Source organism: Hyaena hyaena, unplaced genomic scaffold (genome assembly GCF_003009895.1).
Source record: "Hyaena hyaena isolate Hyena2069 unplaced genomic scaffold, ASM300989v1 scaffold_232, whole genome shotgun sequence".
In the NCBI taxonomy this organism is placed as follows: Eukaryota; Metazoa; Chordata; class Mammalia; order Carnivora; family Hyaenidae; genus Hyaena; species Hyaena hyaena.
The window spans coordinates 2263618-2391451 of NW_024080864.1; the positions used below are offsets into that span (position 1 = coordinate 2263618).

At 39.0% G+C, this 127834-nt stretch overlaps 2 protein-coding genes and 1 pseudogene across 5 annotated transcripts in view; all 3 read right to left on the bottom strand.

Moving 5' to 3' along the window:
- DEPDC1B (DEP domain containing 1B) overlaps nucleotides 1-44 on the bottom strand; it is an 82846-nt gene extending 82802 nt beyond the window's left edge. The window contains exon 1 of the mRNA XM_039243821.1: nucleotides 1-44. This exon is cut by the window's left edge and continues 44 nt beyond it. Coding sequence (XP_039099752.1) covers nucleotides 1-4 — 4 coding nt within the window. The 5' untranslated portion in view covers nucleotides 5-44.
- A 29678-nt stretch (nucleotides 45-29722) lies between these two features.
- On the bottom strand, nucleotides 29723-104397 carry ELOVL7 (ELOVL fatty acid elongase 7). 4 transcript variants are annotated; one of them, XM_039243834.1, is made up of 10 exons: nucleotides 104347-104397; nucleotides 103639-103756; nucleotides 102551-102844; nucleotides 58593-58690; nucleotides 47999-48189; nucleotides 44525-44605; nucleotides 43577-43633; nucleotides 41196-41301; nucleotides 34182-34318; nucleotides 29723-32398 (listed from the first exon to the last, which is right to left on the bottom strand). In XM_039243834.1, exons 4-10 carry the CDS (start codon nucleotides 58654-58656, stop codon nucleotides 32189-32191), a joined length of 846 nt encoding a protein of 281 aa, XP_039099765.1. In that variant the 5' UTR covers nucleotides 58657-58690; nucleotides 102551-102844; nucleotides 103639-103756; nucleotides 104347-104397; the 3' UTR covers nucleotides 29723-32188. The 4 variants fall into 4 exon arrangements, with proteins under 4 accessions (XP_039099765.1, XP_039099764.1, XP_039099766.1 ...); XM_039243833.1 differs by lacking the exon at nucleotides 104347-104397 and having other exon boundaries at nucleotides 103639-103778; XM_039243835.1 differs by lacking the exons at nucleotides 102551-102844; nucleotides 104347-104397 and having other exon boundaries at nucleotides 103639-103778.
- Nucleotides 49225-49392, bottom strand: LOC120239514 (annotated as a pseudogene).
- Nucleotides 104398-127834: the final 23437 nt, after the last annotated feature.

Below are 127834 nucleotides of genomic sequence, written 5' to 3' on the forward strand. Positions count from 1 at the left end.
CCATAGCCGGTAAGCAGCGGCGGCGCCCGCCGCCCCTGCGCGGATCCCGAGCTGGCGGCGCAGCAGTTTGAATCGCGAGCCTAAGCGCTACGGACGTTGATTGGGCGACGCGGAGGCACGTGACGGGAACTGAGTGGCGGGGGGCGGGGACGCGGGGATCCCAGCACCGCGGGCCGCGGCGGGGTAGGCGGCCGGTGGCAGGGCTGGCGTCTCCGCCGAGACTCCTGCAGCTGAGGGAGCTGTGCGCTCAGACGGGCCGGGGACAGAGTAGGCTGTCCACCCTTGTTCCACAGCGCGCACACCAAGATGTGCACTGACCGTGAGGGGGCGGGGGGTCGTCTCTGCTTAGCCCTGGGGCGAACCTGCCCAGCCTCAGACTCTGGCGTGCATACGCTTTCTTTGCTAGAGGGTCAATGCGAGTGTGTAATTCGGTAATTGAAACCGTGGACTGGGTGAGCAAATCCGGGTCAGCCTTCCATACGTACAGTGTACCTGCAGATGCTGCTAATAGGATTGGGAGAAGTTGGTAGTGAAATGAAGCGAGTGGACGGCCCCTACAAGTGCAGGGACACTGAAACACCTAAGGTCGCTTGGCCCTAAGGAGTGTCGACAGCCCACGGGTGCAATAAAGAGCTGGACAAAAGGGGTTATTGCGTGGCTCAACAGGTTGAGGTTCCAACTGTTGGTTTCAGCTCAGGTAGTGATCCCAGGATGATGGGATTCAGCCCCTCATCAGGCTTGTGCTGAGCGTGGAGCCTGCTTAAGATCCTCTTTCTCCCTTGGCCCCTCTCCCCTACCGGCGTGCCTTCTCTATCTAAACTAAGTGAAATGAAGAAAACAAAGGGGGGGTGAGGGGGTGCTGGATGGCTCGGTCAGTTAAGCCTGGGACTCTTGATTTGTGCTCCTTGATTGGGTCTCCAGTCAGGATCCCGGAATCATGGAACGGAGCGCCATGTCCTGCTCTGCACTGATAGCTGAGCCTGCTTGGAATTCTCTCTTCCTCTCTGTCCCTACCCCACTCCTGCTCTCTCTCGCTCTAAATGAACTTTTTTTTTTTTTAATTAAAAAAAAAAAGCTGGAAAAGAGTGCCAGTTTATCGATTTCTTCTTTTGATGGTCTATCCCTTGAATTAGAATTCTATATTTTATATCAGCCTGAAATTTTCTGTATTTTGCCAGAGGGCTCTGAATTCTGTTTTGCCGCTGAGAATTTTCCCCCTAGGAATTGCCAGTCTTATTTGCTATTGTTAAAGGGACAAACGAGGTCACCACTCGATACCTACAACTGGAGTTCAAAGTTCAAATCTGAAGAAAAAAAGAGTTCATATCTGGTCACCTCAGGGTGTACCCAAGATAAGGTCAGACTCCCACTTCTATAACACCCCTCCTCCATTTACTCCTTTAGATACATATTTAGCTGCCTTTTAGAAAGCCCCCCAAAATTCTGAGATGACATATATGTATTACTTTTATAATCAGAAAAAGCAATAAAGATAATATAAAGGTAATTTATGTCTCCAATGAGTGAATCCTTATCAGAAAAGATTCCAATGAGGCACAAGAGAAAGAAGATCTGCAACTTCAGAAACTTGTCCACCTGGGACCTGTTACCACCCACAACCACCTGGGTTGTGGAACTGTAATCTGATACAAAATGTCATGCCCTGCTTCCTGAGCATTTTCCCAAGAGTCCATCATCAGCCACAGACAAGATAATTACTTTTGCTGGAAAAACATATTTCAAAATGATCTCCATATCAGAGGCCACAGTCTTTGTGACTGGAGTTAAAATTGAGCTGCTGATAATCTACCGGTCTTTCAACATCACATAAAAGCAATTGGAAAATTTCTGTACATACTCTTCTCTGGCATCAAGATCCTGTAGAAGCTTTGACTCATCCTCAGAACATCTTTATAAGGTACAGTGAGTACTGGCAATTTCACCATCACCAACTAACTTGTCCCTGATGCTAGGAAATTCCAGGCTGTGGAACAAAAAGCAACATAGGCATCAAGTGTATTTAATGTGGGGTTGGAAATTGTGTTTCTCAATCACTGACTAGGGAGTGATTGGGAGCAAGGCCCTCACTGCCCAGAGGGTTCCTGACTGACGCATTCATTCCTCTGGCTGCCTGAAAGGTCTCCCGGCAGGTTGGATGGATCATTTTGAAAGAACTCCTCTGCTGAAACACAAGTCACTGCTTAACTTAGACTTGAGCCATTCAGATTGTGCTGTAACCACATTTAATTGTGTTCCGTGGTATTTAAGCTATCAAGACAGGCCATTTGCTGATGTTCTTAAAAGTTGCAAAATCTGTGACTTGATTTCCATAGCTGCTGGTCTGTTCGGGGGACGTGTTCCCCCAGAAATTGTATCAATACTATTCACTAATAGGGGCATCATATTCTTTTGGGGATATGGGTGAAAAGAAAGGATAAAAATATATGGAAAACATAAAACCATATTATTTCATGAAACTGTTAAATACGATTTTTATTTCAACATTTAAAAAATAAATACCACAAAAAATAGAAATTTATATTCATTCATTCACTTATTCGATATATATGAGTTCCCACTATGTGCCAGGGACTCTTCCAGTCACTGGAATACTTCAGAAGAAAAAACAAACTCCCTGTTGCCAGAGGCTGATATCTTAGGATGGGAGGAGAAAGAAAGCCAACTATATACACAAAAATATATATACTATATCAAGAGATAACTGAGTGCTAGAAAGAAAAGTAGAAGAAAGGGGAGAGGGTGGTGGAGGCAGTAATGCTATTTTGGCTCAAGTGGCCAGGGAGGGTCTCTCCGATGAGGTGACATCCAAGTAAACAATCTGAGTCAAAAGAGTGGCTGTCTGGGGGCAGACCTTCTAAGATGATGGAATAATAGCCCACATGAAAGCTTGAGGTGGGACACATGCTTGCCACATCCAGGGATCAAGGAAAGGAAGCCTGTGTCACTGGAGTGGAATGAGTGAAAGGGAGAGGGGAGGAGATGAGTTTGGACACAGAGAGGAGAGGAGCTCTATAGGTCACATTATGGGCCATAGGATTTGGATTTACTCTGAATTCGTTGAAAATGTATTAGAAAGTTTTGAGAGCGTGTCAAGATCTCAGTAGTTTTTTTTTTTTTTTTTTTTAAAGCATCACTCTCTCCACTGTATGAGTAATGGACTAGAATGGGGGTAGGTGTGGTATGGAAGAAGGAAAACCAGTTAGGAAGCTTGCAATACTCTAATAGAAAACAATAAATAAATGTGGTTGATACAGTGCTTGGCACATAGTGCATTCAACAAGTATTTGTTACAGGAATAAATGGACGAACAAATTAAAATGAAACTTCATAAGCTATTCATTCCTTAAAGATCAATTCATTCTGTCTTTAAGTTGATGTCTTAATTATATTGCATGTACTCTGCAATATAATAGCTAACTTTTGTATTTTCATTATAACCTATAAAATTTGTTACTGAACCTCTATTCTGTTTTTTTCTTAGACATAATCCATACCAGATGCTTTGTGTTAGAATCTCACACACACACACACACACACACACACACACATCTGCCCCTTACAATCACACCATTACAGTTCTAAGTTAGCATAATAAAACCTTTGCCAAGGATATAGCTGAATGGATTCTCATACTTGGGCATAAGTTCAATTTTTTGCACATCATAACCATGCGTCTTTGCTGCTATAACTAAGTATAATTCTTTATATCTAGGAAAGCCACTTGGTGGCAAAAAAAATTTTTTAACTAACATTGGACTGGCTTGCACAAATTCAAGGAGGAAGATCATGGAGACAGGAAAGCCATTTAGAAGGTAGTTGAATGAACAAAGACATGAAAATCCAACAGCACTAAAGTGTTACAAAAACAGCTGTGTAGCCTTGGGCAAGACTCCTATGTGTCAGTTTCTAATCCAAAAAATGGAAATAACAGTGATACCTGCTTCATAGGGCTATTGGAAGACTTACTTAAGGAAATACATGAGAGTTTCTTAGAATTCTGCTTCTCTTGTATGGTAGGGAGAATTCTAAAATGGTCTCCAACATTGCCAGGCCTAATATGCCTACTTCTTCTCCCATTTTTTCAGCACTAACCCGGGTGCTGCTGTAAAGGGAATTTGCCAATGATATTAAGGTTCCAAATCAGTTGACCTCAGAACAGGGAGGTTACCAAGATGAGCCTGACTTAATGACATGAACCCTTTAAGAGGAGAGTTTTCTCTAGCTGGTTGCAGAAGTCAGGGGTTGGAAGTGGAACAGAATTCTGTCACCCTGAATGAACGTGGAAGCAGATGTCCCCTCAGAGCCTCCACAGGGGAACTCAGCCTGGCTGATGTCTCTATTTCAGGCTTCTGACACCTAAAACACTGAGCAGGGAGCATAGCCACCCCATTCCAGACTTCTGACCCACCAAACTATAAGCGAATAAATGGGTTTTTTTAATCACTAAATATATAGTAGTCTCTTCTTTGACAATAGAAAATTGATACATCTTGTAGACACAAGTTCTCAAATATTTGCTCTAGCTACTACATGGCAATAGAAGGGATAGTGGAAATTTCAATACTTAGTGAACAAAGTAAGGGGTGAGGGAGAAGAAAAGGCCAAACATGCCTCTAAATGACACCTGGAAGACTGGCAGAAAGATTGACTGTTGGTCACAATGAAACAGGATTTGTCTGCATAAGCAAGAAGGAACAAAGAGGAGGGACTGTACTCTTAATAAGAATTGCCAAAGTAGCTTGTTTAAAATTCAGTTTTGAGGCACCTGGGTGACTCAGTCAGTTAAGCGTCTAACTTCGGCTCAGGTCATGATCTCACGGTTTGTGGATTCAAGCCCCCCATTGGGCTCTGTGCTGACAGCTCAGAGCCTGGAGTCTGTTTCAGATTCTGTGTCTCCCTCTCTCTCTGACCCTCCCCTGCTCACACTGTCTCTATCTCTGTCTCAAAAATAAATTAAACATTTAAAAAAAATTCAGTTTTATGGATTCTACCTACAGAGATACCTACAAGTATCTATATTCCATAGGCATTTTATGGTTTGACTCTTTACCCGTGACTCCAGAGATCCATGACATGTACAGATTTTTAATTTTGATAAGACAAAACCTTAAAACTCCCACACTGGAGGTTAGTATGCAAGAGTATGTCATCCAGTTTGTAAGTGAGCCTATACATCCACCTAGGTAGGAGTAGGTATTCCCTTACTCAATATGACCTGACATTCTCCACTCTCCATGTTTATGCATGTTATGGGGAAAATATTTACTGGTATTGGAGAGTTCACCCAAGTCATAAATGTCAAAAGCCAAAAGAAGTTGGAGTTTGGACATGTAGCATTTGACTGGCAGTGAAACATCCAAATAGAGATGGCTCGTGGTTGAAAATATTAAATCAAAAGGGCGGGGGAGATAGAGTTGGGTAAGTTGGAACCTTACAGGTAAATGAGGACTTAGAGGAAGGAGGAATAGAGAGAGAAGAAAGGACTTCTCCACTGTCCCACTTCAGCCCTTTGGGCTTACTACTCTGAACTGTTTCTCTGGCCCTCAATCCTGCTGCTTCACCCCTGAATCTAGGCTTTTCTGCCCACTCCTGCCACTTCATTTACATCATTTCCCCACCCTGCCCTGAGTAGGGGACAGCTTGATCAGGAGCCTGTCCCCATTCTTGGTTCCCTTTCTATAAGCTTAAGCTCTGGACATCTACCAAATACCTTCTCTTTCATTTTACTGCCCAAGACACCAGATTCCAGTTTTAGCCTCACCAGAAGTACAAATCAGTACATGTTACTGAACTTTAGAGTAGCTCTCAAATAGGCCAATGATAAACTCCAGTGTCAGTAGATCAATCACCTTGACCATAGCACCTAAGCTCACTTTTAAGAAAAAACTAAAAACTAGTATCAAATCATCTGCATTTTTAAAAGATTCATCACAGGGGAGCCTGGGTGGCTCAGTCAGTTAAGTGTCTGACTCTTGATCTCAGTTCAGGTCTTGATATCAGGGTTGTGAGTTGAAGCCTCATGTTGGGTGCCCTGCTGGGCATGGGGCCTACTTAAAAAAATAAATAAGTAATAAATAAATAAAAGATTCATTACGAAAGTTCCCTGAAATAGCAAATGTGGTTAATATAGCAAAAAGAACTCAATTACCAAGGAAAAAAAAAAGCAGAGTAGACAGAGATGGATAATGAGCAGAACTTTCAGAAGACACTACTTCCGGGTCTCACTGCCAGACACTTGTAAGTTGTAGTAGGGGCTGCATCCTGCAAGGTAAGACATTCAACGGGGTGGAAAAGACCAAGATATCTTGGTGGTAGCAACAGATGATCCTGGCATCCAGGGCCGGTAAGACTACAAACAAACACAGGAGCCCAGAGAGTGAGAAGTGGGACAGGGTGAGCATTACTAAGCTGAGCAGGGATGCAAATGAGGTTGTGTGGCAAAAGCTGTTGTGGAACAAGGAAGGTCTGTGAGCGGGGGTTGGGGCAGAGTGTCTGTACTTGTTGAGCTATCTGGAAGGCAACAATGGTTATTGTGTTTGCCTACAACACTGCCACTCTTCTTTTCTTTCAGAGTCAAGGAACTGAAACTGGTTTGGATATATATATATTTTTTAAATCATTTTAAGCATTTGTCCTTACTTATGATGGTTATTTTATGTTTCATAGTTTTCTTTTGTTCGTTCCCAAAACAGATCCCTTTCTTCCTTCTTTCCTTCCTTTCTTCTCTTCCTTCCTCCTTTCCTTCTTTCTTTTAACTTTTCATTGGATTGTAACATATATAGACAAAAACATACACATTATCTGTAGAGAGTTTGAGGAATTTTCACAAAGTGAACACACCCTGGTAACAAGCACTCCAATCCAGAAACAGAACATGGCCTGAGTAGACATTCTCACACCACCTCCAGTCTCCACCCCCAAGGATAACTGTCACAGGTCTTTTGCTGTGTAAGAAAAAGAAAGAAACAAGAAGGACTTTATCCCAGACCAGAGAGGGAACAGGAGTCAACTTACAAATTACTGGGAATTTAGTCCATCTACATGGCAACCCAGAAACTAACTATGAATGTGGAGGGACAGGGGATGAAAGGATTGTATTTAGTGGATGAAACACAGTGGTTGCCGGCTTGACTAGATATATCATTTAAAAAAATTTTTCACCTCTATTTATTTTTGAGAGTGAGAGAGAGAGAGCGAGAGAGAGAGAGAGAGGGAGAATGGAGGGGCAGAAAGACAGGGAGACACAGAATCCGAAGCAGGCTCTAGGCTCTGAGCTGCAGCACAGAGTTCTATGTGGAGCTTGAACCCACAAACCATGAGATCATGAACTGAGCTGACATTTGACTCCTAACCAACTGACCCATCCAGGCACCCCTAGATATACCATTTTTAGACTTTCTCCTTTCATTTAAAATCAAACAGGGACTTTGTAGTCATTCAAACCTATTTGACTGCATTTTCTTTTATAGCTATCTCTAAAAAATCTCTGATGCATGACTCCTGGAATTAACACCAGGACCGTGACTTGATTCCAGCTCCAAGGAGGGAGTAGGAGGAAGAGTGTCTACACAGAGTTCGCTATGAAGTGACCCTCCTAGGCTGTCCATGCACCAGAACCCTCAAAACTTACGAAAATGCAGATGCCAGACCTGACTGCAGGTCTCCTGAAAGTAGCTGCTCTGGGGAGAAGGGACAAAGGAGGAATGACCACAGAAATGGTATTATCTGACCCCCTCCCACAGGCCGGCTGACAGCTGCTGGTAAGGTTCTGTGGACCCACCACAAAGTGTCCTGAGGGCCTGGGCAGCATCCTAGGAGAGACTGCCTCCCTCTCATGTGTTCTACGTTCAAAGCTGAAGTTACCAGAAGTAGCATCCTAAAGGAATGTTCAATAAAGGCCATAAGCAATGTCAAGTCAGGTCTCTAAAGTGGGCCAGGAAAAGTAAAGAACTCAAGGAGATGGAAACAGAGGAGGTACAATGATATGCGCTTGAGGCAGAGCACGGAGTAATCACAGAACTGCAGTCCAGTTTGGGCCAGGCGCTTTTAAAGGGAAAAGGACCGGGGCGCCTGGGTGGCTTAGTTGGTTAAGCGTCCGACTTTCGCTTGGGTCATGATCTCGCGGTTCGTGGGTTCGAGCCCCGCGTCGGGCTCTGTGCTGACTGCCAGCTCAGAGCCTGGAGCCTCTTTCAGTCTGTGACTCCCTCTCTCTCTGACCCTCCCCTGCTCACGCTGTCTCTCTCTCTCTCTCTCCTAGAAATAAATAAAACATTAAAAAAAATTTTAAGGGAAAAGGACCACAAGCCCATCTACTAAGGATTCTTGCCTCCTGCCCCCACTACAAGTAGAACCTGACCACACCTCACTGTTATGACCCAGCTGCCAATTTTCAGGCAACGCAGAGGATGGAAGAATATGGAAGGCCACAACCAACAAAGCTGGAATGTGGGAGAGTCTGTAATATGCAGGTGTTTGCCACTGCAAGGAAGGGGGAGAACAGAGAATGGAGGGAGAACCCCTAAGAGATTTAAGAGACAAATGAACTATTTGCAGCGTGTGGACATTATCTGAATTAGAATTCAACCAACCGGAAAAATAATAACAACTAAAAACTTTAAAAAGAGACAACTGAGAGTTGGAACACTGAACAAATACTTGAAGATAATCGGGAATTGCAGTTTATAATGTTGGGTGTGATCATCGCGATGTAGTGATCTTCTCCAAGCCTCCTTACTCTTCCCAGAGTCCCTGTTCTGTAGGACTTTTTGGCGGTCTGAGAATTTGCATTTCTACCAAGCTGGATGATAGATACATGGGGGCTCCTTATGACTGTTCTGTCTACTCTTGTTATGTTGGGAATTTCTGTTCTTAAAACTTCTTTTTTTAAGATAAGGGAAAAGAAAAAGCACAAAAAGCATTTGACCATATCCAACATCCATTCCTGATACAAACGCATGAGCATTTGACCATATCCAACATCCATTCCTGATACAAATGCGTGAGCACGTACGCGTGTGCACACGCACACCACTCAACAAACCAGGGAATAAAAGGGAGGCTTCTCAATGTGATAAGAATCCATGAACATCCTACAGATAACATCATACTTAATGGTGAACGAGTGAACACTTCCTCCCTAAGTCCAGCAGCACAGCAAGGATGTCTGCTCCCATCAGTTTTATTCAACATCATACTGGAGATTCTAACTAGTGTAACAAGGCAAGAAAAAGAAATAGAAAGCCTCCAGATTAGAAAGAATAAGTAAAACTCTTTTTATTTGCAGACAATGTAATTGTCTATGCAGAAAATCCTATGAGGTCTACACAGTAGCTGCTAAAGCTAATAAGAAAAGTTTTGCAATCCTGTGACCAAGGATAGAGGCTCTAGCAATGCAGGGGCTGCGTGGTTGTGGGTGCAAGGGTTCTAGATTGTGTAAGCTCCCAGGACCTTTTCTTCCTTTCTGAGCCTACATCCTATCACACCCTGAGGGCCCCCCAGTGGATTGCTTTTCTTCTCTGACATTTGGAGTGAATACTCCAGTCTTCCCTTCATGCGATTTCCACATGGAGAGACTTTGTTAGGGTAGTGATTCTCAGTCTGGTCTGTATGTTGGAATCACTTGAGGAGCTTCAAAAACTGCTGTTGCCTAGGCTCCTCCTCCACAGACTGTGCTTTAATTGTTCTGGAAATGGTCCAGGCATCAGATTGTCAAGTGCTTCTAATGTACAATCTGGTTTGAGAACCATTGCTCTAAAGCCCTATTTCTGGCCTTGGAACTTCCCTGAGCAGTGAGCTCAGAAGGTGAGACAGCAAGCATGGCTCGGGTTCTGCTGGGTTTGCTTTGGGATCTGCCTGCCTACCAAGGTTTCCAAATCTGTTCTATTGCTTGGAGACACCAATATTTTTAAGGATAGGCCCTGTGGCAAGGGGCACACGGAACAGGAGCTGGGAGAAGCTGGTGGTTGTGCAGGAGTGACTACAACAAGGTAAGGCTGTCTAATTTAAGTATAAGGAAGTTTCAGCGAGCCCACTTAGTCAACAGGTTTGAAGCCATCGTCTCCAAACACTTACCTCCCCGGCTTTAATTTGGAAAAATTTCAAACCTACATACTCTCCACTTCTATTGTTCAAAGAATAGTCCAATGACACCTACATACTTTCCACATACATGCATTGTTTTTTTAATAGATTCTTTATTATTTTATTTTTATTTAAAAAAAAATTTTTTTTTATTTCTAGGAGAGAGAGAGAGAGAGAGAGAGAGAGAGAGAGAGAGACAGCGTGAGCAGGGAAGGGTCAGAGAGAGAGGGAGTCACAGACTGAAACAGGCTCCAGGCTCCGAGCTGGCAGTCAGCACAGAGCCCGACGCGGGGCTCGAACCCACGAACCTCGAGATCATGACCCAAGCGAAAGTCAGACGCTTAACCGACTAAGCCACCCAGGCGCCCCTAATAGATTCTTTTTTAATGTTCATTTATGTTTGAGAGAGAGAGAGAAAGAGAGACACAGCATGAGTAGGGGAGGGGCAGAAAGAAAGGGACACACAGAATCTGAAGCAGGCTCCAGGCTCTGAGCTGTCAGCACAGAGCCCAGCAGGGGGATCAAACCCACGAACTGCAAGATCATGACCTGAACCAAAGTTGGATGCTTAACCAACTGAGCCACCTTGGCGCCCAACTTTCATTAATTGTTAACATTGTGCTTTATTTGCCACTCACTCTCCCCACTGCTGAACATGCATAGTTCAATAGGTATCTCCCAAAACTGAGGTCATTATTCTACCTATTATATCACTTTTACCCTCAAGAAGTTTAACATTGATATACTAATATTACCTAATCTACAATCCATATTTAAATTTCTCTAATTATCTGGGGGCACCTGGGTGGCTCAGTCAGTTAAGCATCCCATTTTGGCTCAGGTCATGATCTTGAGGTTTGTGGGTTCAGGGCCTGGCTAGGGCTCTGCACTGACAGTGTGGAGCCTGCCTGGGCTTGGGATTCTTTCTCTCTCCCTTGCTCTCTACACCCCCGCCCCCATAATTTCTCTCTTTTTTTCTCAACATAAATAAACTTCTTTTTTTAATAGTTTACTGTCAAGTTGGTTTCCATATAACACCCAGTGCTCATCGTCACAGGTGCCCTCCTCCATGCCCGTCACTCCCCTTGCCCTTCCCCACACCCCATTTGCCCTCAGTTTGTTCTCGGCATTCAAGAGTCTCTCATGGTTTGCCTCCCTCCCTCTCCCCCACTATTTTTCCCCTTCTTCTCCCTCATGGTCCTCCGTTAAGTTCCTCCTAATCCTCCTATACATGCAAACATATGGTATTTGTCCTTCTCTGCCTGACTTATTTTGCTCAGCATAACATCCTCTATTTCGATCCATGTGGCTGCACATGGCCAGATTTCATTCTTTCTCATTGCCATGTAGTATTCCATTGTATAGATAAACCACATCTTCTTGATCCATTCATCCGTTGATGGACACTTAGGCTCTTTCCATGTTTTGGCTATTGTTGAGAGTGCTGCTATGGACACTGGGGTACATGTGCCGCCATGTTACTTTTACAAACAGCACATTTTCCTAATTATCTCAAAATTTCTTTTATACCTATTTTAAGGACCTCACACTGCATTTACTTGTCTGTTTAGTCTCCATAATCTCGCATAACCCCCCTCCTTTTTACCAGACATTGACAAATTTGAAAAAAGCCAAAGTGTGTTGCAGAATACCCCCAAAGTAATGATGCTCCCTTAAGATTCAACTTAAATATTTAGCAATAAAACCATGTTGATGATGTGTGCTTCCCACTGTATCACAGCAGGTAGGTCATTTTGCCCCCTTATCTCTGATGCTGAATTCCATCCCTTCATTAAGGTGCCACCCACCTGAACTCTTCATGTTAAAGGTATCTTTTTCCTTTATACTGAATAAATAATCAGCAGACTGATGCTTTGAAACTATATGAATATCCTGTTCCCCAACAGACTTATACCCAATGGATTTAGCATCCACCGAGAACAGTTATTACAATGGTGGTTGCAAATTGCAATTTTCTACTCTGCCATTCCTTCTACATTTTTAACTGACATTCCACTCTAAATAGGAGCTTTTCTCCCCTTTACTCCACTTCCTTTATTCCCCCATTTCCTGCTTTTTTTAGTATCATTAGGGATTAATGAATTTTTGCTTATTTGACAAATTATGATTCATTATTGTTCTTTGTGTATTGGAAACCAACTCTTGTGTCCTTTCAATATGTCTCCATTAGTCTTTAGGAAGGGCCTTTATTTTTACTGCAAGACACTTCAAGCTCCCCTTGTATATTTCCTTTTCTAGTCATGAAATCAACCAGGTTTCCAAGCAGCTGATAACCCTTTTAATTAGAGATGACATTTATCATACCATTTTTCTTCAGTACGAACAGTAATGTTTTTATCTTTACTTGCTTGATTCCTGCATCTATTTCTATGCAGGGGAAATTACAGCGTTGTGAATTAATCCCCCTACACCCCAACACCTGACCCAATGTGATAAAGAACAGACTCCCATCTTATCTTTATATTTCTATGTTTATTCCAAAATTTTTTTTTAATTCTTATTGTTTGCATGGTTATGCTAAGCACCCAGGGCAAAATGTGAAGCAAAACAAACACATTCATGGGCTTCATGGAGCTTATAAATATAGGGAGGAGGAGCAAATATAAATCAGATGATCCTACAAATATTGAAGTATACCAGAAGTGCTCTAAAAATAGGCACACGATTCTAGAGTTCTAAGCAAACAACAGGGGAGTCTGATATGCTCTGAGTAGTTGGGAAAGCTTCCTTAAACATATGAACTGAAAAATGGAAAGCAGTTACTCAGTTCAAGAATAGGGAGTTTCTATAATGTTGGGGGTAGTGATGGTGGTAGCAGAAGGTAAGGCGGGGGAGGGGGGGCGGTATTTAGTCAAGCAGATTCCAGACCCAGGTTTGAGAGAGGAACTGGAGAAACCAGAAGGGTGTGGAGATCTTTATTCAGCCAAGGGCTAGGGTAAGAGGCTATCTGGGTTGCTGGAAGACTGGACAGATGCTCTATAGGGAGCTCAGGGCAAGTTACAGGTTTTAGTTTTTATCATATTCCAAGAAATGGGATGCCATTAAAGGACTTAAGCAGGAGAGAGGCATAATTAGATCTAAATTTTCAAATGAATAATGGCTAATACAGAAGAGATTGACTGGGGAGAAGATGCAGGTTAGCATCCAGATGGCAGACTCTCTGCAGTACTGCATAGAGAGCTGCCAAGTAATGTGTTATAGAGAGGTGGCTGTGAAACATCACTGTCACTTCCTGTCACTGAAGCTAGCACACACCCATGTTGGGCTCTCTAAAAGTTCCTACAATGAGGTATTAGTTAATGGGCTCCTCCCTAAGATCTCTCTCCCAGGCCCTACCCTCTCTGCTGCTCGTGTTTCTTTTATACAGTAGGGAAAACACAAAAGGGAGATCAGAGTCGATCTCTCAGAAAAAGCTTAGGAACAGAAAGGTACAAGAACACAAAACACAAACATACTTCACTCTCTCTCTTTTTTTTTCAATGTTTATTTATTTTTGAGAGAGAGAGAGAGACAGAGCACAAGTGGGGAAGAGGGAGAGAGAGGAGGGGAGACACAGAATCCAAAGCAGGTACCAGGCTCTGAGCTGTCAGCACAGAGCCCAAGTGAGGCTCAAACTCACAAACTGTGAGATCATGACCTGACCTAAAGTCAGGTCACTTAACGGACTGAGCCACTCAGGCACCCCCTAGGGTGTAAGTCACTAGAGGAAGGGAAAGAGATGGTATAGGAGCTAGAAATTTCTTAGGCTCTTTTTTTTTTTTTTTTTTTTAAAGAGAGAGAGAGAGAACATGTGAGTGTGCACAAGAGCAGAGGAGGGGCAGAGAGAGAGAGAGAGAGGATCTCAAGCAGGCTCCACACTCAGCACTCAGCACGGAGCTGGATACAGGGCTCCATCGCACAACTGTGAGATCACCAGTTCAGTCTAAATCAAAAGTTTGAGGCGTAAATGACAGGGCCACACAGGCACCCTTGTTTGGCTCTTTTATGAGGGGGAAAAAGGATGGATGAGAGGTTAATGAGGGACTGAGCACAGGGCTTCCCACACCCAGCCCTTAACTCCATAGGATCTGTCCTTTTCCCACCATAAGATATAGCATCACGAAAAACCTGCTCTGTCCCAGTGGTGGAAATGGTTTGAAATAGAGAACAGGGGTAATGGTGAAAGAAGGAAGGAATGAGGTCTACAGTAAGGTGGGGGCAGGGAATGTGTGAGAGTTGAATTTTAGCAGCAATAGCCAGGAGGAAGGGAGCCAGAGAGAATAACCTGAATGATTCCTTAAAACCCCATCCAACTCATAAGCCCTTTCAAAGCGTCATTAAAGGATTTTTAAAAGCTTTCCAACTCCTTTCAAAACACTAGCATAACTCTGACACCAAATCTGACATAGTAAATGCAAACCGGAAGGAAGCAACATAAAAGACACTATCTTCACCATTCTGAGTGTGCAGTTCAGTAGATGTTAAGTACATTCACAATGTTGTGCAGGCACATTGTGCATCTCCACGCCATTAATAATAACTTCCCCCCTCTTCCCTTCCTGCAGCCCATGGTAATCACCCTTCTTCTCCCAGTCTCTACGAATGTGACTACTCTGAGTACATCATATATGTGGAACTGCACACTATTTGTCGTTTTGTCACTGGGTTATGTTACTTACCATAATGGTCTCCACGTTCATCCATGTCATAGCATGTGTCACAATCTCCTTCCTTTGTAATGATGAATAATATTCCACTGTGCATATAGACTGCATTTTGTCCACCCATCTATCGGTCAATGCACACTTCGGTTGCTTCCACCTTTGGGCTAATGTAGCAAATGCTGGGTGTACAAATATCTCTTTGAATCCCTTTAATTAGATACTTAAAGATGGAATTGCTGGGTCATGTGGTACTTGCATTTTTAGTTTTTCTGAGGAACTACCATCGTTTTCTCCACAGCAGCTACATGAGGTTAAATTTCTCTGTATCTTCACCAGCCCCTGTTATTTCCTTTTATTTTTTTAATAGTAGCCATCTCTATGGGTGTGTGTTTACTTTTTAAAATTATAAAAGCACATATGTTTGTTGTGAAAATTGGAGATAAAAAAAGAAAAAGAAATGCAAGAAGAAAGTTTAAAAAAACTTAAAAAATATGTTTGATTTCAAAAGGAAGCCAAGTGCTGCTATGTAAATGTAAAAAGAGCCTTTCCTTAAAAAATACAAAATGTTAATAGAAAAGTGGGTAAAGTATCACACAAGATGGTTGCCAGGGATGAAATAGAAGTAGCCAATAAATATGTAAAAGGATTGACAGTAGGGGCTAGAGAGATGAGATGGGACCATGTCTAGGTCTCTAGCCACTTCAACCAGTGAGGACACACAGTGAAGGGACCTTGCATGGCTACTGCAGAAGAAGAGGTGTAAAAAATGCTTCTATTCTGTTCTGCAAGGACTAGAATCCAAATTGATGTATCCATTTAATGTGAGAAAATGGAGGCTGGACAGCCAGAGGAAACATTTCCATCCCTAGTGGTGAAACCAATGATATATTTGAAATGCTCCAGCATTTCAAATTGAGCACTTAAAAAGCTCTGAAAACACAAGTGAGATGGTTGAACTACACATTTTGTTTCAGAGTAAGAATGCTGGGGTCTCTAAGGAGAAAATGCAAGATTCCTAAATTACTCTGTTAGAACTGCAAGGCCAAGTGGGAATTATAAGTTGCATACATATTTGTTATCACGCCAGTAGCCAAGCACCTTACCTGGGGAGTTCTGAAGGCGCAACAGCTCCCACTGTCCACTAAACAGCAATGCGGTGGTTTTAAATTTTTTTAAGTTTATCTATTTATTTTGAGAGAGACAGAGCGTGAGTAGAGGAGGGGCAGAGAGAGAGGAAAACAAAGAATTTCTAAGCGGGCTCTGCGTGGAGCCTGTCACAGAGCTAAAGCCCACAAAACCATGAGATGATGACCTGACTCAGAATCATGAGTTGGACGCTTAACTGACTGAGCCACCCAGGCACCTCTGTGTTGTGATTTTAAAACTTGCCCCAAAACACTCTGAAATTCCTCCCATTAAGAGGTGAGCCCTAAGTCTCCTCTTGTGATGCTGAGTGATTTCTGGAATTAGGTCCTAAAAAGGCCTTTTGCATCTTTGCCCCAGTTTTCTTAGACTGCTCGTTCCACATAAATTCATTCGCTGGGTACTCCTCCTTGAACTCCAGTCACCATGCTGTGGAAAGCCACGCTGGAGAGGGGTCAAGTATTGGTACATGAATGATGGTCCCAGCTGAGCCCAGCCTTGGAATCATCTCAACCTAGATGCCAGATGTAGAAAAAGCCTCCAGATGATTTTGACCTTCAGCCGTTTAAGACACTCCAGCCTTTTAAGTCTTCCTGAGTGAGGCCCCCATATCACAGTAGACATAAACAATGCATGCTGTCTCCTGTACTGATCTGAAAGCATAACAAATGGTTGGTTGTCTTTCAGTGCCACAAGTTTGGGACAGTTTTTTTGTGCAACAGTAGATAACTAAAACAAATAATTAAGTTACTAGCACTGCAAATAGTTAAGTAACTTTAACTACTGATTAAGAGTGTTGACTCACCTGTGTCTGGTAGGAGACTTGTTGGGGTTATAGGTGCTTAAAAAGCAAAGAACTTAGAATATCCAGCAAGCAGCCAAACTTTCTAGGAACTCTGTCTTCATTCCACTGGTGGAGTTATTCTTTTTTTTTTTTTTTTAATGTTTATTTATTTTTGAGACAGAGAGAGAGGTGCAGAGAGAGAAGGAGATGCAGAATCCAGAGCAGGCTCCAGGCTTCACACTGTCAGCACAGAGCCCGACATGGGACTCAAGCCCATGAACCATGAGATCATGACCTGAAGTCTGTCACTTAACTGACTGAGCCACTCAGATGCCCCACCACTGGTAGAATTATTCTTATGGGTGAAATCCTGATAGGATTTGGAGGCAGATCCTTCTAGATCTTAAGGCTGAGTTTTTCCTATCTGGAAATGCCCTATGTCAAACCATAATGTTTGATGGCAAAGAAGATGCCCTGTAGGATTATGTTATGTGGGAAAGTGGAGATAGGGCCCCACTGGCTGTGAGTTCCTTAGAGCTCAGACTGGAAAAGAGTGTGATGAAGCCCCTCACTGAGGACTCGTTCTCTTCTTGGATATAGTAGTGGATGGAGTAGGGTTGGCAGAGGGCCTTTCTTCTGTTCAGTCCTCGCTAACAGGGGTTCTCTTGAGGTTTAACAGGAGAGTGGATTGGCTAGTTACAGTGCCAATAAACCTTGGGATTCTACAGAAAATACATAGGGTGGCATGTGGGGTATGAACAAACAAACCATAGAATTGCTCTGGATATGATTATTGCTGGGAGATGTGGCAGGGAGAGTGGCTTATGTGGTGATCCTGGTGGGTCCACTATTAAAACATTTTCCACAGATTTTTCTATATCTATCACTGTAAAATACAATGAAGCAAACAAATACAACAAGTAAGGAGCTTCAATAAAAATTGCTGGGCCTTTGATGGGCCCTTTGACCTTAAGAGCAGCTCATAGCCATGGCAGGATTACAGACTAGATACCTAATAAACAGTATTTGCTACCAGATAACAATAATAACTGCTACACTACTACTACTGCTGCTACTAATTCTGCTACAGTATGTAGATATTAAAGAATAGATTTAAATCTACAGTATGTAGATTTAAAGAAACTGCTAATAGTAAAAGCAGTACCCTGGATACAAATTTAGCTCTTTATTACATGAAATTTAAAAAATATATAAGAGTAACACAATAATAATAATAATATAATAAACTCACAGTTTCAGTAATTATCAACTTAAGGCCAATGTTGTTTCATCTACATCCCCACCTCAGCCCAGCTCACATCCCACCATATCATTTCACTGGAAAATGGTAGTACCTTTCAGCTCTTCAGTCTTATTTGGGGCCCCAAAATAAATAAATCACATGAAGGGGACCTAATCTACATCAGTTGCTTGAAGTGAAACCCACCTGAGTCCAGCCAATATCAGTCTAACCAACCCACAGACCCATGAGTGGAAAAATAGATATTTGTTGTTATAAACTACTGAGACTTTGAAGTTGATTGGTATGTAGACTTACTTGCTAATAGCTCCCTGAAACTTCTAACAAAATATTAACAGTGGATTTCTTTCAATGAATAGAATATGGTAGATTTTTCACTTTCCATTAGGGCTTTTTGTGTTTTCCACATTTTTTTACCTTTAGACCATGTTACCTTTAAATTGAGGGCGGGGGGGAAATAATGTAACTTAAAAGGAGAATTAGGAAGGGCAACTGGGTGACTCAGTGAGTTAAGCGCCCAACTTTGGCTCAGGTCATAGGATGAAAGGTTTTTGTTTTGCTATCTTGCTGTTAAGATGAAAGAATCATGGGGGTGCCTGGGTGGCTCAGTCGGTAAAGCGTCCTACTTTGGCTCAGGTCATGATCAGCTTGTGAGTTCAAGCCCTGCATCAGGCTCTCTGCTGTCAGCGCAGTGTCTGCTTCAGATCTTTTCTTTCTCTCTCTGCCCCTCCCCCACTCACATGCATGTGCTCTCTCAAAAATAAATATTAAATAAACAAACATTTAAAAATAATAAAAAAGGAGGATTAGGAGCAAAAACAAAACAATTATGTTTCTTCTCACTCTACTTAAACTAGAACAAAATTGCTTATTTTCTTCATCGTGTACAAGGTTACAATTGGTCAATGAGCATTAGGAGTTTCACACTGCAGATGCTGTAAAAAAGTATGATAACAAGAAAATCATTATGGACCTGTCTTGGTGTTCTTCTGGAAGGCTTCCTTAATTAGCCAGATGCACAGACCCTCCTTTCCTCTAGCACCTTGAAGCATACAAACCACACATTTCTGCCTCATCTAACAGCTTTTTTTCTCCTTTTATTCTAAACCTGAGGAAAGGAAAGAGAAACTGTGAAGGATCAATACATTATCAATCACCAACTGCTTAGAGGGAAATGTAGTTCTCACAAAACTGAAGAATCACACCCACTCATTTATAAGCCATGGTAATGCTCTGTCTCATTTTCTCATTTCATGTAACACAGTAAAGAGTTATTTATCTGTAGAGTCCATGTCTTTTTCCATATCAGCCCATATTGCCTTTGGCTATAAGACTGTTTTATGTATGTCTGCCAACTGCATATGTACAGCCATAAAACATACCCCCTACAAGGATGCATTTGAAAAAGTTAATTTAAGAACTTTCTGTAATCTGATGTTACTGAAATATTTTAGACTAGCAGGTTTTATTCTTCAATTTTACAATCTCAGTGTATTAAAGACATGAATTTTTATTAAAAGTTCAGGGCAAAGCAACTAGAAATACTTAAATGTATGTAATTTGGTAACATATCTAAGTTTCCCTTTTTTGTTGTTGGAGAAAAACAGATGCTGTTTTTTCTTTATTTCACCCTGTCAAAGGGAACCAAACCACCTTAGATAGAAATTACTATATGATGTTATAAAAAGGGAATCTGATTCCTTCCAAAAATCAATTAAAAATCAACACTTGATAATATGAATTGGATTAAATACACTAATGGTTTAAAGAGCAGAATGGTTTATTTATGTTTAAGTTATTTATGTATTTATTTATTTATTTAGAGAGAGAGCACATGAGTGGGAGAAGGGCAGAAAGAGAGAGGGAGAGAGAGAATCCCAAGCAGTATCTATACTGCCAGTGCAGAGCCCAGAGCCTAATGCAGGGCTTGAACTCACCAACAGTGAGATCATGACCTGAGCTGAAGTCAAGAGTCAGGCATTCAACCGACAGAGCTACCCAGGTACTTCGAACAGCAAAATGTTTTATAGTAAAAATTGTTTCTAGCAATTTAATAATCTTTGCTTCTTGGGGTATAAGTTCTTAAAATGGGAAAAATCCTGTTTTTACTAACAAAAAAGAAGGTTTTTTCATCCCCAAATGAAAAAATAAAAATTATTCCAGCCCAAACCACATGAGATGTTGTAATTGAACTCAAGTTTGGCACTTGGGGTGCATCAAATTGAGCACAACCCAAGGAGGTGATGAAAGCAAATAACTTTTTATTACTTTTTTACAAGTAAAGAGACCTGGGACGCAGGGGAATAGCTCTCAAAGCTGTCTCCCTATGGGGTTTGTCCAAGAAACTTTTATTCAGTGTATGGGGTGTGGGGGCAGGGAGCTTGCATATAAATTAAGGAACTTACCTGATTACTGAGGAACTAAGGTTCAATTGCGCATGCCTAGTGTGTCAATATTCTAGTGCATATAGTTATGTTCAGAAAATGGTGGAAAGCCCTGCACATAGGAGGAGATCACAGTATTATAATGAGCTAAAAGGTAATTTCATGACCTGAAGGTAACTCAGGGGAGCTTCTGTGCAGGTTCTCAGTTCCAATCTGGCTCCAACTGGCTTACGTAAGAAGGGACTATCAGGGAAAACACCTCGAGAGGGTAATCAGGTGAAACACCCACCTGGGCACCTCCTTGGCTCTAACTGTTGGTTCTTCAAAACAAAATACATTCCTTCTCTGCTTTTGTCTCTTCCTCCCCTCCCTTCTGCTGATAGCTTTTAGCTCTCTGATTTCAGTAACTTTCCTAGTTAGATCCTGGCCAACAATATCACTGCACATTTGTTAGAATGGCTATTATCAAAAAGACAAAAGATAATAAGTGTTGGCAAAGATGTGGAGAAAATACACATTTTGCGCAATGCAATGGGAATATAAATTGGTACCACCATTATGGAAAACAGTATGGAGGTTCCTCAAAAAGTTTAAAAAGAACTAACTACCTTATGATCTAGCAATCCCACTTAGGAGTACATATTCAAAGGAAGTGAAATCATTACCTTGGCAACATATCTGCACTCCCATGTTCACTGCTGCATTATTCACAATAGCCAAAATACAGAAACAACACGAGTTCACGGAATGGATAAACAAAATGGAATATTATTGAGCCTTAAAAAAATAAGGAAATCCTGTGATTAGTGACAACATGAAGGAACCTGGAGGACATTATACAAAGTGAAATAAGCCAGACACTGAAAGACAAATACTGCACGATCTCACTTAAATGTGGAATCTGAAATAGTCAAACCCATAAAAGCAGAAAGTAGAATGGTGGTTGCCAGGGGCGGGGGCCTGGAGGTGGTGGGGAACGGGGACATATTGGTCAAAGGGCACAAAGTTTCAATTATGCAAGATGAATAAGTTCTAGAGATTTAATGTACAGTGTGGTGACTACAGTTAACAGCACTGTATTTTATTCTGATATTTACTAAGAAAGTAGATCCTAAGTATTCTTACCACAAAAAAGTAAGAAAATGGTAATTATGTGAGAAAAGAAAATGTTAATTAGTTTGATTCTGGTGATCATCTCATAATGTATACAAACATCAAGTTGTACACCTTAAATATATACAATTCCTATTTGTCAAGTATACCTCAAAAAAACTGAAAGAAAAAATGAGGAGAAAGGGAAAAAGCAGTAGTTATATTCAGTTTGGAGATGCACGTGTCCCACGTGAGGAGACCAAGAAGAGTCTGCATAGTCAGTTCACAGTAGTCAGTAGTAGCCAGGAAGGAAGCAAGAGGCAGTTACTCAGGTGGGGAAGGCCACGAGACATGAAAAACAATCATACATCGCGCCACTACCACCATCACCATCACCACTACCATCCAGCAGCAACAGGCATTCCCTTCCCTCTTGTAGCCAGGGATAAGAAATTAAATGCTACTCCCTTAAAGTAACTCTTTCGTTGATTTGACTGGGACAGAATATACTGCACTTTGTGGAAAAGTGCTCTCTAGCGAAAGAAGTAAATAATGACAGAGGGAATGTGTTTTAAATGAAGAATTGCCATGCTAGGCTACCTTGCCTGTAGGTATGAATCTGATTTATACTCCTAAAACCAGGATCTTAAAGCCACTCTCCAGGCAACTGTGAGTACACGTACTATAAGAGTATGGTGGAAAGAATTTATTTTGATATACCAGCAAAATGGTGCAAAGAAGAAAGCTGGAGAGATACGTAGTACACAGGTGGAGAAAAACCCATGGATAAGTACTATAATGTAAGCCATTCATCCACAGGACACCACAGGGTGATGAACTCACGGAAACCACAAGAAACTATATCGAGTTTTCCATTAGTCGCCTCAGGCTCCAATGATAATTCAAAGGCCTCCAAGATGTGAGACCTGGAGCAGTTTATTTCAATAAACTGAAAAGAAGAAGACCGAGACTAAAATCCTCTCTGTGAGGACTAGATGTAATTTTATGTCTATACGTCAGAGATGATTTTTAGTCCACAAACTCATGACTCCAAAAAATAAAACTTTTTTATTATAGTCCAAATTTCTAACACTGACCTTTTCCTTACTGGTTTGGTCTTCTGTATTTCAAAAATGAACATACCCTCAGTTCTTCCCAGTTTTCTCAAGGTATGGGAGGGTGGGCTGTGAGGTGGGAAGGTGGGGTGGACATATGTCTTCTGTCATCTGACTTTAGAGATGGTTCTTGTGATGTCTATGGACCTTCCCTCCCTCTCCTCATGGATTCAACAGCTCCTTTCTACATCAGGACTCTAGGGGCCAGGCTCTTCTTGGCCCTGTTTGACCAAATGCGCCATGCAGCCATTTCTCTTGGAGTAGCACTTCTCCAGAAATACTATCAGAAGGAAGGTGAAGTTCCCCTCTGCTCTCAGGAGCCAAAGATATCTCTAAGCCTCTTCAGATCCATTCCCTACAGGTACCTAGAAAATTAAAGTACCTCCTTTCCCCTGAGGATTACTAGACGCAGTCCAGGATGTTTCTGAGGGGATTATGTCATACATATACCACATATTATATAACAGAACAGCAGCGTTCAGGCAGCATCCCAACGTCAGACATGTTCATATTTCTGTAGTGAAATGTATTAATAGTTACTTTATGTGGATGAATATAAAGGCAAATGGTCTCTCAGTGCTCAAGTCTGGTTTGGCCACCAAGTAAGTGTGCTGCAAATTTTCAGACTTCGGGTTTCAGGGCCTTTGGATTTCACAGTCACAGGAAAAGACTGTGGATCTGTAAGTGAGTTTGAGAAAGTTAGATATGGGTATGATATAAGTGTAGTACAGTGCAGTAGAAATCAAAAGAGGAAGGTGTTGCTCGGAGGACTAACAAAATCTGTAAAGAATTCATGGAGGAAAAACCACTTGAATAGAGACTGTGGAATGTATAGAAATTTGTCAGTATCAGAACTAAACGACATCCCATGTGAGAAATAAAAAGAGCTTGATTACACCAAACATCATTTGTCATGGGAAAAATGCAATAAAATTAATAAAATAAACACAACAAGAACCAGACTTTTACTGTAGAGCACAAACCGAGGGTTACCAGAGGGGAGGGGGTTGGGAGGATGGGTGAAGTACGTGATGGGGATTAAGGAGTGCTTTGTTGTGATTAGCACTGGGTGTTGTACGGAACTGTTGAATCACTTTATTGTACACCTGAAACTAATATAACACCATATGTTAACTATACTGGCACTTAAATAAAAACTTCAAAACAAACAAACAAAAAAACCCAATAAAACAATGAGATAAAACAATGACAATACACCTACGAGAATGCCTACAATCCTAAAACCTGAAAATATGAAATTCTAAGGAGCATATGGAGCAACAGGAATTCTCATTTGTTGCTGGTGGGAAAGCAAAATGGTACAGTCACTTTAGAAGACATTTTGGCAGTTTTATTTACAAGGCTAAACGTAGCCTTAGTGTACAATCCAGCAACTGTGCTCCTGCATGTTTACCCTCCTGATTTTGACAGCAAAAACCAGCACATGAATGTTTACAGCTTCTTTAATAATAATCTTCCCAAACAAAAGCAACCAAGATGTTCTTCAATAGGTGAGTGGATAAAGAACTGAGGTTCAGGGGTGCCTGGGTGGCTCAGTCAGTTAAGCACCTGACTCTTGATTTCGGCTCAGGTCAGGATCCCAGAGTCATGGGACTGAGCCCCCAATGGGCTCTGTGCTGAGCATGGAGCCTGCTTGAGATTCTCCCTCTCCCTCCACCCTTCTCACACTTACCCTCTAGAAAGAAAGACAGACAGAAAGGAACATACATAAGACAGTCTTACAACCAAAGGCAATATAGGCTAATATGGAAAAAGATGTGGACTGTACAGATAAATAACTCTTTACTGTGATACATGAAATGAGAAAATGAGACAGGGCATTACCATGGCTTATAAATCAGTGGGGTATGATTCTTCACTTTGTGAGAACTACATTTTAAATTCTTTCCCTCTAAGCAGTTGGTGATTGATAGCATACTGATCCTTCAGTTTCTCCGTTCCTTGGATTTAGAATAAAAGGAGAAAAAAAGCTGTTAGATGAGGCAGAAATGTGTGGTTTGTGTGTTTTGAGGTAGTAGAAGAAAGGAGGGTCTGTGCATTTGGCTAATTAAGGAAGCCTTCAAGAAGAAGAACACCAAGACAAGCCCATTCCTCCAGAACGAAATATTATTGAGCAATAAAAAGGAACGAGGTATCAAGACATAAGAAAAATATAGATGAATCTTAAATGCTGCTTCTAAATGAAACTCATCTAAAAAAAAAAAAACCCATTATATGACATTCTGGAAAAGGCACAACTATAGAGATAGTATACAGGTCAGTGGATGCTAGGGGATTATGATGGGGAAGGGCTGAATTAGTGAAGCACAACGGATTTATTTTATGGCTGTGAAACTATTGTGTATGATACTGCAATGGTGACTATATGACACCATTCATTTGTTAAAACGCCAAGAGCTTTAGAGCAGAGTCAAATGTAAGAGGCAAAAATTGTGAAAATCATTTAGAGGGGCACCTGGGTGCCTCAGTTAGTTAATCATCTGACTCCTGATTTCGGCTTAGGTCATGATCTCAGTGTTTGTGACGTGTTTGTGAAGGCTCTGCCCTGACAGCAGGTGGGGATTATCTCTCTATCTCCCTCTCTCCACCCCTCCCCTGTTCTCTCTCAAAATAAATAAATAAACATTAAAAAAATCATTTAGAAAATGAGGGACTCCCAGGAAGGAATGTAGAGAATGTAGAATGGTAACAAAATAATCTAACTGTAATATAAATACATGAAACAATCTCACTGAAGAGGGTGAGGGGGAAAAGTGTTGACCTAAGTAATTTTGGAAATGAGTGGAGTCTATAAATGGACAACAAAATGAACTCTAGTTGATAAAGTGTGATATGGGTTAACAATTCTGAAATCACTATTAGAATTGAACTATTAAGTAAATAGATGGGTGATGTGAGAGCCAGGTGTTTGTTTGTTTGTTTTTTATTGTTGGAGTTACAGAGAAGCAAGAGGGGTAAAGACTAGAATGGTCCATGTGGTAATGGATGAGAACTGGAGATACCGATATGAACTCATGTTTTCCATAATATATATACACAGATAGTTACATATAGAAATATTTACAGGGATGTGTGTATACACCAGTTAGTATACACACATGTAACTCTTTGCTGTCAGCAGGAGGGCCTAGAAGCAATGACACTCCAGTAGCAATGAGCACACTTAGCGCCAGCTCTTGGTTTCTAATACCATTCCCCAGGGAAAGAAACCAGGGCCCCTGGGAGAACTGGCTGATTCTAGAACTAGGGCAGGAAATATGCAAGTTGAGCTTGGAGCATCTTGACGTGCCAGAAGATAAAGAAGTGGGAATATGTCAAAATGACACAGGAACCATCCAGAAGAACTCTCAATGGCCAAAGCTGGAAGAATTTGAGCAATTAAATAAGTAATGCAGTATTAGATTACATCCCAAAGTAGAAAATAGATATTCATGAATCCATACTAAATAAATCATTGCACGGGTGCCTGGGTGGCTGAGTCAATTAAGTGTCCGACTTCGGCTCAGGTCATGATCTCATGGTTCATGGGTTCGAGCCCCGTGTCGGGCTCTGAGCTGACAGCCAGCTCAGAGCCTGCAGCCTGTTTCAGATTCTGTATCTCCCGCTCTCTCTGGCCCTCCCCTGCTCATGCTGTCTCTCTCTGTCTCTCTCTCTCTCAGAAATAAATAAAACATTAAAAAAAAATAAATCATTGCATAAGGCAACTTACCTAGGCAGAATTCCAAATAATTTGTGTAGATACTTTTCCCTGAAAACGTTATCCTTAAGTGTGACTACATAGTGACTCCCTTCCAAAGAATAAAGTATAAAAGGAGTAACATTACCTCAACCAGGTAACCAAGCGTAATATCAACAGTGAAAAGTCATATTGATAGTAGGTACCCATGATATGAGAACGATACTTCTTTACCTCTATTGTCTTCCTCCTAAATACTAATAATTCCTGTCTCATCTTGAGAAAAACATCAGATACATTAAAAATTGAAGGACTTTCTATGAAATACCTGCCCAGTATTCCTCAAAACTGTCAAGATCATCAAAAATAAGGGACGTCTGAGAAACCATGACAGCCAAAATGAGCGTAAGGAGAAAAGACAACTAAATGTAGTGGTATCTTAAATGGAATCCTGGGAAAGAAAAAGGACATTAGATAAAAATGAAGAAAATCTGAATGAAGTATGGACTTTAGACAATAATAAAGTATCAATATTCGCCCATCAAATGTCAAAAATGTATTCTATATATATAAGATGTTAATAAGAGGGGAAGCTGGGTATGCATATATGGGAATTCTCTGTACTAACCTCACAGTTTTTCTGTAAATCTCAACTAATCTAGAATTAATTTTTAAAAAGAGCCCTATTCATGTACAAGTCCAGATTTTTAGGCTTGTGTCACTTTGCTTATCGCATTATTGTCATCCACTGTCTTCTTGGCCATATACTCATATTCAGAGCACTTTATCATCTGGCTAGTTTTTACTCCAAGACTCTTCATCATTCTGAGGCTCTTCAAGATTTATATGGTCAAACCATCCACCACTATGCCTAACACTAATCAGTCTGTTCAGTTCCGATAACCATCATACATATTCTGTATCACCCACTCACTTCCAGAGCTATATAGCTTGAAATGCTGACAACAGACTACAGCCACCACTACTCCCATTTACCTCCTTCTTCCAGAGTCATAGAATCTCTGACTTTAGCTTGAGAGAGTCACCTAGGATAGAGTATACTTCTCAGATTTCCTTGTTACATGGGACCCATGTAGCAATTCTGCCCAATGACGTATCACTTTTGTTAGAGGTCCTTAAATGGAGAGAAAATTCCTTCTCTTATCCTCTTCCTCTTTCATGCTGCCTGAAATGTGTATTAATGGCTGGAGTTCCAACATTCATTCATGGGGGAACTATGGGAAAGGAAGCCACATACAGCGGAACTGCAAGACAAAGAGTTCCTGGGTCTCTGATATTATAGTACAACTAACTCAACTCTCACTGCCTATCTCTGGGACCTTATATGAGAAAGCACTTCTGTCTTGTTTCAGACACTGTTATTTTTAGGTTTTCATCATTCCTAGTTAAACTTACAAATCAGTTCACTCCCTTATTTCATCAGCCTTTCTCGGTTGTATAGCACGATGTTTAAGAGTTTTGAAATCAAAGAGATTTGGCTTGACACCCAGCTCTACCACCCAATAATTTCCTGATCTTGAGCAATTTATGTAAATGGTATAAGCATCAATTTCCCTATCTGTAGCTACCTCATTGTATCTGTCTTATAGGGATACTGTGAGGCTCTTATTGCATGAGACATATAAGGAGTTTGGTAAACACCACTGTCCTTTGAGAACCTCACTCTCTGCTCTCATAATACATCCCTGCATCCATTCTTGCTGGCGTTCTCAACCTCCTCCCTTGTCCTGCTGCATCTTTCTTGCAAATACTCATCTTCTCAGTGCAAGCCTTCTCCATGCCCACATGATTATGGGCTAACACAGTTATGAAGATTAGGACCAGTACAAGTGTATGGTTTCCAGCCTCAGAAGGGCTCTCCCGGGGGCTGGGAAATATCTGAAATCTGTATCTAGCCCTAAGCATATCCATTCCCCACAGTTTATGCAGCAGTTCCACTCTTCAAGTCATCCCTAGGATGAAGAAACATGCTTATGCTGCTTCTTTAAAAGAACAAAAAAGGTGCACCTGGGTGGCTCAGTCAGTTGAGCATCTGATTTCAGCTGAGGTCGTGATCTCATGGTTCATGAATTTGAGCTCCCCCTGTCGGGCTTGCTTCAGATTCTCTGTCCCCCCCTCTCTCTCTTCCCCTCCTCAATTCACTCACTCTCTTAAAAATAGACTTTTTTAAAAAAATTTTTAAAAAGAAAAAGAATTTCACCTCAATCCATTCATCCCATCCCTCCACAATCATCACCTACCTTAACCCACCTGAAGTGTAGACAAATAGAACCTCTGTGCTCTTTTGAGCTAGGGACTCACTTTCTTTTCCTCCCCATTTAAATCTGCCCAGTCAGTATTCTCTGTGCTTATGGTCTTATTTTTATGAATTACTGCACAGGGCTTTTTAAAATATATTGTTTCATTTAAGCCGCATAACAATCCAGCAAGGCGAACTTGTACTATTGTTCTCATTTTATAGATGGAGAAAACAGCAGCTGAGAGATGTTAACTGGCTTGTCCAAGGTCACTTGGCATCTAACATCCATGCCCCATGGCTTCAGATTCAGATCACTTTCCACACCACTCCACAGCTTCCTTGGACCCTGCTACCCACCCATGCATGGTTAATCCACATGAAACTCTCCCTTCAGAAGCTCTCTCACATCTGCTTTTCTTTCTAGTCACACAGGATGGCTTTCTTCCCCTCACCCTTAATCAACCAATTTCTCTCTCCCATTAGTGTCTAAAGCTACCACCACACCCCACCCGATGACTCTTAAGGTACCACTTTGATTAAACCTTACCTTTCTCAAAAAATGCTGAAAGCTCTCATTTTCCTGGAAAGTCAAGCCCAGATGCCACAGCCATGTGGCCCCAAGGTCTGAGCTCATTTCCCTTCCTGGCCTCATCTGTTTCACCTGCAAAAAACCTTCCTCTGCTTTGGTCTTTTTAGCCATTCCCTAAACTTTCCTTACCCTGGGCCTTGCTTTGTTCTTGCTGTTTTTATTTGTTGCTGTCAGGTTGATTTTTATTTCTTTTTACTTATAATACCTTGCCCACTAACCCACCACCCATTTTCGCAATTCTATACCCCTTAAACACACAACTCAAGTTCTAATTCTTTCATACAGCCTTCCCTGCTTTCTAAGTGAGCAGCTTGCACTCATATGGCACCCAGCTGCCTGGTTACATAATACCCCCACCTCCATCAGTCTGTAAGTTTCAGGAAGCTCCAACTATGTCAGAGGCATCTTGTATCACTCTAATATTTAGCAAGGCCTCTGAATATAGCAAGTGGGCAACCAATGTGTGAAATGCTTTGGTTAAATGAGTATTCAGGTTTAAAACCATGTGCCCATGCAAACATATGCCTTTAAATTCCAAAATAAAAGACACACACATGTGCACACACATACACACACAATACCACAAATTTATTATAATACACACACACACACACACACACACACACACACTTTGACAATATCCATCGAGTTTTCCATAGTCTTTAAAAATGTGAAAGAATTGAGAGATTATCTGAGGAAATAAAAACTCAATTTTATAATTTAAGTAACAATGTAGTCCACTTATTAAGAACTCAACTCCATTTAGACTGTAAATATTTAAAATTTTGTATTTGTATTGATTTATAATACAGACATAGGTTTTCAAGGATTCATAGAGCTTCATGTCATAAGCCAGATTTTGTAACTGGCCTCTTTATTTGTTAGGTAAGCAAACCCAAAGGCAGTCAAGTCTTGAAAAGTGGAAGAAACCCCAAAAGAAGCTCTATGTGATCCACAGAGCCCTTTACTAAAACACTGTCGATGCAAATCCTATATCCAGTGATATTCATTTTGACCTGCTGATGTTTACATGGAGAATACTTCTGCTAGCTGTGATTTCTCTTCATGTAACATCCCAGCTCTCTGTTTCTATTCTCATAATTTGGAACACGGTTCCATCACATGTTGCTGTTAGTTCTCTAGCAAGTCAAACATTTTAAAGACTACAGGGAGGTTAGGAGTGGTTGTGCAATGCAGGATGGAAACCAAACTCTCCTGTTTTGTCTTGCATTTTTGCCTCCTTTTGGTCTTTACCCTACTTGGGCCTTTGGGAATTATGTGCATGTGTAACAGCACCTACTATATGGTCTCTTTTCAGCACAGGTTGGATATGAAGAGCCTAAACAGAAAAACACTGAAGGAATCCTGAGACCTCAGAGAAATAAATCACAGCTGCTCTTTTAGCTCTGCTTTCTGTTCTTTGTTTAAGAAAAATAAGTTATTTCCCCCATTTATCAACTCTCATCTTCTCAAATTATAAGCAAGTGAAATCAGTAAAGGTCATTTAAAGGCAAGGGTAAACCTGGTAAGTGTAAGAGAAGAGGCCATGGTGTAGATTAATGGCCTATGGGGAAAATTGAACTATAGAAGTAACAGTGAGGAAAAACTCAGGTTTTGCTGTACAATCTCGCACTGCGTGTTACACAACTGAGGCCCATCCCATAAGTACTAATTGTTTAAAGTCATATAGGCATAGGCAGTGCTTCAAATTCAACTATAAATATAACAAAAAAGAAAAACAATAGGGAGAAATTCAGAAATGTCCAAATATCATTGTTTCTGGGACAAAACTCTACCGACCAGTAGTTTGGATTTGCCACCAAGAAAAATTAGGAACAAGAGAATTTTAGGAAGTGGCAACTGTAAAGAAATAAAAGTAGGCAAAATGAATTTCAGATCTTTGTTATAGAGTTTATAGGTTTGGAAAAAAGAAATCCAGGCTATGGATTAGTTCATATTTCCGGGAAACATCTTTCCATGCAGTGTATCTATAACAACTATTAAACAGGTTCTCTCTCTCTCTTTACTAAGAAAGCCTTACATAACCAAAAATTCCCTGGAGAATTTCTATGCCACCACTTGCCTCCAGCTTCTTCACTCATGACTACAACCCATCTCTGGAAACTGTGAATAATAGGTGGTCTGAAATAATTTATGATTAAGGGTACCTGCAATGTGCTAACGATGTGAACATTCACACATCTAACCAGTACACATTTAACCAAGACAATCCTTTAAACCACGACAATATGAGAAAGTGACATTACAATACAACAGAAAACAGATTTTTCCCATTGAACTATGAAGTACTTTTTCCATGGACAAATTTCACCTCTTTCCAGAAATATACAAAGTTAACTGCAAAACAGTAAGAGCACAGTGTTCATTAAGCCACAGAACAAATCACCTTGTATTCAAAATATTAATGTAAACTTAGTGTCAAGTGCATCAATGTATTAACCGAAAGAACTGCTGCTTTTAAACAGTTTATACAACAGAAGTGTTGTAGGGAAGTCCTATCAGCAAAACTGGTGGCGGCTACAAAAGAGATCCATTAAAAATTATTGTTAGTGGTATTAAATAACAACTTATCAAAAATTCATTTAATGTTCACCAGTGTTAGCTCTTTAGAATGGGAATTTAACTCCAAATGTATATACAGTCTTCTGAATATAATCAAAAAGCAACAAAACCAGAGCCCACAGTTAGTTTTCAGACCTGGCAGAAGGATTCTATTGTATGGCATAGATCTCTGTCCATGCTCAAAATATCTAATGATATTTCTCATCTATACCGGACTTCTTTGAAAAGTACTATACTATTTCATATCCTCCTTTCACTGTAACAAAACATATTAAATAAAACCTTTAGATTAGGTTTAAAAGCTGCTGAAAAACTGCCTGCTTTAGGCTCTATCAGAAGACTGTTACCTGGGAGCTTTGGGCTCTCAAATATCAGAAACCCCAATAACTTATCATAAAAATTCAAGCTCTTGGTTTTGAAAAATATACAAAATGCACTTCACATGGAAATAGCTCTTGATTGTCAAGGAAAGTAAAAGAGCAGTCTCATTCATAGATTCACGTTGTGCTTGCATTTCAGTGATCTTTGTTTTTGCAGATTCCATTTTTCACAGTTTTGGGCAGCCTCTGGCCTTTGGTGTAAGCACGGTACCAAAAATGGAGAAAGAGCAGCAGAAAGATGCACCCGTAACTCATAATGATGTACAGAAAGACTGGAAACTGGTACTTGCAATCCTCCATGAAAAAGAACTGGCCTATGTGGATGGTGACAATAATGAACTGGACCTAACAGATGAAAGAATGAAAAATATTATTCAGAGATGAATTCACAATGGAGCAATTATTTAATGCATTTTTTGGCTGCTTACGTTTAAACACTCTCCAACCACATCTAGCATCCTGATGGGTAGGGAATTTTATCTTTAAATCTATCTAGCATCTATGGATGTGAGAGTGGGTGGCACAGTGTCAGAATCCAGACTGGAATCAGGAACTACGATTCAGTCCCGCCAAACTCTACAACTCCAGCATGGCCCCACATAAATGCCCTGGAGCTGTGAGGTGAAAAGGCCTTTTGTACACAGAGAAAGGACCATCAGAGCAGGTTTTCTCGGCAAGTCTCTGACTTGAGTCCTCGACTGATGAAATGCAAAAGGGAACACTATCTTAGGGTCTAAATTTCTAGAATAATTTTAATTTCAAATATTCTGTCTTGCTGTTAGACAAGGCATTTCAATTTTGGGGGACTACAAACATTCTAATTAAAGCCTCAGCAATTTCATTCCACATTCCACATTCTTGTCATTCCACAGTCATAGATAAAAATATATCTTGTCAATGGCAGCAGAGGATCTGTTAGGGGTGAAACATTACTCATCATCCTTCTAGTGATGCCCAAGGGCTCGTTCCAGAACATTATACAGTCTTAAGAGGAACACTTCCAGGCTAACGTTTAGAATTTTTGGATAGCTTTCATCTCCTGATTAAAAGCAACATGAGTTCTGTGGGAATTTTAGAAAAATAAAAATCTATACATAAAAATAAATAACAATTACCTATAAACTATCCAGTTGTAACCATAGTTAAGATTTTCACATAGTTTCTTTTATTATCATCATCACTTTTCCTTGTATTATCTGAAGGAACTTTCATGACTTTCCTGTGCAGTAGCTATTCCTCTCATTTTGCAGACAAGATGAAACTTTAGGAAGCTTAAGTGACACCCTCAACACTGGATATAGGCATGTTTGTGTATAACCAACATGTTTGAAATAGTAATAAACAAATGTCTATTCTTTTTTCTATATGAATTTTTGCCACATTATTGAAAAGTTTCTACAACATTTAAGAGTAATGTTAAGTGGGAAAAAAGCCCAATATGAAATTGGATATGCAATATAACGCAAATCATGCAACAGGTGTACATATATATGAATAGAAAAGACAAGCTATTAAGAGGTTTTAATTTCTCTGCAATGAGCATATATTACATTAAGGTAAGAAAAAATCTTAGAAAGCAACTGTGAATAATTTTCCTGATTTCATAATATTCCAAAGTAAGAATTAAAATAATTTCACTATTTCCTTACACTTGGTTATTTAGAGTGTTGTCAACTGTCAGTATATATATTATATCATCACTCTACACCTTTAATGCTCTCAAAGTTACATTCGCTCCCTCAAATTCATTTAGATCTAGAATACGGAATTTCTAACTTCTAATTTAATATTATGCCTACTGTGATTCAAATGACTTTGATATTATCTTGATCATAAATATATTTATTTATTATAAAAGCATAAAATAGTATAAAGATGGCATAAAGATACACATTCTGGTTTAACTGTCTGAGCTTCTCAGCTACCAAATACACTTTGTTTTCAACACAGTTCTTGACAAAAGTTTAAACTATGGGAAAGGTAAGGATGGTATGTCATGTAGGGGCCAGACATACTATATTCTTATTGTTTTTTAAGTTTCATTCTTTATTTAGTATCCTGTTTCACAGGGAAGAGAAATGACTCTAGTTTGGTTTCATATCTGATTTTAAAAAAATTAATTACTCACAAGCTGCAATGATGTCAAATATTTTTTCCACCACAAATACTTCTGGAAGGCTGGTCCCAAGGCAGATAGCCCATAGTAGGAATACATGACTACATGTACAGCTGTATTTAGAAAAGCATGGAATGTTCCCAAACCACCTGGAAAACAAAATTATTATAAAATGGGGGCACTGTTCCTTAAATGACTTTTTGTCTAAATTGAGATTTTTTAGAATAATTCTTTCTTTAATTTTAGTAGAAAGAAAAACATCTAAAACATCAATCTTATTGAACAGTTACTAAATTAGAGAGCTGGATAATACATTCATTCAGTAAAATACAAGATGCAAATCTTTAAAAAATAAATTAGCAGGTCTTTATTTGTTGTTGTATCTTAACTTTAAGATGGTCTTACAATTTGAATTTACTTTAACAAATTAAGTTGTGTTACTTTTTGAACATGGTATATGATAAATGATAGTAAGTGCATTCATTTTTTAGTGAGGGTTGTCATATGTCATAATTACATGAATCTTAAGTGTATAATGTTTTTTTACATAGGTATACACTCATATAGCCATCACTAAAGTCTAGATATAGAATATTTCCAATATCACATAAGTTCCTATGTCCCCCTTCCAAGAATATATCCCTCCCAAAGTACATTTATGCTAAAACTATAGTTTTGCTTGTTGTTAAATTTCATGTAAACAGAATTATACAAGATATTTTAAGCCTACTTTCTTTCAATCAACATCATGTTTTTAAGATTTATCCATGTTGCTGTGTTTATTAGTAGTCTGCCTTCTTACTGCTGTGCAGTATTTTAGTATTACACTATATGAACTCATCACAATCCACTTTCCTGTCCTACAAAACTTTGGCAGTAAAACCACTGGCTTTCATTAGTAGGCTATGCTAAGTTTGCATTAATTATTTAAAAACAATTATTGTTATTCCAAAATAAACATTTATTCATTGTTAAGCCATCTTTGTTGACTGATTCCATTTGATTATTATCAATCGTGCCCTCTTAGCTTGGTTTTCTTCTTCTAACCACTATATCTCCTAATGATCTCATTTAATTTCGAGTAGAAGCAAACAAAACCCCTGGGGGAACAGAAGCAAAGATCATTTCAATTGTCTTTAGCTGGACCTGTAGTAGAGTGGAAGGGTAACAAGGTGACTAGCTGATAGTGGGGGCAAAACATGAAAAAAAAACCCTGTTCCCTGGTATCTATCCTAACATGGGCCATCTAGAGAAGCTGCATTCTTTATGTTTAGCCTGATTCATCTTAGAGGTGCTGATCAGGGATTTAAATTTTTCTCCAAAATATTCTTTCTTTATGCCATTAGTCTCTCTCTCTCTTTTTATTTTTTAAAGTTTATTTATTTTTGAGAGAGACATGGGAGAGTAAGACAGAGTGAGAGAGAGAGATTGAGAGAGAGGGAATACCAAGCAGGCTCTGCACGCTCAGTGCAGAGCATGATGTGGGGGCTTGAACACACGAACAGTGAGATCATGACCTGAACCAAAACCAAGAGTAAGATGCTTAACTGACTGAGCCACCCGTATGCCCTTATTCCAGTATTCTTTAATTCTAGAAATAAAGTGAAATCTCACAAATGTGGAACAATTACATTAGAAAAAGGACCAAATTCATAAAGACAATGTGAAACAGAAATGTTAAAGCAAACAGAAATTGATGAGTAATAGAAACTAATGACTTTTTAATAGTCATTCATAACTGCAGAAATTTTAGATACTTCTGGATACTACCACTGCTCAAGTACTCCTTTAAAATAACCTTTTTCAAATCAATATTTTTAAGTAATTTAAATATTTCCTCAAAGACTCATTTATGCTATACTGTACATCATAAATTTTCCCTTCCTAAATAAACTAAAATTTCACCCAATTCTTTAATTATCATAAATTTCAAGTCAGAAGAAACTGAATGCAGCTTATTAACAACCTGCCACCTTTTATTATTTACATTTAAATTAAACTTTTTTTCCCAAAAGAAACTTGAATAAATATAGTGGTGTGAAAACACCTTTTCTGGGTTGGTTTGAAAATACAATAGTTGTCTATTTCTGATAGGTTAGGGGTCAAGCTGCTTAACAGGCATAAGCAAAATGTTTCTCAAGTCCACTTGTGTCTCATGATTATATGAACACCCAGGAAATCTATTTCATCTTTGATTAACAAACTATATCTGAGCCTTTCTCACTAAGGCACCTCCCCCATTTTTTGGTAGAAGACTATTTTCTATTCTGAATCTTTTCCCATTTAAATGTCCTAAAATGAGGATTCTATGGACAGGAATTTAATAAAGCACTAATGTACCTAACAGTGTTTAGTGATGGTTACTGATCAAAATCAGCTATCAAAATTAACTTACTTTCTCTAGTTATCATTATTTTCTATGTTATTTTAATAAGTTTGTTCAGAGAACAGTCACATTTTAATTAGTAATATTTTTCATATCTTATTTGGAAGGCTTTCCTAATAAAGTATTTTCTAACCTTGCTTTCTTCTTTACAACAATAGTTTTGAAAAGCTAACATCTCAGAATGAATTACAATTAGTGCCATCACATTTTAATCCTTTGGTTTAGAAAAATAAAGGAGTCACCTGGGTAATTACCACAGTTCTCCATATCTCTGGAAGAGAATATGTGCAAAATGACTATAAAAAACTGCCAGAGAAATATTTTCATCAAATTCCAAAGAAAAGTTGGATTGCTATTATGCCAGAGAATTGTACAACAAACAAACAGGAAATTAAATACTAGATAGAGATCGGCTGTGCTCAAGTTTTTGAAAGAACGGTTTGAACAGTTTCATTCTAGGAATAAAAGTCAATGCCAAACCACATTTCTGAAGATATCTCAGCTTTTATCACTGTACTTGTCACTAAATACATATTAGGTGTACAAGTGTTTACTAGATTCCACATGCAGACTGAACAGAAACGCCAACTTAAGGAACATATAAGAGAAAAGAAAGTATTTACATTTTGTAAAGCAGAAGGGGGATTAAGGTGTGGACAATGAACCCATTATAACATGTTTGATGTCCATAAACAGGGTAACATTGAAAAACAGGAATTTCATTTTAAAAATTTCATTATTGAAAGCAATGCTTGTTCAGAAATGGAAGCCTATCAATGGATTCAAAGATAGACATTAGAAAAGTGCCAACCAAAAAACTGCTAGAACTGATACATGATTTCAGCAAAGTTGTAGGACATAAAGTCAATGTACAGAAATCTATGACATTTTTATACACCAATAATGAAGCAGCAGAAAAAGAAATCAAGGAGTCGATCTCATTTACAATAGTAGCAAAAACCATAAAATACCTAGAAATAAACTTAACTAAAAAAGTAAAAGAATTATATGCTGAAAACAACATAAAGCTTATGAAAGAAACTGAAGAAGACACAAAGAAATGGAAAAACATTCCATGCTCATGGATTGGAAGAACAAATATTGTTAAAATGTGATACTACCCAAAGCAATCTACGTATTCAATGCGATCCCTATCAAAATAACACCAACATACTTCACAGAGCTAGAACAAACAATTCTAAAATTTGGATGGAACCAGAAAAGGCCCCAAATAGCCAAAGTAATGTTTAAAAAAGAAAACCAAAGATGGAGGCATCATAATTTTGGACTTCAAGCTATATTACAAAGCTATAATCATCAAGACAGTATGGTGCTGGCACAAAAACAGAAACATGGATCAATAGAACAGAATAGAGAAGCCAGAAATGGTTCCACATATGTATGACCAACTAATCTTTGACAAAACAGGAACAAATAGCCAACGGAAAAATGAGAGTCTCTTCAGCAAATGGTGATGGGAAAACTGGACAGTGACATGCAGAAGAATAAACCTAAATCCCTTTCTTACACCATACACAAAAATAAACTCAAAATGGATGAAAGATCTAAATGTAAGACACGAAAGTATCAAAATCCTAGAGGAGTAACAGGAAACAATCTCTTTGACCTTGGCTGCAGCAACTTCTTACTAGACATGCCTCCAGAGGCAAGGTAAACAAAAGCAAAAATGAACTACTGGGACCTCATCAAGATAAAAAACTTATGCACAGCGAAGGAAACAATCAATGAAACTAAGGGCAACTAATGGAATAGGAGAAGATATGTGCAAATGATCTATCAGATAAAGGGTTAGTATATACACACTGTTCAAAAGACATAAACAGACACTTTTCAAAAGAAGATATCCAGATGGCTAACAGACACATGCAAAGATGTTCAACATCACTCATCATCTGGGAAATACAAATCAAAACCACAATGAGATACCACCTCACACCTGCCAGAATGGCTAAAATTAACAACTCAGGCAACAACTGATGTTGGCAAGGATGTGGAGAAAAGGGAACACTTTTACATTGCTGGTAGGAATGCAAACTGCTGGTGGGGTGCAGTCATTCTGGAAAACAGTATGGAGGTTCCTCAAAAAATTAAAAATAGAACTCCCCTATGATCCAGAATTGCACTACTAGGTATTTGTCCAAAAGATGCAAAAATGCTGATTCAAAGGGGTACATGCATCCCAATGTAAATTTATAGCAGTGCAGTCAACAATAGCCAAATTATGGAAAGGGCCCAAATGTCTACCAACTGATGAATGGATAAAGAAGATGTGGTATATATTTATACAATGAAATATTACTTAGCAATCAAAAAGAATGAAATCTTGCCATTTTTAACAACACAGATGGAACTAGATAGAATGTATTATCCTAAAGCGAAATAAGTCAGTCAGAGAGAGATAAATATGTTTTCACTCGTATGTGGAATTCAAGGAACAAAACAGATGAATATAAGGGAAAGGAAGTAAAAATAAAATAAAAAGAGAGGGAAGCAAACCACAGGAGACTCTTAAATACAGAGAACAAACTGAAGGTTGCTGGAGGGGTGCTAGGTTAAATGGGTGGTGGGCATTAAGGACACTTTTGGGATGAGCACTGGATGCTATATATAGCGATAAATCACTGATTTCTACTCCTGAATCTATAAAAAAAAGTGCTCAACTCTATTCTTCAAATAAAATCAATTTTTTCCCATTATAGAACCAATAGATATTCAATTTAGAAAATACAGAGAAGGATAAAGGTGGAGAGGGAAACCACTTTTTGTGTCAGTATCTCTAAGTCACTATATTTTGAGGTACTGCCTCCCAATCTTTTTTTATTTTTAAAAATTTTTTTTTAATGTTTTTATTTATTTCTAGGAGAGAGAGAGAGAGAGAGACAGTGTGAGCAGGGTAGGGTCAGAGAGAGAGGGAGTCACAGACTGAAACAGGCTCCAGGCTCTGAGCTGGCTGTCAGAGCCCGACGCGGGGCTCGAACCCACGAACCGCGAGATCATGACCTAAGCGAAAGTCGGACGCTTAACCGACTAAGCCACCCAGGCGCCCCTACTCCCAATCTTTTTTTAATTTGCATTTATTTTTCAGTGTTGTGATGTAATATCCCAGTCTCAGGAGAAATGTGAATAAATAAATTATAAGGGTGTGAAAGAACTTTTTCTAGTGTACTTTAAAATAAAACAGACACCTGTTTCTGATAATTTTGGAGTCAAACTGCTGAGAAGAGAAGATGAGCTAAGTGTCTCTCAATATCATTTGAATTTCACAATTATATATACACAAGAATTCATAACTATTTTATTAATGGATGGTAGGTATTTTTCAATTTTTGGCCAACACAAATGAGATGTCAATGAATATCACTATTCAAAGAACTGATGTGCCTGTGAGAGAAAATAAAAACGTATGAAGTTAATTGCAATAACGGAGACTAAATAATATAGCTATCCTTGATTTGTGAAATAGACATAGATGAGACTATCTTATTATAATGAGTTACATTTTTACATACATTATAAGAAAAACCAGCGACTTTCACTTTTTAAAAATCCGTAACATACAAATGTCAGTTTGGGGAAAGGAAATACTTCACATATTAGAAAATCTGATGCCCAGAGGCCATGGTAGAGACAGACCTTCCGGCTCCTCTAGGTTCTGGTATGTGTTTCATGCCACTAGCTTATTCATACCCTCTCGGGTTCTGAGGACATGCAGATTTTTCCCCATGCCTAGAGACTCTAAAACTCTTAACAAGAGTTCCTCAATTGTGGTTTCTCTTTTTAGTCATACAGAATAGTCAGAATACATAATAGAGGCGAGCTATTCGCAGAAATTTTAAAGCACTAACTTGAAGACTTCTTAAATTTAAGGAACTCACATATATAAATCTCCCAAACCAATTTTTGCTAAAAAGTATATGTCCTTGGGGGTGTCATTTATTTAACACTTTATGATAGGGTAAAATTACTTAACCTGTTTTTTTCTGACTCTATATGTTCAGAAACATAAAGTGAAAACCAAATGAACAAAAATCTGTTTGCCAAGCTTTTGAATTAAACTACTTTGACTTCAAAAAATATCAAAACAATATCCTTTAATATGGTATGATGTTTAACAAAGTTTGGACAGCCACAGTTTGACACATCTTTACAGGGTTGGTAGGGGATGAGGTGTATATCAGGTTCAGATTTGAATGCAAAGAAGGCTGGAACTTGAGATAAAGATTCTAACTTCCTGGAAATGTATTAGGAATAGACATCTAACTATATGTCTATGAAATTAAAGCTTGTGCCATTTTTTTTTGTTTTTGTCTACTGAATTAATAACATTTAATAGAACTATCTGGGAAAAGAGTAAAACCCAAACAAAACAACTAAAGGATATGAGTAGAAGACTGTACCTGAAAGTCATGTGTATCTAAAGAGCGGAGGGTCGGGGGAGGGATTTAGGTTAAGAGTCTTATATTTATGGTTCAGGTAATAATGGAAGTTAGAAGTGTGATCAGATTAATCCTGTGATGTTTTAAGTTTCTTCTAAATCACATTTCAGGGCAGAATTTGTGTTTACAGCATACAAAAATGTAATCATTTATTACACATGATCCCGAATCTCCCTTAGCTACCTGCGGCAAATTTGACTCCAAACCACCAGGTCCATGGCATGATGGTATGATGGAAGACATGCAGGAAAGTCACTTGGCTATTTTTCTTACGCAGAACGAAAAAGATCTGAAATAATTAAAAAAAAAATCAAGTTCATATAAAATCATGCCATGATTTATCTACTGTTACAAAATACTGGCAAAGTACAACTATTTCACATCATAGCTGGCACTCAAAGGGCTGCCCTAGAGAATGCTCACAGAAGCAGCTGACTCTCTAAGGGGTAGCTCAAAAGCTAATTAAGTATGAAGGAACCTTGGTATGATGCCTAGTCATGGGAGAATCAACAAAAAGGTGTTAAAGAAATTGAATACAGATTTAAAAATCAAAAATGGAAAGTGAAGAACATGGTCAAATATTATTGAAAGAATTATTATTGGTAGGAAAACATCCAGGTGGATTTTGAAGTATATGGGAGAGCAGAGAGCCTCAATTCTTAGGACAGAAATTATTCTCTACTGCTCTCTACGACATCCTACCAATTTAGATTAGGGATTAAGCAAACTGAAAGAGGATTTGCAACAAATCAAAAGTTAGCATATTATTATTAGAGAAAGTCAAAAAGGAAAAACTCGAGGGGTTTTGTAGAAACAGGATGAGGGGAAAAAAGTAGCCTAGGAAAAATGAGAAGGGCAACAAAGGCACCCTCCAAATTGAATGTAGGCATGGTTTGCAGAAACTCCACAAACAGGAGAATAGGAAGGCAAATGCAGGGGAAAATTTAAATCCAAAAGTAGAATTAAGTGTTTAAACAATATTCAAAATTCAGAATACCAGTATTGCGTCAGACTTCTAAATACAGGCTAACCAGAGCAGCACAAACAAAATTATCCATAGGAGTATTTGAAAAAAGCGGTTCAGGGAAGGACACAAAGGCAGCAACAGTTTTCTTATGAACATGGAATTGAGAACATGCAAAGCAGAAACAATGAGGCTGAAATGCATTTGCTTATTATGCATATGGAAGAAGGCAGCATGCTGCAATGGAAAAGCCCAAACTAGCTCTCTGGGGTCCTGAACCCAGACAGTAGCAGCATTCCTCTGGGTAAGTTACTTACCTTCCTGGCTTCAATTTACTTTCAGAAAGAGGGCTCTGGACCAGATTAATGGTTCTCAACCTAGGCTGAATATGACAATGTCCAAGGAGCTTTTGAAAAACAGCCAAGCACGGTTTCTAACTGTAGTCCATCTGGCACCAAATCTCTGGAAGTGGGGCCCAGGTTGTGTGTGTGTGTGTGTGTGTGTGTGTGTGTGTGTGTGTTTTCTAATAGAGTTAATCCTCCTGCACCATGAAGGCTGAGAACTGGTGAACTACAGCACAGGTCTCAAAGTGTGGACACCAACAGCAATAACATCATTTGAGTACTTAAGAGAAACGCAAATTCTTGAGGCCAACGTAAGACCTAGCAAATCAGGAATTCTAGGGTTGGGGTGTAGGCATCTGTGTTTTTAACAAGCCCTCTGGGCAATTCTAATGCATGCCCAAGTTTGAGAACCACTGTATTCTATGCTCACTAAACTCCTTTCCAATTCTAACATTATTCAGGTGAGAAGGTGAAGCATGTTGAGATTTGCTACAAGAAACGTATGTGCATATACTCTGAAGATAGAACACATTTTCTTAAACTCAAAACTGATTCCAGATAACTAAGACCCACATATCCCAAAGATACGATAAATATTCAGCTTTCCTAAGCTACTCTGAAAATGGAAGTACACAGCTTTCTCCTCTCATCATGGACCCTAATCCATGGCACTTCCTTCTCCCAGAGCCCAGTCACTCAACTTCAGAGCTGATCCTTAACTGGATCTTAGGTTGGAAGAGAGGACATCTACTAAGCATAAACTTCAGAAAGGCAGCTGGAGGCAATTTTGGTTATTACCAAATTTACGGATACCCCCGGGGTAATATCCTAATTTATATTAATGAGTTGTGAAGCATTTATCCTCTTAAAGGAATATGGATGATAGTGCTTTGATTTACACTGACGGAACCCAAGGTACAATGTTCTCTGCTCTTTGCTTCGTGAACTTGCTTCCCAAAACACCTGTCATCCATCTTCATAAAGACGCACAGCTTTGCAGTGTATGTGACAGTTACATGCTTAGCTTTATCAGGTTGTAGATACATAAAAATTTTTATTTGGAGTTTGCAAAAGCCTGAAAAAAATAAGCTTATCCTATCTATTCTCTAAAATTGCTGATCATAAAAGGTAAGGGATAATAGGAGGTCTGCCTGAAGTGCAGAGATAACCAAAGTTATAGGACAACTGAACTCTAGCAGTTTATTGCTTCCGCTTAAATATCAAACATTTACCAAATGTGGTGATCACATACTCACAGTATCTAATAGCTCAATAAATTTGGAGAAGTAATAAAGCCAGCAGGTGCGTGCCATCTACAGAAACACACAAAGATAAAATTTTATTTTTTATATGGAGAAAAATTTTATTTTTTCAATTTGGCAAAATACACATAACCAAATCGACCATCATAACCAGTTTTAAGCGTTCAGTTCAGTGGCAGTTAGTACATTCATGTTGTTGTGCAACCAGTACCACCAACCATTCAGAGACTTTCTTCTGCTTGCAAAACTGAGCCTCTGTACCTGTTACACAATAATTCCCCACCTCCCCTCCTGCCTACGGCCCCAGAAAACTACCATTTTACTTTCTGTCTCTGAATCTGACTACTCTAGACACCTCATATAATAGAATCATACAGAATTTATCCTTTCATGCCTTAACTATTTCACTTAGCATAATGTCTTCAAGGCTCATCCATGTTACAGCATGTGTCAGAACATCCCTCCTTGCTAAGGCTGAATAACCTTCCATTGTATGTATATGCCATGTTTTCTTTATCCATTCATCTCTCCATGGACATGCAGTTGCCTCTATGTTTTGGCTATTGTGAATAATGCTGCTGTGAACAGGGGAATACATATATATACCAGAGTCCCTGTGTTCAATTCTTTTAAGTATATACCCAGAAATGAAATGGCCAGATCATAGGGTAATTCTATTTTTACTTTTTTTGAGAAACCAGATATGAATTTATTTTTAAGTACAGGAAGTCAAATAATAGAAGTGCCAATTTTCATTTAACAGAAAACTACATGCCTGATTTTATTTGATTCTTTCTGATAATTTTTAGTTTTTTCTCAATACATGTAATCTGAAGAAGTAGTCATTTACTTCTTCTGAGTTCACATTAAGTGTTAAAAAAGAGAATCTCAAAAGTTTTAACATTTAATTTGAGTTACAAGATTTTCCAAAGAGAAACTTACCCTCAGTGCTAAAGGTGACTGTGAGTAGTCAACAATTTCACATCGAAATGAATAACCTGTACCCCAGCCAGACATCACAAACTGTAAGAAAGCACATGCATATTAAAGAAGGAAGCATTTGCTCAACGGCTACAACAAAGGTAGTTTTGATTGTGTCTCTTCACCATATTCTCAGCTGAGCCACCATTCAGGACAGTGGGAAAGGCAGGGTAAGACAGTTACAAACTAGGAACTCACTTGATAATCAAAACAACAAGAATTTCAAAATTATGCAGTCATCTATTATTTGTATCAACTGTGTTCGGATTCAAACGTCCATTTCTTGGGATGAGTATTCTGATATGGTGGAGAATAAAACATTGGGAGTGTTTTGCCTCAACAGTAAATACTGGTAGGTATATGCCAGTATATGTACATCTATATATGCCCCCGAATATATTTGTATACTCTGAACTGGGTCTGAAGAGAGTCCTTTCTGGTGAGTTCCAGTCTTCTCAAATTAGTCAATAAATACATGGGCAAACCAAGATTCCTCACTGTACTCACAAGAGGGCTGCCATAACTGTGTTTTCCTGTCCTTTGCTAGTCAGTGTAGTGTGAAGGGTTACTCTGTGGCTCTTAAAATCAAGACTGATGAAACACAAGACTCAGAGATCAGTTCAGCTTTAGATTCACATAACAAGCAAGAGAGGAAAATGCTATCAGTACGAGTGCAATTTGGCATGCCTTAATTCCAGCACACCCACGAAGGAATCGTAGACTGGTGGTGGGAAGAAAAAGCCTATTGTTATCTAAACCTCAATTCAAAGATTATATGGGCATTCTTTAGTATGATAGTGGGAAGTTCTTCTTTTAAAACAGTATCTGATTCAAATAAAAACTTTAATAAAATAAAAAAAAAAACAGTATCTGAAAATGGAAAGCTAAGAGCTCTAATTTTAAATTAATGCCTATATTGAATGGTTGGCTTAACTTCGTGTTCTCACAATATGATCAGCCCATCTCTGACATCCCAATCTCTCCAGTGCCAGCATCTTCCCTGGAATATCTTCTTTCTCAGTATAATGCTTACATCATTTTTTGCCAGTAATGCACATTTTAAATTTCTATTTTTAATTACTATTAAAGCTAAAATGAAAACTTTACCATAAATTAATTTTTAAAAGTTTATGAGGCATTAGCAGAATATTTTAATGGTGAAAAACAAAAAGAAACAAAGGAGCTAATAAAACAACTATTGAGACTGCAGTGTTCAAAATCATAACATCTTTTTCTGATATTAACTCTGAACTTGATTCATAAGAAACTTAATCTCATTCTTAACTTGGTAAATTATGAAGTCTTAAAAAAGGTTACCTTAAGATTCAGAACAGTATAAGACATACTTTATGGGTGAGAAAAAGAACTTACAAAAACAAATCAGTAAGTTTTTTCTCAAAGGAACAAGGGAATGTGGTGGAAAAACAGTTAATCCTGATCTACAAAATCCTGATCTGTCAGTGAACGTCACATTCTCTTCCGTTCATACGCTCTTCTGACTGATGTAGGTAAAACCGAAAGTCCACTTTACTTAATTGGGATGCTGGCTCTCCACCATACCCTACCACAAATAAGCACTGAAATGGACAACAGAAACCCTGTGACATGGCCTCCTGGGTGGTCTTCACCAGTCTCGCTCTGTTAATGTCTGACTGGTGCCAAGTAACTAGCACATTCAAAACCATCACTATACAATAAGGCACGTGGGATCCTTTAGTCTGGTGTGTTTCCCTTTCCCCTTGTTCATATTTTCCCTAACCTTCAGAGTCTAGGTGTTTGCTCTGTATACCTAGTGCACTTGTGCTACACCCAGTAAACCATGTGTTAGGTGTCCTAGAGAGGACATCCTGACTGGCTGTCTAAAGTCTTTGTTTAAGCAGAGAGTGAAGCCTAAAGCTTTCCTGATATTAAGTTTAAGAACATTTTAACAGTCTACAGAGCTTCTGACATATATGTCTATATATCAGGCAATCAAGAAGAATGAGTGATAATTTTCATTTGGCAGGTAATAAACCCCAACACTGGCATATAAGTAACTCTAGTATGAGTGATTAATGGGAGACAGAAACCGCCAAATTCAGATATTTTCAAAACTTCTTTTAAATTGTAATTGCTAACATAGAAAGCCAAACTTACTGGCTAGAATTAAATTACTTTATGGGAAATATACTTGGAGATATCACATTGAATGGCACAATCAGACACAGAGCATACAGGGACCTGAGAGACAATCTGGTTTAATCCTGACTCTATAAAATGGGAGAATTAAGGCCCAGAGAGGTTAAGTAACTTGCTCAAAATGAGGCAGCTGGTTAGTAGCATAACTGGTACTAATTGGCCCCTGGTTTCCTGGCTTCTAGGTCTGCACTTAACACTCTCCTATAGGCTATACAGGGTAGTTCCTATCTCTCATAACCTGGTTAGACCACCTCTATTACTCTTTCCCTTTCAGTTATTCATGATCTGGAAGGGACAGTAAGGTAGCCTGTAGTTAATTTTGGTAATAAAGTAGAAGAAACAGAAGGTAGCAAGGTAAGTCCAGACTTTAGGGAGGCCAGTAAGAAATGAGGCTCCAGCAGATTTAAGGTGACTCAGTCAGGTGGATTCACAGCAGGAATCAGGTAGGAGGGATTTATGTGCAGAGGTCATGGTGTCAAGAGGGGCCAGAGCAGTCATGGTGGCCCCTAGAGAGTTCTAGCTCTATGGAAGCACAGGATATGCTGCAAAGAAGTAACTAAGGAGTAGAAGCTGAGGAAGATCGTCAGTATTGGAAAAGAAGCAAGAAACAGAAAAGCAGGTAAGTAAGGCTGGGTGAAGGTTGTTAATAGCAGAGTAGGCGAGAGACAAAGTGGGTGAGAGACAATCCATGAGTCTGCTCTTCGGTCCTGGAAGATCCTCATCTCTCGTAGTGACAAAGTAACAATTAAGGGACAGACTCCATCAAGTACTGCTTTGTATGAGTTTAAATTCTGTCTCTACAAGGCCCTTCTAAATCAAACCTAATAGTTTACTATTTTATAGTTCATCAGAGGTTCCTATCATGATGATGGTAACTCAGTACAGAGTTAGGATGAGCTCCTGATGTCAGACAGACCTGGATTCAAATATTGGTCCTTCACTAACTTAATGTCTCCATGTATGAGTTTTCTTAAAACTAATACTTACGGATTCTTTCAATCATCTAATCAGACTATGTGCAAGCCCCTGAACTTAATGTTAATTTTTCTCCCTACTTGTGAGGTAGACTATATTGAGATCCTCTATATCTGGTCTATACATAACAATTTCTTGACAAATACTGCTCTAGTGAGCTACATTTCTAAAATTCCTTAAATCTCAAAGAGTCACCATTATAATTATAACAAGACAGATAATGACAGAAAAACAGGAAGATTCAGGCAAAATTCTCCCATTAAGAATACTGAAGACACTTGCCTCATAACACATATACACAGAAAAGAGTACTATGGAAAAATTGTATGTTATCATCGCTTTCTTGAGTTCAAAGGGTTTTCGATTCTCCATGAGCTTTGGTCCTAAAGAAGTGACAAAATAGACATAGAATCCCAGGATGATGGTTTGTGGCAGAGGTGAGGACATGAGGAGCCAGTCTTCAACTCTTGGATCTAAAAACAAAATGGAAGTGCACATCCATTTAGCAAAGAAATAACTGATAGCAACCAGCATTTCTTTAAGCAAGCACCTAGATCCTAATGTTGACAGTAGACTATTTGGTCAATGGTCACTACTGTCTTTGGAAGTATAAAGGGAAATCACCAGGGATAGGGATAGGGCTAGAAAGAGTAGGGCTATTACCATCACAAGCCTCAAAGGGCAAAGGGAGGTAGTGGTTACCTGAACCCAGGATTCAAATCGAGAAGCCCGCCTGGAGAGGAGCTGTGGCTTTCGGTGGAGGGACTGGGCCAGCATAAGGTAATTCTGGAAGTGAGTGGGGAATTAACATCTCACTACCATTCTCCTCTCTCTAGTTTCCTGGGGCTCTCCATTGGCTGAAATCAACCAGAACCAAAGGACAGGAGAGTAAGTCTGTGGATATCGTCTATACTGGTCGTTCCCAGGATCCTGCACAGGGTACAGAGTAGATATGGGGAACAGAGGACACGCAGCAAAGTTTAACCATCCATCTATAACCACTAGAAACATTTTACAGTTTCTCCACCCAGATATTCTTTTATATATAAAAATATGTTTGTGTTCACTGTTTCTTAACTTTCTTCTTTCCCCAAGGAAACTGGGACACTTCTAAATATACTATATCGCAGAATCATAGAATTGAAAGGGACCTTAGCATTATCTACCTAAATTGTGGGTTCTAGGTGTCCAAAATAGGTTAAACAACCTGATATTTTGAGGAAAAAAAGTAACTATATTGGCCTCACAACCATGAAAAGAGAAATTCACTTGGTTACTGCTCATTCCAGACCACGAGAATTAGGTCAGTTAAAAATTGCAACTCAAGGGTCACCTAGGTGACTTAGTCAGTTAGCCATCAGACTCTTGATTTTGGCTCAGATCATGATCTCACAGTTTGTGAGATCAAGCCCCACATTGGGTTCTGTGCTGACACCATGGAGCCTGCTTGGGATTCCCTCTCTTCCTCTCTCTCTGCCCTTCTCCCACTCATGTACTCTCTCTCTCTCTCTCAAAATAAAGAAATAAAAATTTTTGAAAACACTGCAACTCAAGATAAAACGGGATTTGGAGCTGAAAAATACAGCACAGGGAATATAGTTAATAATGTTTTCAATTAGCAATAATTGTGCCTCGGATAAGCCTCATTGGCTACGATACTGCCACTGTGCAAAGCTTATAGTTGATAATGTAATGATACTGTGTGGTGAGAGATGGTAACTACACTTACCAAGGTAAGTGCTGACTAGTGTAAAGAACTGCTGAATCAATATCCTGTATATCTAAAACCAATGTAACATTGTATGTCAATTATACGTCACTAATGAATTTTTTAAAGTATTTGAGAAAAAATATATATGCCAAATCAACAGTGGACTTGCAAAACTAATACGTATTCCTAAACAGGAGAAAAACAAATGAAAAACAGAAAAATATTCAAATAGATCATAACATTTTTTTCTTGAAAAATGAAAATCAAAACTAAATCTGTATGTCAAAATATTTATCATGTATCAGGAAGTAAATACTAATGAATAAAAAAATCTGGGTGCATGCCAAGTTCTTATATTGCAAGGATAAACAAAAATTCTATAAGCATGATCAAAGAAGTAACAAATCTTAAAAATAAAAAAAATGTCAGACTTGGAGCTAGAAAGTATAGAGCTATTTCTGAACTTAATACCAAATGACCACAAAAAAAGGATCAATGTATATAGAGACTGATAGAAAAATTGATATAATCTAAGCATTCTTAATATATTTAGAATGTTGTTCAAGTAGAAAAGGAAAAAAAAATAGTTAAAGTCAAATTTTTACTATTATTTCTAATATGGGCTATTATTATAGGATAAATCATTTGAGTAATTATTTTAATGCCTCAAGTATAAAAGTGACCAAGCTAGCAGTTAAATATACTCTTAAAAAGAACGTCTGGATGGCTCAGTTGGTTGAACATCCTACTTCAGTTCTGGTCATGATCTCACAGCTCATGCTGAGTTCAAGCCCGACATTAGGTTCTACACTGACAGCTCAGAGCCTGGAGCCTGCTTCAGATTCTGTGTCTCTCTCCTTTTCTGCCCCTCCACTGCTCATGCTCTGTCTTTCTAAAAAATAAATAAATATTTAAAAAGATACTCTAATGAGATAATTGGGAAAATATAAATACTGGTTGCATTCTTTTTTTTAAATTTTTAATATTTACTTATTTTTGAGAGAGACAGAGAGTGAGCAGGGGAGGGGCAGATGGAGACAGAATCCGAAGCAGGCTCCAGGCTCCGAGCTGTCAGCAGAGAGCCTGATATGGGGCTCGAACTCACAGACTGCGAGATCATGACCTGAGCCGAAGTAGGACGCCCAACTGACTGAGCCACCCAGGCACCCCAATACTGGTTGCATTCTTGATGATGATGTTTTATTTCCATGTAATTATAATATTATGGCTATGTTTTGATGTCTGAAATATTTTTTAATTTTTAATATTTTTTTAAAGTTTATATATTTAATTTGAGAGAAAGAGAGAGAGAGAGAGAGAGGGTGAGTGGGATAGGGGCAGAAAGAGAGGGGGAAGAGAGAATCCCAAACAGGATCCACAATGTCAGCAAGGAGCCAGATGTGGGACTCAACCTCACCAACTGTGAGATCGTGACTTGACCTGAAATCAAGAGTTGGACACTTAACCAATTGAGCCATGCAGATAACTCTGAAAATATTATTTTATATATTAAAAAAAATTTTTTTTAATGTTTATTTACTTGGGGGAGGTGCAGAGAGAGAGAGGGAGGCTGAATCCAAAGCAGGCTCCAGGCTCTGAACTGTCAGCACAGAGTCCAATGCGGGGCTTGAACTCACAAACTGAGATCATGAGCTGAGCTTAAGTCAGAAGCTTAACAGACTGAGCCACCCAGGTGCCCCATACCTGAAAATATTTTTAAACTAAAAAGTGACACAATAAAAAAATGTGATTAATTTTATAATCGCAAGTAGTTCAGGTATAATTTTACTAAAATGCCTCCTGAAACCAGAGCATCACAAAGGAAGTATGAACAAGTTTCCAAGTGTATCTGACTACAAATGGACACTTGACTAACCTTAGTTACTAAACACCATCACTTATATCAATTGGAAAAGAGGGGTGAGAGGAATGCAGCCCTTGCTCACTTATTGATAACGGTGTAGCCAATTACCAAAACACTGACTATTCCTACAAGTCTGACTTCCTACTCAGTGCAAAAATTTCTTCAACAGACTTTATGACTAAGGACTAACTAGGCCTCAGTTTTATTGGTAGAGATCTCACATTTGATCCTTGGCTATATTAAGGCATGGTTTAACTATTAAAGATGATGTATTCTGTATTCAGATGGGTTTCCATCAAAAATACCAACAGATGCCCTGTTTCAAAAAAAATGCCAAAAGTCAGCTCTAAAACAGACCCCAAAATATTTAGGAATTTAATATATGATAAAGGAAGACTCATAAACAAGCAGGGAAGGGAGAGAACAGTCAGCAAATGTTGACAGGAAAAATGACTACTTGGAAGAAAAATGAGAGTGTTCCTTATCTCATATTCTGGCCCAATCTATCTCAAACATGGCCCAATCTATGCAAGGAGGCAAGACATTTAAAATCTGTCCGCAAAAAAGTAGGGTGAGGCTAATGGGAATGCTAAAGAAGCAAACTGCTTTTCTGCAGGATTTCTTAGTGCTTCGTGACCAAGGTGAACTGTCAAGATGAGAACAGTGGTACACAGCATTCCTTAAACTTCTGTGGCTCTTCCTCAAACTGCTATTTTGTAGAATACCATTCTGCACCTTGTGAAACTCATACTGGAGAACACAGCTTGGGAAAGAGCTCTTTGCTGAAATAAATCATTAAATTTAACCATTAAAACTTAGGTACTGATACGGGATTAAGAGAACACTTTGTTAGCACTGAGTAGTGTATGGAATTATTGAATCACTCTATTGCACACCGGAAACTAATGTAACAGTGTATGTTAAATATACCGGAAACAAAATTTTCAAAATTAGGTAGTGATAAAGGAAGATAAATAGGGTCTCATCATTTTAAGATACAGAAAGGAGATAGAAAACATAAAAGTTTGTTAATGGTTAACCATAGGCAATGAGAAACAGGTGAAAGTTAAGAAAAAAATGAGGGATTTTTTGTTTAGATAATTGTACTATCACTGAAACTAGGAATACAAGATATGGAGCAAGAGTGGTCAGGGAGAGGTGGCTTATGTTTAGAACATCTTATGTATCTATGGTATATATCTATGGAGTGTGTGTGTGTGTGTGTGTGTGTGTGTGTGTGTATACACACATACATAGTATCTCTATATATCTTACATACCTCTAAAATCTTTTTTTTTTTTTTTTTAGAGAGAGAGAGAGAGTGCAGGGGAGGGGCAGAGAGAGAAGTAAGGAGAGAGAATCCAAAGCAGGCTCCATACTGTCAGCACAGAGCTAGACATGGGGCTCAAACTCATGAACTGTGAGATCATGACCTGAGCCAAAACCAAGAGTTGGGCGCTAAACTAACTGAGCCACCCAGGCACCTCTAAAACATTTCTATGGAGATCTCTATTGGCACTTGAATATTTGGATCTGGAATTAGGAGTCAGACCTGGGCCAGGGATGTAATATTTGGGGTCATTATCACATAAAATATGAACAGAGCTGTGCAAGTGGCTTAGGAAAGTGGGTAGAGTAAGGAGCTTGAGTAATTCAAGTCAGAATCTTGAGGACTCAATCTTCACAAGAGGAATGGTACATGAGAAAACTATTTTAAAAAGTGAGGAGTGGCCAAAAAGGTAGAAGGAAAACCAGAGAAGTAGGCTATCCGGAGGCCAAGGGAAGAGTTAATCTTTGGAAGGAGTCAAAGGATAAAATGAAGGAGAGACGAAGTAAAATGAAGACTGAAAAGTGATACTGGATTTAATAAAAGGAAGTCACTGATGCTCTCAGCAGGAACAATTTCAGTCAAGTATCCTGCACAAGACAGAAATTCGAAAGTTTGCTGAAAGACATTCATAAGAACACAAAGTTCTTAAAATCTTGTTTCCTCGTATTGTCAGAAAAGTTTTGAAATCAGCTCTTTAAGTACGCAGCTCTGAAGTTTTTTGTTGACCATCCTTCCCTTCAACAAGTTCCCCAGGACAGCTGGGCACCATGTGCAATGTAAATGGCCATGAGAAATGCTAGCCATGGGCCCATAACTCACCAGGGAGTGTCCGTAATAAAAACTGTCACACAAATGGGAACTTAAGGAACAGAATCAGAACCACTCAAACTTTGTTGAATTTTTTCTGTCAGTGGGTAATCCGAAGCTTAGAGGAACATCGTAAGCCCCATCTCCAATGAAATAAAAACTTAAAACTAGTACCAAAAAAGACCACTGGTAGGACGTTAACATTATTGCCTTTGGATGGTGATGGTATGGATAATTTTCACTTTTTGCTTTTTCTCTTTAAATCATTTAAAATATTTCTTTTCTTAACAGACATCGTGGGTCTGACTGAAAACTAGGTTTTTTTGTGTGTGAGTTGGTAAAGGAATTCCTGAGCTAAAGATATATTTTATTTTATTCTTTTATTGACTCATCAGGGGGAAAAAATACCAAATGACATCATCTTTCTGTTCTTCCTCTGGTAGCAGTAGAAAGAAAATAAGCCAGGAAAACCATTCTGGTCTGGCTCAGGAAGCAGAAAAAAAACGTTTAAAATAAATAATTTTTTCCTGTAATTTAATATTTTAAGCACACACCTTCTATTAAAATCCTATGTGTAACTTTCAGGTTTTGTAAATTTAAAAATGTCAAAAAAATTCATTGTATGTTTTAAGAAAAACTAGCTAATTTCATGCTATTTTCATAAATCAATATGGCAAGTTTGGGATTTTTTAAATCCTATTTCAGCAAGCTTTGGGGTCAGCAGGCCTGGGTTCTGACCCCAGGCTCTGGCACTGACTCATGTGATCTGGGGCCACTGACTTCGCTTTTCTTTGTTTACTTTCCTCATCTGTGAATTGGGCATAAAGCAGCATGTAACTCATAAGGGATTTAGTGAGTTACTATATGTAAAGAGCCTAGCACAACCTAAGGGCTCAGTAATTATGCACTGCAACTATTACAGCAGATATCAATTCTGGCATAGCAGAATCATTTCTGCAGTATTTAAAAATCAAATGGTCAAAAAGTGACCCTGATCCAACTGCATCAGAATCCTCGGGCATAGGTCTCCGGCATCCATAAGCTGCTGAGGTGACCATGATGAACTGTCAGAGTTAGGAACCACACGTTCAGTGCTTCTTTAACCTACTACAATCGGGGCTCAACATCCCTCACTAGGTGCTTTGTAGTGGTCTTTTATGTGGTTTCCTTGCTCAGGATCCAATTTCCTACATCTTGTCTTCCATACAACTGCCAAGTTCATTTTCTAAAAGTACATCTCTGCTCAGATTATTTCTCTGTTTCAATCAGCTCTCCCTACTGAGCAAATAAAATTCAGTCTGTAATACGCTGTTCATGACTCTGGCTATTGTTAATACTGACAAATGTTCACTCTTCTTGCCTTCTTTCTCAATGACAGTTATACCTTTCTAAATAGGAAGCCCACTTCCATGTAAGATAGAGGATCCCCTGACAAGATGTCTAGAAGTCATGTACAGATGTACATGACTGATTAGGGGGGTTGTAGAGGGGACTGCCTGATGACATTTAAAGGCTGTGAGTAGACTAAATTTAAACTCTGTGATAAAGATTCAGTCCGTGATACCACAAATTATAAAAGGTTCAGGGTGAAGTGAGTTCTGTTTTCCCCAGAGACAACAAGTTAAGGGGAAGAGTGTTTCATGTACCTTCTATTTGGCATCAGGTCTGGGCTTAAGTGTCATGAAGAGAGCCAAGATGAAATAAGAGGATGGGAAGGCAGGTGGTCTGAAATCCATACCCCAGTGGTTACCAAAGTTCTGATTTACTGTGAGGCTAATAATTTTTTTAAAGAGTGTTCCAGAGAGAGAGTACAGGGAAAGTAGAAGTGCCACACACATAGAATTTTAATGAGCTTTTCCATCAACTACTCGTAAGAGAGTGTTCTCTTCTTAAGTAGCATGTACTAGCTCAAGTACACCCTTTAAAATTCAAAGCACCAACAAGATGAAGAAGCTGCAAGGAAAAGCAAACAAGTACCTCTAGCACTTGATGAAAAACTAACGGTTCAGAATGGCAGCAACTTTATTCTTACTCCACCTTGTAAAAAGATCATAACTAGGTTTGAAAAGCCATTGTTACTAACCAAACACAAGGAAAGTTACTTCTCAAACATTAAAAAGTTTCCACTTCTCTATAGTCCAAAATGCTACAAGAGCATTATTTCAAAATTTGGCATTTCATATCTAAGAATTAAGACAAATCCTTTTACAGCTTAGTGTTAATTAAATCATATTTAAATCTGTAGCTGTGGAATTTTCCACATGGAATAATTATGAAGTATCACCACTTCCTTAGCAATCGGAAAACCAAAGAATAACAGTAGGTTTCCCGAATGCTACTCAGGAATAGGGCCAGAGCCAAGAATACACTTGAAATTCTTGGCCCCTGATCATGGGTTCAGACCTTCCCAGGGCAAGCAAAGTAAAACTGGACTAAGATGGCCAGGAGTGATTTCTAATGGCTCTCAGAGATCAATATCACACTAAGCAGAAGCAAAAAACCTCTCCTGTTAAACCTGATAGTGTTCTCACAAGTTGTAAATCTAACACAAAACATTTTAACCCTCTAGTCCCTGAGTTAAAAAAAATATGAAGAGACATCTGAAAAAAGCATATGCTATATTAAACCTATTTTCAGATGAAAGTGCTCTTTCGATCATCTGTAACAACCACCACCATTTGTGTTGAGATACTTCCTAAGTAACAGAGCACTTTCATATATATTGTCTGGTAGCTCGTAGGTACCATTCTCAAGTCTGTTTTGCTAAAAAAGAACCATCTATTTAATACAGACAGTACTCTGTTCAAGACCAGAGAGCCTGTCCATTGGAGTAGAACTTAAATCTAGGTCTTCTGACTATACATCCCCAAATCCTCTCTCCTTTCTCCCTAACTACTTTCAGGCCTTTATCATTCTTCATTATGACCTCACATTACTCAGCTTTTCAATGTAAGTATTCCTAATAAAAAACAAAGTCATTCCATGGATAAAAGTGCAAGTGGAATTAAGAAGCAGTTCATTTAAAAACATTTTATACTTCTAGCAGTATATGGATATTAATCATCATCTGAATTGATTTGGCTCTTGAGTTAGGATACTGATTATCTGAATCTCTTGAGTTCCTGCATTTGGTATAGGGAATAGCAAGACCTGGATAGCAAGAGACTTGTGCTTCCAAATGGGTCCATTTCAAAAAATGTACCCAAATCTATTTGGCTCTCAAGTTCAAATCATGAGGTTTCAGGTAGCAAGGTATATAACTCTACTTTGAAAAGAAATGAAAATATTAATATTTTTTAAAAAATAAAAACAAATAAAAGTGAAAGCCATTAGGACAAGGCAAAAAATTAGAACTTAAATATTGAATTTATGAGAACTACTGTAAACCTTCAGAGAAGAAGGACCTCTCAAGAAATCTGTGTGTTCTCAGAATCATTACATAAATTGAAAAACTAAGGGAAAAAAAGGAAGAAATATGGAAATAATCATTCTCCATCCCCCTGCCAGGTTGAAGCTTCTCTATTTATGGGACACTAAAAAAACCCTTGGCGTTCTTCAAGGGCATAACTGTTGGGACCTGTTTTAGTGAAATAGCATTGGTCTTTAGCAGTCTCCTGAGAAAGATGGCAACCATGAGACAGTGTACCCTTGCTGAAATCTGCATAAATTGGAAAATCATTCCAGTTGTGCTAAATGCCAAAGGTCACACATTGTCTTCCTGCATTTGGTGAACATGTGGTTTCTGGATGACAGGGAAGAACTAATCTAAAGTGGTGATGGTGGTGAATATGTGTAAAATAATTCAAATGTGAATTACCAGAGTACCAATCAAAATCAGAAAACCGGGGTGCCTGGGTGGCTCAGTCAGTTAAGCGTCTGACTTCGGCTCAGGTCCTGATCTCACGGTTCATGGGTTCAAGCCCCATGTCAGGCTCTGCTGATAGCTAGCTCAGAGCCTGGAGCCTGCTCTGGATTCTGTGTCTCCCTCTCTCTCTGACCCTCCCCTGCTCACGCTGTCTCTCTCTCTCAGAAAAAAAAAAATTTTAAAAACCCCACAAAATCAGAAAACAAAGGTCTAGTCTTTTCTGCCAACAACTAACCACAGTCTCAGGAAGGTCATATCTGTGAGCCTCAGTGTCTTACATTCTAACATAAGGAGTTAGTCCTTTGATGATGCCTAGGTACAACTCAGCTCTACAACACTATGATTCCTTGTTTATTTAAAACCTGTTTTACCTTTGTTATATTTTAAAAATGTTTTGTGATAGTTATAAAAGCAACACACATTTGTGTGGTATAAAACATAGATACGCAGGGGTGCCTGGGTGGCTCATTTGGTTAAGCATCTGACTTTTGGTTTCAGGTCATGATCTTGCAGTTTTGTGAGTTCAAGCCCTGCATCTGGCTCTGCACTGGCAGTGCTAAGCCTGTTTGGGATTCTGTCCCCCCTCCCCACCCTCTCCCTCTCTCTCTCCCTGTCTGTCTCTCTCAAAATAAATAAACTTTAAAAATAAATAAACAAAATAGAAACTACCCATAATCTCATCACACAGAACAAGTGTTCTCACAAAAGAAATGTACTGATGTTTTATAACCTGTTTTTCATTGAACATATTTAAACTTGATTTGGCACTAACTGTTCTTCTAGAACACTGATTTTTATTTTTTAAAATGGGAAAAGAGAGAAGGCAGACACTTCAGTATCACTCAGAGATTACCCTATGAAAATTTCCTGCCCTTTCTGATATACCCCTGAGGGTGCAGGCCCTCCCAGTCAAGATTTATCACTGATGGCATTAAGTGCTACTTCTCTTAGGAACATCTGGGCAGAATCAAGCTAAATGCACTGTGCCTCAAAAATCGGTTTTGATGATTACTGAGTTGGAATGTACTATCATTTATTAACCAATTTCTTTCAGTGGATATTAAAGCTATTTTCATTATTATAAACATAATAAATATCTGTGTAGCTCTTAGTACATATTTGTAATGAAAACACTGACACTTCCCTTTCATTAACTAGTAATAAAAATCAATATTTGAAGTGTCTACAAGGGAGTGTAAAGTTGCAGTTTCTCATTCGGTTTCATTGAAATCCTATTAAATATAGGAATCCGATATAAAGAGGAAATATGTGACTTAAGTAGGAAATCTGGTTTCTTACCAGCATCTTTGATCCAATTATCATAAAGACGTACAGTCCTCGACGTAAGATCACTGAAGGCCATTTTCCACAGGATATACTGGCTCTTACAATGGGTTCTTCAGTAAAATAAAAGAGAAATGAGTTTATGATTTATAAATGCAAATAAAGCCAGATTCTAATAAAACAATATTATAAATGCTAAATATTTAATAGGAATACTTGGCAAAACAACAAACTTGTACTGAAGGTAAAGGCATTAGTGAACCACATTAAACCCTGATACAGTCGCAAACATTTAAGGTTTTTCATCCTTATAAGATCAATGCTTACTTTGTTGAAAAAGGCTGACATTCAAGGTAAAAGATATAAAAGGAATAAATGATTCTAAGAACTTTTATAAGTGCATCTCCCTTTTATAGTAACCACATAAATCAGGAAAGAACTGTACTTCCGATGGCAATTCTGAAATAAAAACCCTGGAGAAGAAAGTCAAGAAGATATACAAACCTTCAGAGAAGCTACTCAGATTCAAGACTTACAGCTGAAATTCAGGCATAATAAGATATTCTATATGCAAGTCTTTACAATTTAAGTGGAATACAGGTAGAAAGAGGGAAGGAAAGAAGATTCACAACAACTAAGACAAAGGTGTCTCATTTATCTTGACAGAGAAATGAGAATAGTTGGAAAAAGAAGTCTTCTGAAGAGAGAGAGAAAGAGAGAAAGAGAGAAAGAGAGAAAGAAAGAAAGAGAGAAAGAAAGAAAGAAAGAAGACCGACCGACCAGTGAGCGGAAACTAGCTCTATTATATATTAAAAGATATTCTAAGTCTTCAATAATTAAACAGTGAGACACTGGCACATGAAGAAGGAAACCAATGGAACAGAGCAGAACATCCAAAAATACATCAAATACAGTTAGGAATTTAGAACTCTATTTTGTAAATTCTTAGATGTACACTCTCCCACAATTTAACTTATCCAAAATTAGCATATGTCTTACAAGTGGATGGTGTGTCATCAAATGAACAATGTATTTGATTCAAAGTCATACAGTGGGAAAATGAAATAGCTCTGGAGATGGATGGTGATGCTGCACAATAATGTAACTGTATTTAATACCACTGAACTTTATACTTAAAAATTGTTAAAATGGTATATTTTACATTATGTAAATTTTATCATAGTAATAAAAGAAGTCCTTTATGACTGCAACAGGAAAATTCAAACTTTCTTCCAGCATTCTGAAATAAAGCCATTTCAGAATATATACCAATATAAAATATATCATAAGACATTTGGTATATGATAACAGTAGCATTTCAAACCAATGGGCATTGAATTGCCAGCAGTTCTTCAAAAAATGGTGTGATGGGGTGCCTGGGTGGGTTAGGCATCTGACTTCGATTCAGGTCATAATCTCAGGGTTCATGAGTTCAAGCACCATGTCGGGCTGTGTTGACAGCTCCGAGCCTAAAGCCTGCTTCAGATTCTGTGTCTCCCTCTCTCTTTCTGCCCCTCACCTGCTCATGCTCGGTCTCTGTCTCTCTCTTAAAAATAAATAAAAACATTTAAATAAATGGTGTGATAGAACTAGATGGCCATCAGGGGAAAAAAAAAGTTGGATCCAAACATCATACTATAAACCAAGATAAACTCTAAGTAGATCAAAGATTTAAATAAGAAAAAGAAAACCATTAAAGTACTAGATGGCAGCAAAGAGAATACTTTTCTCACCTTGGAGTGGGAAAGGACTTTTTAACTTTGACTTAAAATCCAAAAGATATAAGAGAAGACTAACAAATTCAGCCACATGAAAATCAAAAGGAAAAAAAAAAAAGTAAAAAACGGTAAACAGGAAAAATATGTTCAGTTCATACACAAATGCTACTCTTCTTAATAGAGTTTCAAGAAATTGATAAGAAAAAGACCTGTAAGCCAGAAAAAAAAAAAAAAAAAAGATGGGCAAATTTCACTGGAAAAGAACTACAAATGGCTTTTAAACATATGAAAAGTTGCTTAATTTTAATCATATAATAAACCTACAATATCTTACCGTGATGAATGGATCAAAGTCGAAACATTTCTATCAGATTGGCTAAAATCCAAAAATGTGTTGACAGGGCTGTGGCAAACTCATACAGTGCTGGTCGGAGTGCAAATGAGCATAACCCTTATTAATGGCAATTTGGTACTAACAGTGGAAATTATAAATGTGTATTTTTTATCCTAGCAGTGCTACTCCTAAAAACTCATCCTACAGATACACATGCACAGACACAGAATGACATATATTCAAGGTTATTCATTGCATCAGTTAGTAACAGCAGAAGACTGGAAACCAGCCAAATGTCTATTAAAAGTGAACTAGTTAATAATACATCTAAACCATGATATATTATGCTATTGTAAGTAAGAATGAGGAAGTTCTCTGTGCGCTTATATGGAGAGATATCCAAGATAAATCTCTATGTGAAAAAACCAAAGAAAGGTATATAATTTTTAAATGACTACTTATATATTCAAAAGGAGGGAAGGAATGAAGATATAAATTTTCATTTATTTATTTTAGCACAAAACAGACTCTGAAGAGATATTCATGGGTAAGGGAATGGTACAAACTGGGCTGCAGGGGTAGAAGGTAGATCTTATACTGTTTGTTTTTTTAACTAATGTGAACATATTACTTATCCAAAAATAAAGGAAAAAAAAAAAAGAATAGGATCAGCTGCATCTTCGCTGGGACATTCCTACTTAAACATCCATATACAAATACACATAAACACAGAAGAGAGATTTTTATCTTACTTCCTCGAGGGTTCGTTCCCTCCAGAGGATCTCTCCAAGTTGAGGGAAGTATCTCAGCATGGCCTTGATACATTCTGTATCCTTGAGATGAATTCAGACTCAAGACTGGCTGTGGTGATGCCAGGGTCTTGCTGGAATCAGCCTGGACTCTCGCTTTCCTATGGATCGTTTCTATAATGAAGGTATGGGGTCAGGGATAAGGGGGTCTATGGTCACAAAGAGCTTGGTTTGAATCCCACCACTTAATAGGTGTGTGATCCTGAGAAAACTGAAAGCTCAATTTCCTAGTATGTAATATGGTGATTCTACAACCTACCGGGATAAACTAACTCAGAGTTGGTTTTGAGGACCATACAAGATTATATATATTTGTTAAGTTTAGAGCACAGAAACGGATACAGAATGAACATTTAATCAAAGTCAGACATCATCACTTGCAGAGACAAGTTGTCCCATGTCTGGACAAACTCATTACTTATTAGAGTTGAATGGAATTTTATGCAACGAATATAGAGAAAACTCTACTACTTTCATTTTAAAAGCTGGTATGTTACAGATTATAATGATTCTTCCCTTGATGTTTCCAACTGTTCTGGTATGAGTGTATCAAACCATGCTAAAGGCTACCTGCTTGTGTACCTTAACCATGGATAAAAAAGACCTCAAGCTATTATTCTCATGATTAACTGCCAAAATGATGTCGTTTAAATTACTCAAAGCCAGAGTAAAAGATTCAAATTATATACAGCATATGTTAAAGTCACCAAAGTATTTTCTGTTTTCTGGTAATTCCTTCCTCTTCTTTTTTTCCCCCACTGATTCCACGCAGGATATTCTCTTCTCCCCAACCTCACTAAAGCACAAAAACTGAAGAAACCATAGTCCAATGCAGGTCAGAAACATTCACAGGCAGTAAAAAGAGCTGATTTCTCTAATCCCAAACATTATACAAGACTGAGATGAAGGGAGGTGGGAAAGGTACTCAGAGGAGCAAGTCCTACTGGATGGGAAGGAGCACTGGAAGCAGATGTTTTCTCTAAGCAGGTAGGAGACAGAGGACTGGTGGGGGGTAAGAAATGGATCAATTAGCCCAAATTCCTGGAGTATGGACTCACTCACTGACCCTTTCCTTATAGGTAACTTGACATCCAACAAGTGGGCCCACCAGCAGAGAAGGGATGTGCAAAATAGTGTAGGGATGGGGTATGAAAAGAAAACCTGATCTTTTCCCTTGCTAGAAGAGACAAGAAGTAGCTGAGAATCTTCTAAGCTGGGACAGTGATAGACTGGATGCCAATATTGCATTGTAGGGACTGATCTAGAAAACTGTTAACAACTGAATTTGAGGCAGCCTGGGTTTTCTTGCAATGCATCTAGTGCTACTCCTAGACTCAGACATCTCCCCCTTACCCCCAACTATACAATGATTTAACAAAGACACTTGATTGCCAAACAACAACACAGAGATGAGAAGAAACTTACTCTATGTGGTGAAGGTACAGAGATATCTTCTAGCTGACAGCAGAACAGGGACCTTAACAACCAATTTAAAATGCTCAGTTAGGGCGCCTGGGTGGCTCAGTAAAGCATCCGACTCTTGATTGTGGCTCAGGTCATAATCCCAGGGTTGTGGGATCCAAATCTGTGTGGGGCTCTGTGCTGAGCGTGGAGCCTGCTTAAGATTTTCTCTCCCCCTGCCCTTCTCCCCTGCTCACTCTGTCTCTAAAATAAAAGTAAAACAGAGGTGCCTGGGTGGCTCACTCATTTAAGCGTCCAACTTCGGCTCAGGTCATGATCTCTCAGTTCATGGGTTCAAGCTCTGCGTCGGGCCCTGTTCTGATAGCTCAGAGCCTTGAGCTGCTTTGGCTTCTATGTCTCTCTCTCTCCCTCTCTCAAAAATAAACATTAAAATTTTTATTTTTTATTTATTTAAAAAATGTTTTTAATGTTTTATTTATTTCTGAGAGAGAGAGAGACAGCGTGAACAGGGGAGAGTCAGAGAGAGAGGGAGATACAGAATCTGAAGCAGGCTCCAGGCTCTGAGCTAGCTGTCAGCACAGAGCCCGATGTGGGTCCGAACCCACAAACTGTGAGATCATGACCTGAGCTGAAGTCGGTCACTTAACCAATAGAGCCACCCAGGCACCCCATTAAAATTTTTTAAATAAAAATAAAATAAAATGCTCAATAGCATAAGATTTTAGGGCTAGTGATGGAACAAAAATCAGGGTTCTGTAGGTTCTGTAGGTCAAGCAGAGACTTAAAACTAAAAAATGGTACACAAATGACCACGCCTCCAGTAAGGGTGGAAGAAATAAGGGGTAGACGAGGGGCCCACCCCCAAAGGCCTCAAAGCTATATGGCAGGAAACAGGAACTTATTGATGGAGAACTGGTTTTGGAATACCAATACCTACCAATGACTCATGAATTCTCCCTGTTTTTGACAGTACCACATGGTGACTGAGTGATTTGGTAAAAAAGGGACTGAAACTACCCAGACTAGCTTCTTGAGGCCTCCATTAAAATGTCAAGTTCAAATGTGAGAAGTGTACCTGCTGCCAATAGAAGACCCTTCCCTCTGGCAGCTTACCTGGAGACTATTGGAAGGCACAAACTGCTTACGTCAGCACAACATGAATATAACACCAGAACCACAAGGGGATCCTTGATGTATCTGATCCCTTCATCCATTTGGCACAGTCATAAGGCAGAACTCAGCTGAGTGAACTTCTTGGTGGAATTCACCCAGATGAGGTTGGGACCTTAGAGCTGCCTCGGAAAGGAAGCACCTTTCAGGAATCCAGGAATCTAAAACCATGGTCCACCATTTCCAGGCGAACCCTCCCATGTAGAGATTTATCCAAACTCTGTAAAATATGTAGGAGACACCTTCTCTGAGGGAAGGGAGTGGCAGAGTCATAACATATGGTTTTCCTAAGGCGTGTCTATGATCCATAAACAAGGCCATATGGTTTTCCATTTCTCTTGGATGTCTGGGAGGTTCTGGGCTTCCCACTGATCTTTGCTTTGGAAATTAGGCATCAAATCAGGGACAAATCTGCAAGAAGCGATATGGCTAGCCACACCTGCTGCTTGGAGATACAAAAGGAGATATAGGACGGTACCAGCATATGGATGGGGTCTACGGTAGACATGAGGACAGCAGGGTTGAGAACAAAACAGGTGACCTTCCTGTGGAAAGCCATGCCTGGGCTCAGACTGAGGTGGTTGTCTGAAACTTTACCTTTGTACAAAGCACGGAGGAGAGAGGGACAGGGCAAATCAAGCTATTCCACAGAAATCATAATTGCTCATCAGAGAACAGGTGAGGGAAACGTGCCTTCAAAGGCAGATGGTGTTGCAAGGGAGGAGAACAGAGCCAGCTTGGAAAGGAAAAGGAAAAGGCACTCAAGCCTGAGTCATTAGAAGGAGACAGGGGAGGTTCTGCAGTGAGTCAGAACCAGGCAGTGGGACCTCAGCACATGGGTGGTAAAAGGTGTTCAGCTGAAACTGTCACAAAGCCTCTCTCTGTGTAATGACTCTGGAAAACCAGAGTTCACATGCAGTCTCTGCTTCTGTTGTCTTGGGAAGAAAAAATGCTGAGATAAGAAGCAAAAACCTCAGGAAGAATTCAAAGATCACTAGGGAAATGTCCACCTAGATACTAATCTATGTGTTTCCTGTGTATTCCCCTCCCCTGTCTGTTTCCTCCCTGCATCCGGTTTCCCCACCCCACCCCCATCCTCTGTATGCAAGCAGAAAGCCCTAAAGAGGTTGTGAGTCTAAGTGCTGGACAGAAGGGTGCCTGAGTTAGCTCCATCCCAATGGTTTAGTAAGCCTGAGACTAGAAGAAGGGGATCAGAAACTTTTAAGCATATTAAAATATGAGAAATGATTATAAGTTAATAATTTGTTTAAACCTGGGTTTCTCAACCTTGGCTGTACTGACATTTTGGGACAGACAATTCTTAGCTGTGGGAAGCTGTCCTGGGCACTGGAGGATATTTAACACCAACCTTGGCATTCCCATGCCAGGAACACCTCTTTCCCAGTTGAGACAACCTAAGTTACCAGAAATTGCCAAATTGTCAATCCCTAGTTAAGAAACACTACTTTACTTAACTTTTTTAATGCTGATTTATTTTTGAGCGAGAGAGAAAGAGCGAGCACAAGCAGGGGAGGGGCAGAGAGAGAGGGAGACACAAAACCTGAAGCAGGCTCCAAGCTCTGAGCTGTCAGCACAGAGCCCAATGTGGGGCTCAAACTCACAAACTGCAAGATCATGACCTGAGCCAAAGTCAGATGCTTAACTGACTGAGCCACCCAGGCACCCAGAGAACCACCGGTTTAAATTAAACTACCAGCACTGATTCATTCAAATAATAGTAGTTTGCTTCAGAATTATCATCTTAGCAATGGTACATTTATTTCAGTGACCTCATTCAAAGCAAGTTTTGAACTTTTCTTTACAAATGCCAGAGTTTTTCAGAATTTCATTCTAATGGCTTTAAGGAAGAAAAATCAAGTTCATAACCAATCAGAACTTTAAGAATGGTTCCGAAGGTAACTGGATGAAGCTGAACCCCACCTTAATAAGTGGAGTGGGAAAGGGGGGCAATGGAGTAGCTTTAATCATAATTTACTACTAACATTTCAACTTATAGGTTTGTAACATGAAGACAATTTCAAAAAACACTACAGCAATATTAGTGGAATAAATGTATAGTAGCCTGAGGTGTCTGCTTTACAGGAAACATTTATATGTGTACATTCCAGCATATTAGTTCAAATCCTTTTTCTCTATCATCTATTATGAACTCCAAGCAAAAGAAAGTGAATTTAGAATGTGAAATAGAATCAGTGAAAAATGATTTTAAATGACAGTTTCTTTTTTTTAATGTTTTATTTATTTCTGAGAGAGAGAGAGAGTGAGCGAGTGAGCATGGGCGGGGAGGGTCAGAGAGAGAGAGAGATACAATATCTGAAACAGGCTCCAGGCTCTGAGCTAGCTGTCAGCACAGAGCTCGATGTGGGGCTCAAACCCATGAACCGTGAGATCATGACCCGAGCTGAAGTCGGACGCTTAACCGACTGAGCCACCCAGGCGCCCCTCAAATAAGTTTCAATATTGTTCACACACACACACACACACACACACACACTACAGAAGCAAAAAAAATGTTTGACACACCTACAACACAGGATTTTCCATTTCATTTTAATGTTTTACACGCACACACACACACACACACACACACACACACACACACAATGTTTTCCCTTGGGATTTCCTTCCTTTATTACTCTCCCCACTTTTTTGCCATGTCTATTCAATAACTAGGTTGTATAAACTGTCTCGGGAGTGAAACAGAAGAGCAGAAAGCAAAGGGACAAAGTTTTATCCTAGCTTTGAGTTACTTAGCAATACAGAAGAAGTCAAGGACAGAAACATAGATTTGAGAAGAAACACTTGAGGTTTCCAAGCTTCCTAGCACAGAAGAGCATGCTTCAGGCCTGACTGAGGAAGAGTTGGAGAGAAAGCAATTAGTACAGATCTCAACGAGAAGGGCAAGGAAGCCTTGGCAAGGTGCCAGGTAGGATTATGGGAACCGAGAACAGGAGTGGTCAGGCTCAGTTCCTGGGTAGAGAGGGAACCAGGTGGCTGATGGAAACTTGGGTGGGAAGAGAGCTTCTCTTACTCTGGAGTGGAGCAGGAGCACCAGCAACACTTCTGAGTACCCTGGGGAGACTCAGAAGAACTGCAGAAGAGCTGCAGAAAATGCAGTCATGCAGCAACAACACAGACCTGCAGGGACAAGTGGCCAGAGACTGGATGGGACCCAGGGTATCTCATGGGATGGCAATGGAGACAAAGGACATCGGGGACTAACGGGCTCCTCTTTACAAGTAGCTTGGTATCACACAAGCTCGTTCTAACTTACTGAGGGGTACAGAGGGGTGGCCATATTTAGAGTTGCTTGAAATACATTCCTTCCACCAAAAAGAAGAAACCTTTATTAAAAAATAAAAATTAAGAGATAAAGAAGATTTTGCTCTTACATAGCTCTCTTTGGCAGCTGAGGCTTGGAACCATTTACTTTAGGTATAAAATCAGGTCATTACAATTTTTTTCTTTCTATACCCCTTATATCAGTGGTTGCCAGACCTGGTTTATAATGAGAATTATCTGGAGAAACATCTGGATTTAGTTAGTGTATTTGGGGAGATAATGGTGATGGGCCAAGTTTGGGAACCTTTCTTAATGCTGCATAAACCAATGTCCTCATGTTGTGCGTGGCATAAAATTTGTGACAAAGGATTAAGTTCATGAATGTTACCAGGATATGATAGACATCTGGGTCAAGAAGGGCAGCAACAGGAAATGCAATCAATACTGGAATGTTTTCTCCAGTGATGCAAACATCCATAAGAGATGTGAAATGTGGGAGATCTTTTAATCAGCACATACACCCAAGATGTAAGGAAAGCAACCTCATATTCTGAGAGCAAAATAAGCTTGAAGTTCCCAAACATGTGTGAAAGAGAAAATCATTCCCACATCTTAGGTTTTAGTAAATAACAAATAATTAGAATATAAGCCTTGTCTTTCATGCAAACATAAGTGACCACAAATATCAAATACAGAAACTAACCACCTGGCTTTCTGCTTTGCAAATAGGAATGTTATAGTGTCAGGGAAGAGGTTTTTGTCTGCAAGAGAATGCTCAACTCAAAGTGTCTTAAACAGCAAAGAGGATAAGTTATAGAAAAAGAGGTCGAAAGGTAGCGAATGTTTTCTGGGTTAATTTCTGTTTTTGTCATTTTGTGGAAAAAGATGGTGAGAGTCATACCAATGACCATATTCTCATATACCTTCATCCAGACCAAAGGGTCTCTTCCAATGTGTCTCTTTCTCAGGAGCTTGAAAACCCCTCTCAATGCTCCCCAGAAGTTTTTCAAAAGTCCCTTACCAGAACTGCACAAAGTGCCAGCATCTAAGCCACACACACTGAGAAAAAAATGGGACTCTAGTGGTTTCTTTAGGGTACCTGGTACTGCATTTACCACAACTTCACATGGGGAAGCACATGGCTTTGGAGAGGAAGGAGGAGCCTGAAATGAGAAACATAGTTATTCCACAAGGAAGAAAGGGGGTTAACTTTGTTTTTTTTTAATTTTTTAAAAAATTTATTTCTGAGAGAGAAAGAGAAAGACGGTGTGGTGTGAGCAGGGGAGGGTCAGAGAGAGAGGGAGACACGGAATCCGAAACAGGTTCCAGGCTCTGAGCTAGCTGTCAGTACACAGCCTGACGTGGGGCTCGAACCCACAAACCATCAGATCATGACCTGAGCCAAAGTTGGATGCTTAAATGACTGAGCCACCCAGGCGCCCCAAAAGGGGGTTAACTTTGAGGAACAAAGTCTTCTGAAACTATGACTTAAAGAGATTCCTCTGTAGTAACATTTCCAATGTGAACTGAAGCTCTTGACAGTGAGCCCATCCATCCAACTGCTCTTGTGTCCTAGTGATATGTGCTCGGGATAACCTAATCTTGACTTTTTTGTTGTTGTTGTTTAAGTAAGACACAGTTAGTAAGTGAAGCGTGCTTTGCAGCATCTGAGACTTCTTAGAGACTTTTATATCTATTAGAACTATCTTGTGCCATAGTCTGTTTGATGATACAGGTGACACAGCATAGGGTTGAACTCACACTTGGAATTGCTATGGCACTTCCAAAGACTTAGGTTTCTCCCACTGGGATACAGCGTGTTTAGGTAAAATGGGTGCTTCTCACCCCTAGTACCCAGTACCCATGACATGAGAGTATATATTAACACTCTAAGGATAGACTCAAGCCTGCCCTTCAATCAGATTTGAGTTGTCATTTCCATGTCAAGCAGGACCTCAAAACAAGTATCTGTGCCCTCTACTCTATTCCTTACTATCCCACTCTTTCATCATGACTTTCACTTCTTCACTTTTTTTCATAATATCAGAGCCCTCTTGGAAATGTAACACTATATATGCATGACCCACCAGACTAATTCAGATTACATTCCTGTTTGGCTTGAGCTCTGCAACATTATCAGTACTCCGTAAGTGTGAGCAAAGAAGCAGAGAAACTTGTTGAGATGTTCATTTAACAACTTCAACATGTTAATACGACAATTTGTTAGAAATGAAAGACATAGACACGAGTGATATTAGCAACAGCCTCCACTAGGAAACAAGTCATGTAAACATTTAACACAATGCTAAATATGCTATTTATTGTGTTTACTGTTACTGTTAGCAGAGCAATCAGTATCCTTGCCAAGATTTTGGCCCCAATTCAGGATTTATCACTAGAAACATGAGCAAGTTTAGAGAAGACTCAGAGAACATTTAGGATAAATAAAGGACCTGCTTAAATCATTAGCAGTATAAAACTCAGTCTAATGCAGTAGGCAGCAGGACGAGGAAGAACCCTGCCCTCGGACTTCCTCAACTCATGGAAAGATTCCAGGAAATGTGATAAATCTGAGAAAAGCATCTGAAAAACCGTACAGATAAAAGTGATTACCAGGACCAATAGGAATTGCTTCTCTGTCAGAAGAAATGAGAAATACCTCCAGCACAGTTCAATTCTTACTTGTAACCTAAATCCTAGAACAATGCTTTGAGTAAAATAGGTGCTTAATAAATATCTGCTGGATGAATTTTAAAATGCTGTACACTTGGGGCACCTGGGTGGCTCAGTTGGTTAAGCGTCCAACTTGGGATCAGGTCATGATCTTGCAGTTCGTGGGTTCGAGCCCCGTGTTGGGCTCTGTACTGACAGCTCTAAGCCTGGAGCCTGTTTCAGATTCTGTGTCTCCCTCTCTCTCTACACCTCACTTGTTCATGCTCTGTCTCTGTCTCTCTCTTTCTCTCAAATAAATAATCTGTGTCTCCCTCTCTCTCTACACCTCACTTGTTCATGCTCTGTCTCTGTCTCTCTCTTTCTCTCAAATAAATAATCTGTGTCTCCCTCTCTCTCTACACCTCACTTGTTCATGCTCTGTCTCTCTCTTTCTCTCAAATAAATAAACGTTAAAAAAATTAAAGAAAATTGCTGTAAGCTCTAAATAAATAAATAAATAAATAAATAAATGGTAAAGAAAGGGGGCCAGACCAAAGATTCCCTCACTTAAGCCTTCTCTACTTTTTTTCCCAGTGAATGCTATACTCCTCCCATTCATTTCCTCTTCAAACACAAGGCATTTTTTTCAGCATTTGTTACTGTGCAAGGAAGTGCTGAACAGGATACAATATTATGTTTAAAATATGGACCCTCAATTCAAATGACTTTCAATTTGACAGGTAAAGTAAATACCAACACAGATATCTACAATGCAAAGCAGCACACAGGGTTACACAAGTAGTTCACAGAAACTACTACAGCTTCTAGGAATGAAGGTTCACTTCTGGCACAAGTGACCAGAAAGGCATAACGGAGGGGAGGGTACATGAGCTGGGCTTTAAGAATAAGATTCTAATAGGCAAAAATGTGTGCACCTGGGAGAGAAAACAGACATGCACTGCAAGCAGAGAGCCTTCCAAGGGGAAATTCATTCATTTATTTGCTCAGTCAATATTATTGCTTTTATTCTTTTTGCTGGAGGTGACTGATTGATTTTTATTTATTAAAGTATAACTGACATACAATATTATATTCATTTCAGGTATACAACACAGTGATTTTACATTTGTATACATTGTGTAATGGTTTCCACAATAAATCTAGTTACTATAAGTCACCTTACAAAGTTAATACAATGCTATTGACTATATTCCCCATGCTCTCCATTACATCCCTGTGACTTAATTTATAAACAAAGTTTGTACCTCTTAAAAGCCCTCACTCATTTCACATTCCCAATCCCCCTCCCCTCTGGCAATGATCAATCTTTTTTCTGTATCTTTAAGCCTGTGATTTTTTTTGTTTTGTTTTTTAGATTCTACATATAAGTAATATCATGCAGTATTTGTTTTTCTGTGTCTGGCTTATTTCACTTAACATAGTATTCTCAAGCCACACACACACACACACACACACACACACACACAAACACATATTCTCTTTCTGTATCTCAGCTATTTTTTTTACTGAATATGATTTTCACTTATTGTGGTATCACTGACATGAAATTAGTCTTCGATGTCCAACATAGCGATAAATAATGCAGCAATCAACACATATCTTTTTGAACTAGTGTTTTTGTTTTCTTCAGATCCATACCCAGTAGCATTGCTGGATCATATGGTAGGTCTATTTTTAATTTTTTGAGGAACCACTATACTGTTTCCAACAGTGGCTGAACCAATTTACTCCAACCCCAACAGTACTCAAGGGTTTCCTTTTCTTCACATCCTGGCCAAAACTTGTTATTTCTTGTCTTTTTGATGATAGTCATTCTGACAGACGTACAGTCATATCTCACTGTGGCTTTATTTCATATATTCTTGATGATTAGTAACGCTGAACATCTTTCCTTGTGCCTGTTGGCCATCTGTGTGTCTTCTTTAGAAAAATGTCTATTCAGATCCTCTGCCCATTTTTTAATTGCACTGTTCTTTTTTTTTTTTTTTTTTGGTTGAGTTGTAGGAGTTCTTTACACATTTTGGATATTAATCTCTTATCAGATATATGATTTACAATATCTTCTCCCACATGGTAGGTTGCCTTTTCATTTGTTGATAGTGTCCTTCACTCTGCAGAAGTTTTTTGGTTTGATGTAGTCCTATTTGTTTATTTTTGCTTTTGTTTCCCTTATCTTTGGAGTCAGATCCAAAGCAAACATTATTAAGACTAATGTCAAGGAGACTTTAACTATGTTTTCTTCTAGGAGGACTTTAGTTTTAAGTCTTACAATCAACTCTTAAATCCATTTTGAATTGATTTTTGCATATGGTGTAAGACAGTGGTCCAGTTTCATTCTTTTGCACGCAGCTGTCCATTTTTCCTAACACCATTAATTGAAGAGACAGTCCTTCCCCACCATATATCCTTGGCTACACATGTGTGGTTTATTTCTGGGCTCTCTATTCTATCCTGTTGATCCATGCGTCTGTTTTTATGCCAATACCATACAGTTCTGAATCCTATAGCTTTGTAGTCTAGTTTGCAATCAGGCAATGTGATACCTCTGGCTTTGTTTTTTCTCAAGATTGTTTTGGCTATTCAGGGTCTTTTGTGGTTCCATACAAATATAATTATTTGCTCTAGTATTGTGAAAAATTTCATCGGAATTTTGATAGGAATTGCACTGAATTCCTAGATTGCTTTGGGTCATATGACAGTTTAACAATATTAATCTTCTAATCCATGAACACAGGATATCTTTCCAATTTAATTGTAACTGCTTCACTTTCTTTCATCAATGTCTTACACTTTTCAGTTTACAGGTCTTTCACCTCCTCGGTCAAATTTATTCTGACATATTTTATTCCTTTTGATGTGATTGTAACTGTATCATTTTCTTGATTTCTCTGATACTTTGTTATCAGTGTACAGAAATGCAATAGATTTTTGCATGTTAATTTTGTATCCTGCAACTTTACTGAATTCATTTATTAGTTCTAACAGATTTTTGGTGGAGTCTTTGGGGTTTTCTATACTTAAGTATTTTGTCATCTGTGAAGAGTGGCAGTTATACTTTTCCTTTCCAATTTGGATACTTTTTATTCATTTTTCACTAGTTGATGTAGCTAGGACTTTCAATACTATGTCAAATAAAGTGGGTATAGTAAGCATCCTTGTTTTATTACTTGATGGAAAAGCCTTCAGCTATTCACTGTTAAGTATGATATTAGCTATGGGTTTTTAATACATGGTCTTTATATGTTAAGGTATGTTCCCTCTATACTCACTTGAGAGTTTTTATCATAAGTGGATGTTTAATTTTGTCAAATGCTTTTGTCCATCTATGGAAATGATAATATATTTTTTACTTTTCATTTTGTTAATATGGTGTATTGCATTGATTGACATGTGGATGTTGAACCATTTTTGCATCCTTGGAATAAATTCCACTTCATCAAAGTGTATGACTATTTTAATGTATTGTTGAATTCAGTTTACTATATTTTACTGATAATTTTTGAAGCTAGGTTTATAAGGGATATTAACTTGTAATATTCTTGTCTATGTTGGATATCAGGGTAATGCTGGCCTTGTGAAATGAGGTTGGAAGCTTTCCTTCCTCTTCAATTTTCTGGAAGAGTTGGAGAAGGATAGGTATTAAATCTTCTTTGAATGTTTGGTAGAATTCACCAGTGAAGCTGTCTGGTCCTGGACTTTTGTCTAATTGGAAGTTTATGATTATTGATTCAATATCCTTACTAGCAATTAGTCTATTAAGATATTCTGTTTCTCCCTGAGTCAGTCTTGGAAGTCTGTAAATGTCTAGGAGTTTATTTCTATTTCTTCTAGGCTGTCCAATTTGTTGGCACATATCATTCAATAATAGCCTCTTATGGTCTTTTGTATTTCTATGGTATGAGTTGTGACTTCTTTTTCATTTCTGACTATTTGTACCCTCTCTTCTTCATGAATCTAGTTAAAAGTTTGTCAATTTTGTTTATCTTTACAAAGAACTAGCTCATGAATTCCATTGACCTTTTTTTTGCCTTTTTAGTCTCTATGTCATTTATTTCCGCTCTGATCTTTATTATTTCCTTCCTTCTACCAACTCTGGACTTAATTTGTTCTTCTTCTACTTCCTTTCAGTATAAAATTAAATTATTTGAGATTTTCTTGTTTCCTGAGGAAGGCCTGTATCACTATAGCCTTCCCTCATAGAACTGCTTCTGCTGCCTCCAACAGATTTTAGTAGGTTGTATTTTTGATTTCATTCTAGGTGGGTTTTTAAAAATTTCTCCTTTGATTTCTTCTATCACTTAGTAGTTGTTTAGTAAAATGTTGTTTAATCTCTGTGTATTTGTAGTTTTCCAGTTTTCTTTTAATAACTGACTTCTACTTTCATACCAGTGTGGTCAGAAAAGATGCTTGATATGTTTTCAATCTTCTAGAATTTACTGAGACTTTTTTTGTGGCCTACCATGTAATATATCTTGGAAATGTTCCATATATACTTGAGAAGAATGTAAATTCTGCTGCTTTTGGATGGAATGTTCTGCATATATCTATTAAGCCCACCTATTCTAATGTGTCATTTAAAGCTGATGTTTCTTTAGTAATTTTCTGTCTAATCTATCCATTGATGAAGTAGGATGTTAAAATCCCCTACTGTTATTGTATTGTTGTCATTTTACCCCTTTTGGTCTATTAATATTTGCTTTATATATTTTGGTGCTCCTATGTTGGGCAAATATATATCAACCAATATTCTTAAGTATCTATTATATGCCAACCATCATTTTAGGTGCGAGTGATATAGCAGAAAACAAAACAAAAATCCTGACTTTGAATGAAATTACAGAAAAGCTCCTTTTGTGTTTTCAAAATGTTTGTTAGTCTTTTTGGTAATGCACAGAATTAAGGAAGGTAACAAAATAAAGACCAAAACAGAAAAGGTAGATTCCGATGGTGGTACTGATTGTGGTATTGATTGTAAAGGCACCAAAAAGCCAGGATAAAAAATTTTTGTGTAGTTCTTCTGGTGACAATGGGGAGTCATTAAAGGTTTCTCAATCAGGGAATGTCCTAACCAAAGTGGTGCTTGCAAAGATTAACTGGGTGGTAAGCCCAGGGCTGGGTAACTCAGGGTGTGGTTTGGAAGCAGGAAGAAGAATTAAGCAACTAGTACATCCTACTGGAAAGGATCCAGCATAAACATCATTTCCTCTGAGATGTTATCCCTGATTTAATCAGCCAGTGTTAGGTGTCTCACGGAGATGTTTTCATAATAATTTGTCTCATCTTTCACAGTACTTATTGCATAGGGTTGCAGATGCCTGTTTATTAATTCTTATCTTTCCATTAATCAAAAAGGAAGAAACTAAGCTTCATTATCGTTGTATTCCCAGTGCCCAGACTAATATTTGGCATGTAGCAGATAATATTTATGGTTTGATCAAATATTCAAGTGTTATGCATTGAACTGTATCCCCTCAAAATTCACATGCTGAAGTCCAAACACCCAGTACATCAGAATATGATCTTATATGGAAGAAGACTTTTTACAGAAGGTAAATTAAAAATATGTAGAAAATATTCACACAAAAACCTATATACAAATATCTACAGTGACTTTATTCCTAATCACCCAAAACTGTAAACAATCCAAGTTCCTCAACTAATAAATGGATAAACAAACTGTGGTATATCCTTTCAATGAAATGCTACTCCGCAATAAAGGCAAAAGGACTAGTGATATTTACAACATAGATGAATCTCAAATATGTTTATGGTAAGTGAAGTATGCCAGACTCAAAAAAAACTATATACTATATGATTCCATTTACAACATTCTGGATAAAGCAAAGTTATAAAGACAGACCACATCAGTGGTTGCCAGGGGATGGAGTTTCGAAGGAGGGTTGATTACAAAGAACCATACAAGGAAATGTTGTAGGGTGATGGAAATATCTGTATCTTAACTCTGATGGTGGTTACAGGATTCTATGAGTCAAAACTCATAGAGCTATCAAGCAAAAATGAGAATTTACTAAACGTAAAAAGAGTTAATTTACTGAATATAAATTTAAAAGACTTTAAAATCCCCCCAAAACCAAATTATATGAAAGAAAGAAGAAATTCAGGCTGCATCACACTCCTCTAAAGCAAATTCAATGATAAATGAATTAACACAACATTTTGAAAGAAACAAAGTATCACCCAGGAATGTTATACCTAACTAAGATCTTGCTCAAGTACAAAGGCAGCAGGATACCTCCTCGAAAATAGAAGAACTCGGGGTATAACATCCATCAGCTTTCTAGAAAAAACTATATGATGACAAAATCAAGCCAAAATAGAGATGAGTCAAAAAATACAGGAATAGAGAAGCCCTTTTAAAAAAACTTGTTGGTGAAGCCCTGACTTTGGCTTTCAGAACATAGCACTCTTCTAACTGGCCTCATCCCTTTCCATCTGTCAGCCCTTAATTGTTTTATTCTGCTGGGTTTCTTCTTCATATTCCTGTACTGGGGATTTCTCCCCTCAGTCTGTACCATTTTCTTTGTCTTTGCATCTACTTGCTCCTACTACCACTATGGTAACAACTCCCTGATTTATACTCTGAACCCCAACCTTGTACCTATGCCGGAGTCCACCATTCCCAACTGCCAATAAGCACTGTAACTTGGACATTCCACTGCCACACAAAACCTAACTAATCCCAAAAGGAACTCATCTTGCCCAACTCATTCCACCAGTTAACTTCTTTACCCAACACTGATGTTAGGGCTTAACTTTTCTTCTGATCCAGAACATTACAATCATCTTTGACTCTGCTTTTTTGCCTCTAACTTGTGAGCTGTTACAAATTCTCTGTTTTCTTAGGTGAAAACTTTCCCCACCATTCTCACTATTAACAACTAGAACCCCACTGCACATCTATATTACTGCAACTAAGCCTGGATGACTCCTGCCTCCACTCTTCTTTCCTTTAAATTCCTGCTTATGGCTAATACTATTATCAGAAAAAAATCACCCTAACATATGATTTTACCTTCTTTCCCCCCTTTTCCAGAACCTAAAAGCATGACCTATTATAAATCACATCAAGTCCTAAGTTCTTACTTCCATTATCTGACTCCATTCCCCCCATTCAAATTTACTTTCCACCATTCTCTTCTACTCTTTGATGTCAAAAATCTCTGGTTTTAATTTTTCTTTTATCTCCCACCTGTCCCTCCCCACCCCTCCCCACCCCCAAAGTCATCAACTGCTTGGTTTTGTTCCTATCACACTTTTTCTACTTACAGAAACAGGGACTTAAAGACTTCAGTCAGTGCTTGTTCCCAAACTGTGAGCCCAGTTGTAGCACATGAGGATTTATAAGGAGAAGCAGCAGCTAAACTGGACAGGCAGATTGGAGCTAAATTATGAAAATTAGAAGGGTGAGTGTGTCACATTTATTTCTCTCAGAGAGTTGGCTCTCAGATAAAAACACTGACACAATCACGAAATTACAATAAAGCACCAACAAGTAAAACAAAATACGGTTTCCCTTGTGATCACTATGTATGAGATTTGTATGCACAAACAGTTCCTGCCATGGGAACTTTGCCACTGTGTGCCTCAGATGAAAGCAGTTCCTCTGCTTTCATAAATTAGCCAAGAGGTTCAAAAGCAATGCAGCAACAGGCTGCACTTAAGCAAAGCAGACCTTCTCTTGGACAAAGGTTGGAAAGACTTTTCTCCCTGGCCCAAATCAAACCAGGTGAACCTGGAATTTTCATTATTAGGGATTTTTGCAATTAAAAAGCTTTTAATTTTTTTTTTTTTTTTTTTTTTTTATTTTAGACAGAGAGCACCCTTAGGGGAGAGAGAGGGGTGGGGTTGGGGAGGAATCTTAAGCAGCCTGATGTGAAGCTCAATCCCATGACCCTGGGATGATGACTTGAGCCAAAATCAAGAGTTGGACACTCAACCAACTGGGCTCCTCCGGCACCCCCAAAAGCTGTCTTGATTCAAGTTTTAAGGTGAGACTCCTGAAAAGAATACCATTTTAATGATAGTTAATAGATGCTAGCAAATCTGTGAAACAGGCTTAAGTAGGAATTCATGAGGAGGCACTGGGGTGGCTCAGTCAGTTAAGTGTCCAACTCAATTTTGCTTCAGGTCATGTTTTCAAAATTCATAGAGTCAAAATCAACATTGGGCTCTGCACTGACAACACAGCATAGAGCCTGCTTAGGATTCTCTCTCTCTTTTCTCTTTCTCTCTCTCTCTCTCTCTCTCTCTCTCCCCCTCCCTCCCTCTCTTTCTCTCTGCCCCTCTCCTACTCACTAGCACTCTCTCTCAAAATAAACAAACTTATAAAAAAAATAAGTAGGAATTCATGAGGAAGAAGCTGAACCACAGCTGACAATCAGCTTTCTCATCAGGCATCAGTCATCTTGGATTATTGCTCAAAAAGTGAATAGATGTTAACAGATCCTATGTGGAGGGAGGTTTCTTCAAGAAACAAAAGGAGCTGGCCTAACTTACCACAGGCAGCACAACCAGGCAGATCTGAAATCAAATGCTGCCTCTATTTCCTGAGGCAAGGGAGGGCCAGTTGCCACCCAAGTTATCCAAGGGCAGAGCAAGAGTGCCCAGTCATCCAGGGCTCTGTGTCAAGTATTACTCTAGGTGTTTCATTCATATGATCTAGTTAATCCTCATAGCAACACTATGAAAGATATATCTTTATCTCTATGTCGCAGATAAGGAAACTGAAGCTCAGAGAATAACTTGTTCCTTAGCACCCAGTTATTATGTTGCAGGGCAGCTGCTCAAAATTCAACAGGACTCTAGTCTGTGGTCATCTACTAGAGCACCCGACTTTCTAGTGAGATGGGCAAGATGGCAAGAAAGACTTAGCCAATCAACCAACATGTGTTAACCCCAAAGTTGGTCCTATGCTGGAGACTCAAGAGTGGACCAACCACTAAATTGTACACTTTGAATGCATGGACTGTGTGGTAAGAGGATTATATCTCAGTGAAGCTATTTTTAAAATGTAGACTAGACAGAGTTCTTGCCCTCTTAGAGTTCATATACAAGTAAACAGTTATACAGCATATGCTTTACAAGAGCAACGAGCCTAGAGTGCTTCTAGCAGAGGGTTCTTACTCCAACCTAGAAGTTAAAAGTCATGGACAGAGATGAAGAAAGTCTTCCTCGAGGAAGTTCTGTCTGAGCTGATCATTCAAAGGTAAGTAGGAGTGAGGCTGGTGTATCCTGCAGAAATGTAACTTGGGGGTATCTAATAAGAGAACATTAACACAATCTAGTCTAGCTGAGACTTTCACACCTGAGTTGGTTTATGGTTCTCCTTATGGCTAATCTCCCCAGTCCACCATATGGAAAAGACTCAAAAAGGAGTAAAGGCAGAGTCAGGGAAAAAAGGCCAAGTGTCCCAGTGGGACAAATCTCCAAATTCAGGAACAAAATCTAGAAGGGTCAACCACCCACCCTTACAGATAGCTTAACACAGAGCTGAAAGTCTTTTCATGAAGAGGCCTGTCCACCAATAGATGGGGAGAGAAAGCCAGCTTGCCTACTGTTAACGATTAGGTGCTACCCATATAAATGAAATAATTTAAAATTCATCTGGTGAGTAAACCTTAATAGACTGTGATAATTCTGTTAAAATCACAGAAGGTAATGTGAAACTAAATGCAAACCGTGAGGAAGAAGTCCCTTTAGAATCTCAGAAACATAGTTACTCACAAGAATTTTCTAGCACTGCACAGAGGGGGTTGTAAACGAAGGTTTTAAAAGACAGAATGATCTCTAGAGAGGAGAACAGGATTAGTCAAGCTCTTTTTGCTTTCTTTTTTTTTTTTTAAATATTTTTATTTATTTCTAGGAGAGAGAGAGAGAGAGAGCGTGAGCAGGGGAGGGTCAGAGAGAGAGGGAGATACAGACTCTGAAATAGGCTCCAGGCTCTGAGCTGGCAGTCAGCACAGAGCCCGATGCGGGGCTCGAACCCACGAACCACGAGATCATGACCTAAGCAAAAGTTGGACGCTTAACCGACTAAGCCACCCAGGCGCCCCCAGCTCTTTTTGCTTTCATTTTAACAGTTTTCTCACGTAGACCTGGATCTTCTAAGCAGAATTACCTACTTCGCTCAGTCTTTGCTTTGTCTACAGATATAACCGATTGTAAATGAATGCGGGGATTCTAGTTTATGAATAAAGTTTCTGGAGTGTGGCTGGCCTTCCATTAACTCATGCAGGCCATAAGAATGTATTTTGGTTACTTATGTACCTGTCACCACTTTCAAAAATCTACAGTTAATGTGGATGAGAACTAATCACTGATTGTCAAATAAAGGTATAAAACTGAAAAAAAAAAAAAAAAAAAAAAAAAGAATGGATTTCTGCTCTCCAAACACACTAAGTGACTTATGAATCTAGATTTTCAAGTTGGCCAGTTTGAGGGCTGTCCAAGGAGACCCCAGACACAGCTTCAAAGAGAAGTGGGCAAAATTACCTGGAAGAACTTATTTTGCCATAGCAATATGTCTTAACAGTAAGTAGTAAGTTCAGAGCTGAAGGCTTTACTTCTAATACTCGGATCTTGTGATTACAGACCACACTCAGCTAACAGGAAATGAGAGGACCTGTGTGAAGTGATAACCTTAGACTCAAAGCACATTTGGAATTTTAAGTTGGCCTTTAAATATATGCTAGTGGGGCACCTGGATGGCTCAGTTGGTTAAGCATCCGACTTTGGCTCAGGTGAATCAGGTCATGATCTCACAGTTCCTGAGTTCAAGCCCTGCATTGGGCTTGCTGTTGACTGAGCACAGCCTGCTTCAGATCCTGTCCCCTTCTCTCTCTGCCCCTCTCCCCACTCTCAAAAATAAATAAACATTAAAATATTTTATTAAAAATAAATATATGGTAGCAAGCTAATATAATGAACTAAAATTGAGAGAACTTTTATATGATACAGTAACTAGCCTACATTGACTTCTCCTCACAGACATGATTTGTAATTGGATTAAAGAATTCTAACACATTTCCCCTCTAAATAACCCACAGAAAATATTTGTTATTTTTTAAATGCTTTGTTCACTCTCCACTATACAAGAACATAAAACTATGAAAAATACTAGCAAGAAAAAGAACATATATCTAGAATCATAGAGCTGGGAAAGAATTTAAGAATTCTTTCAGAGAATTCTCATTCTCTCAGAGAAGGATTCTTCTCTGAGAGAATGAGAATTCTCTCATTCTAGGTAAATGAGTATTATATTTTTCCTTTAGCATTCTTCAGAATGAAGTCAGAAAAACCTTGGAAAAATCATCTGTTTTTGCCTAAACTTTCCACTGAAAAACAGGCACTAAAAATGGTCAAAGTCTTTAGGTTTGCTAAAGCAGAGATGAAACAGGAGAGTTATGTTTTAGCCCAGAAGTTACAGTAGTTTTTATCTCAGATCAATGGAGTGAAGAGGTATCTCGGGGAGATCTGAGGCATGTCCTAGAATACTGTGTAATAATACCAATCGCAAGGCCAGAACCTGCTTGAGCTCTGCCAACTTGATCTATGACCTGAGGTCTGGGGCAATTTTTAATCTTTGTGAATCTCTGTTTCCTATTTACAAAATGAGGATAATATACACCCTTCTAAAAGGCTTTGTAAATATTAGTGGCATGGTCAACCTTAGGCACTACATTGGGTATAGGCTTTACAGATTGGGAAGAAGAAACTAGGATGTACTCCAGGAGGCTAACACCTAAATGTTATTTACCTGTACCTTATACAACCCACAACACCACGAAGACAATTCTAGACAAGCAGACCAAATCATACCATAAGAGGATTTTGAAAGAGGGCCAGCCCCAGCTATCTCAACACGTAGCTCTTATGAAAATGTACAATGACATTTCAGCTTCTTTGCAAGTTGTGACACTTTAATGTTTCAAAAGCTGATCTGTACGCTTAGGAATTTAGCACATGATTGAGACAATATGAATTTTAAATTACTGGACAAAATATAGGATTATTCAATAAATAATTTTAGGGCCAAGAAGAAACCAAGTGGGGGGAAAAATTGGAATTTATATCTAATCTTATACCAAAATAAATTTCAGACTCATCAATAATTAAAATATAAAAAATAAAACCATAAAGATATCTGCTGGCTGGAGGAACTGATTAAAGAGAGTACACGGAATCTCTCTGTACTAACTTTATTGGTTCCTGTGAATCTATATTTCAAAATAAAAAGTTAAAAAAATACTGCAGAAACTTAAAGTAATTATTACTTTGTAATACTGAAGTAAAGAAGGCCTTTCTAACGGTGACACAAAGCACAGAAGAAAAAGATGTTAAGATTAATTAAACATGCTCACCTACAATGAAATGTTTATGCATGTCAAAAGCCTAAGCATACAAAATCAAAACACAAATCAAAGAAAAAATATGTAAATCTTATATCCCATTTCATATCCTGAAATACACGTATCTTATAAGCTAATGTCCTTAATATACATACTGCCAAAAAATTAATAAAAAAGCCAACAAGAGAAATGGATAAAAGATACAAGCAGTTCATAGAAGATGAAATAAAATAGCTTTAAAATACATACAAAAAAAGATGACCAACTTTACTCAGCCATGTGACAAATGCAAATTAAAGCTAGAGAAACAGAAATATCACTTTTTACTCATCAGATTGGTAAAGACCATAAAGATTGATGACACATTTGTTGGCCAAGGTGTAGAGAAACAGTGGTTACTTGCATACACTGCCGGAGGGAATGGGAATTGGAACAACCTCTGCACTGGACAATAACTGCTGCAAAGCAAAATATATGCAACTGTGTGACAAGTGGATGTGTAAGATTTTTTACAAGAATCTTTTTAATAGCCAAAGAAGTAGAAACTACCCAAGGGTCCACCAATGGGAGACTTGTTAACAAGCTGGTTTCATACCAGGGAATAATATCCAGTTATAAAAAAGAATGAAGTGCCTTTATCTATCTGTTACAAAATAGTTACTACAATATATAATTAACACAAGGTGCAAGTTAATATTTCTTTGTTATATGTATAGACTATGTCTGGAAATTTCGGTAAGGAATTGATAACACTGGTTACCTATTTGAATAAAGTTAAAAATTTTATATATTTATATTATTATATTATAATATATAATTATATTTATATTAATTATTATTATATATTACAAACATATATTTATGTTTTCTTAAATTTTATGGCCACACATAGAAGGGAACGAACCAAGCAGTAATGATAATTATACACATTTACTGAGTCCTTGGTACAAGCCTGAAGCTACATCATACTAAAAAGAGATTATTCACCAAACAGGGACAGTAACATCGTTAATACAAGCCAAAGTCATTGGTAGCTCACTTTTTTCCTCATTTCCCCAACTAGTATACACCCTTGAAATAAATTACATACTCAAATGTTTATTAACGGATGAATGAATGAATGAAAGGATGAACGGATGGGATAGATAACAGATAGATGGATGAGTGATGAGAACAAAGAATAGAAACTCTAGGCTGTGATCTACCTCTGCTCCTATTTCCTTCTGACATTAGCCAAGTCTTACTCTCCTTGCACTTCCCCGTACAAATAAGAGGAGCCAGAATGTATCAGTATTTAAGAACCATGATCAAGATCCCTACATGATTTGCTAGATAATTACTAATATGATTGGCAAAATAATGCTCACCCCCACCCCCATGAAATGCTCATGGCTTAATCCTTGGAGTCTGTGACTGTGCTACATTGCAAAAGGGACTCTACATACAGAATTAAGGTCATAGACCTTAAAGTAGGGAGATTATCCTGGATTATCCAGGTAGGCCCAATGTAATTACAGGAGCCCTCACAAATAGAGAACTGTCTCTGGCTGCAAGAAGAGAAAGATAAGAAACATGGCAGAAGAGAAAAGCAAAGAGATTAGAAACATGAGGATTCAATGCACTACTGCTGGCTGAGATGTAGGGGCCCACATCTGAGGACTGGAGAGAGGCTCCTAAGGGCATCTTCTAGCTGACAGCCAGCAAGGACATAGGGACCTCAGTCCCACAACCACAAAGGACTGCATTCTGCCAACAACCTGAATGAGTTTGGAAACAGATTCATTCTAAAGCCTTCTAATAAGGGCACAGATGGCCAGCAGATGTGTTTTGAAACACAAAGTAGAACAATCAACCTTGCCAACCTGGACTTCTGACAGAATAAATAAATAACATGAGTTTTCATTTGTGTTGTTTTAATCCACTAAGTGTGTGATTTGTTATGGCAGCAATAGGATACTAATACACTACCTTTCTTTTCAGTTTAAGAACCATTTGTTGAACCTCTTCTACATGTTAGGCTCTGTGCCACTATGTTTAGGATAGAAAAGTGGGTACAGGTTCTCAAGGAGCTCACAAATACAGAAATCCACTGACCAATACAATGATAGAGGTTAGCACAACACACTACAGGAATACAGAGAGCAGGTATCTAACTGACCTCACTTTACTTATCACTTCTGTAATCCCTTCACCATCCAAAAACGTCCTTCCCTAATGCATTATACTATCAACCTTAGAAATTGCAAGCCATTCTAAACTCCACTGACCCCTCAAGACCTGTGATATACACCACCCTAATATTTCCCATAAAAGTCCCATTCTCCTTCCCTCACCCCAACTACTTCCCTCAACCCTTGACTGCACCTTCCTGATACTTATCATCTCTTACCTTGATCACTTACCTCTCAACTAACTTTCCTGACTGAATAGCCATCCATTTCCCACCGTCCACCTGAGACAGTCCTCTAAGGATTAAATTAATCATGCTGTGTACCAGCTCAAAATTCCTTCCAGATGGCTTGTAAGATGGCAAGTAAAAGTCTAACTCCTTCGCTATCCCTACCAACCTTTTTAAGTCCTACTAGGGCAAAAACTCTCTCTCCTTGGCTTCTAATCCCAGGGCCTAGGAAGGATCTGCTACATAGGTTATTCTTAGAAAAATATTTGCTGAATTAACCAAATATACCCCTAACTCCAGTCTCATCTCTTGCCTTATAGCAGTCCCTGTGCATTATGTGCCTACTACTCTTGACTTACCAGAACCAGTCTGCTCCAACTGCTCTCTCTCTCTATGCTCCAATTTTCCTCATGGATGAAAAGCCATGTTCATCTAGGTAGTAAGCAAATCTCACTTTTTAAGATTTTTGCCCTTTTCTAATAGGATCTCTACTCCCTTACAGCTCAACCATTCAGGAAAAGTGTCTACTCTCTTCTGAGGCCCTATTGTAAAGCTATCCCCTCTTCCACCATGACATCTACAGCAACCCTCCAGAGCAATGCTACTTAAATGTGGCCCATGGACTGGTGCTAATGAACAAATGGTGTATTATCTGTCTGGATCAAGCTAAGTTCAGAAATCAAGTATAAGTATTTAGAAATTTTTATAGTGATTGGACATTGCTGTGACATCCAAGTTTGTGATACTGGTTAAACAAGATGTAGACCAGTTTGGGTGTTGTTGAGTTTGTGTGGTGAGTCACACATGTGGTACAAACTGCATTTTAATCACATACAACAAGACCACTTATTGGTTCATGACAGAGTGAAAACAAATAAACAACAACAAAAAAAATTGGTCCACCACCACAGACAGTAGGAAAAGCACTGCTTTAATGCATTTAGGTATGTTCTCATCTCTCACCTTCTGATATGTTACTGGCTGCCGAAACAATGCAAATGTCCAATAAATATCGGTGAATAAATCAATAAAGACATGAATGTTGAGAAGGCCTCCTGAAAAACATGAGTATGTTTTAGTATGGGGAGCAACAGAGCACTTTGAGGTACCAGAATGGGAAAATGCACTGAGAAAGAAGTGCTGATGAGGAATAGCGAGAAAAGATGCTACACAGGCAATAGAAAACTTTCAAAAGTGAAATATTATGCAGAAGCATAATTATGTAAAGGAATTCAACCAGGAAGTTCTGCCTATGTCTTACCACCCTCACCCCCCAAAGCTTATCCCAAAAGCAACCCCTTAGTGCAGTGTGCTAGCCTTAGCTATAGGCAGAGGGAGCCCCTGATGGGTTTCAAACCAGTGTAGCAGCCTAGCAGTGTAAAGGATGAATGAAAAGGGGTGAGCCTAAGAGTAGGGACATTAACTAGGACTTAACTACAATCATCCCCAATGAGAAATGCTTAAAGGCTTCAACAAGGGTAAAGGCAGTTGGGTAATGTGCAGTGTGGGAGACATGAAGTCAAGAAATATTTGTGAGGCAATATTTGGAAGGCAATCATTAGACAGGATTAAGGGACAAGGTAACCTGATTCAAGTTTCTAGTTTGGTCTGAGTGACAAATATCTATGGCTGTAACACCAGATGGAGCACAGAAGGAGGAACAGGTTTAAGGGGCAAAGGACTAGTAAATTTCAGTGTGACAAACCTATGAACATTCAGGTGGAGATGCCAAATAGGCACTTGAGAGAAAGGTCAAGATGGAAGATACAGATTCTAGCTTTTATACCTAAATGGTGATTAAAAACACAGTAATGGAGATGAATGAACAAAAACAGTGGTGTAAAGACAAAGCAATGGAGAATACCATCCATTCTAAGTGGTAGGCTGAGGGAAGGAATCTTACAGGAAAGACGATGTCAGAAGAAATTAGTACATGCAGAATCACAGAAAGAAAGGTGGAAGAAATTCTGAAGAAGCAGCAGTAACAAACAGCCAGATGCATAGAGAGGTCCAGTGTGACAGAGGTGAATGGTCTCCACCGACTTGAATCAAACTGGAAGCCCCTGTGACTTTAGGAGGATAAAGCTGAGTGATGAGGCAGAAGCCAAAATATAAAAGCTGGTGAGTAACAGAAGACATTGGATAGGCTACTCTCAAGAGGCCTGTTTGAGAGACAAGAAAAGAGAAAAGATGTAAAATCAAGCTGTATCATTTTGGTAAAACCTTAAGTGTGGGGAGAGTGAGAGGAAGAAACAAGAGAGAGAAATAAGGAAGAACAACCAATGAAGGTCTGCAGGGGAAATGGAGAGAAGGGAGACAGATACAAGACGGTGCTCTTCCTCTACTGAGGCAGGGTGACACCTCATTCTCCAAGAAGGGAAAAGAGAAAGGAGGACAAGATGTAGATGAGTTTAATAAGACAGAAGAAGTCTTCCTCAGGGCCCATGTCTGAATTAGGGCCATACCTATGTGTTCCAATAATCCCTTACTGCCTCACCACAGCATTTACCATGTACTACAACTGCCTAATTTACCTGTCCGTACACAGCACTAAACTGTAAACTCCAGGAAGGCATGGGTTGTTATTTGTCCTGTTCACCACTCTGTGCTCAATGTCTAGCATAATGCCTGGCACAACTAGAACCTAATTAAATGTTGACTTGACAAAAAATTCAAAGAGATTCAGCAACAAAAGCTTCAATTTTTCTAGCAAAGTAGGAGGTGAGGCCAAGTGGGTTCAGTGGAGTAGTTTTGGAGACTATGGGAAGAAGAGGACAGCTTGTGCGAGGAATTTTCCTCAGTACTGTTCAGCTACCTGGATATGTGTGCAGAGGGTGACTAGAGGTTTAATTTGGAATTGGTGCTCTGCCAGATACAAATGAAAGTGAAACAAGTATATTGCTGAGAAACTGAGGAAAAACTAAGGTCTTTCTGAGTGTGAAGAGAGGGAGGTGTAAAAGAGCTAAAGAGAGGGACAATGCAGGTGGAAGATGGGATAGTAATTTCTTCTCAGCACATGTTCGGTTGATAAGGTTCAGAGAATGGCGATGAAAGCGGGTGCTTACAGTGTTGAAGAGGTTATCACAGTTGGGTCAGGCAAGGAACTTTGTCTGACATACTCACACACTGGCATCAAAAAGGATTTTGCAGTTTCCCACAGGAACAGCACGTGTGGGGATAGAGAAGTGGACTAATCAGATGCCAAAGTGCACAATGCATTGTAGGACTGAAGAGGAAAATGATGAACAAAGGGCGTTAACAAAGGCAGAGACCACAAAGCCTGAGAGGGGGACATTCAGAAAGGGAGAGTTTTGTTTTATTTCATCATGGAAGTGAAAAAGTAACAGTTTCATTCAAACGTGGCAAGGAGAAGATAAGGGAATTCTGGCCAGTCCACCTTAGACATGTAGTGCATTTCAATATGAGAAAAAAACCTCCATTTCTCTCACCTCTACATCAAACCCATCAGCAAATCCTGACAACTCTATTTTCTAAATATATTCTAGAATCCAACTACTTTTTACTCCAACGGTGGTCTAAACCACTGTCATTCCTTATCTGACTTACTGCAACAGCCTCCTAACTGATCTTCCTGATTTCACCTTTGTCCTCGGTCAATGTATTCTTCACACTAGAGAAAAAAAACAAACAAAATAAAAAAATACCCAACTCATGTCACTTCTCTGCCTAAAACATGGCAATGTCTTTCTACCTCATGCACATTAAAAGCCCAAATTCTTACAATGAGCTATAAGGCCCTCCATAATCTGGGTCCTAACTACCTCTCTAACCTTTCCTCCTTCCCACTTCTCTTGGCTTTAGCCACAATGGACTCCATGGCATTCCTTGCACACATCAAGAATGCTCTTGCCTCAAAGCATTTGAAACTGTTATCCCCACCACCTGGAATTCTCTCTCTTTTTAAATTTTTTTCATGTTTATTTTTATTTTTGAGAGAGAGAGAGCGAAAGCGTGAGCAGAGGAGGTGCAGAGAGGGGGGAGAGAGGATCCAAAGCAGGCTCTGCACCAACAGTAGGAGGCCTGATGCAGGGCTTGAACTCATGAACCATGAGATCATGATTGGAGCCAAAGTTAGATGCTCAACTGATGAGCCACTCAACTGTCCCTAGAATTCTCTTCCTGAAGATAACCTGACATGGCTGTGACCTGACTTCTGTCAGATCTCTGCTAAAATGTCACCTTCAGCACCCCACTAACACATACTTCATCTTTATTGCTTCATTTTTCTCTGTAGCACTTTTTAACATTATTTTTATACAATCTACTGATATTCTGTATTTATTTGTTTACTGTGTGATTCTACACCCCCTCCATAACACTCTAGAATATAAGTGTTTCAAAGGCAGAGATCTTTATCCATTTTGTACATTGCTGCCTCTCTAGTATCAAGACAGTACCTGAGATGTGGCAGACACTCAAATGTTGTTCAGAGGATGAATGGATGAAACTTCTCATAAGCAGTGTACAGATATGGGGTTTGAGGAAAGAGCCATACTCAGTCACGTCTGGAAGGTGATGGGACTGAGCATAGAAGAGAGTTTGTGAGCACAATCAAATATAGTTTGAAAGATAAAAGAGATTAAAGTGTGGTTAACAGTAGCAAACAATAGAAAGGCTGTAATACCCAATAAAGTGTTTCTCTTTTAAGCAGTAACCAATAATTATAAGAAAGAGAGGACGAGTGGGAATCAACTGGTCTCAAACACCTTGCCTTTGAGACAAACCAGAATCTGCAGTAACAGATTCAGCCCAGGTGGGAAGAGGACTACAGCAGGAGTCCCAACAGGTGAGGGAGATGGTACCCAGAGGTGAGTGGGCAGGTCATGTGGATTGATGAATCCTAGAGAACACAATAATCATACTAGTCTTTTCCATTTTATACTTGAACATAAGGAGAGTATTATAAAATACATAACAATACACATCCATAAAATCTACAGATAGATCCATAAGAAGAAGAAAAACAAGTGGCTCTCAAAGAAAACTGTGGATAAGAAAGGTAACTAATAGTAAGACTGAATTAATTTATACTCCCCTTCTATTTATGGGTACATTTATTCAGCCTTACCCACTAGAATGAGTGTTCCATAGTAGTAAATATTTTATATAACAGAAATCCTTAGCCTTAGGTGTAACCACTTTAAAAAGTACTCTGAAAAAAAAAAAGTAAACCATTTTTTGAAAGATTTCAATCCTCTTATACACTGAATTTTCCTGGATAATTCAGGGATATTACTGTGAGCAGTGGTATCATAAGAGTACCCTCTGTGACTACCTGCAGCTGGAGGTGTGGCCTTTGCCTACACTAAAAAGTTCCAAATCGCCAGGCATTTCAAAGACCTGCATCTGCTTTTAATAGATTTCCCATCTCCTCCCTTGTTAGCCATCACACTTGGCCTGTTACCAGCATTCCCATTTCTCTAAGATCCTACTTATTCTCATTTACTGTCCCTAATCTGCTATGCAAGAGGAAATAAAATAACCGATAATGTTGGACTATTTAAAATAATGCTAAAAAGACTATGATTAAACACCAGAGGCTCTCCCTAAAGATCAAACAGAACTTTACTCAATGGACTTCAGGACACTATTTTCTCTGCTTAGTTTCTCTCTAGTTATGGTCCTTTCAAAAAATAGCTCAGCATCACAAAGAGAAATTACAGATAATACAAGATTTAAACAATGACTGCCCTATAAAGGTGGTCATGGTGAATATTTACAAATGTATCTCTAGGTAAACAAAGAAAAACTTTTCTAATTAGTTTTAAACAAGATACTTAAATATTAAATATTTAAATTTCCATGGAGTCTCCTTCTGGTGTTGGAGGAGAGAGAGGCAAGGGAGAAATTCTAGTTCTTCCCGCTTTATCTACCATTATGAGTTTTAACCACCTGATCTTTGAAATATTTCACAAGTACAAATTCTAACTGCCCCTTCATAAAGGAACTGCCTAGAAGAGGCCGCCTTGGTTAAAAGTCTCAAAGTCAATAAGCATATAGTTTGTTCATCTCACCTGCAATGATTACCAATGAATAGCAATAAAGAAATTTCTATAATCTCAAAGCATTTCCCAACTCAGTTTCCCCAAGACCAGTTCTGGCCCCACAATCTACCAAACTTTGGCCTTCTATCTTTTGCTCATCCAGACCTTCTTCTCCACTTTTCCTTCTTTTCTCTGCCTTTCTCAGCCCATCTAGGTTTTCCATACAGGCACACACCCATCTAGGTTTTCTCCTGATTGATGGGTCAACTTCCTCTATTTCACATCTAACAGTGAGAGAAGCCAGCAACCTGAATTGCCCAGCTCAAAGCACTGTGACCAGGTCTCTCCTCTTTTTAGAACTCTCCAGTAATTTATAATGTTGTTTTGAACCAAGCTGTTATTCCTGATCATGGACTTGCGTAACTGGACTTCATTTACCCTGTACTCTCCCCTCATACCCTGACTTCTGGTCAATTACTCTCCTTGGCCAAGGAGATTTTCTGTTTCCTGAATTCTCTCTGATAAACCTTCACAATAACTGAAACAGGAATAAATTATTCAGAGACAGGATTTTGCCCATTTTTCTTTGAAAGTTATCATGCACCTTTAAAAGGGTAAAAATTATTTATTTTATTATAAAGATGAGATAATTATACTGTTGTCATTTTTAAATCCTTATCTATTGAACATAATCTGAAATAAGATTAGCCATGAGCCTGGGTGATGTGTATATTCAGTTCATTGTATTGTTCTCTCCTTTTATAAATGTTTGGAAAATTCCATGAGTTTTTTTTTTTTAAAGGAAGAAATAAAATTTGCATGTTGCAAATGCTTGTAAAGGTTTTTTTTTTAAGTATGCTCGATGATTCTTGTTCTTCATCTAAATAGTTCTCAATTTTTTTCCTCAAGAAAAACTTCAACCATATTTTAAAAAGGGCCTTTAAGAAGCTGCAAAGCCATTTATTAAAATGTTCGCAAGGATAATTTCTGGTTGGAGGTACTATAAGTGATGGGTTTTTTTGTTACAAGTTTTTTGTTTTCTTTTCCAATTTCTAAAATCAGCACACAGTTTTTCATAGAAAATAATGTGATTTTTCTGATTATATGAAAGTATTATTTTTCACATCAGGCACAAAAAATCTGTCTATATCAAAAATCTCTATAGAGTCTTTTATGTTTAACATGAAAAATATGAATGAAAAATATGAACATAAAACTCCAATTATCTATAAAATGGCCCGTAGGTTGACAGCAGGATGGAAAGGCTAAATTTTTATGGTCACTGAGGAAGTGAATGCTGAAGAAGATAATTCTGGAATGATAGACTGGTAAGATTATGGAGTCATTTTGGCAAGAGAGTTTTATTGACTACTATTACTGAGTGCTCATAATGGACCCTCTAAGAGCAAACGGTCCAGAGGAATTGGCGTTTCTGGGAATGTGATATACAATATTGTACACAATTTTCATTCTGAGCTCGACTTGGGTAGGGTTCATGACTGGATATTGATACATAGCTTTATTTTTGTTTTCTCTTGTTTTTTCCTCCTTTGTTGTTGTTTTTTTGTTTTTAGGTGAAGATGGAGATAGAAGAGAGGAAAAGTTTCTCTCCATCCTTGAACGAAAGAAAAGAGTTGATGTGATTTTGATGTTTTTGCCCCTGACATCATGCTCTCCTCCTCCTCCATCCCCACGTCACTTTATTTGGTGCAGAACTAGCTGCCCATTCTCTATGTGAGAACTACCTGAGAGGCTCTCAAAGGACTTGCTCACAGTCCTACCTCAGACTGAGAGTCAGTATCAGAAACTGCAAGGTCCCTGGGGTAAGGGTACACATCTCCATTCATTTATTCAATAAATATGTGAGCACCTACTATGTGTCAAGAACTCTCGTCAACACCAAAGATATACCAAGTTCTCTATTCTCATGCAGTTAACTTGTATGGGAAGACACGTGAGTAAACAAAGACAAACACAAACACAAATAAGACAAATAGTGGCAAAAGTTCTGGAGAAAATGAAATAAAACAAAGTGATATGACAGGGTCACCAAGGTCAGAGGGATGTTACTGTACAAGGGTTATTAGAAAGATCTAGAACACCTGAGTAGATATGAAGGGGAAGTAGTCCTGGAGGGACAACAAAGGCAAAAGCCTGGAGGTAGGAACAAACTTAGTACGTCAGAGGAACAGAAAGCAGAGCCCAACGAGGAGAGAGGCACTGGATACCTCGGGGAGGTGGATACATAGGGTCTGGAGGCCTAAATTAAAGAGTAGGGGTTTTATTCTAGGTCCACCTAGGGAAACCAACAGAGGCTTATTTGTTGTTGTTGCAGTAGACTATTTCTTTTGCTTTTTTAAAATTATGGTAAAATACACATAACAGAAGCTTTACTATCCTAGTCTTTTTTAAGCATATTGCTTAGCAGTATTCTGTACATTCCTATTGCTGTGCATCCACAGCCACCATCTACCTCTAGAATTCCACATCTTACAAAACTGAAAACTCTCATCAGAGGCTTTTAAGCAAAGCAGTGACATGATCTGACTTATGTTTTTAAAAATTAACTTGGTTGCCTGGTAAAAAATTGATTGTAGTGAGACAGCAGGATTAGAAGTTTATTGAAGTAGATGGGTTGAGGATACATGTGTGCACATAACTGACACAATTGCTGCTAATTTGGATGTGGGCATAAGATAAAGACAAAAATGAGGAGAGGAGATGACTTCTAGATTTTTACATCTCCAGTGTGTAACCCAAGCAAATAGGCAACAATCTATTCATAAATAAATAGAACCCTTTTTTCCTAGAGAACTAGGGCAACAGAAATGAAAACTACCATACATGCAGGAGAAGGTATATTTTTTCAATCTGTACTGACTGCATCCTTGTATTATGGCTAAAGTCTACACACTGGTTCATGGCAACATTATATGCTTAATTCCAACATTAACATTAAAGGCTAATACTTTTCCATGCACATAGCTAAATTTTAATAAGCATTTTACATGTATTACTTCATGTCTTTCCTAAATCAATAGCTTTTATCCTGTGAGATTATAGTGTTATGGGCCATGCTTCTGAAGATTACATATGCATAAACAAGTCTGATGTTTAGGAGAGTCATGGACCTTCGGAATTCCATCCATGGATCAGCCGTAGGTTAAAAAGCCCTGCTCTATCTTGTGTGAGTTTTTATTGTCTATAACTATGATAATCTAGCCTTTTTTAGTCCAGTCCTTGAGACTTTGGAGAAACCCTTTCAAAGAGTTTACCTTCATTAACACCCATAATAAATGAGTTTTCAAGAGCCTATATCTTTGCATCTTCGGCAAAACTGTTATTCCAAGTTTTATAAATGGAATTATCCAAGATCCTCTTTATAAGAACCAATGTGATAAATGCTTTCTACAATTCATTTCTGGGGAAAATATTACCTGACACATTTTTGTTTAATTGTTTAAAAATACCCAAACCATTAGAATTGTGGAAATATTTTCTTATTTTTTTAATATGTGCTCCCAGTTAATAGTTAAAATTTAGTGTCCTGTTTATCACAACTACATTACTTACATTTTCCCCTTGTAGGCTTGGATCTTAATATATTTGATAAGATCACTTCAAATCTTTTTTGGAAAAAAGTAGTATGTAAATTATACATGATCTCATGCAAACTTTGCAACTATCCTATTCCCTATGCATATTATCTGCTCTCTTCCACGCTATTTTTCTAAAGATGAGGAAATAGACTTTAATGCCAAATATAGCAAGTGGCAGGATGTATAATCAGAATATTTGTATTACAGATCCAGGTTTACCACTCACCACCCAAGTGACCTTGGAAAAAACCACTTACATTTCTTGGATCATCAGATATTTGGTTTCTAAAATTGAGTTAAGAGCACACGTCACACAGGGTTGCAATAAGAAATGAGATGATGCGTGCAAAAAGTTTTTCATGACATATAAAAGCAAAGAGGCAGGAGGAGGAGGAGCAGCGGTAGATGCTATAGTCCATTCTTGCCCCTTAATAAGAAGATAACTAATGGGACACCTGGGTGGCTCAGTCGGTTAAGCCTCCGACTTCGGCTCAGGTCATGATATCACGGTTCGTGGGTTCGAGCCCCGCGTCGGACTCTGTGCTGATGCTAGCTCAGAGCCTGGAGCCTGTTTCAGAGTCTGTCACTCCCTCTCTCTCTGACTCTCCCTTGTTCACACTGTCTCTCTCTCTCAGAAAAAATTAAAAATATTAAAAAAAAAAAAAAAAGAAGATAACTAACAACAGCCCTGTCTACTGATCAAAGACCAAAGGTTGTGAGTTGGCTGATTTTTCTGGGGGTGCACAGCAGCAAAGCAGTGGGCCCTAACTCATCCCACCCCTACCCAGCCCCACAGATGCCTACTTCCCTGAGATTGTCAGGCAGCCACCTACAGGGGATGAACTTTGGCTAAGGAAAGAGAATGAAGACAGGAAGCAGTGTTAGATAAGACAACAGGGCTCGGTCCGGATGGTTCAGTCACCTTTGCTAAGAGAATGTATTTTTCTTCTTTTACATTTTCAGTCATAGTTCAGGGTTAGGTTTTAACATGTATAGGCTTAAGGACAACATTATATTGTCTGAGTTTCAGGTTTCCCTCATGTATCACAGGGGAAACATAATACTTGCCCCGGTCATATTCTACAGTAAAATATAGAGAGTAATCACTGTTGTTACTTGTAGACAAACATAGGGTGGAGCCATTTAGGAACTTCAAAATTCAGTAGTAAAGGCAACCTGCCTTCTGGGGAAATGAAACTTGGCTGATTGGCTCAAATGGTTAGATGTCCAGATCTATTAGGATTAGGATAAACTATATGCAACTGCCAATCAGAGTTAGGGCTAACAAAGCAAAAATAATTATTAAGTCAGAAAAGCACCTAGACTCTGATCAGGAGAATGTGCTTCTGGTCCTAGAATGATAAATAGGCTAGTGGCCTTGGCGAAAGACTTGGCCTGGATGGGCCTCAGTTTCCTCATCTATCAAAGAGGAGGCCTAAATGATCTCTAAGGTCCTTTCCAGGTTAAAACACTTTAACATGTCATTAAGAAATTATCTCCATACATACGTGCCAACCAAGGTTCCACCTCCTCCCCAAAGGTGCCAGGACAACTCTGAGGCATATCCTGGCACGAGAGAAGCCCAGCTGCCCACAGCGGCAGGAGCAGCATCTTCACTAACACATCCTATCCTGGCTGCCTCCTCCCCTGTTTCTGCTGATCGTGTCTAGAATCACCCCTCCAATAAACTGCTTACCCAAACCACAAAACAACAAAATTCCTATATCAGAAACTCAGATGAAAAGTACTACCTTACGAAGTGGTAAGAGCATGGGTATATGAGCTCTAGAGTTCAAACTAAACTGGATTGGATTCCCAGTTCTGTTACTAACCATATGACTTAGAGCACATTAAGTAACTCTGATATGGCATGAGCTTCTTTGTCTAGGAAATGAAAACAATATGATTGCCCTCATAGGGCTGCAGGGCAGATTAAATAAGGCATACATAAAATGTTTTACAATGCCTGGCATATATCAAATATTCAACAAATGCTATTATCATAAAATGTATTTTTAGTTTTTGTATTTTTAAAGTTTGGTCTTTTTTCACTAACTTGTTGCAATGTTTCAGAAGAAAATAATTACTATACTGCTATAACTGGGATTTGAACCTAGAAAAAGCTGTATGTCGCCTAATTCAACTTGTTAGCTTAGCAACACTAAGAAATTTATTAGGTTTAATAAACTCTAGCTAATGCTATACTATGTTTTTTTTTTCTTTTTTCCGGTTTTTGCTTTCAATTTTTATGGAAGTCATTTAAGGGAGGTGGAAATCAGCTCTAGGTTCTATATACTGGTTCACACTATTAATATAAACTTAAATGTTATAGGGTTGCTAAAAGTCTAATTCAAAATAATAAATATGAGTTATATGCCATGAGCATGATATGGTAACCAAAGAAAAAATCTACATGTACCCGCTTTTTATATTCCTACTGGCAAAGTTTTATTCTGATAATGTAGTAGGCCCAGAGAATATCTACAGAGGCAAAACTTCTAACTACTCACTATGCTATGGCATAAACTATTACAGTTAGACTAATAGCATCAGCAGTTTTCACTGGTTCTGGTTAGCTAATAAAAAAAATTGTTTAAAGAATTAAAAAATTGTGTACACACCATAAATATTATTTTACCTTAAGATATATAAATACACATTAATTCCCCAATTTCCCAAAGTAATTCCAAGATTTCCCTTCAAGAATTCCTCAATATTTTTCTTATATTAACTACACTCAGAATTTATTTTCTACAATTTTTAGTTTTAGAACTAGAATGAAAACAACAAATAAAAAGACAAAACAACAAAACAAGCTTGTAAAGCAAGATCATTATATTTTCTTCCAAATTTTCACAATTTTCTCTCTAATCTTGTACAGTTTTTCTGCCTGCTTTTTTAGTCACTCACTTTTATGGACTCTTTCTAAAGAATTCAATATTCTGGGGCACTTGGGTGGCTCAGTCAGTTAAGCCTTCAACTTTGGCTCAGGTTATGATCTCATGGTTATGGAGTTTGAGTCCTGTGTCGGGCTGGGCGCTGATAGCTCAGAGCCTGGAGCCTGCTTCAGATTCTGTGTCTCCTTCTCTCTCTGTCCCTTCCCCTGGCTCGCACGCTGTCTCTCTCTCAAAAACAAACATTTTTTTTTTTAAAGAAGTCAACACTCCTTTCACAGAAACACTAATACTCTTTTCTTGTGCACTCATGTTTCATAGATTCACACTATTACTGATATTTAAATGATTTAATCATAACAAATGTAACTGCCACCAACAGGTTTATGATAAATATTGCTGAGTCAGTAAGCTAGCAGTTGTAGAAATGAACGGGTTGCATTCAGCCTTCTTTCTGGAGAAATGAAGAGTGTAGGCGTGGCTGATTGGCTCCAATGGTTGGATGTCAAGAGGATTGTCTTTGTATTAGGATAAACTATATGCAGTTACCAACATCTAACTGTCTTTTACCCAGAGCAAATGGCAAGTGCCTATGTTCAACCTAGTATTTTTAAAGAAATGTTAGCTATACTTAATGTTAAATATATCTACTAAACATTTTTCCCCTACCTTTGAACAATGAATAGTAGTTCCTGCAGCTTTAATTTTTAAATTCCATTGTACATTTACTCAGGAACACACACTAAGCTACTGAATAATCAGTATCTGGACTGTGCTTTCTTAGGAATGTTACTTATGCTTCCCATCTTTCTTTCTGTTAGAATTTCAGAGACTGTAGGTACAAGCATGTGCCCTCTAGCTAACTGGAGTGAAAAACATCAGAGGAATTAAAATGTGAGATCAGTGTTAGTTTGTTTATTTGTTTGCTTCTGAGATGCAAGTCTTTTTAAACCACAGAATCCAACACAGCACTGTCTGCTTAGAGAAGGTAAGAAAAAGACAGGCAAGAAGGGAAGGGGGCAAAGAAGCTCTTGGACAGACCTAGGGTAAGTCATCTTTACATATGAGCCCCTTTAGGGGCGCCTGGGTGGCTTAGCCGGTTGAATGTCTGACTCTTGTTTTCAGCTCAGTTCATGACCCCAGTGTTAAGGGATCGAGCCCCACATCAGGCTCAATGCTGAACATGGAGCCTGCTTAAGATTCTCTCTCTCCCTCTGCCTCTCTTCCCTATTCATGCACACACTTTCTCTCTAAAAATAAAATAATAATTATAATATAATAAATATGAGCAGCCTTTACTGTCCCTGTTCTGTTCTTGTTCTGTCATTTAATCCTAACAAACAAATCAATCACAAATGTGCTAGTAAGACAAAACCCAGAAAGCTGGGACAGGAAGGAGGAGGGGCTGTATTTAGATGAGGAACTACTGGCCAAACCCTCTTTTTATAGTTCTTCCTTCTACCACTGACCCTAAAAAGTCTAAATCAGGTTTATCTTTATGGTTGCCCTTATGCCCTCACCGAAGTACCATATGATATCAGAACTCTACTGTCTCGTATACTCTCTAAAATATCAACCCACAGAGTCAATATGCAGAGAGGGAAGAGGCTAAACACTGTAATTTTACTTGGGCTCAAATCCTGGCTGCATACTTCCAACAGCGTATACTGACCACCTTTCTTCACTCTCCTGCACCCAAGTATACCACCTTGCCAGTTTCAGAGGAATCTTGAGCAGCCAATGTGTGTAAAGTGCCTTGCTGCAACTATTACTGATATCTAAAAGATGCCAAAATATTTCATCTCGTAACTGTCAAGAAAAGATTTAAAGCTTAAATGCAAGCTTGGGTATTTTATAAACATGCGGCACAAGGACACCCAGAAAGGCTTATTTTCTGTTCCAAAATGTTATGCAAACAGAACATAATCAAGATATCAAATGGAAACCATGAAGTAGCTGTCCTTTCCAAAGAGAAATGAGCTACAAGATAGCTATCAGGCAGAGAAGAGGGATAGAGCCTCTAACAGGGGGGAGGAGGAGAGATTTCAGAAAGGTAAAGTTGCAAATGCCAGAGGGATGCTTTTAAAATTCAAATGTGAACAGGTCCCTCATCCTCTTGCAGATTTTCAATGGCTCCCCACTGATTTTAGGATAAACTCCAAATCCTTCAGGTCAAAGAAGGCTCTTGGTAACCTCACCTCACCTCCCACCGTCCTCTGCAACTGTTTTATAGTATTTCCAGTTCAAGCACGGGATCTGCATTCTCTCAGCCTGAATTTGATTTCCTGCCCTCATCTCATTTCTCTGCTGCCCTAACTCATACTCCTCTTTCAGCTCAGGAGCACGATTTGGTCTGCCTTCCTCCACGTGACTTCCCCAACACTGTGTGTTTCTCACGGTTTATCACACTGCACTGGAATTGTTTACCTCTCTGCATCTCACAGAGGCCTGGCCTGGCTTTAGCATTCTGCTGATGACTTTGCCTGACACAAAGATGACGCTCATTTAAACATTTACTGAATACACAACTTCTGAAACTCCCTAATTTGGGCCAGATTTCTCTCTATCACCTTGCATTAGAGAGGACAAAGAAGATACGTGGCTGGTCTTTGAGGGCTGTGAGGCTGCTTCTCAAGAGGTGTGAAAATTTGCCTCTCACCTGGCAGACTTATGTTATATGTTACATGGTAACTTAGTGCATCGCTGTAATAGCCTGTTCAGAAATATTTATGATGGTATGGCTACTTCTATCATTAACCAAATGTATAGTTTTACTTCCCAATGTAACAACATGTGTTTAAATATATTTAAGTAAATTAGGAATAATTCAAAATCTCAAATGTTTTTTAGAAGATCAGCCTTATAAAGTACCAAATTTGCATTAGTTTTCAACTTCTTCATAACTTCTGAGTGGTCCAAATTGGATGAATATCTCAGAAACATATTTGAGAGACATTCCTCTCTTAAATGTATTTGTGGCATGCTTCTTTGTGTTGTCCTGAAATTCAAGGTTAGTTCTCAATTTAATACACTAATATATATATGTATGTATGTATGTATATACACACACACACACACACACAGTCTCCAAAGTCATTTGTTTGGTAAATAACATTCTTCCATATCCTAAAACTGATGTTTGCACACATAGAACACCAAGGAGAATAACAATTAAACAAATTTGGAAAAGTCCTATTTCTTCCATTCAACTACAGATTATCTGAGGACAGAGATTTTCTTTTATGTACATTCCAATGTCTGACATAAAGAAACAAACCCCAGTTTATAAAGTGACATATCTCCCAAGGTAAGTATTGCTACAACTTAGGTTGTTTATAATTGTTGCTTAATGCACCTGTTCAACAACAGAGGACTAATCAATGAAATTGTAATTGTGATTGTAATCACGTTACAACTGCTGGAATATAACACAAATGATAGGAGTTTGGGAAATCAAATAAGCTGAAAAATGCTTTCTAGGTATTACATGAAAAACAGAATACTAAAATTCTATATGTAGTATAATGTAGGAAAACATGCATAGAAAAAAATGGAGAGAAACAAAGGCAAAACCACAAAATAACCATCTTGGTAGAATTATGCTCAGTGGCTCAAAACTCTCATTGGTTCCTATTCTCACCATTTAGGTACTTTCCTGGTTTTCTCTTCTCTCACCTCTAACCAACACAAGCACAGCCAATTCTTTCCAGAAAGCTCCTCTTGGTACTGGTCCAGACACACATTACCTTACACAGAGGTTTTGGGAAAAGGTTCCTAACAGGCATGTCTGTAGTCTCATCCCACTACCATCATATCTACCACCAGAATAAGATAGTCATTCTACTGCTAAATATGTCTACTGTGGTAACCTTATTTATGTTTTATGCATTTTTAGGTATGTGTTATTTTTTACAAGAAAAGATGGCTTTTTTGTAACTGACTGCGGGGGTTTCATATCTTGTTTTGCTAAGGTAAGAACAGGATTCATAATTCTCTGAAGATATGGTCCCACTTCTACACTTCTAACTATAGTGCTAAGTCAGGATAACTGGGTTTCTCCTAGCTGCAGCAACAAAGTCACCAGAGGCTTTCCTCCCCATCCAGGATGCCTGCCAGCTCCTCCATGTCTACCAATGCAAACTGCTGCACACCCTGCAAAATCCGGCCCACCTGTGTGCTACCTTAATTCATACTGCATCATATTCTGCAAAGATTTAGCAAGCAACTACTAATCGTCAGGCCTGAAGACTTAACGTCCCAAGCGGTGAACAAAATTTTTGTGGACGTGGAACATTTATAAGAGAAGATACACAAGTGGAGAAAGTAACATAGAATAGGCAATAAATGAGTGTTCAGAGGTAGTGAAGGAGGAGACTGGAGAAAAGGAGATGGGGAGGGAGTAAGGCTCCATGGAAGCTAGAAGGAAGAGACACTATAGAAGTTGAAGAGATATATCATGACTGGGAGAGAGGTGATAAGAGACAGGATGGCTGAATTTTGCACCCGAGTGACTAGGATAATGATGGGCCCCATGACATAAATGATGTTAACTAGAAATGCTTTGAGGCAAAACAGGGCAAGTCCACAAGGAACATTACAATATAAAATGGACAGACGCTTCTCTAAAACTGAGTAAGATACACAGAAAGCAGAGAATCTTAAGTCAGCTAACTAGAGGTGATAACTAAAGTGAAAGATTCTGTGAAATCTCTAAAAAACATAATGATAAATAAATAAAAATTTAAAAGAACCTAAACTAATACGAAGTCATACAAGAGGGAATCTGAGATGGAGAATGTGGTCATTGATACTTCAAGGAGCTCAGGACTTCAGAAAATAAGGAGGCAGAAAGGAATTCTAGGCAGGGCAGTATGCACAGTGGTTTTTGGGCCCCAGTGCTGGTCCTGAGCCCCTGAGCTGGAATCTCTCCTGCTACTGTGTGTCCTTGAGCAAGATACCAAGTAACCGTTTCCTCATCCGCAAAAATAGATAACATAATCATTTTACCTCAGTATCGTGGTGAGGATTAAGAGTTCATGAAAGTTTTTAGAACAGTGCCCGGCACAGAAACACTGGATAAATAAATGTCTACCGTTGACGGGAAAAGATTTTTTCTAGTCCTCCGCGACCTCGGGGAGAACAATTTCTGGCCAGCAGCAGAAGCTACAAAGTAAGGCAATTAATACGCAAGTGAGGAGTAAGAAGGCAAAGGCAATCACAACGTATGGATGATTCTTCCACGGCAGTTAAAAAAATGCGAGGTGTGAAACAAAAACTAACCTGCGAGCACAGGGTTAAGCGAAAATGCTTTCCGATGGGATAGCTCAGCAAGAGGGAAAAGGCTTGGCTCCCCACAACTATTCTTGAGTCGGAGTGGGACTTGTTTCTCCAACCACACAGGGAGGTGGACAAGGGGAAGACCGGATCCTTCCTGTCCCGGCTCCCCAGGAACTCGAAGGAGCGCTTGCTCCGCATCCGGTAAGTTTGAACCAGCTGATTGATGGGGTGGAGGAGAGGCCAATTTCCCAACCAGACTGGGGGTGTGGGGAGGCCAAATTCCAAACCAACCATACCCTAGAAGATGAAACAACAGGCTTTCCCATCCATCTCCATCTCCAGCACGACCTGTTCCGAAGCTCAGCACTCATCACCCTCCTCAACCAGTAGCAGCCGCTGGGACACCGTGCAGCTCAGGGAGCCAAGGAAGCAGCTCCCCGCTGCGAGATCAGCCGCGCCCCCCCCCCCCAAGTTCATTCCGTTCTCAAGGACACAAAAGCTCCCCAGAGGGAAAGGAAGCAGAAAGAAAGGGGCTCGGGAATTCCGGGAATGGGGAGGGGGGGGGAGTTGCGTGTATGGGAGGGGTGGCTAGAGAGGCCATATCCCGGAGCTGGGAAAGTGACCTCGGTGGCCAAGGTCGAAGAGGTCCTTGTTCCAGTCCCAGGGGCGAGCACCTTTGCCCATCCGCCCGGAGCGGCAGGGTCCTACCCGGAGAGAGCACTCAGGGAGGCTCGGAGCCCCGGGGCGGCCCGGGAGCTCCAGCCCTGTGGGATGCCGCGGCGGCTGGGGGCTCCCTGGGAGCGCGCAGGTGAGCGCGGCGGCCCCGCCCTCCCGCGGGAAGGGCCTTCGTTCTCCGCACCCACAGGCCGAGGTTCGAGAACTTCCGAAGCGCCTCCACACAGCCCTGGGAGGGCCTGGCCGCGCTCGCGAGTCTCCTGCACCCGGATCCCGCCGCCGCGCGCTGCGCTCAGGTTCCTCGATCAGGCTGCTCCGGACCCCTGCCGGCTGGGGTCTCTCTCCCTTCCCCCACCTCTTCTCCGCACCCCGGAAAAGTTTGGTCCCAGCGCAGGTGCTGGGAGTCCCGCACTCACCCCACGGAGACCGGAGCCGAAGCGGCAAGGCGGGCGCGGGAGCAGAGGGCGGCGGCGGGCGGCGGCGCGAGCGCGGAGCTCCTCACAGCGGCCCCTGCTGCTCCGGCCGCCGACAGAGCTGGAAAAGAGGAGGAGGCCGCAGGGGTGTCACCTGCCCGCTCTCCCACCCCGCCGCGTGACGCCGCGCAGCACCGCCCCCGCCCGCCGCCGCCAGGTACCCGCAAGGGGCTGGGGGGAGGAGCCAGCCGCCCTCCCCGGAGCGAGCGCCCCGCCTCCGCCCGCCTCCGCGCCCAGACCCTCGGGGCGCGGCGGGCCGCTTTGGGGTATGAGTTCTGGCCTTTGGACGGTTACGTTTCTTTTTGAGCACCCATGCCATCCCTTGAGGTCATCTCGAGGCGTAACATACATAGTGTGAAAGTTGTCGTCATGCATGACTCAGGAATGAGTTGTAGGAAAATGTGAAATGAGGAAACCTGGTCGAGGTCAGGCTGGAGTGGAGAGGGAGAAAAGAGGGAATCCCTGCTCCTAAAAATCTATTGGGAGAGTTCACTCATATCTAAAATGGAGGCCAGGCCCAACTACAGTGAGAAGCCCAATTTGGGTCAACTCCATCCCTGCTTAGTAAGAAACTGAGCAAAAATTGCAATACTGGGGAGTGGAGGAGGGTGGGTTTAGAGCAGTGGAGAGTAAATATAAAATCTAAGTTACCTTTTTTCCTGATTAGTCACAGCAGAGACTTCAGAGAACAAAGTCTAGCAAACTGATTTCTCCTTATCTGCTACTGTGGGCTTGGGAAGTGAGGTTGTGGATGAGTGTCAGGCGTGTGTATGCATGCTCTATTATTTTTTAACTTTTCTGGCCTTGTGTCTAGTTACGATCTTAACCTTTGTTAAGTTTTGGTATCAGGGCATCGGTAGCTGGGAGGCAAAGTAGGAGTAGGAAGAAGTTACGTGCTTCGAAAGCAAAACCATGGACTGAAATTAAGTTGTCTTCTAGAAACCTGAAACGTTGCAGTCCTGAGCCAAGCTTGTCACAAACGTCTAAGTTTGTGCTGTTAAGTTTCAAGCATGGAATGGACAAAGGATACATACCACCAGGTATGTTAGGTAAGGAGAACACTCTATGGGCCAGAAGCTTATTTTCCTCAGTACAGAGTTTGCCTTCCATGACCAATCCTATTGCATTGAACAAGAGGTTTTAAATGTTTTATGTAAAGTGTTGAGAACCCACATAGTAACCATTGAAAGGAATGCAAAACACATGAAAGCTCAAGTTTAAGAGAATGTTGAAGTCAAGGGAACTGAAGATCCCTCCTTCCTTTTAGATAAGCTCTGCTTTCATAATAAAAAGAAGAATGAATACAGTTTAGTAGATTTGGAAAGTCCTTTGTGAATTGGAGACACTTGTTTAATTGTATTTCCCTTTGATTCTATCTTTCTAGATAGTCTGTCTCTAAATTTCTGTATATTTATGAAATTTCAAATATGCAGAATGTCAAACGGATTCTTTCATTTAACAAATGTTTATTGAGTACTGCTATATTCCAGGCCCTGAAGATTCAATACATAACACATGGGGAAAAAATTCTCTCTTCTTGTAGAGTTTATATTCATTCTAATTGGAGACCATAGATGAATAAATAAAATAAGTAGTGTTCATGTTATAACTGTGATGAAGAAAAATAAAGAGGAGAAGAGTAGGGGATTTGGAGATAGGGAGGCCCGATGTTAAAATGTTAGGGAAGGCCTCATTGGAAGGAGGCATTTGAGCCAAAATTTTAAGGAGATGAGGTGACAAGCCTCTGAGTTTACCTTGGTAACAGCATTCTAGTCAGTGGAAACAGCAAGGCTAAAGGCCCTGAGGCATGAGGGTGCCTGGGATATTCATGTTCACAGAATAGGAAAGAGGCCAGAGAGGTTGAAATGGGGTGAGACATTAGTCATAAATCAGGTCAAAGAGTTAAGGAAAGCATTTTTTAGTAGAGAAGAGACATCTGTTGACTGAAATTTTATTTTTTTAGAGCAGTTTTAATTCACAGCAAAATTGAGCAGAAGGTAGAGATTCCCCATCTGCCCCCTGCCCCACTCATGTACAGCCTCTCCCATTATCAACATCCCCCTCAAGAGGGGTGCGTTTGTTACAGTTGATGAACTTACACCAACAGATCATTATTACCTAAAGTCCATAGTTTACATGAGTGTTTACTTTTGGTGTGTATGTTCTATGGGTTTGTAGAAATGTATAAGGAAATGTATCCACAATATAGTATCATACAGAGTAGTTTCACTGCTTTAAAAATCTCTGTGCTCCACCTCTTCATCCCTCCCTTCTCCTTAACCACTGACAACCACTGATCATTTTACTAGTCTCCATAATTTTGCCTTTTCCAGAATGCCATATAGTTGGAATCATACAGTATATAGGCTTTCAGATTGCCTTCTTTCACTTAGTATTATGTATTTAAATCTCCTCTCATGTCTTTTCATGGTTTGATAGCATTTTTTTCTTTGAACAGAATAATAATCCATCTGGATATACCACAGTTTATTTACCCATTCACATATTGAAGGACATCTTGGTTGCTTCCAAGTTTTAGCAATTATGAATAAAGCTGCTACAAATATCCACATGCAGGGTTTTGTGTGAACATTAGTTTCAACTCCTTTTGGTAAATACTGAGGAGCATGATTTCTGTTAAGAGTATGTTCAGTTTTGTAAAAAAAACTGTCAAGCTTTCAAAGTGTCATTTTGAATTCTCAGCAGCAATGAATGAGAGTTCCTGTTACTCCATAGCCTCATCAACATTTGATGTTGTCAGCCTTCTGGATTCTGTCCATTCTAATAAGTGTTTGGTGGTGCTATTTTAATTTTTATTTCTTTTTGATGACATATGACATGGAACATTTTTCATATGCTTATTTGCCATCTGTACATCTTCTTTAGTGGGGCACTTATTAAAATATTTGTCCAATTTTTAATCAGATTATTTTCATGTTGTTGAGTTTTAAGAGTTCTTTTTATGTTTTGGATGACAGTCCTTTATAAGATATGTTTTGCAAATAGTTTCTGCCAGTCTGTGGCTTGTCTGCTCTGAGAAGTTGTGATTCTCTTTATCTGCCTGTCTCTCCAATTTTAAGGGGCAGCAGTTTGCCATGTGACCCCATTTCTTTTACAGATCTAAAAAGAGGCATTGACTTTTCAGTTTGTCCACTTTTTATTAATTTGTTTATTTTTAATTATGTTTTTAAAATTTACATCCAAGTTAGTTAGCATATAGTGCAATAATGATTTCAGGAGTAGAATCCAGTGATTCATCCCCTACATATAACACCCAGTGCTCATCCCAACAAGTGTCTTCCTTAATACCCCTTGCCCATTTAGCCCATCCTGCCCACCCAAAACCCTTTTAGCAACTCTCAATTTGTTCTCTGTATTTAAGAGTTTCTTGTGGTTTGTCCCCCTCCCTGTTTTTATATTCTTTTTGCTTCCTTTCCCTTATGTTCATCTGTTTTGTACCCTAAATTCTCTATGAGTGAAGTCATATGATATTAGTCTTTCTCAGACTTACTTATTTTGCTTAGCATAATACTCTAGTTCCATCCACATTGTTGAAAAAGGCAAGCTTTCATTCTTTTTGATTGCCAAGCAGTATTCCCCTATATGTATATTTGTGCATACACACACACAGACACACAGCCCACATCTTCTTTATCCATTCATCAGTCAATGGAAATTTGGGCTCTTTCCATACGTATGCTATTGTCAATAGTGCTGCTATAAATATTGTGGTGCATGTGCCCCTTTGAAACAACACACCTGTATCCCTTGGATAAATACCTAGTACTACAATTGCTGGGTCATAGGATAGTTTTATTTTGAAATTTTTGAGGAACCTCCATACTATTTTCCAGAGCGGCTGCAACAGTATGCATTCCTACCAGCAGGACAAAAGGGTTCCTCTTTCTCTGCATCCTTGCCAACACATCTGTTATTGCCTGAGTTGTTAATTTAGCCATTCTGACAGGTGTGAGGTGGTATCTCATTGTGGTTTTGAATAGCATTTCCCTGATGATGAGTGATGTTGAGCATTTTTTCCCATGTGTCTGTTAGCCATCTGTTTGCCTTCTTCACTTGATTATTTGTTTCTGGGGTATAGTTTGGTAAATTCTTTATAGATTTTGTATACTAAGTCTTTATCTGATATGTTATTTGCAAATACCTTCTCCCATTCCATCAGTTGCCTTTTAGTTTTCCTGGTTGCTTCCTTTGCCATGCAGAACCTTTTTATCTTGATGATAATTCATTTTTTGCTTTTGTTTCCCTTGCCTCCAGAGACATGTTGAGTAAGAAGTTGCTGCAGCTGAGGTCAAATAGGTTGTTGCCTGTTTTCTCCTTTAGGATTTTTATGGCTTCCTGTCTTGTGTTTAGTCTTTCATCCATTTTGAGTTTTTTTGTATGGTGTAAGAGAGCAGTCTAGGTTCATTCTTCTACATGTTGCTTTCCAGCTTTCCCAACACCATTTGCTGAAGGGACTGTCTTTTTTCATTGGATATTCTTTTCTGCAAAGATTAGCAGGCCACATTTGTGGGTCTGTCTTCTCTATTCTGTTCTATTGACCTGAGTGTCTGTTTTTGTGCCAGTACCATACTGTCTTGATGATTACAGCTTTGTAATCCATCTTGGAGTCTGGAATTGTGATGCCTCCAGCCTTGCTTTTCTTTTTCAGGATTGCTTTGGCTATTTGGGTTTTTTTCTGGTTCCATACAATTGTTTGTTCTAGCTCTGTGAAGAATGCTGGTGTTATTCTGATAGAGATTGCATTGAATATATAGATTGCTTTGGGTAGTATCAACATTTTAACAATATTTGTTCTTCCAATTCATGAGCATGGAATGTTTTTCCTTCTTTGGTGTGTCTATGTCTTCTTCAATTTCTTTCATAAGTTTTCTATAGTTTTCAGTGTATAGATTTTTCACCTCTTTGGTTTGGTCTACTTCTAGGTATTTTGGGCTTTTTGGTGCAATTGTAAATGGGATCCATTCCTTGATTTCTCTTTCTTGTCTTTCTTTATTGGTGTATAGCAATGCAACCAATTTCTGTGCACTGATTTTATATTCCATGACTTTGCTGAATTCATGTATCAGTTCTAGCAGTTTTTTGGTGGAATCTTTTGGGTTTCCTACAAAGAGTGTCATGTCCTCTGAAACTTTAAAGAGGAGTCCCCACAGTAGAAGGGTGAGGAGAATGAGTAGTTGCTAAACAATAATTACAATTTGTATTATAACAAAGAATAAAGTGTTTCAGTGTGGAAGAAGTGATCAACTGTGTACCAGTGCTGCAAACTAAGAACCAGAAACTGACTGTTAATTTAGCAAGATGAAAATCATTGGTTGACTGTGACAAGAACAGATTTGGAGGAATGGTAGGAATGAAAATCTGAATTGAGTAAGTTTCAGGAGTAAGCGGGAAGAGAGAAATTGGAGAAAACAAATTTAGAGAATTCCATCAAAGATTTTTGTGGTATAAAGGAGCAAAGACATGGGAGTAATGGCAGGAAGTAGAATTGGATATAGGAATTTTTGTTGGTTATTGTCATTAAAGATAGTGGCATTTACAGTATGTTTATAATCTTTGGAAAATTTTAGTAAAGAAGGCAAACCTGATAAAACTATAAAGAAGACCACTCTTGCAGTGAGGTCCTAGAGTATGTTAGCGGGGTGGGATTTGGTACTCAGGTAGAGAATTTGACCTTAGATCTAAACATGCACATTTACCCATAGGTAACAAAGGGAGGGTAGAGTCATGGGCATATGTTGGGGGAGTTAGGAGCATGCATTAATAGATGGTCTTATCTAGTTCCCCAGAGGCAGACCTGAGACAGAAAGCTGTGTACAACTGATTTATTGAGGTCATTAGGGATCAAAGAAGATCTGGGTAAAACTGACATTGTTCACTATGCCAATATTAATGTTTTCTAAATTTGCCTTAAAATTTTTTTCATTTTATTTATTTTGAGAGAGAGAGAGAGCACAGATGGAAGAGAGGGGCAGAAGGAGGGAGGGAGAGGGAGAGAGAGAGAGAGAGAGAGAGAGAGAGAGAGAGAGAGAGAATCTCAAGCAGGCTCCATGCTTGGTGCAGAGCCTCATGCAGAGCTCAGTCCCACAATGCTGGAATCTTGAGCCGAAATCAAGAGTTGGATGCTTAACCAACTGAGCTACTCAGGTGCCCTGAATTTGCTTTTTTTGTTTTAAGGATTAAACTGTTATAGTTAAAACTACCATAGAGGTGCCTGGGTGGCTCATGATCTCATGGTTCCTGAGATTGAGGCCTCCCACCCCACTCCCACCATCTACTTGATTTCTCTCTCTCCCTCTCTTTCTGCCCCTCCCCCTCCTGAACATAAATTCATAAACCCAAAAATACTTAAAAAAAACTACCCTAACCCTTCTCTTTTCCCGAAAAGTAGTGCTGAAGTAGTTATGTATCATTTCTGCATGTATTTATAATTTTATTACATACATATCTAAATATATACTATAATTTTATATGTGGTTAAGTTTTATGTAATAGTATCATAGTGTGTATTTTTCTGCAACTGTGTTTTTTAGTCACCACATTCCTTGAGGATTTATTCATGTTGATACATATAGATCTTGATAATTCATTTAATTACTATATTAGTATTCTATTGTAGGAGTAAACCATTTATCCATTTACTTGCTAATGAATGAATTTGGCTTACTTCCCATTTTTCCCTTATGGATACAGCATAACAATGAATACATGAGTAAATATTTTCTAGTACGCATAAAGCAAAATGTCTAAGGTTTACACTTAGAAATGGAATTGCTGGTTGTGGAACAGACTGTTCTCTTCTAAAGACATTTGGTACTTTTTGGCTGCCCTGAATCTGAGCCTTCTTCCTTATAGTTGAGGAAGTTGCTATTGTAGGACTCATAGAAGGCAGAATTCACCCCCCGCCCCCATTACAGAAGCCAAAGTGTGTTACTTTGCCAGCCCCTTGGCAGCGAGAACCCAGGGCTGTGACCGCAGCTGGGCCAAGCAGATACCCCTACTCCCAGACCCCACTCAGGATGCTGACATTGAAGCTAGTGACACAAGAAATTGTAAGTGCTGAGGCATGGATGGGTCCCCAGACTGGTTTACTCACATGAAATTGGCTTTGGTTGTCAGCAGAATGTTCCTTTGTTCCTAAATTTTCCAAGCCTATTTATTCAAGTTTTTTGGAAATCTGTAAACTTCTCAATATTTTTTCACTAAACATAAACACCTTTTCTGTCTAAATTAGTCTTTTAGTTTCTGTTGCATGTAGTTGAGGACTCTGACTTAGTTTCCTAAGTGGTGCTAATTCACACTCCCAGCACATTCGCATTTCCCAAATCCTTGTCAACATCCCATGTTCTTAGACCTGACATGTGCCAGTCTGGTGGGTGTGAGATGGTTTCCCAGTGTTTTTTTAATATATATTTTCAGGATTACTAGTGATACTAAACATCTTTTCGTATTTTTTAGTCATTGAGATGTCTTCTCTGAATTGCTTTTTTATGTCATTTGCTTATTTTTGCATGGAGTTCTTTATATTGTTCTTGTTAATCTGTGCTAATTTTGTCAGTTATATTTTGCAGTATCTTTTCTCAGTCTAAGGGTTATATTTTAATTTTATGAGAATTTTTGTTGTTCATAAGTTTAAAATTTTTTAATGTTTATTTTATTTTGTGAGAGAGCCAGTGGGGAAGGGCAGAGATGGAGGGAGACAGAGAATCCGAAGCAGGCTCTACACCCTCAGCACAAAGCCTGACATGGGGCTTGAACCCACAAGATCATGATCTGAACAAAATTTGGAGGCTTAGCCAACTGAGCCACCCAGGCGCCCCTTTAAGTTTAAAATTATTTATGGTAGTCAAATTGATCAATATTTTACCTACGCTTTGTGCATTTTGCCTTTTTCTGAAGTCATAAATATACTTACTTTTGTTTTCTAAAATTGGTTTTTTTCTTATAAAATTTTGATCTTTATCTGGAATTGCTTAAAAATTTTTATTTTTGAACAGGTAATACATTCACATGCCTTTCACATCAAAAAGGCATACAATGAAAAAATCTCTCTCCACCTCTTCTCCCTTTCTGATATACTTCATAGATTTACAAGAAAAATTTTTAAAAAGCTTATTCTTGTTTCTCTTATTTTTCATAAAAGTATTAAATCCTGTACACATTGTTCTGTAGCAATTTTTTTCCCACTAAACAGTATGTCTTGAGATACATTTATAGAAAATTTATTTCTTCACCTTTTACTTTTGTATTGTATGAGTCAACCATAATTTATTTAACCAGTTTCCTATCAATAAACATTGAGGTTGTTTGCAGTCTTGTGGTGTTAATATCAATAGCTAACACACCACACAGTATGTGCCAGGTAGTGTAAGTACTGTTTACACAGATTAAAATTTGTCCATTTTAAGGGCAGCTTCCCCCCACTCCCCACCTCCAATCTCCCAGGGAAAGTCTTTGGTAGGCTTTTGATTCAAATAGCCTTGAAATTTAAAGATTGATTTAGTAAGAATTGTAGGAAATGGTTATCTCTTCCTTAGACTTCTCTTTGGTATTTGCTGGAGAACACCTGGCAACTTCTTTGACAGAATGATACCTCTCTCATTACCTCTTTGTCCACTCCTGACACTCTCCTGTTTACTTGCTCTGATCTAGGTACACATATTTCCTTGCTATTTCTTGAACATGGCTGGCATGTTCTTACCTGAGGACTTGTTCTCTCTGCTTGGAAGGCTCCTTTCCCAGGTACCCATGTGGCTTGCTCTTTGGGTCTTTGCTCACTGACACCTTTTCTGAGCATATTACTTAAAACTATAACTCCTTAACAGTGACCTTACTCCTACCCTGTATTATTTAAAAAATTGTTTTCTGTTTATTTATTTTTGAGACAGTGTGTGAGTGGGGGAGGGGCAAAGAGAGAGAAGGAGGCACAGAATCTGAGCTGTCAGAACAGAGCCTGATGTGGGACTTGAACTCATGAACCATGAGATCATGACTTGAGCCAAAGTCGGACGCTTAACTGACTGAGCCATCCAGGCGCCCCTCTTTTTCTCCATAGCATTTACTACCTTCAACACACTATGCAAATTTTCTTTTTAATTTATTCATTGTCTGTTCCCTACCCATCCCCATTAAAATGAAAGTTCCATGAGAAAGGATTTTTGACTTTTTTGTTAAGTTGTCCGCCTAGAGTACTTGGCAAATACATTTTTGTTGCATGACTAAATGCTAATTAGATAAGTGCAGTAGGCCAAAGAAGCACTAAGGAGAAACTCCTCATTCAAACTGGGATATGGCAGGGAAAATTTTTAAGAAAAGAAACATTTTTTAATGTTTTATTTACAGAGAGACAGACAGTGTGAGCAGGGGAGGGTCAGAGAGAAAGGGAGACACAGAATCTGAAGCAGGCTCCAGGCTCTGAGCTAGCTGTCAGCACAGAGCCTGACACGGGGCTTGAACCCACAAATCATGAGATCATGACCTAAGCTGAAGTTGGACACTTAACTAAGCCACCCAGGCGCCCCCTGGCAGGGAAAATTTTTCTGAAGTAACTTAGCCCTCTTCCAGGACAGGAAGCTGATGTAGCTGTTGAGAACATGAGCCAATGGTCCCTTTTTAGAGTCCATCTTAGCTGACCTATCAACATCATTTGACACAGTTGATTACTGTCTTCTTCTCATGCTTTCTTCACTTCTGGGGTACCACCCTTGACTGCCTGTTTTCCTACTTACCTGGCCATTCCTTCTCATGTCTTTCAGCAGGTTCCCGCTCATCTCCTGACCTTTAAGTGTTGGAGTGCCTGCGGTTCATCCCCTGATCCTTTTCTCACTTCTGTACACTCATTCCACAGGTGATTGGTACCAGTCTCAGGGCTTTAAATGCCATCTATCTGCTTATGATACCCAAATGTGTATCTCTTTCCTGAATTCCAGACTTGTATATCTCAGTGCCTACTGGGCCTCTCCTTCTGGATGTCTAGTAAGTTCTCAAATTTAAATGACCACAGTAGAGTCCCTGATATTTCCCACCTTCTTTTGTGTTTCCTGTCTCATTTAATGGCAACTCTATTCTTTTCTTGCTCAGGCCAAAAATCTGGGAGTCATCTTTGACTCTTGTTTTCCTCTCTGGCAATTCTACCTTCAAAATATATTCAAAACTCTTTCTTACCATCCCCACTGCCAGCACCCTGGGACTATCACCTTCATCCTTTGTTTGGATTGGTTATAATAGCCTCTTAACTGGTTTCTTTGCTTCTGTTTGTTGCTTCTCTTCAGCCAATCCTCACACTGATAACAGAGTGATCCTATGAAAACCTGTCAGATCATGTCTCTCTTCTTTTCGAAACCTTCTAATGCCTTACCATTTCCCCTCCAGGGATCTACGAGGCCCTCCTTCACCTGACATCATCTCCGGCCATTATCCACACCATTACTCTTCTCCATTGGGCTGTCTTGCTGATCCTCCGATATTCCATGCACATTCCTGCTTTAGTGCCCCTGCACTTTATTCTTTAAATGGAACATTCTTTCCCAAGATGTCTGTATCTAGTAGCTCCTTCACTTGCTTCAGGTCATTACTCAAAATTCATTTTCAGTGAGGTTTTTCTTGGCTTCCCTATCTAAAATTTTGGTGCTTTTTCCTCCTCCTGCGTCTCATGTCCTTTGTCCTTTTTTCTTCTTTTGAAATTTTCAGTAATGTATCTTATGTTCATGTTTAACTTATTTCCTTTTTCCTCTACTTCAGTATAAGACAATACACTCTTATCTTTTTTTTGTTTATTTTTAATGTTTATTTTTGAGAGAGAGAGACAGAGGATGAGCGGGGGAGGGGCAGAGAGAGAGGGAGACACAGAATCCGAAAGGTTCCAGGCTGTGAGCTCTCAGTGCTGGAATTCGTGAATTGTGAGATCATGACCTGAGCCAAAGTCAGATGCTTAACTAACAGCCACCCAGGCTTTGCTGCTCTTGTCTTTTAAAGACTATGTTTCTCTCATTCCATTTCCATTTGTTCCATTTTAAAGTCATGCTAAGGGGCGCCTGGGTGGCTAAATCAGTTGAGTGTCCAACTTCAGCTCAGGTCATGATCTCATGGTTCATGGGTTCGTGGCCTGCATTGGGCTCTGTGCTGACAGCTAGCTCAGAGCCTGGAGCCTGTTTCAGATTCTGTATCTCCCTCTCCCTCTGACCTTCCCCTGCTCACGCTGTCCCTCTTTCTCAGAAATAAATAATAAAAAATATTAAAAAAAAATAAAGTCATGCTAATAACATCCACTCTCAATAGAAATGTTTGAGCATAGCAAAGGATTTGGCCTGTTTGGTTCACTGGCACATAACTGGCACTGAACTTAAGAATGAATGGATCACTGAATTAATTTGAGCTTATAAAACTATTTCCTTAGTGAGTAATGGTCTTTCCAAGCCCAGGAAGATTAAAACAAAAAAGCTGAAGGAGTGAAACTCATAGTATTGATACTTTCATGTTAGATAAAAGAATACATTTGTAATTACTGTGATAGATAATGTTTGAAAGTTTAGGGTTTAAAATCTTAGTTGCATTTAGGAGATCTGGTGTAATGGAGAATCTGACAGAGATTTATGATTGATTTTGAATTGTATAATTGAAGTCAGACCTAAGTTTTGAAATATGTTAACGTTTTTAATTAGTATTAAATACTTGAAATGGAACTGCATTTGACTATATTTATAAGTTTAATGATTGGATTTATAAGAGTTGTTTAAATTCTTTCAAGTTTTGCATGTTCATTTGTCTGGTAAGGATTTAAAGTGATTAAAAACTTCAAATATTAAAATTATCAGTTCAGTTTAAAGGAATTTGAATAGTTTTATAACTACGACTTATCGTTTAAAAGGAGCTTTGTTCTTTACTGAGATACCACTTCCTACCCACTAAAATGGCTGTAATTAAAAAGACAGACAATAACAAATGGTAGCAAGAATGTGGAGAAACTGAAATTAGAATTCTCCTACATTACTGAGAATTTAAAATGGTGCATACACATTTGTTTTTGTGGGGTTTTTTTTGGTAATGTCTGTTTATTTTTGAGAGAGAGAGAGACAGAGAGAGAGAGAGCGTGAGTGGGGAAGGGGCAGAGAGAGAGGGAGACACAGAATCTGAAGCAGGCTCCAGGCTCCAAGCTGTCAGCACAGAGCCCAACATGGGGCTTGAACTCACGAACAATGAGATCATGACCTGAGCTGAAGTTGGACGCTCAACCAACTGAGCCACCCAGGTGCCCCTCTATATTGTTTCAGTTTTAGTATATATGCTGCTAAAGCAACCTCTGAATCACTTCATTTCTGATAGCCTCAACAGAAGCATGACACAAGTTAATATGGATAAATTTTGGGGTGACTTGTAATTCATGTGGAATTACAAGGGGGAAGCTGCAGACAGAGGATGTGAAAGCAGTACGATAAAAAGTGCCTAGTTTCCTGATGACCGTGGAACCTGCATACCGGCTGAAGACTGCTTTCCTGGATTTCTATCAAAAGAAATGGATTTATATTTTATTTAAGCTATGCTATTTTGGGCTTTCAGGCAAATCTAATCTAATCTAATTCATAAAAGCTGCCACCATTGGGCAGGTGTTCTCAGGTTTACCACAGTTACTGCCACTACTGAATGTCTTGCTAACAATGCCCGGAGTTATCATTTATCATCACATCCCACTGTTCTCTCCACTAAAAAGGAGAAGATGAAAGACTAATATAGCCATGAGTTGCAAGAGTAGTAGGAGAGCATATGTCACTGTGGAAATGGACTATTCCTCTGTGACACATACTGCATACCAACTATTAGCGCACACTGTATTAAATTTACATGACTTAAGAAGAAGGGGTTATGAAACAAACCACAGTAAGAAGTATGACCAGAATAGCAAATAGCAAAGACATGTTAATGACAAACTTAACTTGATGAAAAACTTAATGGACTGCAAACAAGGACTGGAATTACAGTAGTGTTAATGGTGTAAAATGTATTAAGTAAAAAAAAAAAAGGCACGAAAAACTTTTGCCAAGGATAGGTTTATAAAAAGACTGCAGCAGAAATTGCATCCTGCACGGAAACTACCATTTTGCAGATCTAAGTTTAACCAGGTATAACATTTCTTAGCATGTTGAAGCTGGGGGTGAAAGGACATCTAGTACAAAGTGACTTGAAAAGACTAAATCATTCATAATCCCCACCCCCACCAATGAGAATACAGATATAAAAGATATAAATACTACCCTATTAGCTATAGTCATTTTTGATGTCTGTAAGATTTCAAGTGTTTGAATAGCTTTTGAGCATCATGCCAGTAATAGACACATCAGGAAATTAGTTTTGTGTTGAGTGAAGTGGGTACAGGGCTGCAGGGGGTGCTCTGGTAAGTCAGTGCTAACACTGGACTTACTTTACAAAACTTAAATCCATGCCGGCAGTTTGTGTAAGTCATACAACATATGTGTATTTCATAATTCAGCAGGGGTCACATTTAAATGACAAAAAAAGAACATGTCTTGAATGTAGCAATGAATACTGTGAAATGAATGTACTACCATGGTTTCAACCAAAGGACACATTTTAGTGTTCTCTTCATGCACTGTAGGCACAATAGATGTGGTGTGAGACTTAAGGTTTTTTGGGAGGTGGGGGGGGGGGCAGATGTTTGTGAGAAATTGGTTTGTGTTAACTAAAGAGAGTGTCACCTAAAGTCATTAATGGAGATTTAGTTGAAGACTGGGCCTTTGGTTGACATTATAGATACTCCATTTCCCTATAGCTGTGTTCACAACCAGTTACACATGAATCATTTATTTTACTCCTCTAATTTCTAACCAAACTGTGCCTTTGGGAAATTCACTTAACCAGGAAAAATCTGGTTTACTTTCATATAAAGAAATCATTTTTAAGAAATTTAAGTGATGATTACCCCTTATGGACCCAATAATTGATTCTAAAAAAAGTTATTTGATTTCAAAATTTATTTTCTTTAAATGTTTACTCATTTTTTGAGAGAGAGAGAGAGAGAGAGAGAGGGATTGGGGGAGGGGGAGGAGGAGAGAGAGACACAGAATCCAAAGCAGACTTCAGGCTCTGAGCTGTCAGCACAGAGCCTGATGTGGGGCTCAAACTCATGCAATTCGAGATTGTGACCTGAGTTGAAGTCGTACTCTTAACCGACTGGACCAACCCGGCACCCCTGATTTCAAAATTTATAAAAATGAACAAGCTGGTATCAGTTTGCCTTGTCTCAGCAAATAATGATGTGCATAAAAAGCTAAAAAATAAAAAAAATAGTGTTCTGAAGTATAAAGTTCTAACCATGAGCTGAATTCTACAAATAACTCAGATATTTTTAATATGCAAAAAAAATGAGCAAGGAATCTATGTTTTAGAAAAAGTCTGTGAAAAACTTTTACATTTATTAATTTGAAGAAAATTAATATTGCTCCCAGATGATGCAGAAGAAAAATGTCACATTTTTCTTTTTCAAGATAAAAAATACAGATCATAGAAAAAAACATTTAATAAATAAAATATATAATTGAATTTTACATCAGAAAAAAATTTTTTTTGAGAGACAGCACAAGACCATGCCAACACAAGCAGGGAAGGGGCAGAGGGAAAGGGAGAGAAAGAATCCCAAGCAAGCTCCACACCCAGTGCAGAGGCCAACATGGGGCTCAATCCATGATCAAGAGTCAGCTACTTAAACAACTGAGCCACCAGTTGCCCCCCCACCCCACTTTTTAAGAGAGAGAGAGAAAGAGAGAGAGAGTTACATTAGAAAATTTAATTATTTTTTGAGAGGGAGACCGATAGAGTGTGAGCAGTGGAAGGACAGAGAGAGGGAGACATGGAATTCAAAGCAGGCTCCAGGTCAGCACAGAGCCCAACGTGGGGTTCAAACTCACAAAGCATGAGATTGTGAACTCAGCCAAAGTTGGATGCTTAACTGGCTGAGCCACCCAGGCACCCCTAGAAAATTTAACTATATTTAACTATAGTATCACCAGGGAGGAATGGGCTAGAGATGGAAGGGACCACAGAAAGATATCTGAACTCAAGGATTCATAAAGTTCCCCTAATTTTGTTTAGCTATTGAGATTCACAAATCAAGTCCCAGGATATAGCAGCCATTAATAAATTTGGGGAGGATCTATGTTGGGCATACAGGCCAATAAAAACCTTGAGAATAGGACACTGCCACTCTGTAAGAAGACTGCAAGATTCATGTAATGCCCATGCTATTAACTAATATTTAATAACACGTAAAATTTCATACATAGTAAATTCTAAGAACAACACAATCAATTAAGCACTTTATCATTTATAGATTATGAGTAGAATTGTTGTTTGGTAGTTAGGTGATTGGTAATGGTGTTGTTCAATAAATATACATATACATTTTTCACATCTTTTATTTGTCAAACAGACTGCTAAGCACTGAGGCTACAAAAATAAACAAGAGAGAGAAAATCCCTGCCCTGATGGAGTTTATGTTCTAGAAGGGAGAGAAGGACAAAATCAATATGCAGACCATGTTCTGAGGAGGTGAAAATTGAGAAAATTTTGACAAGAACTCAGACCCCCAATAAAATCTTAAGAGATCTCTTAGCTCAATCACTCTTATGTGTCCAGACTTTATTTCATTTACCCTTACAACTCTGTAAGGTGGATTATATTCCCTTTCCACAAATGAAGAAAGCTAGCTCAGGAGGGCTAAGGAATTTGCTTGATCTAACAACTAATCAGTGGCGGTTCCATAATAATTTGGATGGAAACCAAAAGTTTTAGTTATGGCAAAATAGCATGTTCATTCCATTAGAATCTGAATGTTAATATGAGAAATGCCATGAGATAATTCCTGAAACTTTTATATAAAGACACTCCACCTTTGCATCAATAAACTTCAGTTAATCTTGAATATAACACTCTACGTTATTTATTATGCATTTCACACAGTGAATACCATTTTAAAGTGCTTTCTCAATATTACAATGTGTGATTATGGAACAGGGATGAATTTAACAATTTTCTATTTCGGTTTTCTGTCTCCTTTTTTTTTAACTAATAAGAAAAAGGAAGTAAAAATACTCAAATTCATGTTTACTTGGTAATAAAACTAAGATTAAAAACTCAGGTCTTCTGATTTCCAGTCCAATGATTATTTTTTATTTCTTTATGAAACCGTTACAATGACTTTTTGATAACCTTACCATTCTTTAATGTTTATAATAATTACCATGGAGTTATTCTGAATACCTTTTTCTCCCCACAGTACTTACTGAAACTCTAACAAAAGTTTGCATACATAATATATAAGAAAATACTAAAATGGTACAATAAAAATAATTAATAACTCAATTCCCAAAGACTTATTGGGCATATGATCTCCTCCTTTCAGTGCTTCATTAACAGTATATTTATAGAAAATACACATTCATACAACAGTGGATGATGTCACTGTACAAGGTGAAGAGAAGTTGGATTAGAGTGTGAGCCGCCTAGAAAGTAGCAAGAAGCTCTCCAGCTCCTGCTTCTGTTTGAATAGGAAGGTACTAAGAAGCCCCAATTTAGTGATGTTGTTAACTCTTGCCACCAAGAATGAGAAAAGAAGTGGGTTGCCCCAATTACATAAGCCACTACTAAGGTCAAGGAAACAAAGCTACTGGACAGGCCTAGGGCTACACTTTGCAGTACCCACTGGCAGACTGTCAGGGCAAAAGCTTGAGGGATCTGTTTTTTGTTTGTTTGTTTAAAAAAAATTTTTTTAATGCTTATTTATTTTTGAGACAGAGAGAGACAAAGTGTGAGTGAGGGAGGGGCAGAGGGAGAGGGAGGCACAGAATCTGAAGCAGGCTCCAGGCTCTGAGCGGTTAGCACAGAGCCCCACGTGGGTCTCCAACTCACAAACCATGAGATCATGACCTGAGCTGTAGTCGGGTGCTCAACCAACTGAGCCACCCAGGCGCCCCGAGGCACCTGGTTTTAAACATCACTCTCTTATGTTTTTCAGTGACAAAATAACAAACCAGGTTAGGATTGTTTTTCTTACAAAGCCTTTTTCTTTGTTCTTAAAAAGCCTTGGGAGAGCCGTTATTAACCTACTAGTTTACAAATAACCCTTGAGGATAAACAGAAGTGGTTAGGTCGACATAGGACACTTGCAGATTCTTAAACATGGAGAATTAAGAGGGGTCACAATACAGTTGTCTTATTATTTCCCTTAGCTTCCCCCGCCCCCGACATTTTGTCTACTTTTTAAAAAAGCAGAAAATAAAGAACTAAATGGTAGCAAAAGAACTATGCCTCCTGTATTTGATGATATTGCTGACAGAACTAACAAGACAGACAAGCTTGTATTAGAATAAACGACTTGTAATAAATTCTAGGTGCCAAGGTTTAGTAGCATGGTTCTAGGTAGCACAGGACTGTACATATTTCTTTACAAAGGCAAGAAGCCATATTCATGACTGGGCTGTGTTAGCTATGTCTCTTAATTTAGTATGTTTCCAGAGTTAGAAGAACTAATTCTATCCCATCCTAGCACTAGAATTAATCTTCATATATCTAGAAACTTCATCATAGTCCAAAGCAAAGTGATTATTTACCCTTCAGTAACTAGCCTTTTTAAAAAAAAGTTTATTTACTTTGAGAGAGAGAAAGTGCATGCATGCTAGCGGGGGAGGGGCAGAGAGAGAATGCCAAGCAGGCTCCACGGTGTCAGCGTGGTGTGGAGCTGGAACTCACAAATCTTGAAATCATGACCTGAGTCAAAATCAAAAGTTAAGAGTAGCTTAACCAACAGACTGAGCCGCCCAGGCAAACCCCCCCCCCCCCCCCCCCCCCCCCCGCTATACTTTTTGAAATGTAAAATCCCAAGCAGGCCAAGCTTTTTACCAGTTTCATTTCTGGTGTGGATTGGCTAGTTGTTAAGTTTACTGTTCCAATGATACTGAAAAGTTTTTAAATCCAGGCTCAATACATAGCATCTGAATATAGAGAAAAAAATAAGTTAAAAGGGGAAAGTAATCAATATGTTTACGAAAATTATAACTTAGATAAAGATCTCTAGCTTTTCTAATTTTCCGTAGTTATGTCATTTTTATTTAAACAGCCACATATTAGTCTACAACTGAAGAATACTAAAATATTTCTGTGTTAGAACTCTGCGGCCATTAGCCTAATATTTACTTCGAGGTTTTTCTTTCCAATATGAGATAGCAATTTTTCTTTCAATGATAATTGAGATTAGCTTGTTGAGATAGACTTTTTCTGTTGTCTCATTCAGCTTTTAAGTAACAGAGCTAACAGTTTTTGTTTTCTTATGTTTCACCAATAGTAGGCTTTAAATATTTTTGTGTCGCTTCCTTAGGAATCTTCATTTTATTTTTATCCATTAATACAATTGTTATAGTTAAAGGGTCTGTCTTCAGAGCTTTCTTTAAAGGTTTTCATCTATGGGGCACCTGGGTGGTTCAGCAGGTTAAGTGTCCAACTTCAGCTCAGGATCTTGTGCTTTGCGAGTTCAAGCCCTTTGCTGTCAGAATTGGAGCCCACTTCAGATTCTGTCCCCCTCCCCTGCTTGTGCTCTCACTTTCTCTCAAAAATAAACATTTAAAGAAACAAAGGTTTTTCTTTCTTTTAAGTGGGACTTTTTCATATAAATTGAACAGAAAGAATGCTTCAGTTGCAAACATTTCTCTTTTTTTCCTCATTACAGTGTTTCCTTAATTAATTATAGAGAAAAGGCTTAATAGTGTAACAGCTTATCTAGGATGCTATTTTTCAGGCTTGCCATTAAACGCAGGTTTAGGGCTCTGTCAATAAAACATATGCATTTATTATTTCTCTGTTTTTTAAAACTAGGCATTTCATGGGTGTATCAGTAATGACTCCAGTTAAAAGTGGGATCAGTTTGAGGGAAAGTAAACAACCAGCTTAAGTGTCTTTTGAAACATGGTATGATACAAGCTCCCTCCATGACCAAAAGACACATACTGTTAGCCAGGACAGGGTGAAAGGCCAATTTGTAAAATGTAAACTAAGTACTTTTGTCACAGGGCCACTGATATCTACTGTCAATAAGTCTGGACAAATATAGGGGTGCCTGGGTGGCTCAGTCAGTTAAGTGTCCGAATTTGGCTCAGGTCATGATCTCTTGGTTCGGGGGTCTGGGCCCTGCATCAGGCTCTGTGCTGACAGTTTGGAGCCTGCTTCTGATTCTGTGTCTCCCTCTCTCTCTGCCCTCCGTCACTTGTGCTCTGTCTCTCTCTGTCTCTTAAAAATGAATAAATGTTAAAAAAAATAAGTCTGGACAAACATCAATTGAACAAAACAAAAGTCTCAAGTGAAGCCTTCATGGAGCTCTCATATTTTTCCAATATATTCTGCAAATGTTTAAAAATGAACAATACAAAGGTTTAAGGTGGAGAAAAGAACAGAGCAATAATTTAAAAGCCTCTTTTGGAATGATTTACAGTTAGGCCTGAATTAGTGACCTCAAGATCAAGTGCAAAATCTCCAACTATACAACAGAAATAACAAAACCAGTATTTCCTGAGCAACTACTATGTGCCAGGCACCGTTCTAGGATTTTAAAAAAAGGCAAGCAGGAAGTAAAAGACTATGAAGGAGAGATCAAAATAGAATTTACATGCAATTATTAGGTAATACAGAGAAGGGGGAAAAAAAGGGAGGGGAAGCAACAATGAAACAAATATTAGGAGAAAATATCCCTGAGCTGGAAAAAGGATTGAGGCTTCAGATAGAAAAAGCTCTTAAGAGGTCCAAGAAGTGATAGGGAAGAGAAGGGAACACTTACCAGATATCTTGATAAAATTAAGGTACTCTAAAGATAAGGAGAAAGAAAATCACACAGATGACAAGCTTCCAGGTATAAAAAATGAGTTCCCTGGAAAGGGAAAACAATCCAAGTGATTTTGGAGTTCTCACTTGCAATAATAATAGGGTCTAGAAGAAAGCAGATATAATAGTTGCACACTAAGGAAAGAAAAGGGCTGCCCCCTGAGAATTGTACACCCCACAAAATGATCATTTCCTCTACCAGAGGAAAAGAAGACGTTTAGTAACTATAGATGTCATCCAAATACATAGCCTAAGGAAAATATAGTGCAGTTCACAATCTTTACTACTGTACATGTGGCCCTAAATAGGGGAATGGCTGAAAAAAAATTCTGGTACATCCACAAGATGGAACACACAAGAATCACTTAGTTTGTTAAACTTTTTACCTGGGATTTGTTATAAGACACACAGACATAGAAATGATGATCACAAAGGAGAACGTTTATACCCACAGTTCCCTAGAACCAAGGGGCATGGCACACCATGCCATGCAGGGCCACATGGAGAAGGACCATAGCTAGTCAGGAGGCAGAGGGGGAGGGCAGAACATGGCCCGGAGCCTTTCCTGGGGTTTTGTGGGAAGGAATGGATGAGGCAGGTTAGGTACAGTGAATAAATTTAGGATTAGATTGAATAATTTTGGTGATCTCTGGGCTAGTGGGTTGGTTCCTAGTCATCTGCTTCCTGACCCAGGGGTGATTTAGGACAGTAGGAATACTGCAATGGTGTGTGAGTTTGATAAAGGAGATGCCTGCAGGTGTGGACTCTGGAATGACTGGTTGTATATCAAAGACTCACTCCCAAGGGAGTCATTTGCTATCCATGGGAATTAGTCCTGGAAGGGGCAATGTCACCCGGGAATGCTACAAACACCAGAGTATCAAGAATGCAGAAAATAAGAAAATATAATCAATATAATTGCCTTGTGATGCTTTGGCATCATTATCAAGGAACTTTGAGGTGATGCTAGTGGAGACTATGGTATAAACTGCTCTCAACAGTGTGGAAAACACTTTATTACTGTGCTAGTAGAAAGGAGGAATGCAAGTAGAGGTATAAAAGAGTCCTTGTTGGCCAGCCCTTAAATAGATTTTCTGTTTATGTAGCACTAAGAAAATTGATCTGAAATTCTTGGAGTCTCTAACAATATCTTGGTGGAGTTGTAAAGCATGTTAAAAGTATGAAATATCTATATCTATGTATCTATATCTTTATCTCAAGGTGGCAGGTTCAGCAGTTACTTTGTTGCAGGGTATGAGAAATGGAATGTTAGTAAAGCATATGTAAAGATTTGTGATATCATGTGTAACCAAGGGGAAAAAAGGGCTGTGGTGATCATGGTGGGAGATGCGAAGTGAGAGAAGGAAAAAGTCTTGGGAGGTACGTGGTCCTCTCCCCCACAGGGTTGAAAGATATTACTGATATGAGGCAGGTGCCTCTGGGGAAAGCAATGATCTCCATTAATATTTAGAATGGCACAGATAGTAATAACATCTACCAGATTTCCCTATTGGCATGGGAGGGTAGAATGGCGGGGAATAAAAAATGTGGCTGGATCATGGGCTAAGCAGACAGTAAGCTCATAAACATTATGGGATTGTTAGTATCAAAGGAAGAAAAGCAAAAATATCCTGTGTCCAAAGCTGTAGATGGTGTGAAGCCATCTCTCAAAAGTGAGGTCTTGAGTGGGGCAATATTATCTGGGATGTGGAACTGGGGTATCCTTTCCCAAGGGGGTACCCACTTGAGATGACATGGGTCTCAACATTTGCCTTGTTTGGTTGAAACAATGGCTTATTTAGCGGGTTTGGATCTCCAGATTGTAAATTAATGAAACCACACACACCAGTGATCATAAGACCAATAGTCAACAGTAAGGTGTGTAGTTGTACCTGATAAAGTTTTTGTTTTCCGGTGGAAGTCTAGGCTCAAATGAGTGGCGTATTAGATGAACAGATCTCTAGTTAATGGGTCCCAGAACAGTATGCACCCTTAATAATGGCCATCAGCCTTTCTGGGATAGCGGAATGATAAACAATTTATAAACATAGGCAAAGACATTATAAAAAGGGCCTCAAAAATGATGAATGTTTATAAACATGGAGATAAGACACATCTCCCGTTAAATATAGGAAAAGGTAATGGAAAACTTTTCTAAATTGGTGTGAGATGTAATTTGGCCAAAGGGCCTTGAATTAAAAGAGAATAAATAAGGCCTGGAGCAAGATAGAGATGCTTCAGGGGTCTATTTAACTGAATGGAATTAGAAAACAAGTTATTTGAGGGGTGCCTGGGTGGCTCAATCAGTTAGGTGTCCAACTTCGGCTCAGGTCATGATCTCACAGTTTGTGGGTTCGAGCCCCACATCAGGCTCTGTGCTGACAGCTAGCTTAGAGCCTGGAGCCTGCTCCTGATCCTATATCTCTCTCTCTCTCTGGCCTCACCCTGCTCATGCTGTCTCTCTCACTCAAAAATAAATAAAACATTAAAAAAAAAAAAAAAGAAAACGAGTTATTTGAGAAGGCCATTATATTTCCCAATCAAACCAGCTATTTGGGACCTGGAAGGGACATGAAAGTTCTACTGAGTATCTTTTCCAAAAGACTATAATTGCCTATTTTGCGAAGTAAAATGCACATCTTGCTTATTACAAGTAACGTCTATAACTCCTAAAGTAATATGGAGTGTCCAGGCAAGGCATTGTATTGTGACCTTAATATAGCTGGGATGTGTAATTCTGATTTAGATTTTGGATATCTGTGAGGCAGGGGAGTCCTAGAGTTTGCTTGTTTGTTTTTCCCTGAAAGAGACAAATTTTAGGCAATGGCCCAACACTTTATAATTAATGTGAAGATGAAACTACTGATTGGCTAGGACATCTAGCACTAAGGTGACTGCGTGAAGTTTGGGCAACTGTGTTGTTTCTTGGATCCTCTCCTTTATTAGGGACATCTTGGCTAAGAGATGGAAAGCAGCAATATCTAGTGACTCCATAACATATGACAGGTAGCAGTGCCCACTGCTGTTCATTTAGTTAATCCCAAGTGACTTCCCAGGTGGCCAAGTGGTCTAGAGGAGGGGTGGCCTCCTCTAGCATCATGGTATCTGGCAAAGGACTGAGGAGAGGGGAAGCCACCTCCTCCTGCAGGTGCATTATAACAGAGAGCCCAGGTTTGCCTTCATACTATCTCAAGGAGGACTTGTAGTTATATCGAGTTTCTGGTGTGTTGTTTCCATGATGTAAAGTGCTGAGTATGTAAGGTCACAGGTTTAGGGTCTATGAGAGCCTCTATTTTCCAGAGAGCCCCACATATATTTTATTTGTTGTTTAATGACATATAGTACAAGGTTAAGAGGGGCAGTTTCTTGCATCAGAAGCCCTTTGGCAACTTATGGCTATCCTGAAGTTCCAGACACTCCAGGAGGCATGACGAGAAGTTGCCTTTAGTGGAATCCTTGAGGGTATTTGATGTTAATTTGGACATAAAATCTGCAAATAAAGAGTATGTTGGGGCGCCTGCGTTGTTCAGTCGGCTAAGCCTCTGACTTCAGCTCAGGTCATGATCTCACAGCTTGTGGGTTCGAGCCCTGAATCAGGCTCTGTGCTGATAGCTCAGAACCTGAAGCCTGCTTCGGATTCTGTGTCTCCCTCTCTCTCTTTGCCCCTCCTCCACTCGCACTCTGTCTGTCTCTCGAAAATAAACATTAAAAAAAAAGAATATGTTTCTATTAGAAACCTAAAAGTACTAAATGTTGGAATGTATTTTCGAAATGAATGTATCAAATGAGCCTCCTTGGAAGAGGATGCCATCAATGTAAGGTCCTCTCTGTGCTCCTAGAAAAAGGTGGATGCAATTGAGATCTGGTCTACAGATTGTATGCAATGGAAAAGCTATAGAGGTACCTCATGGGTAGCCTGGAAAAGACTCCTTGTGTCCTTGTAAGGAGGCAGGAAATGATAGCTGAGAGGCTGTTGAAACAGGCACTAAACAGAACACATTAGCCAAATCTACAAGAATATTTACCAGTATTTGAATAGAATCAGTAATCCTAATAATATTTAGTATTGGGTATGAGAAAGCCAATAGATGGGACCACAGCACTAATGTTTGTAGTAATCCATTATAAGGTGCCCTCTTGATATTTGTGTTATATAAATTCTTCAGTTTTTACTTTAACATATTAACTACCAACTTTAACATATAATTTTGAATTTCCAATTGGATTATAAACTTTGTTTTGTTAT

What these genes read in the sequence shown, in the direction of transcription:
- ELOVL7 (XM_039243834.1), bottom strand. Translation starts at nt 58,656, where the DNA reads ATGGCCTTCAGTGATCTTACGTCGAGGACTGTACGTCTTTATGATAAT. An exon ending in TAATTGGATCAAAGATGCTG is followed by an intron (nt 48,190 to 58,592) that starts GTAAGAAACCAG and finishes TTTTGTTTTTAG; the next exon opens with ATCCAAGAGTTGAAGACTGG. An exon ending in CTGTGTATATGTGTTATGAG is followed by an intron (nt 44,606 to 47,998) that starts GCAAGTGTCTTC and finishes GCTTTCTTACAG; the next exon opens with TTTGTGATGTCTGGCTGGGG.